This window comes from Thermobia domestica, chromosome 8, assembly GCF_964235325.1.
Source record: "Thermobia domestica chromosome 8, izTheDome1.hap1.1, whole genome shotgun sequence".
In the NCBI taxonomy this organism is placed as follows: Eukaryota; Metazoa; Arthropoda; class Insecta; order Zygentoma; family Lepismatidae; genus Thermobia; species Thermobia domestica.
In genome coordinates this window covers 151496564-151640742 of record NC_137461.1, presented here as the reverse complement: position 1 = coordinate 151640742, position 144179 = coordinate 151496564, and the positions used below count along the sequence as shown (strand labels likewise).

At 35.9% G+C, this 144179-nt stretch overlaps 1 protein-coding gene across 1 annotated transcript; it reads right to left on the bottom strand.

Moving 5' to 3' along the window:
• Positions 1-48338: 48338 nt before the first annotated feature.
• Positions 48339-112298, bottom strand: LOC145693291 (alpha-tocopherol transfer protein-like). Its single transcript, XM_081769143.1, has 8 exons — positions 112165-112298; positions 91008-91176; positions 81245-81336; positions 71525-71675; positions 64947-65140; positions 61719-61829; positions 50845-50989; positions 48339-48529 (listed from the first exon to the last, which is right to left on the bottom strand). The coding sequence occupies exons 2-8, from the start codon at positions 91141-91143 to the stop codon at positions 48504-48506; spliced, it is 855 nt and encodes a 284-aa protein (XP_081625269.1). The 5' UTR covers positions 91144-91176; positions 112165-112298; the 3' UTR covers positions 48339-48503.
• Between the last annotated feature and the right edge of the window lie 31881 nt (positions 112299-144179).

The following is a 144179-nucleotide window of genomic DNA, read 5'->3' as shown; positions in this document are numbered from 1 at the left end:
GCTTACAGGGACAATGAAGAACCGTCATTTTCTGTCGGAAACGAGGGAAATCATGGCAATTTTCTCGAGTTAGTCTTACTTATTGTGGAATACGATGTCATATTGCGAACCATGTAAATCAGTGTATTGAGAATATTAAGAAAAAAAGAGCTGCTGATTTGAAAAAAAAAAAAAGAAGGGAAAAAGAGATTGACACAAGTTCGAAGAAGATCTCTAATTACTTCTTGTCTAAAGCTTTCATAAACAAGATGATAAGAGTAATAGGATCATTGGGGCAATTTATAGTATCATGATAGATACTACTCAAGATATAACAGTGATGGACCAAGTAGCCGTTTGTGTTCGTTATGTTCTACATCTACATGGTAAAATCTATGAAAGAATTCTTGATTTAACTATAGTAGAAGACACCTCTGACGAAGCACTATTTGAACAATTACAATCATAACTTGAAAAGTTAAATATACCTCTTTCAAATATGGTTGCATGCTCTTTTGATGGAGCCAGTAATATGAAAAGGTGCTACAATGGTCTTCAAGCACATTTAAAGAAGATAAACCCAGAAATCATATACACTCATTGCATGGGACACGTTCTCAATTTAGTTATAGCAGATTCTACTGTAAAGTGCCTCCAAGCAGAACATTTATTTGGACTTGTGGAAAAATCCACTTGCTTTTTAAGCAATTCATACAAGAGAATGATCGTGTGGGAGAAATTTACAAAGAAACATCATTCTGGGTGGGCAAAGCTACATCGATTAAAAAAAATGGGTGCTACTAGGTGGTCGAGCAAACACAAAACTCTATCATCCATAATAGATTTACATTATGATAATGTTGAATCTTCTAAATTCGTTACATTTTTGTCAGTATTGTTAGCTAAGTATGTCAACAGGCAATTTCGATTGCAAAACAAAATTTACAGTGCGTTCCCTTCTAGGACAGTGGTGCAAATTCGAAAATTTGTTTCTAGCTGTAGTCATGCTAGACATATTTTCAGTTACTTCTCCTGTGTCCATCTTTCTCCAAAGCAAGTCTTTAGACTATGCAAAGGCCTGGCAGTCGGTAGATGCATTATTAGACGAAATTAGAAGAAAAAGAAGTGACAAAATTTTAAAAGATTGCATGACAAATGTAAATCCCTGGTTAAAGACATCAAAGCTTATTTTAGGAATGGGGGAAATTGATATAGGTGATTTTCCAGAAAAAAGAATTTCCAAGGTGAAGAAAATGCTTTGTGAATAAGTTTCTGACGAGGCTAGAAATTTATCACATGACCAGAAATACAACTCGATTGTGCGAGTAAAAGTATTTGGTCTAGGAATTAATTCGTGCGGGTGGACAAGAGATGGCGCAACGAACGGAGCGTCCCACAGTTCCGTGTATCCACACATGTGTTGCAAACCCCTGTCATCGCGTATCGTTCGTAGTATAGGGCAGTGGATTAAAGCGTCAACAACACCAGTTTGTAGTTAAGTGAACATGGCGCAATTTGTGCCTGATAAAGTGTTTTTGCGGGGTGTCCTGCTGCATTACTTTAACATGCAGAAAAGTGCGACTGAAAGTCATCGTATTTTGGTGGAAGTGTATGGTGACCATGCTCTAGCTGAGCGAACGTGTCAGAAGTGGTTTGCACGGTTTAGAAGTGGTGATTTCGGCTTGGCAGACCAAGAGCGAGCTGGACAGCCAAAAAAATTTCAAGACGAAGAATTGACAGCATTGCTCGAGCAGGATTCGTGTCAAACGCCGGTACAACTTGCAGCAGCATTAGGCGTTGATCAAACAACAGTCTCCAAACGCTTGAAAGCCATGGGAATGATTCAAAAGATGTCACATTGGGTTCCACATGAATTGAAAGACAGAGACGTTGAAAGACGAAAAACCATTTGCGAATTGCTGCTTCAACGACAGAGCAGAAAGGGGTTTCTGCATCGAATTATTACGGGTGATGAGAAGTGGATCCATTACGAGAACCCTAAACGAAAAAAGGCCTGGGTGAAACCAGGTGAACCAGGTCCATCACAACCAAAACGAGATATTCACTGTGCAAAGGTTATGCTGTGCATATGGTGGGATATGAAATGTGTGGTGTACTATGAGCTGCTGCAACCGGATGAAACTATGAATGGAGAACGTTATCGACGACAATTAATGCGTTTGAAGCAAGCTCAGGCCAGAACACGACCAGAATGGGAGAACAGACATGATAAACTTATTGTTCAACATGATAACGCTCGCCCGCATGTCGCAAAACCGGTCAAAACCTATTTAGAAAATGTCGGATGGGAAGTTTTACCCCACCCGCCGTATTCACCAGACGTTGCTCCTTCGGACTACTACTTGTTCGATTGCATGAACAACGATTTGATTGGACAGCGGTTTACTTCTTCAGAAGATATCGAAACATGGGTCTCTGACTGGATCGCTTCCAAGGATGAGGACTTCTTTCGCCACGGAATCCGTACATTGCCTGACAGATGGGCGAAAGTGGTGGCTAGCGATGGACAATATTTTTCTTAAGGTATTTATGTATTTTGTGTTTGTACTACAGCTTCAATGTGTGCGTACCAACCGCACGAATTAATTCCTAGACCAAATATAGAAGAACGATTTGTACCCAACAAGACTCTACTGCTTCATTGTTCCTGCACAGACCCAAAAAGGTACGAAGATATAGTTGGAATGGAGGTAGAAGATTTTCCAGATGATTGCTTGCAAACTGTTTCTCAATTAGCAAACGTGAATATGAGTTGTTGTTAGAACTGAAACAGTTTGCAAGCCAGTATCGTAATTTGAGTGCAGATTGTAGTGACAAGTCTAAAGAACCAGAAGAGAAAGAAGTGTGTAAATTTGTGAGAATTACAAGTAATGATGGTGATGGTGATTCAGATGAAAATGTGACATCTGAAGAAGAATCTGAAGATAAAAGGAAAAAAGTCTGAAATTCAATGTGGTACTAAAAGGAAATGTTTCAGATGTCTCTCATGTGCATTTCCCATTCTCTATGGATTATTGTCACAGTCTGGATTATTTAGCAATTTATATACTGTGTTTAAATATATAATCACCATTCCATCCACTCAGGTGACTTGTGAAAACAGACTCAGATATTCTTTAAGCGAGAACTTACTATCTCCTTTAATGTTGATGAATGTTGAGAGACACTTGTTTATAAATTTGGACCAAAATAAAGTCATTGATGAAATTGCGGTGACAAGCGAAGTTTTGAAAAGAAAATTAATGTATTGATATGTTCCTGATACTTTGTAATTCCTGTGTGTGTCTGAGTCATTTTCACTTTTACAATTATGTGCTTTATGATATTGTAATCATTTATTAGTAGTAATCAATAATTTGCCTGTTCGTATTAATATAAATCTAGAATAAGCTTTACTTTGTTAGTGCATACCAATATTTTCGTCTTTTTACAGTTATGTGGTCATATAAATGTTGTAATACACGCTAAATATTTGCCATTAGTTCTCATAGAATAAAAAAAAATGTTTATTACTATATGGGTTTCGCATAATTTTGCCATATCAAAACATTTCTCTTTATTTCACTCATAGCCTCATTACATCATATAGTACGATGCTGAACTGACGCCGAAACATATATCATGATTTATATCTACGTTATATTGCTTATATGTTTTATCTTGTCATTTATTGTAACATAGATAGATTTAAAATACTTCAGAAACTTTTTTTTATATATATAAACAAACCTTTAATCATTGTTGTAAGTACCGAAGATACGCTGTGAAAAGTTACTCGATCGGGGGCCTACAACCAACTTTAGCCGAGGGCCCATAATTGCTCCAGACCGGCACTGCTATACATAACACAATTCAAGAAATCAAATTATTGTTTATGCTTCAAAATTTTTAAAAAAGATGACAGAAAACTAGCATCACTAAAAGTAAAAAAATAACTTATTAGACTTCTCCAAACCATTTCATAACAATTAATTGAAGCATTTCTTCAATAAATTGCACTTCTTTATGGCGATGTGTACTTGTCACACATTTTCTCTGTAATACGAACTAAGAAGGTAACCTTTAGAAAAAGTACCTTAGCTTAGTTATGTTCTGGCAACACCGAAGACCGTCATCGTGGTTTTGCAATTTTCAGTTACGTAATCCTCCTTCTCGATGACAAGTAACTCTTACATAAAAAGAAAATAAATAAAGATCTACAATGTCTATATTTGCTTTCTCTCTCAAGAAACTAGTTTACATCTTTTGCCACTGGTCATTTGGGCGGTATTTTCGTCAATCCCACCTAGTTCGTCCATAGGAGGCGAATAATCACAAGTGACGTGGCTCAGCTTACTTAAAAGATATCAAGAGAGAAATTGTAAGCCACTACTGTGTACGATGTAAACAGTGCTGTAAGCTGTGGACAATGTAAACATGAATTTTGACGTTGCAGAAAGATCATACCAGTTCGCAGTGCTGCCCACCCCCCTTATGTCCATGACGCACCCCCCTCCAATTGTCTATCCGTAGGTATTCTTCCATGAAAAAATCTTCTTTTCGATTAATTTTTACATCTCCTCAAAGCTCAAACATATTTATATAGATTTTTACCCCCCCCAAATATTTCAATGACGCAGTTTGCGTCATAGCCCCCCTCTGTGGGCACCCCTGCCAGTTCGTCGCCTAGTGCAGTTCGCAAGAGCACGTGAACCGCCAACTATCGTGCGCAGGGTTTCCGCCAGGATTTCAAAATCGTGGGATGTTCAAAAATGTAAGGGGAGTGTGGGTGCTTGACTTTCACAAAACTTATAGCTATTATTATTTTTAATTTTGTCGTATTATCTTAAAATTCTTCAAAAACAAGAAAAATTACCTTTCCACTGCAACTCTAACTTCAACAAAGTAGGAAATGTTGAATTGGCCTTTTCGTTTCTTGTTTTTTTTTTCAATTTTGCGTGAATACCCATCACAATCAAGGTGAGTTATAATGTTAACGATCTAATTCACTAGTCTGATGTTGAACTAAAATCCGTTGTAGTTTTTGTGATTAATCTGTGCATGGAAAAATAAACGTCGGATGTTCCCTAAATTTATCATTTCTTTTGTCATTTTTAGATTTCTATTTGCCCTGCCTAAAATGAAAAATCTTCATTTTTCACGATTGAGATCAGTCAGTGGTTAGGTTTGGTTAGATGAACTCAATCTGATATCTGAGGTGCTAAAACATGATATACTAGAACATTTATTGCTAATTGCACATATTGCACATTTATCGCAATATTGTGGGGGTAACTTAATTCGTTAAAATTTATAGCCAATTGAAATGTAATTTTGTACTTACCAATGTGACTCATATATCCACGAATGAGTTGAGTTGAGTTGATTTTGAGTTTAATGTCCCTTTCAGCAATGAGGCTGTATGAGACGGGACTTATTGATTAACCTGGAATCCGAAGCACATGAGCTCCCGCCGAGAATCGAATCCGGGTCTCCCACGCCAGAGGCGAGTACGCTAACCGCTTAGCCACGAAAGAGTCATATTCACGAATGTATTAGTAGTCTTGATGATTATGCATATTTTGACAAACTCTCCTCTGCACCGTCATTAAGTTTCTTCATATTTTCACACATTGTAACACCACTTTATAACCTATACATGCCTTATGCAGGTTCGTTTAATAGTCAAGTTAAGTGCTTTTTTTTTTCTAATGAAAGAACAAATAGACCCTATTGGAAATATATTTACAAGCATGCTTGTGAACTGCGGTGGGGTCTTAAAAAAATGAAAATTACTGTTCCAAGTTCCTTAATGTTCTTTGAAATTCAAATTCATTTATTTTGATCACCCTTGGAGCAAGTGAACTGATGTCACTGGTAAATGACTTCTCAATCATCGTATGCACAACTTATAAAATTTTCATAATCAGCCTCAACACTTTTATTTTTACTTCGAAGATCAGGTAAACAAGGTCTCTCCAAGGTCACCATCAAATCATTAATGCGTTCTGGAGTGAGTCGGCACTATTTCGAAGTTAAAATTCTATTCATTGTTGAAAATTATCTCTCCACTGAAGTACCGATTGGAATAAGCAGTTTTGATGCCCGAGTTGACAAATTAGTAAACATAATGTATTTATTTTCTTCACAGGAAAATTTCAATAAGAAATCCGTTGAAGAAAGCGTGCAGTTTTTTCTTTCAATCGTTTGAGAGTTCTATATTCAAATTGGATTTCTTCGCACAAAACATGAAATACGTGAAAAATTCCCTGTTCAGGCTCGGATGAAATCAGAAGTTTGGAGGGGTGTTACAGGAAGTTTAGAGAAGGTGACACCCACCGTCGGGGGGGGGGGGAAGACTGGCGGAATCCCTGATCGTGTGCTGTTTGTTACTCCTTAAGATATTTAATAATATTTAGAATATTAATATATTGTCGTTTCATTTCTATTCTTCTCTTGCTTTACCCCTTGCGTATATGCATTCCATCATCACACCACGTTCACAACTGAGCAGCGAGCGTGATAGATTGCTCTGTGTGGGGGACGCGGCAGAAGTCCTAAAAGGCAGAAGTCCTAAACGGCATTAGACCTAAAATGCACAAATCCTAAAAATTATTTCGCGGCACAAGTCCTAAATGGCAGAAGTCCTAAAAGGCACAAGTCCTAAAAATCATATCGCGGCAGGAGTCCTAAACGGCAGAAGTCCTAAAAATCATACCGAGGCAGAAGTCCTAAAGTGCAGAAGTCCTAAACTGCAGAAGTCCTAAACTGCAGAAGTCCTAAAAATCTCTTGTGGCGCTACCATCGCGTCCGTAAGAAGAATACTATCAATCTGTTAGTCAAAGTTTTAGATATACTGTTTCATATTACAGAGCCTTAGTTCTTACAAGTTATTTGTATAAATACATATTCTATCGTTCTGAAATAATAAATAAATAAATAAATGAAGCCTATTGTCCTTTCTTACTCTTTCCATTATATATTTCTATGTTGACAAAATTTTAACTTTCTACCAAATGTGATTCCCAGATCTTTCATAATGTCTGCTTTTCTCTACTTCCACACCATTGACTTCATATTAGTAACATAATATTGTGTTTTAGTTATGCACGTCATAAATTTTGCTTTCCTTGTGTTGTTTTGAAGTAAATTATTTTTACACATATATTTCTTGTACAGAAGTCTTTCTGTAGCAAATAATTGTCATACTCGTAATTAACTACACCTAGGATACGGCTGTTTCGGTGTAGGACGTTTTGGTGCAGGGCGTTTCGGTGTACGGATTGCTCGGTGTAAGGACGTTTAGGTATGAGGCTGGTTCGGTGTAAAAGTTCCAATGTTTATACCGAAACGTCCACTCTTCAAAATGAAAATTATTCGTTAGGGAGAAATAAATTCACGAAGTAGAATATATAAATTAATAAATAAAATAAAAATTAAATGTTTCTGTAATTGGCAACGGTTACTTATTTATAGTGAGTCCCCTCGCTTCACTCTATGTCAGAACTTCTTATATCCTCAAATGTTATAATTATTAGACCCTAATTGATTGGGAAAACGTTTTACGGTAATGATATATAGTAAAAAAAAGTGTGTGATGCATAAACATTGTGTACACCACACACACCTTATTACGGCAATAACTGTGCACAAATCGCAAAATGCTGCACAATCTTTGAAAGAAAATTTTCAAACACAGGTGATTTTTCTTCCAATAACCGCTTTTATATCATGCATACCCAATAAGATTAGCAAATCTAGGAAAAGAAAACTGATTATGAATCAGTGATGAGATCTTAATTATATTATTACGGAGATGTAAATTCATGTTATAGTTGTAGAGAAGGACAGTGTCAGAAAAAGGTCTCAAGAAAATTTTTAACGGCCTAAAAAACACAAGAGGTTGAATCCTACCAGTTGTTCCTGCAGAAATTGTTTCTATTATGAGTTACTCTTTTGTTCTTAAAATAGGTCAAAGTTCAATTGTGACCACTCCACGAAACTAATAACAAAATGGACTTTGCATTAGACGCTTGAAGAAAAATCTCTTGCAACCATGATCTCACAAGACTTGATGTTAATATTTCCGGATTTGATGCTTTTACAAGGATATCTTCAAATTTAAAGAGGTTGTGTTGGACTATAAGACCAAATGTTCCATTGTTTTCCTACAAAACAATTAAAAGTGGTGATAACAAAACACTATTTGCAGAAATTAAAGGTTGTATGATGTAGCTACGAGTCATAGAATTTACTGACTGTATCACCCTTTCTACTGTTTGTGTCCCTGTAAACACTAGAGTACGTCCCGGCTGCATTTAAAAATTAAACCTATTGATCAGAGTTATAAATATTTAATTTTCCAATATGTGTTGTTTCACATTCGCGACAAATGCATTGGCATTGGCTTCTAACTTTTTGGCTATAGATTTAATCAAACGTCCTGTTAAAATAAGTACAAAAAGGGGTTTCAAATCAGTCTGCCCCTTCTCTCAGTAGCCCCTGCCAATTATAATTGTTCTTGGCTAACTGCAGAACATTTCAAACCAGAAGACTATTTGTAATTGTAATCATCATATTGGATCCGCCAATTTGAATTTTGTAATTTCAACGTCAGGTTCTGAATCACCTGTCCTAAAACCTCCTTGACAATAAGCTGGTCGTATCATTTAATCTTCTATTTTAATGATTGCTTTCTGTTTATGCTTGGAGGCCACCTCTAACGTTCAAAGAGTGGTTTCTACCCTTAAACCCGCAACATTGTCAAAAATAAAATTTAAAAAAAGTGACGATTATTTTTTGATATTCTACAAGTATGCAAAGTTTCATTCAAATCAGTAAATTACACTTCCGTAAGTCTCCTTGTTAGTGTTGTTCAAATGAAAAAAAAAAAAAAAAAGTTAATTGGCGGATATGAAGTCAGAACAAAGAAAAAATACGCCGATGTTACGAAGAGACTGAACAACGTTTGTGAAAATTACAAATTTGATGATGTGATTACAGTCTTAAAAGGAATTGTGTACAATTTTAGATTCTTAGTTGAGTGATTCTATGTAATTATATTTTTTTCAACAAAATTTCTTTGAGTTGAGATGAGTTGATTCTGAGTTTAACGTCCCGTTCAGCAGTGAGGCTATATGAGACGTCCACATTCTGATTAATGTGGAATCCGAACCACATGAGCTCTCACCGGAAATCGAACCCGGGTCTCCCACGCCAAAAATTCCTTTGAGGTATTATTCAGTTTGTATATATTATTACTGTGTCTCAGGAACTTTGTACAATATATTTATTTCAATTTAGAAATAATGCTGAATATTTTGCAGTAAATTTGATTATTATTCTATAAAACTCGCCTATGGACATCTCTGAATAGAAATTATTGTTGCGAATGGATTGGTGTTGTATTATCATCCTGTCTCAATAACAATGAGACTCAATAACAATGTTAATCAGTTTACACTTTTCCAGAGTGGCTACACTATGACACTTCATGCCTGTTCATTACAAGCATATGATTAATGCAATCAAATATTAGGCTATACACCGAAACGTCCTTTACAGCAAGTGTCCTTACACCGAACCGTCCTTACACCGTAGCGTCCGTACACCGAAACATCCGTACACCGAAACGTCCTACACCGAAACATCCTACAGCGAAACATGCTACACCGAAACGTCCTACACCGAAACACCCTAAACCCTTACTCGTTATCATTATTAATAATAATTTTAGTGATACTAACATAGTTGTTACCGTTGGAATTAAATACGTTCATATTGGTATTGTGGCAATTACTTAGTACTGAAATGCTTTATCGAATATTTAAGTCTGTAGTTTGTAGCAGGGTGGCCATAGAAGTTAATGGCTTATAGCCCATAGTGCGTCACTGAAATTTTAGAGGATCTTTGAAAAGCAACTTAATTAAAATTAATGAGAAATATATATTTAAAATACACTTATTTAATACAATAACATTACGTTTAATCAATTCCGCAACCATGGTTGAGGAAGGAATGTATTAAAGTACGAACCATTGAAATAGTGCAGAAGCAATAGCTGAGTTTTTAAAAAACATATATATAAATGAAAGTATACTAGAATGTAACTAACTAGACTAGAAATGAAAGAATGTAACTATATATATATATATATATATATATATATATATGAAAGTAACTATATTTGTAACTTAACAACACTTGAACCACCAGACTGATCTCGACAAAAACTTTCAACATAGATGAGGTTCGGGCCTGAGATGGTTTTATCATTTCACTTTGAAGGTGCAACATGGAGAAAGGAAGTGCGGATATATATTAAAAATTATCGATCTTAGTGTCGAACCCATAGTTTTCGGGGTTGCTGAGATGAACACTGACATCTCCGATGAAGCTTAAATTCTAATTCAGCACTGCAACTTGGGGGAAGGAGAGGAAGATGTATAAAATGATCGAAAATGACCGCTATAAGTGTCGAATCCATAGTTTTTGCGGTCGCTGAGATGAACAGTTACACTTTCGATGCCGTTTAAATTCAAATTTACTCCCGCAAATTGAGGGAAGTATATAAAAATGATGAAAAATAATCCATATTAGTGTGAATCCATAGTTTTCGAGGTCGCTGAGGTGAACAGTGACACTTTCGATGTTGTTTAAAAAATTTTAATTTGTCCCCGCAAATTGAGGGAGGGGGAGGTATATTAAAATGTTGGAAAATAATCGATATTAGTGTGAATCCATAGTTTTCAGGGCCACTGAGATGAACAGTAACATTTCCGATGCAGTTTAAATCCAAATTCAACGCCGAAACTTTAGGGAGGGGGAAGGGGGTGATATATAAAAAATGATCGAAAATGACTGATATTAGTGTTGAATCTATAGTTTTTGGGGTTGCTGAGATGAGCAGTGACACTTCTAATGCCGTTTAAACCCAAATTAAGCGCCATGACCTGGGGACAGAGGAGAAGGGTGTATATATATATATATATATATATATATATATATATATATATATATATATATATATATATATATATATATATATATATATGTGTGTGTGTGTGTGTGTGTGTGTGTGTGTGTGCGTGTGTGTGTGTGTGTGTGTGTGTGTGTGTGTGTGTGTGTGACCGATATTATAGTCGAATACATCGTTTTTGGGGTTGCTTTGATGAACAGTAACACTTCCGATGCCGTTTACATCCAAATTCATCTCCGCAACTTGGAGGCGGAGAGATATATAAAAATGATCAAAAATGACCGATATTAGTGCCGAATCCATAGTTTTTAGAGTCGGTGAAATGAACAGTAACACTTACGATGCACTTTAAATCCAAATGCATCCCCGCAACTTGGAGGCGGATATATATATGATCCAAAATGATCGATACTAGTGTTGAATTCATGGTTTTTGGGGTCCTGAGATGAACAGTGACACATTCGATGACATTTAAATCCAAATTCAGCACCGCAATTTGTGGCGGAAGAAGATGTGGGTATATAAAAATGGTCGAAAATTGTCGATATCAGTGTCGGATCCATACTTTTCTGGGTGGCTGAGATGAACAGTGACACTTCCGATGCCGTTTAAATCCAAATTCAGCCCCCATTATTACTCCTAAAGGGAGAGGATGACATGTAATAGTAAATGAAAATGACTGATACTAGTGTCAAACTCATAGTTTTGGGGTCCCTAAGTTCACTGGTGACAGTGTTGATGCTCCTTATACCGAAAATGAAACTATTCTCCCCGTATGAAGAACGGGTATTCTGCTAGTCTTTAAGAATAACGAACGGAAGTTTCACATGTTAAATTCTTTAATATATTTGTCGCTGCTCAAATTTACGCACTTATGCGGTGTATGTGTGTATATGTAAAGAAAATCCTTTCTCTTTTTGAGTTCTTCGAAAAGTATACAAATAATAAAGAGGCATTTTTATCAGAAAACTAAAAAGTAAAATTAAAAGATGTTGCTTTAACTATTTTTCCTGCTAGCGAAATACATTGTATGTATAGGTGCTGCAGACACGTTACAGCAAATAAGATTAGCATCAGGCGAATAAATAGATTTTAAATTACATTATCCGGGTTTTGCCAATATTTCCGAACAAAAGATTTTTTCTAATGGGTTCAAAATTTACAAAAATTTACACAGCACAAGGAAGATACGTGTATCCATAAAATAGATATTTGATTTTAACATACTGGTATTAACTAAAATGATTCTGGCCCTGTTATTTTAACCCTTCCCTGCCATGAAACGGTAACTTTATAAGATTACTTAAGATAATTTAAATGCGTCTATATTATTTAATCTAACTTCGATTATATTTCAGAATTTTTTGTAGCCATAACTCCATTCTATCACGGTGCTAACTTTAAAGGAATCGTGTAAATATATTTATTGCCATTAAATTTCCCTATTCTAATACAAGAAACATAACTACTCAATGATCTTAACTGTAAAGCAGTAAATATAAAATAGTGTAGTTTTCATTTTAAAAGCATAATGTGTGAAACATTCGAATATTTCAATTTTTCCCAATCTTTTCGTTTTTTTTAGGTTCGGGAAAAACGGTAAAAAAAACTGTTTTTTTACCCAAAATTTCCTTTTTGTTTTTTCTAGATCTTTGCAACACTAGTCGCACATATTCTGAACATTCATCAGACACGAAGATATGATTCATCACTGAAACTCCTATTCTCCAATCATCAACAGTCCAATGTTCTTTGCCACGTGCCCATTCGAGGCGCTTCTTTGTAATGATTGGAGTAATTTTTGCTTTCTTTCTTGGCCTGAGTGCTTTTATTCCCTTAACACAAAGAACCCTTCGAACATTTTCAGGCAAAATGTCTACACCATACTCAGCCATTTTAATGTTTAAGTCTCTAGAACAGCGTTTCCCAACCTTTTTCAACTTGCGGCACACTTCAGGGTAACTTGAATTCTCGCGGCACACATATTACTATTATTATTATTTGAAAATATAAAATACTGTAGTATTTTTTTCTGATTACTGACATCCTTTTCACAGAGAAGAAAGCTAGACCACTGTTTTTTTCCCCGTGGTAAATCATTATGCTTATTTTTCATTTTAATTTAAAAATAGAAAACAATTACAATCAGATATAGGGCTCAAGTTGTTAAAAATACACTTTTTTTTCGAAAACTGTATCCAACCTTTCATTAAGAAGAAGGATCACTAAATAACGAACGAACAAACGAATCTCTTTTACTTTTAAAACACAAATATAGGTAATTCGTATGCATGTTTACTTTGCCGGAAGGATTGAATAATATTTTAAAATTTCAAGTTACGAAATAGTCTGCAACAATAAAGAAGCAATAATGGTCATAACAATGATAACAAATCCTTTTTTTTTTTCAAAATTAGAAATGTACAGAAAAATGTTCTACAGAAAAGTAACACAGTATGAAACTTTAAATTTTAGATTCATAGTAGTAATTTGAAATACAAATATACCTATTTCTGTATGTCTTGCAATTTGATTGCTATAGAATTAATAATTTTGTTCCGATTTCCTCGCGGCACACCAGTGACCCATTCGCGGCACACCACTGTGCCGCGGCACACCGGTTGGGAAACGCTGCTCTAGAAGTTGCGTTTCTGTTTCTCAGAGCCAATCTTTTTAAATTTTTTGATACCTCTTAGCAATAGCTTTGGATCTCACCCACTGTTCCAAAGCCTATTTTGATGACACATTTGCTTCTTGCTCATCGCAACGGAGATTTTACTCAAAAATTTTTGCCCTACCCCAACTCTAATAGCAATTTGTCGTGTATATCTTCCTTTCACCAGAAGTGTTTTGACAACTTCCACTTTACGGGAAGAAAGGTCTCTGGCTTTTCAAATTATGCCGCGATTACAGGACTTCATAGAATAAAAGATTAATACACAAAACACGTCAAGATTACTTCTAACTGACCCATACGAACTGTTGAACGCTTTGAATGTCGTAACCGCTTACGACACAATACTTCAGATTGTAACTTGTTGTTCGAAATCACAACAGCTGTCTAAGCTGAATACCACTTTCAGAACTCTCTCCCCTCTACTAATGCCATCTGCTGTTCAACGGTGATATCACCACTTCAAGTCTACAGTAAACAAACGAAGAATCCTATATTGGTGGTTTAAACAATTACATTACACGTTCAAGAACTCCGAAATTAGGACTACAACGTCAATTTCGCATTTTTCGAGGGTAAGTCTAATAACTTGAACACTTCTGTACAACTGTCTTACGTGTTTTATTGAGTTTTCAGTATTGTAAACAGGTTACTTCAATAAAGTGAAGAATTACATATAACATTTTAGGTGCATGACATCATCATCATCATAGGTATTCTCCCATTATTGGCTGGTCAGTTGCTACAACGAGAAGCTTCCATGCTCCACGGTCTTCTACTAACTTCTTTCTCTTCACGTACGATTTTTCTGTTTTTATATCATCCATCAATCTTCTTCTTCGCCCCTCCCTCTGTCAAAGATGTGTGACAGTTGCAGAAAAGAATAATCATCCTTCTATTAGGCTGCGCCTATGATTCTGTCCCTTGATTTTAGTTCATTTTGTCAGAATTTTCAAGGTCTTATCCTCTTGGATTTTGTCCTGCATTCATAATCATCTGTTTAGTAATTCTAACAAAGTCTGTAAGAAGAATAACCATATCTTCAAGTTTCATCATAAATTTTAGATGTTATTCTACTTGTTCTTTTCCGAAAAAATGACTAGGATACAGTTCTGTCATTAGCAGTGTTATTCACATCACTTTAGTACAAATGAATGTAATTTTATAACACCTGCATTTATAAAAATGAAATGAAATCTTTGAGTTTGACGTCCCAAGGTTATGCCGGATAGGCTAAAGGAGACGGTGATGATGAGAAATGAAGAAAATGAAGTAAGTGGGGGGAAACAGAAGAACCCCGAGGAAACCCACGCACACGGTGTTTGTCATCCCACAAAGTTCACATGGCGGGAGTCGAGATCGAACCCGAGCCCAATGCACCAGAGGTAAACTCTCTATCACTGAGCCGCCGAAGCCCGATGTATAAGTGAAAAAAATAAACATATGTAACGATCAGGACAATATACAATGTGAGAACGAAAAAAAAAATCCAATATTAAACAAAATAAAGCTGTGTTTTCCTACAAGTTAACAAGAAACCGTTGGAAAAGTTTCCGTGGCTGCATTAAGACACGGAACACAAGCTAAAAATTAACTTCCCAAGTAAAATTTAGTTACAGAAAGTAGTTCGTGACCTGAAAAACCAAGAACAGTAAGGAGTATTTAAACTTCGGGTTTTGAGGTCACGGAGTCCTTCTCGGAGGGTCCTACTGCACGTTTGCCGAGGAGTTCTTGATTAACAGGCTGCCTCGATTTCGGAAGAGAGAGGCCCAGAGTTCAATTCAGTTTTATTCAGCTCCATAAGCCACGCAAAGAGTTTGCTGTGGGCTGTGACTGTTGCCTACCTCAGAGGTCCTGAGATCCATACCGTTCTATATAGCCACGCAAAGAGGTTTGCTGTGGACTACCACTGATGCTCTCTTTAGAGGTCAAAAGTTCGATCCCGACTACGTAGCCACACAAAGAGGTTTGTAGTGGGCTCAAACCTGATCGCTACTCTAGGCTTGGAAGAGAAAGACATGATGCATCTAGTGAATTGTAGTGCCTATAATTAGTGTGCAATTAAAACAGTTATCGTGGGATATAAAAAGAACACGAGAAGCTGACTTCCAATACGAGGCCGAAACGTGTAAGTAGCCAGTAATGAAATTTAATGCATAAATGATAGATTCACTCTTAAAACAGTTCTAAGCGATATAGCCCAAGGCTTATCTTATGCCTGGCGTGTTATTTCAAATCATTTTGCTAATATGATAATCTTTGTAAGTCAAACAAAATATATATTATTTTAAACTCTGTTAAACTAACTTGTGTGACACACAGAGTTTGACCCTGGTTTAGCAGATACGCAGTAGTGACCAACAGATTCCCTTTTGTTGTATGTATATCTTATGTAAATAAACAATCATCATCATTATATATTTTCTCTCTTATTCCATTTTGCAATTGTTAAATAAGATTAACAAAAGTTTGTAAGAACTAATAGCGTTATATTAACAAAGGTTCACCAAGTAGTTTATAAAATAATTTCGTCCTTATTTGTGATGGAATTGCAGGGGCTTATCGCCCATCCTTGTTAGGAAGAAGAAACATATACAGTTTATTGCATTGCAGATAGCATACCCTACAGGGAAATTAAATTATAGGTCACACTCTATCACTGTACTACCACACCAAACTAGTAATATTGCAAGACAAGAACCATTGTCTTGTTCTACAAATAACACTAGACTAGCAAGTCATAACACAATACATGTACAGAAACCAATATATAGTCATTCAGGGAGTAGCCAGCAAGTTATTCTAGAGGGCCTTGATTTTTACAAACTAAAAACAAATCCAAAGTTTCTTTCAAGATTATGAAAGAATTAATAACGCATATATACATACGTATTTCAGAAGTGCATATTATTATTATTATTATTATTATTATTATTAGTAGTAGTAGTAGTAGTAGTAGTAGTAGTAGTAGTAGTAGTAGTAGTAGTAGTAGTAGTAGTAGTAGTAGTATAGTAGTAGTAGTAGTAATGGTAGTAGTAGTAGTAGAAGTAGTAGTAGTATATTTCATATATGCTACATTTCTGAAACTTGAGTCTTGAGAGTACGTGAAGTTAAAATCAAAGGTTATGTTACGGACGGCAAATGATGGCTTAACACCAAAAACACATTCCGGGGGTTAGTCTGTTTTATGTTTATTAAACGTGTTTAATAATTACAGCAAATGAAGGATGTTTATAATAGAATGTGAAAGAATACAGTTTTAAAAGAATTAAACTACGTCAACATGTTAAAATAATTAAAAGAACCTAATTAATTAGCCACTTTGTACTCTCATTTGCTTAACTGGATGAACCGAGGCCTAAAGGAAAAGAGTTTTCTGCCCAAATCTTATAAGCAGTGGGATATTTTAATATTATAGAAATTGACCCTCCTTCCCCTTAGAAGTGTAATTTTCAAGATGCTGAAACATATAGTATTTTATTACTTTTAGTTAAAAGTTCAAATACCGAGTTTCACGCATCTAGCTTAAACAAATCCTTCCTTAATTTATTTACATATTTTCTGAGTAAGTAATGGGGAATTCGAGCATAAAAAAGTGCTCCCTTTGCTCTTTCCTTTTTATGTGTTCAATTTTCAGTTTTTTTTTTTTTTTTTTTTTAACAGGAAAGATTATATGCCAAGTTTCATTTTACTAGCTTCAGAAACTTGCGAGATACACTACCCTTTAAAAAAATCTTGCCCCACCCTTTTTACGATACTTATTTCCAAAAATTCTTTCTTATGTCCTGCTTTCATAAGAAAATTATATTTTATAATTAAAATTTAACGACTCTACTTGTAGTAGTATGCCCAAAAAATCACTCATCTTTACTCTTTTATATAAGAGTACAGAAGATAAATACAGTCAAACAAGCTGTGATTTTAAAGTTACGCTCTGTCAAGGTCCAGGTTTCAAAAAGGAACTAACTGGAAATATAATAATATTATGTATTTGTGTACATGTGTAATATGTATAAATTTATTGTCTTATTGAAGCTTTCGTAATCTGGAAATAAACTTTTGATTTGCTTTTAATATATAAAAATCATGCTTCCCTAGAAAAATTTGCAGGCTACACCCCTAAATGATTATGTAGTAATTTCTGCAAAAATGGCACAGGACCTAAAATTTAGGTCTAGTGCCTATATTTTTAGGACTTGTGCCGTTTAAGACTTATGAATGTCACCCACTGTATTGCATAATAAATATTCTTTGCTCAATTTTAAATTTACTGCGTTCTTTATGTATACAGTTGGTATTTAATGTTCATTCGTGAAATGTCTAGTGAGCTTTTGTCCTAATTAAGTAAACTTTGGTGGATTTTTGTCCTACTCTTAATAAAATACGCTCCGCACAGTATATATTGCAATTCTGAATGTTTGCTTGGTTTCAGAAGTCTGGTAAAATATGCTTTTTAATCATTTGTTTTATTATTTATTTATTTATTTTTGTTTTAGGAATTTGTCTTGGGATTCTCGTATCTCCATTCGAAAGAAACGAATTTCTTAACTAATTATGTAATTAATTCTTAGAATGAAATAGGTTGTATTATGTAATTCGTGTATAAGTGCAGAACAGATAGTGATAATAATAATCTTAGTAGTACAAATATAGCTGTTACTGTTGGAATTAGATACGTTCGTAACATTATTGCCAACTAGTTGCTGCATCGTCCCAATTTCGTGTGGTGGTGGCGAATTTCAGAACTAAAGCAAGTGAATGAAAAAGGCACAAGTCCTAAATGGCAGAAGTCCTAAAAGGCACAAGTCCTAAAAATCATATCGCGGCAGAAGTCCTAAACGGCAGAAGTCCTAAAAATCATACCAAGGCAGAAGTACTAAAGTGCAGAAGTCCTAAAGTGCAGAAGTCCTAAAATTTAGGTCTAGTGCCCATATTTTTAGGACTTCTGCCTTTTAGGACTTCTGCACTTTAGGACTTCTGGATGTCACCCCTCTGTGTGTAGTACAGATGGGAAACGCGGACAGCTGAGGGGAGGAACTGCGTGGAGTTCAAATCAAGATTTGCAAGAGTAGCGTTGATAGCTGTAGCTGACTTACTTAGAGCAATGTGGTGCTTTAAACAGAATCAAAGAATGAACTGCAATTTAAAATAAAATAATATAATAGTAGTATATATCTCATTCTTTCAATGTTATCTACATTTATTTTTATCTCAATTTCTTGTAATAAAAATACACTAATGGAACAAAAAAAATAAAAATAAAATAAAATAAAAAATAAAATAAGGCTCTCCGAAGTCGTACCAGGGAAATAGGAGCTTTAGAACCCTTCCTCCTAGATTCTTAAATTAACACAGAAAATTATTAAATTTTAATTTATTTTCAAGATTGTTTTAAGTATGTATAATCCAGTGGCGTATTTACGATTTTGTTTCGGGAGGGGCTTTGCTAACTTTCGGGGGGGATTTGCCTGGAAATGTGAAAATTCTGCAAGATATTTCATTTACTTTACTAAGATTTCGGGGGGGGCTTAAGCCCGGAAGCCACCCCCCTAAATACGCCACTGGTATAATCCCTGACTTTTCTTTAGCCTACGGTTTTCCCGCCTAAATAAACTAAATATTTGTAAGAAAAGCGATTAGATTATCAAAATATACTATACTCGTTAACATTGCTACAATGGTAAAATCTTACCTTCTGTATTGTCGGAACCTCAAAAAAATTTTGGAACTGATATTTTTTTTCAACATTCATCTTTAACACGTGCAAAATAGGAAAAGACGAGTATTGCAGTAAATAACGTTCAGCTTTACTTCTAAAAAAAAAAAGTGGAAAGGTTCCTTTTTTTTCTTTGGAGGGGACGGAACTTACTTCGAGGATCGTACTTTATGCGCAGAAGCATTATTCTCCTAGTGTATTTGAAAGTGGCAAAAGTGAAAAGGTGTTGTGTGATGATATGCTCATTGATTTATAAATGTGTTTGCTAGTATTTATTATTTCTTGTCCATATTTTCCATCAGTTAGTATTGTTCGAATTTTTGCTAGGTATACAGTCGACCGTTTTCAAAACTATAGCTTATATCCATCCTTATACCTCCAGTATATCTCTCAATTAAAGTAAATACTTGCTGAACTATAAAGAAATTAGGTGGATATATTTCCTATACTCTCGTATACCCTCCTCGATAAGTTTGTAGCGTTAATTTTTCCCAAAATACTTTCTCAATACTAGTAAATCTAAGATCTGCTCGATACGGAAGCATTTTTCGGAAGATTTCTTGTAAGAAAAATTTTATCATTACCCTATTTTGTAGAGGATTCTGTTGAGTGATTGCAAACTACTGTATATATTTTAATGCACTGGCGAATTGTGAAAGTTTAGAAAGAAGTTAGAACAAAATCGACCAAAGTTAACTATCATCTGGAGGTGAAATCTTAAGTAACTGTGTCGAAATTTCAAAGTTGATTTAAAGCAATAAATAGCTCATAGATTATGAAATAAAAATATGATTGTTTTGCTTTTCTCGCGTGTTATATGAAGGGAATTAGCAATGGACATGAATTGTGTAATATATTTGGGACATCTAATTTTAAAAAAAAATATAGAAGTACGAGAACTGTAATAAGCACATTAAAATTATGCTGAATTTAGGGGTATAACTGGTGTGAGCATCAGCGGAGCACTTACGTGGAGAATCTACCGTGTTCGGATTACCCCCCCCCCCAAAAAAAAACTTCTTAACTCGACATTCACTTGTACACCTTCATAATAAAACTATAATTGTTTAGTAGAGAAATGACTGATGTAGCCTAAAGATCTGGTGTTACATTTCATCTGTACTCTTTCTTTTCTTTTAACTAACTAACTAACTCTATGGCCTATGGAACCCGGAGGTTCAGTGCCGCGTTCACAAAAGCTCTCCACTGACTTCTAACCTTAGCTAATTGCATCCAATTTCTACTTTGTATTCCTATCTCTGCGAGATCCATCTTAATATTGTCCTCCCATCTGCGCCTAGGTCTTCCTAATGGTCGTTTTCCTATGGGTCTACCAGTCAAGGCTTTGAAAGCGTTTCTACTTTCTTCCATTCTAGCTACATGACCTGCCCACCTAAGCCTCCTAGACTTGACGACCCTAACAATGTTGGGTAAAACGTATAAACTATGTAGTTCCTCGTTATGAAGCTTCCGCCATTCCCCATTCTCGTTCCTCTTGGGTCCGAATATTCTTCTCAGGATCTTGTTCTCAAATACTTTCAGTCTATGTTCTTCCCTCAGAGTAAGCGACCATGTTTCACAACCATACAGAACAACAGGCATGATTATCGTTTTATATATTTTAAGCTTCAAATTCTTCGACAGAATTCGCGACGACAACAGATTTTGAACCGAATAGTAACACGAATTCCCTGCTTTTAGTCGACATTTAATTTCTTCGTGAATATGATTTTCGTCTTTCTTTTCTTTTAAAAAATCTAATTCTATATTTTTGTTATAATATAGATGGCGGAACTTGACAATTAGATAGGCCTACTATTTCTCGCTGTAGAATTACATCGGATCAATCGTACATAGATGTAATGTCTTATAGTATTTGACTCACCAAACTTTGGTCTCACCCAACAAAATTTTCTGAGTTCGCCCCTGGAAAGTGTGTCAAATATCCTATCACGATTCGTTCGCATGATCATTTGTATGAAGTCTCATAATAATTTTGTAGAAAACGAAGTTACATTCGCTCACTTTTGATTGTTTGCATCAGATTTTGGGGTGTTTGAATATGCTGTTATGTCTCTGTTAGGAGTCCGAAGATTCTAGTAGCTCTGGTGTTTTCCGTGGTTTGGTGGACTTCATGAAGCGTCGTGCCATCCTCATTTGTATAATGATTATTGTATGTCTTCGTTGAACTGGCCTTGAGTTCAATTCCAGATGGGAGAACATCAATCACACTACAGTAATCTCCTTTTTAAACTATATCTCGTCTTATATAGCTTAACCTCTAACAGAGAAAGTAATTACAAAAGAAACATTCATAAAGTGTCTTGAGAGGAGAGGCAAAAGTGCATGGACAAAGCGTTTGTAATTGGAGGTAGCCTACCTATCATAATAATGTGATATATTAGATATTTCGTGTATACTCTTAACAGTTCACAAAACATCATACATGGCAATTCAAATATACGAGATAGCAGACATTTGCAGTCTAACGGAGATTCCACTTTAGTATATCCTGAAATTGATGGTGAGTGTGAAAAAAAAAAAGGGTGACATACAACCTAATTGCTGAAAATCATAGTAAATAACCCGAAGTTGACTTCAGAAACTGGCAGCGGCGTAGCGTAAGGGAACGCCGGTATGCCCGGCATCCCCTATTAATAAGACAAAATACATATTTCATTGTATATAAATTGTTTGCTTGTAATTATCACAATTATTTCCACTGCAATCTTCTGGGTGTGCTCTCTCGCCTTACTTTGATAAGCGGAACCTACGCATGCGCGTCACTCAGATGCACATTTTCTATCTTTCCTCTTGTCGTATGCTATGTTCCTTGGGCATCCAGGGCTACTGCAAGAAACGGGGTTTTCGTCTGCTTTATGTGGAGTGCGCATGCGCAACTACTTGCTTTCTTAACTCCCTTCACCCCTTGCAACTCTACACTTTGCTTTAGATATACGCTGGCATATCTTCAAGTATTTCCAACTCTATATATTTTGAACTAAGCTATAGTTTCTGTACAGAACGTACGAGCGCTAACGTCAAGGAAAGAGAACAAAACAGAAATGGCAAGTTCAATGCCTTTTTGAAGCATGTCGGTTATGTAAATAATAGTATAAAAATAGTTATGCTTTAATCGTAATTAAATGCATCGTAATTGTAATCGTAATTAAAGGCGAACTATTAATCTTCATCATAAATACATAGTATGTCCAGTGGCGTTGCCAGAAACTCTTAGAGAGAGCTCACACACACAAGCATAAATATAAAGCATTCTGTAGAATCACGGTCACCGATCTGGTAGACCAAGAGAGCCAGCATTTTCGCCCCTCGCAAAGATTGCTTGGGCCCTTCAGTCATTAGCACATATCTCGAGGAGATGAAGGGGACATGTCCCCTCCACCCGATTTGAAATTGTGATGATTTGTATCCGAATGCCACAAAGGAAAGTGGGATGAAATTGTTTCTCTTGACTTGTTTCATTAAAAAAAAAAAAAAAAAAAAAGAATCGTGTTTCTTAATATTTCATTATCATTTATTATTGTTAGTCTATTTTCAACTATTTGTTTAATTCCTATAATGCTATTGTGATCATCATAATTTTGCTCAAATAAGAGTATTGTTGCGCCATACATAGTTGATTTTCTTTCATAGTTTTAGGGAAGTCATTATTTATATTATTACAAAACAAGTGTCCTAAAATTTTAATGTGGATCATTGTGGATGCGTAAATAGAAACATATCAATTATAAATATGCATGTATTCACATTTCAGAATGTGTTCACAACACTTGATACGTATCACATTTTTATGTACATCGCCTGGTATATAATATACAACAGGTTCACCTCAGAAACCAGATTCATCTACCGTAATATGAGTTTCATCACCCCTCACCCCAGAGTAAGCCTCAAATATGTCCTCCTCCCTCAAATCTGCCCTCCTCCAAATGTTGAACACAACTCCGATCCTCCACAGCGTTGTTTTTCAACTTCATAAATATTTTGAATATCGCTTTAAAAAATGGAAACGGTCTTACCCGTTCCCCGAATGTTGAAGACAGATTTCCGCCCTTGCCTTCAGTATCTGGATATCTGACAACGAAATACATATTCAGAAACAGGCCCCCAGAGTTGGTTTAAATGTTTTCTATTTACATCTTCAAATGATATACCAATACACTCAGGCCCATATTCACGAATGGGCGTCTGAATTTGGGACTGAAGATGACAAATTTCTAGGGGTGACTTTTTAAAGAACGAGATTGAAGTACGGTATGCGGAGAAACAAGCTGCCCACGAGAAAGAAATAAAGGGAACTATACTGGAAACAATGTTCATACAACAGCGGGCCCGAGTTTTCTTGTCACACGTGTAAAGACCTAGTGCGTACGTCATTTAAATTTTGATATGCAAATGATGTATCAGAATTTTTGCATATCAAAATGGAAATTTTATGTAAATCTTTTATCACTATTATATTATATCAAGTCATTTGAATATTTATGTCATGCTAATTAAAGGAAAAAAGCCAACATTGCTCATATTTGCTGTATAGAATATATATTTATTTCATGGGAAATGGATGGAAGAAGTTTCAAGCACTACGTCTTTTTTTCTGGAGACGTTTCAAAATCTTCAACGAACAGTTCAGCGAACTCGTAGCCTCCAGCGAAACACCCAAGTACTGCAGCTGAGAGTACAACTGTTTCCAGCTAACTACAATTTTCGAGACCAGAGATTGGACTATTCTAATATAGTTGTGCAGAGAACTAGTATTGTATGTCCATGTCTAGTGGATGAGAGATGGGTTTGCTACTCTCAAACCTAGCGCCGTTCAGACGTGAACAGTTCTTTTGTATCCAAGTCGCACATTGGTGCTGGTTTTTGGGAACAATACTGTGTCAAAAACGAAGTTGATGACGTATTCTAACACCTTACCCGCCTCCCTCGCCACCGCTAAGGGCGAACCTACCGCCAGCTACTCGCGGAGTAATATCATTTTAAAAATGTAAGTTGGCTTTAGGAAAATTGGAATTTATTTAAAATTTGAAGGTTCTTGGATGCAACCGAATACAAATTATGTTTATTTATTACGGTATGTCCCACACCCGACAGTATAACGTACTCTTATAGTACGCTTGAAAAGTACTATTTCCAGGCAGTTTCTTGAACCCGTTGAGCAGCTTCCGTCTGCAAAAATGGATGACAGCATCAGCCACCGATGCACTTGGAAGACAAAAATGTCAATTATCCCCACATAAGGTAATAACAGTTGTATACTATAGTCCATTTATCAAGTAAATTGTGTATTGTTATTAATGTAACGTTTAATTTGTCTGAATACGTGTTAAATAAGCAGGGGTGAGTTTAATTAGGTTAAAGTTTGTATTGTGTTTACACCTCTCGCCAGACATTGTTTGTTTACAGATGGCACCACCTGTTACGTTAGTGCTTGATGGAAGGGGGAATGTATATTTTTTTAATATGTTTTGTTTTCTTAATGATTTTGACGTCTTCCTGTGCATGGCATGTGTAGTATTACATATCATTTTGTTTGTTAAATTTCAAAGTATAAGGAGAGATAACTAAAACTCACAAAAGTGAAATATAAACATAATATCAATGTATAAAGTGGTGACCTACTTAGGAAAACTGAAATTACCGTATGTCAGGGAACCGTTGACCCATAAGGCACACAATAGACAAAAAGTGAGTCTATCTTTTTGTAGTTCCTGCGAGCCTAATATCTACGGTTGACAGAGAGGTGACAGGACACTTCGTTTCTTCGCTTCTTGGTATCAACACTTCGCGTTGACACTTCGCGTCTTGGCATGAGACACTTGGAGTCTTGTCACAGGACACTTCGCGTTGACACTTCGATTCTTGTCATCGCACACTTCGAGTCTTGTCACAGGACACTTCGCGTCAAGCATTGACACTTCGATTCTTTGCGTCAAAGACTTCGCTTCTTAAGTTGGAGCTCGCAGTGTTACTCCATGTACTAGTGTATATAACTATTCTATAATATGTTTCTACATACTTAGTTAGAAAGAGAAGGGAAATATCACCTATATATGACCCCATCGGGAGTGTGATTTTATGAATTAACTTTGATTTTCTACATCACCGTAAGGTAGTTAGGGGTGTTATTACACACCACATTCGGCTATCGTGTTTAAAATGTACTCTGTCGGTGAGGTTTACAAACGTGTGTTAGTGGACCAATAGTGTGACACATATTTGCAATGAACGCACTTCCTGCAAGTTTCCTTCACTCCCTAGAACATTTTCGTAAGCAGTGAAGAGATGCTATGCAATATTGCATCTGAAGAAATATTTTTTTAAACCTGTGCATCTCAAGTAAACACGCCACGAACAGTTTTTTTAAACCAATATATTTTGAATAGTGGGACTTTTGAACCACGTACCAAGGAGTCAGTAATGTGTGACGCGCTAATGTCACCTTTACTGTGAAACTACTCCTATTACTCTCTGCATATTAAGAGAGAAATGGTGATAAGGAGATCTGCGGAGCCAGCGTGATCTTCGAGGCCGAGCATCGAGAAACCGTCCCAATTGGGAAGAGGGACGTCATGCCTGTATGGGAAGAGGGCATGCAGACAGGAGACACCATACAACGATGAAGACCTGGAATCATTTAGGACATTTACTATGAAGACCACTTCAGTATAACACGCGTGGACTTGAATTGTTAAATACCAATACAGTAGCTACAGCGTAAAGAGTTAAAATTATTTTTTTCAATGTGTACAGTGTTTCTGTGAAGAGTGTATGAAGTTTGTTTTCTCGAGGAGATATATTAAACGTAATCAAAATTAACCACACGTCAGATTTGTTCTGGATTCCTTACTGGTAGCATCAATGGTCACATGCCGAGTGGTGAGTACCAAAAACATAACAAATGCATTGTTATCTCTATTTTTCAGGTGGACGTCGTTCGGCGGTTTCAGGAAACTTTACTGCTAATAGTATTCCTTTGTAATGTGTATTCTGTTGGTGTAACTAGACTCAGTCTCATGTTACATGAGCCACTACTATCTTTGTAGGTGATGAGTCATTCCGTGAACAAAAGATCAAGGTAGGCCACATGGACTATGAGACCTGTGTAGATCTCAAAATCGGATCTTTCTATGGACTATAAAATATAGCATAGATCTACATAGGAACATTTTAAATTTTCTATCCAATTAAATTGTGTTCAAATTAAAGAGTCTCAACATTTTTTTTCTTCAGTCTCTACCGCACATAAGAAAAGTTCATAGTTCATGGGACCCACGATGACAGACAGTCTTCCCTGGTGTGAAGTAAGACTGCTGTCAAATGAAGGGAGAGAGACCCACCTCACCATCACTGGTACGCCTCCTTCTTCTCTCTCCGGGGCCTCCGCATAGTTTACAAATTTTGGCACAGCAGTGCTCTTGCAGTGTATACATTGTGACTGCCCAAGCCTGGGGCTCCGTCATATACAATTTTTGACTGCCCAAGCGTGGGGCTATATAGAGGAGGCACCCACATCTATACAATTTGTGGCGACCAAGCCTGGGGCTCCCCACGTCATACACACACGGTAGTGGTAAGAAGGAGCTGAGACAATTGCTTATTGGCTTCTAACGTAATCCACGCATTTGCTTCTGTATACCCCACTAGGCTACCAATTAGGCCCCCCTAAATTTTTTACAACCCTATATTTCCGATCGATATAGCCATGTATTGCTGATTTTAGCAGTATTGTATCGCACAAGTGACTAACTTTGGCATCCCCATTTCGGAATACCACGCTACCCTACTGGAAACTGGAAGTTGTTTTTACCATATTAAAGAATGTGAAAGCACTTAAAGGATTCCGTAGCTCCAAATAGTCTCAGTGCATTAGCTATAGTATCAACAGAGGAAAAAATGGAAAAAAACTGAACTTTAGAAGAGTTATAGACAAGTTGATTGCCCAGAAGGACATTACAAGTCATTTCATATGCGAGTAAAATGGAGCTGTTACTTTGTCCAGTCAAGTTCAAAATCCTACCATGGAGCTTTTTCAATGTTAAGCCATGGCTGAGAGTGTAATACAGTTACTCTATCAGTATCGTGTTAGCAGTGATCATTACAGTAACATCTCTTATAAAGCCGAAGAAGTTGCTATTTCCCATGATATCGATATCACATTTCCTAGCACTATAAAACCCCAAACTCACCGCTTAAATGTAGAAGCACATACATCACAGGAATATTTCAAGATAATTTGTATATTCCTTTTTTAGATCACCTCACAAGTGAACTGACTTGAAGTGATGCCTTTGTTTAGGTTGATTCCAGCATTTACGGCACAGTTGAATGAAGAAAGCGCTGTAAAATCTTCACAAATTTGCTGTGAGGAAGTAGTAGGCCCCTGTATGGTGAACTGAGTCAGCATAAATTTTAGTGGCGTCATAGGTCAAAGGTCAATGACCTTGGCCCGGAGTCAATGACCTAGGGGTACCTAGTACCACCCCCTCTAAATTTTGGCAGGGGTACCTTGTCCTACCCCCTAAATTTTGGCAGGGGTACCTTGGCCCACCCTCTAAATTTTGGCAGGGGTACCTAGGACAACCACCCTTAAATTTTGGATATTGCCAAATCTAAAAATTTGGTATGGTAGCCTAGGACCATAGTATGTACCTAAGTCAGTATTGGGTGTCTATGTCGTTCCCTTTTATGGGTAAAAAATTGCCAAAAATTCAAATTTCGGGGGTTTTGACCTAATTTATCCCCTTTGATGAGGTGTTATTACCTTATATAGTTACATGGGCGTATACAGGGGTTCATTCCCTTTCATAAGACATGGGTATATTAATGCATCCCTTTAAAAATTTGGGAGGGGTAACTTGGCCCACCCCATTAATTTTGGAAATTGACCAATTTAAACATTGGGTATTATAGTATAGGACCCTAATATGTATTATGATAAATTTGGGTGGTCCACCTCATTCCCTTTTAGGGGTACAAAATTGCCAAAAATATAAACGTAAGCAATACGTTGTACCACGTGTTTGGTTTTCGACCTAATTTATCTCCTTGGATGAGGTCCTATTACCTTATATAGTTATATGGTCAGGTATAGGGGTCCATTACCTATCATAAGACATAGGTACATTTGTACACCCCTTTAAATTTTGGGGAGGGGTAACTTGGCCCACCCCTTTAGTTTTTTAAATTGCCCAATTTAAACATTTGGTATTAGAGTATAGAACCCTAATATAGATCACTATAAATTTGGGTGGTTCACCTCGTTTCCTTTTAGGAGTACAAAATTGCCAAATTTTAGTACAACCACGAGTTTGGGATTTGGCCCAATTTATCCCCCCTTTGATGAGGTTCTATTACCTTATATGGTTATATGGTCATGTATGGTGTCCATTCCCTTTCGTAAGACATGGGTATATTGATGCACCCCGGGAAGGGCACCTTGGCCCACCCCTTAAATTGTAGAAATTGCCAAATTTAAACATTTGGTATCATAGTATTGGACCCTAATATATATCACTATAAATTTGGGTGGACCATCTCGTTCCCTTTTAGGGGTACAAAAATTGCCAAAATATAAACGTAAGCAATACGTTGTACCATGTGTTTGGTTTTTTGCTCCATTTTATCTCCTTTGATGAGATCCTATTACCTTATATGATTACAGGGGTCTATTTCCTATCATAAGACATGGGTATATTGTTGCACCCTACTTAAAATTTGGCAAGGGGTACACCCCTTCAACTTTGGAAATTGTCCAATTTATGCATAGTACAGGACCTCAATATGTTTCGGTGGTCCTATTGCCAATTTTTTTAGTACAACCACGTGTTCGGTTATTGACTCAATTTATCCTATTTGAAAATGTTATAAGGTATGAACGGGTATCCCCTTTCAATTTGGTAGGACCCTTCGGGTGTAGTACTGTCAGGTGATCGATGATTTGGTTTTGATGCGCGACGAGGTCCCTGGTCAATGTTCTCTTGGAATTAGGTGGAAACTTTGAAAGGAAAGATTCATGGCATTTAACTTTTTTCAATTTTCAAACTAAAAAAAATCAAACCAAAGTTTTCAAAACAAAAATTGAAACGAAAACTTTTAAACGAAAATCTTGAAACTAAAAAATTTTCAAAACAAAAATTTGAAACGAAAAATTTTGAAAAATTTTCAAACAAAGAATTTTCAAACAAAAAAATTCATACTAAAAATTTTCAAACAAAAATTTTGAAATGAAAAATTTTCAATTATTTTGAAACGAAAAAAATTTCAAACTACAGAATTTTGAAAACAAAAAACGTTTGAAGCAATATTTTTTGAAACGAAAAAAATTTCAAACAAAATTTGAAACTAAAATTTTGAAACCAAAAAATTCAAACAAAAATTTCAAAACAAATTTCAAATGAAAAATGTTTAATTAGAATTTAAATCAAAGAGTGATCAGCTTTCACGGTTAACCGTTAAACTTTATCCGGGTTTTAACTATTCGATTAGCAAATAAACGGTTTTCAACTATCCGATTAACAAATAAACGGTTTTCAACTATTCGATAAACAGATGAACGGATTTTCCGTTTCACGCCAACATTTACAAGTGAGTGCAAGAATTTACAAACTAAAACAAAAAAAATTGTACTCGCTTTAAATACACATCATTTTTGAAACAAGGTGTTAGTGTTCATCATGGATACACAGTGGAAACATCCATTTATCTGTATTCTCGCAGGACCTAGTGGGTGCGGGAAAACGTATTTTGTGAAGCGATTACTGTCACATCTCCCAACCATGATCAATGCAAAATTTCGTAAGATATACTGGTATTATGCAGAATGGCAAGACGTGTATGCAACAATGACGGTTCCAGTAGAATTTCACGAAGGACTTCCACGAATGAAAGATTTTCAGCCTCAAGATGGACCACATTTGATTATTATTGATGATGAATATATGCGAGAAGTGAATAGTGATATTGTTGATATGTTCACAAAAGGATCGCATCATCGAAATATTAGTGTGATTTTTATAACACAAAATGTATTTCATCAAAGTAAAGCAAATAGAAATATGAGTTTGAATTGTTCGTATTTGATGTTGTTTAAAAATCCACGTGACAAATCAGAAATCAAGCGTATGAGTTATCAAATCATGCCTGAGCATCCACTGCTTCTACAAGAAAGCTATGCAGACGCAACAAGAAATCCACATGGCTATTTACTACTGAATCTTAAACAAGATACACCCGATGAAATGCGATTTCGTACAAATATTTTTCCCGACGATTTGCATCATTATGTTTACGTACCAACAAAACATGTTTAAATTATTGTGCATGTGAATAGAATGACTTAGTCTGTAACGATGTCTCCTACAGTGAAACACGCTGATCTGCTACGTGCTCTGCACAAAGCTAAACCAAGATTGCGTAAAGCTATTATTGCCAATGCAGACGCTTCATTAATTCATAGTATTTGTGAATGTTGTTATAATGTCTTAAAAGGCAATGTTCCACTGACAAGTGCGCAGAAGTCAAGATTAAAGCGTTACAAGAACACGCTCCGCTATCTCGTAGACAATACAAAATAATTGGATAAAAAGAAGAAACATTTAGCCGTACAACAAGGAGGATTCTTACCTGCATTGCTTGCACCTGAAAGAAAACGTTGTCCGTTGCCATAGAAACCGCCGTTTCCAGGACAACAGATCCTGTCACGGTTAGCCAATATTGAAAGAAAACGAAAACGAAGAAAAATTTAATAACGTGCAATGTACTGGAGAGAAGTCGCTAAAATTAATTCTCTTTAACGAGGACGATTACGAAACATCACCTACTGATTGAAATCCGGATTATTTTCCAATAAAGTTAATTCCAATAAACTTTCTTGTTATTGTTGATTATTCCATATCGGACTCCCGAAGAAAACTCATCTAAACAACTTATTGACCGTGCCAATAGCGACTACTCTCAATCATGACTCCGTTTTCTTTCATTTAGAAATAGAAAAGAAAGAGAAGAAAGTAGAAGGGTAAAGAAGGAGGTAGAAAAAGAAGAAAGAAAAAGACAGAGGGTATTTTAATAAGAAACAGATTACTGGATAATTCCGGAAATATAGTAAAAGGTCGGGAAAGTCGTTGAAAGATGAATCATTCTAAATGTTATTAACGACTAATCAATTTTGGAATGCTTCGGAATAGACACATGTTCCCTCATACCACCCAGACCTAGCTCCAGGCACCACGACCGGGGGATTGCCCAGACCTAGACCTGGAAACGAGAAAGGTAAAATCATTCTTTGTACTGTTATTCCAACCGGTGATTGATAACCATCCAGCATCTGAACTCTGTTCTCTAGGATCGACCACATATGAATTAGCCAAGAGGAAAAAATAATCAGACTTATAAACTCAATATAAATTTATGTATCGTATCAATAAGAATTTCAACTTCCTGGAAGAAAGATGTCGTATTTAGGCTCATCCTGCTATTTTTGTTTCACTCCTAGAGCCGATTTAAACCATTAGTAGCGGTCCTTCATGACCTAGGTTATTTACCTTAACACATCTATTAAAACATGTCACATATATTACAGATGTTAATATGACAAAGGATATCACTAAAATTACCTAAATTAAATCTATCATGCATTCACACGCTCACTCACTCAGGACAGTGTATATATGTTTAAAGGAAACCAGCTAACTACAAAGATACAAATAATTTATTACATCCATAGTGAAAAGAAAAGACAAACAAATAATTATGAAGAAAATATTAAAAGCACAAGTTATTGGTTATATATCAATAGAGTACATAGTGTTATATTCTAGTAAATTTTTATATATTCAATCATCTTGACAAATGGAAAAGGAAAAAAAAATATTTACATGTATCATATCTTAGGCATGCTAAAACAAATTATGATTTGCGACATACGCAAAAAGACACTTATTTCACTTGAAAAAAAAATTGACAAAGAGGAAAGAAAAGAGAGAGAGAGAAAAAAAAGAACTTTTTGGTGTATCAGAACTTATATGAGTCTCTACCTCACATTGAGGAATAAAATATCAATAATTTTGAGCGTTCAAATCACAAATCACGCACTACTCGTAGTGTCCAAAACATTTCGCTCCATTTGACTTAGTTTGTGTATATATATATATATATATATATATATATATATATATATATATATATATATATATATATATATCTATTGGTTTACAAAAACCATTCATCGACTATATTTAGTTTGTAAGTCGTAACAGTTTATGTCTGCAATCGCACATTACGACGCTTTACCCATCTAGGGATGTTGAGAAAATAACTTTCACTAGAGGATGTTTCTCCTCTTAGACGATCCATTTCCAAACTTATTATTTGCTTAGTTTTAAGTTATTTATTTAACACAGGGACACGTCATGAGACCTTTCTTCAGGATCACTTTCGTATATATGTGTGTATAATTCGGATTTTTAAAAACGATCTCCCGCAGGTGTACGGAGTATAAAGGTTCAAATTGAGGATAAAAAAAACTGGTCAAGTCACAGGATACATATGAAGGTGAGAAGGATTCAAGGTGCACTTTCCACAATGGTTTTAGGTTGGTAGTTCGGGGATAATATGCGTTATGATGTGAGTTACGTTTAGACCTGCCGTTACTTTCCAATACATGCCATTACATAATTACATAGGTTATCATTTACATTGATTCAGAAGAAAAGGAAAATTACTTGAGTGCACGGCGGTATTCTTAACAAAATCTACATTCTTACATCCGTCGGAGAACTTACTGGTAAACTATAGCAACCAACACACGTTTAGGGGGACAGACACGAGCGCTCTTACATATATTCATAATACATTTAATATCATACTTTTACTTTAAAATCATATTCACATACTACTTACATATACATTTCGACGTATTCATTTCTCTCTCTATATATATATTTATTATAAATGCGCACACATTTAAATTAATCACCCCAATAATAAAATTTTTACAAGGTTGCAAACATTGTCCCAAAACAAATGACTTCCGACATTACATATGAAAAAAGAAAATTGATTTTTACTTGATACCGCGCATCTATAAATTTTTCACCCTTATATAATCAATTCGTGTTTAAATCATGAAGGAAAAAAAACTTTGGAAGGCAGGCACGTAACACAGAGCATTTCTAAAGATATAACTAGATAAATCAAAATACAATTTCTTGGCCCAGATCAACTACAAGATATTCGAAAACCAAAACAGAAAGGAAAGTGACCAATGGATTAAAAAAAAAACTTAAGAGGAACGACGGTGAAAGAACGTAATCGAAGTGTCGTCAAATACTAAGTCTTTGTTCATTTCAGCGATAGGTCAAAATGTGATGGAGGACCCAATCACTATCTACTCTATCCATGAATCGTGTCTTGCAACGTCTCCGCTGGTAATTTCAGATCAGAGTTGTATGTTAAATAAATCGTAAGCAACAAGTTCAAAATCGTGGGGGGGGGGGGAAGGTTGAAAAATTAAAAAAAATCTCGAAGTAAGAAGGAAGAACGAGACAAGAGAGAGAAAGCGGCGCTAACGAAAGGAGAAAGATTAAAGTACTACTCACTACACAGAAGAGTGATCGAATTTAAATATATAACAACTCATAGCCAAAATATTCACATATGCCGAAAGAGGGTAGTTTACTTAAATACGTAAACTAGGAGGGAGTCCCTGCTGCCAAGGATGCAAGTTCTGTGTCCATCAGATACCAATCCCACAAGAATTTGCTTGTAAGATTGAAATCCGATCCCCGTATCCGGCCCAGACCAGCAGGATAAAAGGAGAGGGGGAAGGGACCGGGTAACTGCGTCCCCAGTTTTGAAATCTCTAAGAAAAAAAAACATTCGACCCCTCAGAAGAACTAAGGAGGTTCTAGGACAGTAATGAAACTAGAGTAAAAGTATTAGCTAAGATATCCCTAACTAATGATTTGCCGAAAATTAAAAAAATTAAATAAACTGAATTTTGGATCGGTGATTTCTATGGCCAAACCTCACCGATAGCTCCCCTTCGCAGAATGCGCTAAATTCTGAGGCATCGATTAATTTCCATCACTATTTAGTTTGGAAACTAAGAAAGAAAACGAAAGTACTTAAGGGGGGAGAGGTCGATGCCCGGGTACGGTATAATAAATTTCAATAATTAATTGTTTTGATTCTGTAACCCTGTCAGAGCTGTCGCCTCCATGAACATTGTAAGCTAGCCCGAGTAGGTAACGTGAAGAAAAAAAATCTCACGGAGCAGGATATTCTATTTTAAAACTGACCAGAAAATATAATTCACTACAGCCCTGATGTATAACTACTACTGTCTTTTTACAATTTATTATTCAATATGTCTAGTCAGCGATTGTATGATGCTACCCATTCTATCAGATGGTATTACTATGGTTGATTATTATTATAACACATAAAACTACAAAGTATTACCATAGTCCGACTATATATTGCCCTCCGGTCCGCGTGATATTATGGTGCAGGGGTCAGAACCTGAGATGTCTGTAGCTACACGTATCTATTCAATATCTATATATCAACACGCGGCGAAGTATTCACTGGGCTACTATACATTTAACTATATGGGTGTCCTATCTTCTATATTCATTTACTACAATATTCATATACTTTATATTCATATTCACATTAATATTCATATCATATTCATATCATCATTCTTTTCATTTGCCACGACTATATATTCTACAAACACCCTGTTTCCTCTATCTACGCCCAGCCGATATACACATTTCATCATAACACTTTAAAATCTATAATCACTACAAACATTTCCCATTCCGATCACCGCACGACAACCTCACTCGAACTCAAGACTCCTTCACCACACACACAATACTATGTAATACCTGGTAGCTTTATTAAGAACGAAAAAAAAATCCTACGTATATTCACTGAAAATAGAATTATCTGCGATAATGTTTAATGTTTATAAAATTCTGCAGCAACAATGAACTTCTGCAGCCACGAAGAAAGAAATGAACATTTAATATAATTTCAAAGCGAAGAACTAGCATCATATCGCCCGACTTCTGTTAAAAAATTTACGTATTGTTTATTTATTTAAATATTTCGATTTCTAGACTAGGCAGAATGTTGAAATTTTCAGAATATATTAATTTTGGGTCACTTGACCTAACTGTACATTCATATGGGCTGTGAATTATACCTTCTAGGTTTTATTTCGGAAAGAAAGGTCAATTTCATGAAATCTAAATCACTAAGCACCTCGACAGAAGAATGGCGGTTAGTACTGACTTTTGACACTAGGGCTAGCGACGATATAATCAACCCTTGAACAACTGAATGTGACCTTGTACACGGAATTATTATACTATATTAAGTTCACTATTAAATATTGTGTATGAGTTCACTTAATGACGGAATAATAAAAATATCGCATAGTAAATACTACACTGTCCATATTTAATTATCTCACACACTCTTTCATCACTTAACTACCACAATTACTACTACTAGAACATTACAAATATACACATACTACTTAAACTACAAGACACATCATGCCAATACACACCAATCATCACTATCATTAATACATGTTATACTAATAAATATACACAGACAACATTCAGATTTTACCATTTTAAATCGGCTCTATGCAAGGTAACGAAAGGAAAGGGAAAGAAAGGAACAGGGCCAACTGGCCCTGTATTCACTGAATCACATTCTGTGTTAAGAAATTACGTATTGTTTAATCAATGCCCCGAGGGGACATATCAAAGTGTTGACTAACAATAGGACCCCTGCCCTGAAGGGGCAGGAACCCGGAAACAAACTACATGTTCAACTCATCCCGCTGGAAGCCGTACTCCCAATTTGGGAGTCAGATAGGAGCCCTCTTGAAACTTTACACGTGCATTATGATTGCTATACTAACTACAACAGAATTAAATGCCGCCATGTATGTTAAAAAAAAAGAAATCACTCGCTACCTACATAAACAAATCTATAATGGACAGGTCTTGTAACCCTCAATTAGCAGGAAATTTAGAAGGTGAAAATATCAGGGGAAACACTAATCTTCAGAACCGGTTTTAGGAAAAGGAAACGGAAATCACACTACTTCGGAATCCTGTCCATAGCGATCGGTATATGAAATCATGGCGTTCCTATATTGCACTTCCTATTTCAGCCTTTTTAGTCCAGTTTTGATCTGGAAAATTTAATAGTTTATGGCTCCTTAGCTTCCTGGATGGTCTCTATTTCATTATCAACTAGATTTACCTTGTTAATGCAGCTTTTCCAGCTAATTTTCCGACTTTCTGAGCTAGAAGATCCTAGTCCGGCGTCTTCACTGAAATTCTTGCAGGGAATGGAATAATTGCGCCCTAATATCATAGCGTGGGTTTATCAGCCAATCAAAACTAAGCATTTTGGCGGTGGGGCTTTGAAACGAATAAAATTTGGTAAAATCTGGATTAAACTAGATTTTAGAAGGACCTAGGTATCTAAAAGAGGGGTGAAGGGTGGTCCTGAAAATTCTGTCGAATTTTAGATTGGTTATTTGATCTGGAAAGTTCCGTCCAATAGTGGATCTATATTTTCGGATAGCACTGACACCGTAAGAATTGTAATAATCCATTTACACATCCATATACAAGACTTATAACTAATTTAAAATATAAATAAAGATATTGATTCCCAAAACTATAATCCGTAATGAATTTTTTACAGTTTTTCATGTTAATTTGAAATAGAATAACGAACAATATTACGAATTATATGAACAGCCAGAAATTTTTTGTTAAACGTCAGATACGGTCGGTGCAAAAAATTTCGGGCACCCTCCTATTAAAAACATAATCTCATTAGACTGTAATGGCACATTACACACCTATTGTAAGAAGTGTGTTATCCAGTATTTTGTTTAAACAATAAACATCATGGACCATAGCAAGAAGATGGTTTTAGTGCCACCAGAAATGCTTCAACGAATGCATGCATCATCATTCCGTGGGAGTGAAAATCGAGAATCTAATCTCGATCGTGAAATGCAATCTATATTGAATACATCGTATCCAAGTGATGAAGAAAAATGGAATCAGTACAATAGAATATTACAGAAATATCTTTATTTGATACGTAAACAAGAAGAACCAATACCACTTACAATTACATCAATGAAACCTGATGGTGACGTCCTGAATGTTGACGATAGCACGAAACAAGAAATTTTAGCCGCAATACCACAAATGTATCGTAAGAAAGCCGAACTACTATTCGATCGTTTAAAACAAGATGACGCAATTACGTGGGAACATAAAGGAACAGTGTACATCAACGATAATAAACTACATGGATCCAATATTGTAGATCTAATGTGCGATGTGACTCGACCGAGGAAACATTCTAATCCTCAAGGCTGGGAATTGTTTTGCAACTACCTTGCATCGTCAAACACACCTCAAGAATTGATTGGTAATCCACGAAGATTAAACTATATTGTCAAGCATAATAGTACAACAGCATCTGAAGGATCTGCACCACCAAAACCGGCACCTGAATTATTTTCTTCCGGAGAAGAAGAACAAGATGATGATGATGATGATGTTTTAGAAGTCCGACCAAAAAGAAAACGTATCATTCCACAATGGTCAACGTACAAACCATGAACAGAAAGTTTAAATCCATTTATTACAATCCAGTACACCCTGCATCATTTCCTACAGCAAAGAAATTATGGCAAGCCACAGGAAAATCTATACCTCTAGCCAAAATAAAACTTTGGTTAAACAAACAACCTACCTACACGTTACATCGTCCTGTACGTCGTCGTTTCCGTAGAGATTTTTACCTTGTCAATAATATTGATGACCAATGGGAATGTGATTTAAATGATTTACAATCACTTCAAAACTATAATGACAATTACCGTTATATTCTTACAGTGATTGATGTGTTTAGTCGGTACGGGTGGGCTGTACTACTAAAATCAAAAAGTGGCGAGGATATAGTGAATGCATTTGAAATGATTTTCCAGGACAGGAAACCAATTGTGCTACGTAGTGATCAAGGAACTGAATTTACCAACAAGACAGTACAAAAGTTTCTCAGGAAACATAACGTGCAACATGTTACAACAAAGGATCCAGATATTAAAGCCAGCATCGCAGAAAGATTTAATCAGACATTGAAACATCGTATGTGGAAATACTTTACCAAATATCAAACATACAATTACATCAAAGTATTGCCTTTACTTGTAAAAGCATACAATGAAAGTCGACATTCCAGTATTAAAATGGCACTTGCAAACGTTTCTCAGAACAATTTACTGGAGGTGTGGCATAACTTATACGACAGAAACTACAACGTTCAAAACAAAATACGGATTTATCTGTTGGTGATACTGTTCGTATTAGTAAAACAAAACGTATTTTTGACAGGGGTTACCTCGAGAACTGGACTTGGGAAATATTTAGAGTAAAAGCCATTTTACCAAGAAACCCACCAGTGTATCGACTAGAGGATTTAAATCATCAACTCATCGATGGTGTTTTCTACAGAGAAGAATTACAACCAGTGCCGCTTCCTTCGACGTTCCTCATCGATAAAATATTACGTACAAGAACAAAAGGTCGCAGAAAGGAGTATCTCGTCCAGTGGAAAGGATATCCTTCCTCATTCAATTCGTGGATCCCTGCAACTTCATTGAAGAAGAAGAATGGAATCTGATCAAGATTTTTACGTTACACTTCCCAGTAATAGTTCCATGGATTATTTTCCAGAAAATACATTGACTTCATATATTACGAAATTACAATGACGTGTAGAGTTTCGCCAGAAATGGGATGTGGCAATTGTAGAGATTCATTATCCACATTCTTTGCTGAACGTTAACAGTAAAAACAATAAAATATATTACAAATCATCAAGTAGTAGTGATCAGGAACCGCGGAAGTTTGTAACGATGCCTGTACTCTATTATAACAATACAAGGATCTTATTCATGCAATTAATATACATCATAAAGAAACCAATTTATTTATATCGCATGACGCAACTAATAATATATGCCTCATAAGACATCCCAATAAGGAAATCCATACTTCTGTACAAATCTCACCAAGTGTTAGTTTAATGCTTGGATTTGAACCGAAAACTGATTTAAAAGATATGCAAAAGGGACAATATACACCGGATGTACGATTAGGCTTACCACCACAAATGTACGTCTATTGTGACATTTTTGAATCTGTCATTGTTGGAGATACAATGGTACCCTTGCTACGAATTGTCAACATGGATCCTGTGATTCATACTTTTGGAAGTCATGCAGTACAAATCTTTAATCCTGCACATTATGTTCCGGTGGAAAAAATGAATTTTGAGCAAATACAAATCGATATAAGGGATAGCACAGGTCATCGTATGCCATTCACCTTTGGAACGGTGTGTACAAAACTACATTTCCGTCGTCGTCGTCATGACTGATCCGTATTTGCAATACTACCAAAAACAAGCGTTGTCCGGTATCGGCAACGTCTATGTGGGAAGTCCCTATCAAGCAGGACATGGCATTGGAAGTTTCCTTGGTGGTTTATTTCGTTCAGTGTTACCACTTGTGAAGCAAGGAGCTAAAACTGTGGGAAAAGAATTATTAAAATCAGGTGCCAATATGATTAATGATGTTGTGATCTCGAATCAACCGCTGGAAGAATCGTTTCATCAACGTATGCAAGAGGCAAAAACAAATTTACAAGAAAAAGCTAAAAATAAGTTGAAAACTATGCTGGGAAGTGGATAACATAAACGAAAATGGGATGACTGCTCTCAGTTTGAGGTTGACCTACCAACGATCAACAACACCATCAATCCTACGAAGAGACGTAAATTATCACATAAGAAGAAGAAAAGATCATTGGCATCGTCACCAGATATTTTTGATTAATTGAACGATGGCTTTCTTACATCATCAATCCTGTGAATGTGTAAAAAATGAATTGGACATTTTTTCAACGTTACCCCGCAAACCAGTGTTCTGGACAATCGTATTATTGGCTACAAACCAATTAGTTCAATAGCTGAAAATTCACCAATAGAATTTGTAGTGAGTGGTAGCAGTGATGAATATATTGATTTGCCACAAACCTTATTGTACATTCAAGCACAAATTGTGAAACCAGATGGTTTCTCCTTCACCGAAACGGATAAAGCAATTGCACTGTCAATGATTTTCTAAATGCTATGTTTAGTGAAGTACAAATCTACTTGAACAATAAACTAATTTCATTTCCGTCACATAATCATCAGTATCGTTAGTACCTGGAAAAACTGCTCAATTATAGTGATGGAGCTAAAAATACACATTTACAAGCAGCAATGTGGTTTCAAGATATGGCTGGTCATATGAACGGAACCACCAGGGAGAACAAAGGATTTCAACAACGCTATGAACTGACAAAACAAAGTATGAAATTCGATATGATTGGACATCTTCATTGTGACATTTTTAATCAAGATAAATTTTTAATTCATGGAGTGGAATTACGTGTGAAACTTATTCCTGCAAAACCAAACTTTTATCTCATGGCCAGTGAAAGTGGTGTCAATGCAAAAATCAATATTCTTGATGCTTCGTTGCAGGTGAAAAAAGTCAGTATCAGCCCTAGTGTCAAATTGGCACACAATAAAATTTTACAATCTACACCGGCAAAGTATCCTCTGACAAGGGTTCAAATGAAATCATTTACCATCCCGAAGGATATACAATCCAAAACTATTGATAACCTGTTTATGGGAACATTGCCAAATCGTATTATTGTAGGATTTACATCTAATGAAGCATCCAGTGGAATTATTACCAGCAATCCATTTGAATTTCAACATCTAAACATTAATTTCTTTACATTGTACGTGGATGGAAAAGCTGTACCTTCAAAACCATTGCAACCCAGCTTTGAAGAAAATCTCTTCATTTCATCGTACCACACATTGTTCTCAGGCTCTGGCATACATTTTACCAATACTGGAAATACAATTTCAAGAGCCGACTACAAAAATGGATATACACTGTTTGTATTTGACCTAACTCCCGATTCTTCTGCTCGAGATTGTCACTATTGGAATTTACAACGACATGGAGCCATCCGATTGGAAGATCATTTCCAAGAGAAATTAGCAGCACCTGCAAACTGTATTGTGTATGGGGAGTTTTCCTCACTCCTAGAGATCGACCAACAGCGCCACATTATCCTGGTCTTTTAAATTACAAGGTACGTATACGTTATGTATCATTTTCATTCACGATGTTGAATACATTACAATTAGCTAGTGCTTTAAACGGTAGTCCATTATTCAGAAATCATTTTACCGGGGTATTTGCAAGCGATGAGTTGCCCTCACGGATTTCTCTTCCTCTGGCAATCATTGTAAATACAGATCCATCTACAAAACTAGGAAGCAATTGGATTGCAATTTATATTGATAATCGCAGTGTTGGAGAATATTTTGACAGCTATTGCCTTCCTCCTTATGTATCACAACATGTTGCATTCTTAAAACTTCATTGTGTGTACTATAAATATAATAATAGCCAAATGCAAAGTCTTGGTTCATCCGTATGGGCTATTATGCATATTTTTATTTGTGCTGTAAAGCCCAAGGAAAATCTCTGCGTGAAATTCAATACTTGTTCACAACAGTACCCACGGTTAATGATCGTAGACTACTGCAATATACCTTCTATTTCTATACTAATCATCTTTTTCTCGTTCTTTTTACAGAATTCACAATACGAAGCTTTGCAAACCGGTGCTATGCTGCAAAACATGGAAACAAATCATCGCAATCAAGAAGAGGATGCGGTCTAATGAAGAAACCCAGCTCAATATACAAACATTATCAATAAGAAAGAAAAAGAAGAAACCAGAAAAATGAATAAAATACAATTTATGCTTATCTATGTGTTTTTATTGTTCATTCCATCAACATGATACATACAACGTTATCAGATTCTCCTAAAGAACTGTGCGATATAAGACGAGAACTCTGGGCAAAGTTTCCACCTAATTCCTAGAGAACATTGACCAGGGACCTGTCGCGCATCAAAACCAAATCATCGATCACCTGACCGTACTACACCCGAAGGGTCCTACCAAATTGAAAGGGGATACCCGTTCATACCTTATAACCTTATCAAATAGGATAAATTGAGTCAATAACCGAACACGTGGTTGTACTAAAAAAATTGGCAATAGGACCACCGAAACATATTGAGGTCCTGTACTATGCTTAAATTGGACAATTTCCAAAATTGAAGGGGTGTACCCCTTGCCAAATTTTAAGTAGGGTGCAACAATATACCCATGTCTTATGATAGGAAATAGACCCCTGTAATCATATAAGGTAATAGGATCTCATCAAAGGAGATAAAGTGAAGCAAAAAACCAAACACGTAGTACAACGTATTGCTTACGTTTATATTTTGGCAATATTTGTACCCCTAAAAGGGAACGAGATGGTCCACCCAAATTTATAGTGATATATATTAGGGTCCAATACTATGATACCAAATGTTTAAATTTGGCAATTTCTACAATTTAAGGGGTGGGCCAAGGTGCCCTTCCCGGGGTGCATCAATATACCCATGTCTTACGAAAGGGAATGGACACCTATACATGACCATATAACCATATAAGGTAATAGAATCTCATCAAAGGGGGGATAAATTGGGCCAAAACCCAAACACGTGGTTGTACTAAAATTTGGCAATTTTGTACCCCTAAAAGGGAACGAGGTGAACCACCCAAATTTATAGTGATCTATATTAGGGTCCTATACTATAATACCAAATGTTTAAATTGGGCAATTTCCAAAATTAAAGGGGTGGGCCAAGGTACCCCTCCCAAATTTTTAAAGGGATGCATTAATATACCCATGTCTTATGAAAGGGAATGAACCCCTGTATACGCCCATATAACTGTATAAGGTAATAACACCTCATCAAAGGGGATAAATTAGGTCAAAACCCCCGAAATTTGAATTTTTGGCAATTTTTTACCCATAAAAGGGAACGACATAGACACCAAATACTGACATAGGTACATACTATGGTCCTAGGCTACCATACCAAATTTTTAGATTTGGCAATATCCAAAATTTAAGGGTGGTGGTCCTAGTACCCCTGCCAAAATTTAGAGGGTGGGCCAAGGTACCCCTGCCAAAATTTAGAGGGGTGGTCCTAAGTACCCCTAGCTCATTGACCCCGGACCAAGGTCATTGACCTTTGAGCTATGACGTCACTAAAATTTTTGCTGACTCAGTTGCATATAACGGGGAGCCTACTACTGAGGATCTATGTAGAAGTGTAAGTGAACTAAAAAGTTAAGTGACTTTGCGACGGAAACTTTGGAATGGAAAATTAAATGTGCCTAAGAGCGCCATGGAACCTTTGGCCTATCAAGATCCATCTTGTGAAGTTTTTGCAACGGTAAAACAAAACAACTGCTACATCTTCTATTATACCAGTAACAACATGTTTTGCAGAAGAGAAGTTATTCTACTTCAAAATTGGTAAAATTCTATCTGAGAACAACGATGGGTCAGCAGACTTACTGGGTTAGCCCTAATTAATATTCAGAAAGATATTCCAATTGATGTGTCTAAAGTAGTGGATCTCATCGCCCAGAAACGTCCCAGGAGATAGCAATTTCTCTACGATTGATAATTTTTTTTTTTTTTTAGTTTTGTTTTACAATGAAATACATTGAACAATGTAGCAATATTAATAAAATAAAACTTTTAAATAGATGCGGCAGAATATCAGGTAACGCTACTTCTTTGGTTCCATGAACTAAACTATTTTTAACTATATGCAAATGTATTATATATTACTACCAAATTTGAGCAGTAAAAATGAGTTCCACTGTTTTTCTAAATTATTTTCTCCCCTCACCCCTCAAAAACAATATCAGGATTCTCCACTGCTCACACTCATATTGTTGATTCCCTTACCCTCAATTAATTGCCACACTCAGACATTATTGATATATTCACACTCACCTTCAATGAACTCCCTCACACTTAAACATTATTAATACCCTCACACTCACACTCACACACATACCCTCACACTCAACTTCCTCACTCTCACATTCAATCACTCTTACACTCAAATATTGTTGGTTCCCCCACCCTCACTCACACTCACATTCATCTACCAAAATGAGGCTTAGTGAGGGTGAGGGCGGCCCTCTTAAAGGCAAAAATGAGTGAGGGTGCTCATTTCTGCCCTAGAAATGTTTCCGCTTGCTTCCCCCAAAAAGTAAAGCTGGCGTCATCACTGATAACCATGGATGTGATGGAAACAATCGAGTGTATTTATCAAAGTTTCTAGCATTACATCTCAGATTAAAATTCTGAATCCGAGCAATAAATTTTAAATTTTATAGTTTTTGTCAATCTGTTATGTACGAAACTGTGATATTGCAATGGATATACACAATTTTAATTATCTGATTTTGTATATTATATGAAACGAAATCTTTCAGTTTTACGTCCCATAGTTATGGGTGGATTAAAGGATACGATAGTAATGAGAATAAATAAAATGTTAGAATGAAGAAAGTAGAAGGGAACAGGATAACGTGAGAAAACGCACGCACGCACACTGTGTTTGTCCAACAAAAAGCCTACTTGGCGCCAGCTGGGATCAAACGGAGGACACAACAGAGGTGTACGCTGTGGTACTGAGCCACCGCAGCCCCTTCTGTATATTATAAAAAAGCGTCCAGACATTTTTATATTTATTCATCCATTATAAAGCTCAAGACGTTTACAGCTTCTGCTTTGATTGCAACTAATTTAAAGTTAGATACTAGGAACAATGGTTGACCACAACTGTTGCATCATTGTTCTTTGCATGATATACGAAATGATGTTTAAAGAATGTCTTATATTTAGATATTTGTTAAATATGAATTATCACCATCCCTATGTAAATTTAAATTCAAAATTTTGCTTGATTAAGCCCATTGGTCGAACTTGTCGCTCTCATCCCTGATCTAGTGACTAGTGTGTGTGAACGTGCTACGTGTTCTCTCCGATTAACTCACTTCCTAGTCTTAGACGTCTAAAACTTGCTTTATACGTGTGTTGAGTGTTTTGCTTTGTTACATATATAGTGATGCCTTCTATTTATTGTTTCAAAAGGATTGCAAGCGTTTATTTTATTTTATTTTTTTTAAATTGCGTTTCTTTCTGGCTGAATATTGCGCTCCAATTGAAGATGTCTACTCTTAAACGAGTGAATATATTGATGCTTGGTTTCGAACCTGTCTCTCAGAAGCCTACGTCTCTTGAGATTCGTGAGTCGTTGCAGAACACCTCCTCCTTTACTGTTGATTAGATGTTGAGTATTGAAAATTGATATGTATTATAAGTGCATTTTTATCAAATTGGTCCCTATAGTTATGTGAGAAAATTCTTGTAATACAAATGATAAAGTTTAACTATTCCCAAAGTTCGTATGTTATAAAAATGACTTGGGCAAATGTTAGCATTCTAACTGAAACTCCATGTCTCTCTCTTGGAGTTGGCACATAATGCTAACAATGATGTACTTGAGAAATATGGAAAGATATATAGGATACAGGATTAATTCAGCTGAATGGGCCTTATGCAGAGTCGTTTTGACATATGATTAGCGTCATACTAAAGGCTTGACTACTGCAGGAAATATACAGTATGGTAGTCGAACTCTTTAGTATCGCACTAACCACGCGTCAGAACGACTTTGCATAAGGAACAAAATATCTACCCTATTTCAACTGATACAACCGTGTTAGTTGCATCAGAGAGGGGAAACTGTTCCAAACCCACTTTACGTGAGTTAATTTCTTCGAGAGACCTGCTGCTTTCATATTGAGGTCTGTAGGCAGGCGACTTTCACAAATAAATCCAATGTCTGCTGAAAAGCAATCTTTTTTCGATACTAAGCTAAGTGCTCTCAGAGAGGGAAACCAATACTTTAATTTGTTTTTGAGAAAAATAATTCTGTGTCGTTTCGTTTCGTCCCAAGTAGCGTATCGACCATCGACCCAGTAGCGTTTCGTCCCAATCCCACCACGTGTCGTATCTTTTCGTCCCAAGCAACATTTCGTCTCAGTAGCGCTTCGTCCAATTCCACGAACACGAAGCTTAGGTTTCGGCCGGCCACCTGATCGAGTTGCGTTTCGTTCAGTAGTTACATAAACTCAGACTCTCTCTTTCTCTCTCTCTCTCTCTCACACTCACACACTCACACACACACATTGATTAAGTTTACAGTGCATAAGGTTCATTGTTAGCATCAGCCAGGACTGCGTGCCCTCTTTTATTGGCACCTCTCTGCCAGAGGCAGGGCCGGCGCTAGAAGTTTTGCCGCCCTGGGCGGTACTTTCACATGCCGCCTCTTAATTATTTTCTTTCTCAAATTTTGCCGCCCCTGTATTATTTTCTTTTTTCAAATTTTGCCGCCCATCAGACTTGCCGCCCTGGGTAGTGGCACAGCTCGACCCCCCCCCTCGCGCCGGTCCTGGCCAGAAGTGGGCCTGCCGTATTAGCTTCGCACTCGGCATATACGAAAGGAGGTAGTAAGTAACACACGGGTGCCATGGACCCGCGCGGTTAATTCATAGTTTATTTTTCCTGTATGTATCCCCTGAGTTACACACCGCTGTCTGTGCAATGTAGTTTTAAAAGCTTAAAATTGAGGAATCTTGGTTACCAGTTGAAATTCTGTCTGCTGGAAGTCTTTGAATTCATCGTCAAAGATCTGAATAAGGTTACGCTAGTATGAGGATCGTTCAAATATTACATAACCGTAATCCGAATTTAGCCACATAAAAGGACCGTAAGTAAAAAACTATTAAAGCCTTAGGAACAGAATTCTAATCACTTATTACTAGACAAATAAACATTGTTTTTGAAAATTTAGGATTTATCAAGTGTGTCATTTAAGGTTAAACATAGCTACTTTTCGAAAAATCGCAACGTTTGAAGGCCCACAACATAAAATCTGTACTAGCATACCATCGCATACCGTATCACTTCGCCACTGGGTTAGAAAGTTCAAAATTACTGCCAAAATAGAATATCCGATTAATTTTAGCATTACATTTTTGTTGTTGAAGTGCATATCCTATGGTGGGAAAAAGGATGCAAACATATTCCATAAATCTATTCTACCCGTGAGAAGAGCGGACATTTCAGCTAGTAAATAAATAAATAAAAATAAATAAAGGGTCATTCAACTCAAAACAATGAACATGGTGACATAGGGAAAATTAATAACTTCATTCTTAAATCTCCATTATTCTGATGGTAGCAATGCTCGTATATTACAGTGTTATTTGTTCAAAAAGCCATCCTCATCAAATTATATAAAAACTTCACGATGACTTAAAACAATTACAATTATGGCATATCAAAACGTACAGCCTAAAAGACAAATGTATATACAGCAGAACCTCTCTTGTCCGCCCTCGGTTGGTTCGCCACTTCCGTTGATCCGAGCCGAACTTGTCCCGATTCATCGGTGACTCACAAGGTCCATTGTCATTTACTGGCATCACGGACATTGTTGTTTACTTGCTGTTACCGCATATCTGCTTCAGTGCTCCGTCATCTCTTGTATCGTTTCTTTCGTTGTGCGTGTTTTCTGTACTGTATCGTGCAGTTTCTAGTGTTTACTGTTCGTTTATTTTACTGTAGAGAACAATACAGTCATTTTTAAGTTAAGAGATTGTTTATTTTACTATAAATCCATATTTTAATGTATTTTTTGATAATCCGATCTTTTTTGCGTTCCGACCAACCATACCCCGAATCTCAAAGATGACGGATTAGAGGGGTTCTACAGTACTTAAAAAATTAAATACGATGAGTACAAAATCATGTATGATTTTATTGATGTCTTGTACATTTCATTCTATTAACATATTATTAAGTTGTCTATATGTACAAGTTTAGATTTTTTTTTCATATGACCCATATCATGAATATATTCACTTAATATGTTGATCTTTTTAAACAAGTTTGTATAATTTTATTCGGTCCATTATTTTCAGCATGCAATGGTGTTAAGAAAAACCATAGGAAAGAAGCTCTGGAAAAGAAAAAGAAATACAATAAAATTAGAAATATACGTTTTGTTATGGAAGAAAAGTGTAACGCTAATTTGTAGTTAGTGATGAATAACATAAAATATCACATAAAACGTTTAGTATTAGCAGTTTTCTTAATTTTCATTGAGTAATAGAAACAGGTAACACGATTTATGGGCTCCACTCTTTCATATTTTACACGAAAAACTTTATAGGTTCGCATGATTAAAGTTTGACTTCCATCTTAAGGAAAGCATATAGATTTTATTTTCTGTGATACTTACGCGTTTGTAATGAACCTTGCACTTATTTTTAAATGTAGTGGTTTGACGCACACACACACACACGCGTACGATTTATTTATTTATTTTTTATTTCATTTTTTAATTTTTATTTTTTATTTTTATTTTTATTTTATTTTATTTTATTGGTCTCTAGAGTCTATATTTCACCCTCGGAGGTATAAGTACACTATGTCCATATTTGTCAAAATTTAGTTTGATATACACAACGTATCAATAAAAAATACAACAAATGCAAATCAACTGAACTCTGGTGCATAAAAAACGTAGTGGTAACGTTTTGTTACAGTAGTTTAACAAACAGTAGCAGCAAATACATAAAAGGAACAATCGGCACGACAAAATTGATCTCCTGTAAACTTACACTTGTTAGACAAATGTGACATAGTGTCCTCTGACGGGGAGATATGAATACGGTTATTATTTACAGTTCAAACAACATTTCAAATACAATATTTAACAAACACAAATATAATAAGTGACTTGGGACTTCACATGTTCAGACACCTATGCCCCCTCCAACCTACAATATGCCTCAGTACAAGCTGGACTCGTAGCTGCTCGAAGAGCGAAAGAAAAAAGGAATAAATATAGCAATCTACTCGATAACTATTGCTTTGTCGCAGTAGCAATTGAGTCTAGCGGTTCTTGGGAAGAAGGAGGCCTCTTTAAAAAAGAAATCGGCCACCGTCTATCGATTAAATCAGGAGATAATCGAGCAAAAAGTTTTCTGATTCAACGCATAAGCATAGCCATTCAACGTGGGAACGTGTCGTCTATAATGGGAACGTTACCCACTAGTAAAGAGCTAGAAGAAGTCTTTCTTCTGTAATTGCGAAGAAGGGAGGTTAGGAGTAAAAACAGACATCATTGGTGCATCAATTTACGTAGCAACCGAGCAAGGAGTATGGAGAGACAGCTCACAGTCCATAAGTTTATATGAAAAATTACGGCATGAATGCTGTACCGTACGTCAAGACAGTAGAAGATTTAGTACTACCTGCCGAACATTATGGGAACAAAGTACCGAAGAATAGATATTTACTGTTTCAAAAAAAAAAATCTTAACAGACATAATACATTGTTAATATTTAACAATAATAAAGAAAAGCAAGTTATTAACTCAATAATCGATAGCATTATCTATACAGGTTTCTTAAAAGCAGTAAAAATGGCAGTCGTTAAAATAGTGACTTAGTACTTCCGCCGTCACTTTTTTATTTAGTTGTAGACTTCTTTATTGTCTTAAGTCTGATTTTTCTATACAGAATTATACATAAATTAAAATGACGAAGTAACAACAATATCCGGTAGTATTTAATAGTGTTCTAAGGTATAAAATTAATGTATTTATTTCGTTTTTGCTTCATTTCTATATTTCTTCCCATATTTCTTACTTCTTAGATTTCTTACTATCTATCGTATTTAATTTGCTTGTGCTTCATTTCTAGGTTTCTTCGTAACGTTATTATTTCTTTCTTTTATGCTTCGTTTCTAGATTTCTTCCTATTTTTATTACTTATTTCTTGATTTGATTTCTTAGTTTCTTTCATATTTCTTTCTTCTCAACTCCAATTATCTCTTTATTGGTTCATTTCTTCACTAAAGTTCATTTACATTGAAACTTCCTAAATATCAGATTCTTGATACTGATTTTCAAATAGGAAAATGTAAGTGTTATATAATTCTACATACCTTTTCCTTTTCCAAGTATTTTCCCACACTATAGCAATAATACAATTTTCCACAATCGACATTTCAATCAATAGAATCAAAATGGCAGTACTCCTTACTGTCTAACTGTTTTTACACTAGTATCAAATATCTACGAAATGCTTCTGAAACAGCTCTGCATATCATTATACAAATAGTACTATGTACTGGGTTGTCTGTGTTACCATATGTATGTGTTGAAAACCTACAACACAGTTTTAAAGTACATATTGTGGTAGACACTTTCTCGACAAAAGTAGTTCATTTTTTATTAGTGAAATTTCAAATATAACACAACTCACCTTTAAACATTCCATCCTTTTCTTTCATAATCGTAACCCAGGATGAATTGTCAAATTTCGGTCTTGTACCACCAAAATCTTCTGGGAGGATCTCAGGAGGAACATGAGCATGGAGCGATGAGAAATTATGTCCATGGAAATGCACCTGATTCAACAAATGCATATTTTGTCATCAAATATTTATAACAAATGTCGCAATTGTATCAGTGAGTAAAAAAAAGGAAAACATTCCACAACATCTTAATTTTGGAAACTAAAAACAAAAACACTTGCCTAATATACTGTTTCTTATTTATATTGGATATTTGTAATGTATCTTAAGATATTTCATTTCCAAAATACCAAAACCATCATGAGATTGGGTATTTAGTTATCTACTGTTCTCCTTTATTTTTGGAGTATTTTCCTTTTCCCATTCACTCATTCAATTAAGGATTCCAATAACTTTATTATACAAATAATAGTCACAGACAAATGTGTTGTTTTTATATTATTGTTAGCTTATAATTAGTGTACCACGATGAACATGATCGACATTAAGATAGTCAACATTTAATTATTATTATTACACGTGCAAGATACACAAAATAATGGTTATGTGCTTTGATAAATGTTATCTGGTTTGTACGGACACTACATAGACCAGAAAATTTGCAACACAACACAGATTTCCTATAATTGCAGTTCCTCTGTACCGAGGCAGGAGTAGCGGCATTTCCTAGTTATGATTCACTCTGAATTTATTTTCTAAAAATAAGACGAAAATTAATAGTTCAATGTAACTGAGAATGACATAAGTAATAAATATATCAAGAAGAACAGTCACCTCCTTTCAGGCTTATAGTTAGAAACTTCATTTCAGGAAGGGAACAACTGATACCACTTTTAAAAATTAATGTAAAAATTGCTATTTAATCTTTTAAACGTAGTATTTTTCCCCTTAACTTTCGAGGGGGGACCTGGACTTTCCCCTTGGCTACGTGCCTGCTGTCTTTCTTAACGAAACTGTACGATTCCAAAATTAACATTTACTGTTTCAAATAACATGGCTGCTAAGTAAGAAGAACAGGCTGTTTCCGCCGTCCCAACGAATTGTCACGAGATCATGAACTGAATCTTGAAATTTTTATAACTATTCAAACGCTGAAAATAATAGTGTAAATCTGGATTCGAGTGAGAATAACAACATTCGTTCTGGCATCGTAAAATAAGTACTTTTAGAAGCAGTTATACTTATAATAATAAAAATATGGAAGCCAAAAGAGAAAGGGAAATTGAAGGGCACTTTTATTAACCAACAAAGCAAAAAAGTAGAAAAATTATCGCTATATAAAAGGCACCCTCACGAAGATGAACGAGAAAGTTAACAATCAGTGTCGGACTGGATAGGGTGGCGAGGCGGACATTTCCGCCTGCGCCCACCCTCTTATGGCGCCCTTTTGTCACACCCTTAGTTGTATCGAACTCAAGAAAATTTTAGTTAATATTTCCATCATTGTTCATATTATATCATTGAGTTATTGTAGGTTTTCGTACTTAAAGCCGCCGTGTTCCCTTCGTTGCGAGTGCCAGCACTGTCAGATATCCTAGGTGTTATGCTGCTACCCGGTCTGTTCTATTTTTATCAAACGTGGCCATGTGACTGTTGTATGGCTCATTCTCTCGTTGCGTTGTTTGACTGATAGTGGCATAGTGCTAGCGTCGAGATTCAACGTAAGTGGCACCTGTGTGTTCCGTAAGAAGGTGCCGTGTTCTTTCATAACGAGGATTCTATTTACATCAACAAGTACAGTTTAATAATGAGTGCTACAGGAAATAAGTACACCCAGTGACTTTGATGGAAATATTAAGGCATCAGTAAGTAGTTTACGAGACAATGATTGAAATTCGAAACTCTAATGGCAGCTGCTCTTTACCCAGAGCTATTATAGTATACAACACCTCCAAACATGAACTAGGTATAGTTAACGGCATGGGAAATGGTCCACACACTAGAAACAGATTTGATGTCACTCAGAGAGAAATTTTCTCAGCTGTATGCTGGAAACGTTAAAATGTTTTCGGAAAATCTGAACAGGGAATTCGACGAAAACGAACTTCATCTCAGGATGCTAATTTTGCAACGAAAAGGATTCGGTGTAAAAAGCGCTTGTTTGATGAAAACTCGGGATGGCCAGAACCGGTTCTTGGTGGAACCGGTTTTCGGATCTGAACGGATCCAGTTCTAGAAGATCCGGTTCCGGAACCGGTTTTTCGGATCCAGGTCTAGAACCGGTTCTTCGGATCCAGGTCTGAAACCGGTTCCGCTGACCGAAACTTTGTTACCATCCCTACCTAAACGCGAGCTGCTGGCAAGCTGTGAACAGTATGCTAGATGAAATGGTGGAAGCGACAAGCAGGCCCCCAGGCGGCTGCAGCTTGTCTCATTTGGCTAAATAAACTGGGTAACTGGCAAACTCATTGGCTAAACAGGTAAACTGGCCAACTCATTTGGCTAAACACCCACTGGTGGACCAAAAATTTTTTTCTGGGGGCACAAGCGGGTCTGGGCGGGGAAGGCACAAGCGCATGGTCCTCTTTGCATTATTTTTGAAGGTGAACTTTGTGCCTCCTTTACGGGTCTTTGGGGGCTTTCGGATCCAGGTCTGGAACCGGTCCCTAAGATCCGGTTCTGGAACCGGGTTTTCAGATCCAGATCTGGAACCGGTTCCTAAGATCCGGTTCTGGAACCGGGTATTCAGATCCAGATCTGGAACCGGTTCTGAAACCGGATTTTCGGATCCAGGTCTGGGACCGGTTCTTAAGACCCGGTTCTGGAACCGGGTTTTCGGATCCAGGTTCGGAACCGATTCCAGAACCGGTTCTGAAAACCGGATCTCCGAGAACCGGTTCCTCGCGGGACCGGTTCCGCCGGAACCGGAACTTTGTGGTCATCCCTAATGAAAACTACTCTGATGAAGGTTCTTTTTTGCAAGAAGAAGGCCACTGAAAGGAGTTCCAAGTGTAAACGTTTTACAGAATTTGTGACACTGCTTTTACAAGTGTTGAGAAGAGGTTTGCTCTAATTGAACATTTGATTGGATTGTGCCTTTTTGGATCCAAAGAGGTTTGAAAAAATAAAGACTAGTGGATTACCAGATGGACAGTGGCGGATCTAGAAGGTAAAAACTTGAGGGAGGCAGCCAGAATCCAGAACCCAGGTATATCATGAGTCGGCGGATATTATGCCTAGGTTGGGCGTGGACATTGTGGACCTCAAGTATTGTTTTTCACATTGCATAACAGAAAAACTGCAACTGAAACTATATATGTTTCAAAAAAATTCTAAAAAGAATAAAAGGCAACGCTTACTGTAAATTTTCAAATATATATAAGTAATAGTTTCAATTATTTTTGTCATTTAAAGGATTGTGGGCCTAGGCTCCAAGGACCTGGGCTAGATCCACAACTGCAGATGGAACAATGAAAACATTAGTAGAAAATAAAGGCGTAAAGAAAAGAAATCCTGTTACGCGAACCCAAACAAGTTGCGACCCACTACAAAGATTACTTCAAGATTCTGAAGGATGATTCTACTAATGATTTCGATGTGGTTCAGTGACCAGCTGATTGTGGAAACGAAGACGAAAGGGATGAAACTAGAACGGAAGATCTGGGTCAGCTGAATCTTCGTCGTTGTAAACAGGTTGCATACCCTGGTGCTTTTACATTTATGAGCTGAATTAATTAAGGCACTTATATCAATTTATATTGTTTGCACAGATATGTTATGAGTCTCTCAACTACCCAAGCAACGTGTAAACGCTTATTTTCTAAGTTGAAAATCATTAAATCAAAACTAAGGTCAGTTTTGGGACAAAGTCTACTGGAAAACTTACTACTCCTTAATGCTTAGTATGTTCAGAATTTTCCTATAGATTACGATGTTATTATAAGGGAAAAAGAAGAAAGTTCAAGAGATGTTAAACGATTACTCAGGCTGTAAAATTTAATATAGTCATATAATTGTATCTAATGGTATTTTTTCCTTCTGTTTGTGTTGGAATAGGTAGACTACTGCTAATTTATCTACCCTACATTCAAATTTTTGTTGGTTCAAATTATAATATTATTCCGTGCTACGCAACATTCTGTGCTATGCTGTGTGCGCTCCTACTGACTCATTCATCACATTAAGTTTATTTTCCTTCACTAAACTCTATCTAATTTCAGGTTGGTAACACTGTCATGACCCTACATTTCGTCCTGGTCGTTTTGTGTGTAACTGTGTATGATTAATACTGTGAATAAATTGAAAGGACATTTTACAAGCAAAAATATTTACATTAATTTGTCCATGAGGCGCCCCTGTAAGTTTCCATTTCCGCCTAGCTCTGACAACTCCAGTCCGATACTGTTAACAATGCAGCTATTAACGTTAACAGGCTAGTGGAGATCTATCTGTGAAGAGACTCTCCATAGATGAGGATATAAAGAGTTTACTGTCGGTTTTAGAAATGAGACTGTTAGCCATGTGCACCAAGGAAGTTTAAACGATCGTTCACACAAACGCCTTCAACATTAAACTTTCAAGTTTAAACGTGGTTCCAGGACTTTGTGAGAGATTAATGTGGAGTACTACGAGGTTCTAATGTAAGTGAGATCACTATTTTATTCTCTAAATTAAGGTACTACGCAACTTGCACAGATATCACTACGCAACTTACACAGATTAAGGTACAGATATCACTACGCAACATAGCATTTTGGTTCGTCTTCGTAAATTACCATTCACTTTAGACTCTAGTGCCTTGGTCTTATTCTTTAAATGGACACTTTCCGGTCTAATTCCAATTTAATTCACTTTACAGATTCAATAAATGTAGTTTCCAGCCCCTGATAGACTTGTTCACCCTTTCTTCTGCAATTGTAAGTAGTATTAGTATCAATTTAAATAGATGCACCGTATGGATAAGCATAGCCTCCTTGTAATATCATTACATTTACATATTATGGCTCTGCACATAATATTGACTATGCTGTAGAACGTGGAAGCATAGAATCTATCGTTCTTTAAAAAAGGTTTTCAATTTCTAGATGATTGTAGCCATTGAAATATGCCGAGTCTAGGTATGCACCATCAAGAGAAAATAATAGTCGTTCTTATATGAAACTGTCTTACAAATTTGGTTAATTTCGATGTAATCCTTTCATTTCTTCTTCGTTTTATAATTTTCACAAACAATAGCGTATACCTTCTTTTCGTAAAGAAAATCTCGTTTGGGTGAGTTTACGAATCGAGTCTCCTAATTACGAAAACATTTAAGATCATTTCAACCTCAATTACGAGGTGCATGTCAATAAAGCCGGTATTTTTTAAATAACAAGAAAATGATATGAGAATAAACTTATTGTGACTGACATACAAGCGCATACATTGACTATTTTTCGACGTAGTTACCATGAACCTCCAGACATTTCTGGTAGCATGGCACAAGCTTCCGGTTACTGTCTCTGTATAAATCTGCTACCCGAGTGTGTAGCTAGTCCTGAACTGATGTCTTGAGCACTTTATTGTCGTTAAAACACCTCGATACAAGCCACATTTTTAGATAAAAAAGTCACTGAGGCAAGGTCGGAGCTCTAAGGAAGATAATTGTTTACTTCCCATTGAAATTGTTGAATTATCTCAACAGTACGAGCAGATGTGTGAAGCAAGCGTTGCCATGGATCAAAAGAATTCCAGAATGTAGCGTTCCTCTCCGCCGATTTTGGATGGCACATTACAGATTATATAAGTACAATGTTTGGCAATACACGTTTGGTGTAACTATTCTTCCTGGTTGCAAGAAATCCACAAGAATTCCCTTTTTGTCCCAAAACACGTTTGCCATGATTTTGTAAACTGATGTTTGAATTTCTTTGCTTTAGGGAAACCAGAGTGCCACCATTGCATTTACTGCTGGTTCCACTCCTCAATGGTGTACGATATCCAGGTTTAACCTCCCGCCAACATGTGAGAGAAAAGTCATCTTATCCCTCCCCCAGCAGGCCAAAAAGTCACGCGCAGTTGTTATCCTTTGCTCTTTGTGAGCGTCTGCGACTTGATTGCATTCACTTCCCACACAGTTTGTAATAACCCAGCTTCTCAGCCACAATTCGATGTTCTGTTTTCTCTCAGACACTTCTGGAAACATTTTGGTAAGTTCTGTTATTGTGAGCCTGCGATTGGATCGCACTTTCTTCGGAACACACTCTACCCATGCGCGCCGACTAGATATTTAGTTTGGGCCCAGATTTGAACCCGTTTCTCTTGCGTTTAAGTCAGCTGTGTTACCGACTGAGCTAGGGCAGCCCCAACTTATCCATATAGTACCTGTATATTTTACTTTGTACAGTACAGCCCATTATGACAGTGTTCATAAAAGTTTTTAACTAAAAATAAATAAATCAAATACCGAGATTTCCCTGAAAACATATAGGCTAATACGTCCCACATAAATTGATATGCACCCACATAAATTTTGAAAAGTCGGCGCTGTTGGCTCTACCAGATCTTCAGTCTGAATATTAGGACTTCTACTACTCTGATTGTCATGAACATATGAACGCCCTTCCTGAAACTTTTTGCAGCATTGCCTGACCTTCCCTTTACTCATTACTGTCGGTTCATAAATATCACACAATTTCCGGTGGATGTTAATGCTGCATTCTGTTCTTTCGCGTTTAGAAATCACATGACAAATCTCATTTCACATTTGGCAGGATTTTGTATTACGGAATCCATTTTACCTTATTGCTGCCCGCACATACGCAACTCCGCTCGGACGAATCTACTCTGTTGTAAGCACAGAATATTAGTGCATTCCACTACGCATACTAAACTTCATAAACCCAGCTTTAAAATTGTCGTCCTCCCTTTTTTTCAACATGTACGTCGTGTTTGACGGATTCGACCGGTTTTATGTAAGTTATTATTATGTAGGATATAAAAAGCGTGACTTATGCACAAAATACGCATATGCGTTACAAGAACTGTAACCTTGAATTATTTGTGGCTAACTCAGTCCTATCTGAAGTTCTTTCACTCTAAGAACCCTGTCCGGTTGACACAAGGCTGCACACACTTTCATCAGTATAAAATCAACAGAAGCTAACAAGGGAACCTTCCGAAAATGATAGTTGCAGTGAAAGATGTGCCCTATTCTAATTGAAAGAGCTGTAACAGAGATGGTCATTCCCAAAAAATTAGCTGCCCATAGCAATAGGTTCAAGAAATATAAGGGGTGGAAGTTCGGGAAACAGCAAAGTTGGACAAAAGGGGGAAAGTGCAAATTCCGCAAAAAAGGGGGACACGGCAAAATACAATGCTGGCAAGTGATGTATAGAAAGAGACTTGCCACAATAGGGAACAAATGAAGGCCACCAGTGGGGTTAACAGTGTTGCCAGTTGCGATGAAAAGTACATGTTTTGCAAAGAGCACTATATGAAGTGAGTGCAATATTCAGTGTCAATCTGTCATGTAGAACATAAGATATGAGTGTATAATCAGTGGTACAATCTAACAAAAGAGAATAGAAAAAACAGAAGTATGAAAAATACGGGAAAGGCGGAGTTGGCCATAATGCGCCACATTTGATCACGAGCTGTGCATATTAGAATGAACAAAACAAGAAGCACCAACTATGCAGGAAACCGACGTCGAAAAAAGTCGAAAAAAAACGAGTTCCAAAGTTGGCAGCACTGGCCATGAAAATCCAGACAATTCTAATATAGTTAGGCCACTCGCTTCACACAAAGAAAATTTCGGCAACAGGCATTAGCCTCCGCATCATTTGTACATGCTCGTCCACATTGTACGTGCAATTGTTCGATGAGACAATGGTCCAAACCGAAGATACATTTGCAGTGAGCACAGCGGAATATTGCCAATCCGTCACACATGGTACAATGATCGCCTGTGAATGTCTCGAAACAGTACTCTAGAGGTGTCGGAACCTTCGGTCTTTCTATCACATATCCACACCTGTAGAAAGCAAACATAATCAAAGGCTTGATCTACTGTGTGTTGCTGTCTGCAGTACTATCACCGCCTATAAGATATATCCAGAGTGTCCCACCTAACTCTGCGACTGAAATACTTTTAAAGCGAAAAAAATGTGACACATCCAGTTGTGCAGGAATGTACCCATGTCAGCGGGCGACAAACTTCTTTGAGACGCAAGTGCCCCCAAGTCCCTATCATAGGGTCCCAGGGGCAAACTTCAAAATTTCAAATAGCACCATCGGTCGAGTTATATTTCTTTCGATAAATCTTGGAATATGCCACAACGCATATCAGAAATATTTACTATATGGGATTTCAAAATGACCGCCAAAAATATCTGCTCGGTGACAAGAACAACGCGCATTTTTGGCGGCCATTTTGAAACCCGTGCTTCATAAAACAAATGTTTCTTATAGGCGGTGTTGTATCTATCCAGAGAAATATCATCCGCCCCCTGTTCCCATTTGAAATGTTGCGGTTGACCCCTCGAGCCTTATAATGGGGGCCCTGGGGGACTTGCTTCTTACAAAGTTTTCTTGGCCCTCGACATGAGTACATTCCTGTGCAACTGGATTTGCAACATTTCTTTTCGCTTCCCAGCAATTTGAGATCACAATGTTCGATGTCATGTTAAGACACAACATATATTTGTATCGGCTATTTTGAAAAACATGTTTCATATAACAAATGTTTCCTATAGGTGTTGTTGCACATTCCATGATATATCAAGAGAGTTACCACTCGGTCCCTGTTGCCATTTGAAAGTTTGAAGTTGGCTCCTGGGGCCCTATTATGGGGATTCTGGGGGCACTTGCCTCTCACAGACTTTTATCACCCCCTGACATTGATACATTCCTGCACAACTGGATCCGTCACATTTTTGTTCGTTTCGCAAATCTTCCAGGTCACAAAGTTTGGTGGGACACCCTGTATATTCCCACATACGACCCAACCATGACATAATGCTCACTACTTCTATTATCGGTTTTTGGCTCAACCCAACCATTTCATGTTCCCCGACTTGACATTGCCTCAATCACTCTAGCATTGATGCATTCCGAGTGATGCCTGTTGCCGGAATTTTCTTTTTGTGAAGCGAGTGGCCTAACTATATTAGACTTGTCTGGATGTTCATGGCCAATGTTACCAACTTTGGAACTCGTTTTTCTTTTCGACTCTAGGGACGTCGGTTTCCTGCATAGTCGATGCTTCTTGTTTTGTTCATTCTAATATGCACAGCGCGGCCATATCTTATGTTCTACATGCCAGGTTGACACTGAATATTGCACTCACTTCATATAGTGTTCTTTGCAAAACATATACTTTTCATTGCAGTTGGCAACACGGTTAACCCCACTGGTGGCATTCATTTGTTCCCTATTGTGGCAAGTCTCTTTCTATACATCACTTGTCAGCATTGTATTTTGCCGTGCCCCCCTTTTTGGCGGTATTTGCACTTTTCTCCCTTGTCCAACTTTGCTGTTTCCCAAACTTCCACCCCTTATATTTCTTGAACCTATTGCTATGGGCAGCTAATTTTTTGGGAATGCTCATCTCTGTTACAGCTCTTTCAATTGGCATAGGCCACATCTTTCACTGCAACTATCATTTTCGGAAGGTTCCCTTGTAAGTCGTGTCGAATCAGATTGATGCTTGCCAAGTCGGACTAAATGTATTTGCCCATATATCTTTGTGTGCTTATCTCTTTATTGCCTTTGTGACGATTTAATTTATTGTACGGATAAAGCATATAGCTAAGTTATTTCTTTGCCAAATAATACCATTTCATGTCAGTGGTATGATAGTGAAGTGAAGCTTTATTAGGGAATTCACGAAAGAAAAGATTCAAGATCGAAACCAGAAAATATTTAGTGTTATTTCGGAGAGGTTGTGGACACAAAATATTCAAGACGCTATTGCAAAGGTGAGATACGTAAAATAAAGACGTTCATGCGTTAATGTAGAATAGTAATGGATTTCAATAGATAGCCCGTGGCTTGAAGTAAAGATGAATGATGACTCATCGGATCATATCACACGTTTTCAATCATCAGTGGTTCATATTGCATGTCCGTGGCAGCATTATATTGGTGTCGCGCTAAAGAATTTTGGTCCCTTATTAACGGTTTCGCACGTGCCACCCAATCACGTATGTCCATGATATGTAATCCGTGGTAGAGTGTGATTGTCAACACAGACTGTGGGAAGTATTACTTGAGTTCCTGTATCACATGCACAGCAGTTTCAACACGGATCTTTTGGACTTTTTCTTTCCTTCAAACTGACGCTTGGATTGCATAAATCAAAATTTTGGATATTTATTGTTGAATTTTTGTTCGCTTCTACAGCAGCCTTATGATGGGAAAACAGCAGATACAATTAATTTAATCAACTAAATTTTTGTTAGCAGCACTTGACTGTTACTAGGAATACACATATAATCTCATAAATCACAACCTTCTTACATATTACTGTGTCAAGATTTCAGAATTAATTATTTGATTTGTGTGTAATTTACTTTAAACTTTCAGATCCAGATGTTTGTTCACTCGTTGGATCTTGAAATCCAGGGTGTTAGGCATATTTTAACTAATTTTCGGCTTGATTGTAATGACTACAGATAAAAACTTTATTATATTCTGAAAATAGGTTTTTCAAAACTTTCCTAATATATATTCAAATTAGGGTGTACTCGGGAATGAGGCGCGCGGTTTTCACGTCGTCCGAATCTAGTTTGGGTTTGGGTTTCAGTGTGCTAAGTTTCCTGTTCACAATGTGTTTTAGAACTTACGAAATTTTGGTGGTGTAAACTAATGAGAGAGAGAGAAAAAAAACTAATATTCTTACCCTTTCTTTAAGCTTTTGTGGCAGTAATGGTCGTACTATTTTAAAAAAGGGATTTACAAAAGATGGCTCTCTAACTACATGAAGTCCCTTATAACGAAGTGGGAAACTATCCTGAAAATATAAAACAAAATAGAATAGTACATTATTTCAGACAATACATAATAATTATTTGACACATTCCAATACATAATTTTTGCGACACTTTTTTTCGTGAATTAGACAGTATTTTAAAGTTCTGCTTATGCAGGTAGGCCTATATATATATTAGGGCGGAGCGAAAAAATCAAATTTTCGAGTATCGAATTCTAATAGAGCTCAAAAGTTGCCTATTCGCACGCTAATCAATGAAAAATAATGGAAAGAATCACACTTTGTATCTTCAGTTCGCGTAAACGGCCTAAAGCTTGAAAAAATGACAAAAATCACCAAAATTTACCTTTATGCGAAAAAATAAGATTTTCGAGTATCGAGTTGTAATAGTGATCAAAAGTTGAGTGTTTTCGTTCTAATCAATTGAAAAATAACGAATATAATCACTCTTTGATTTGGATTAAAATTTGCGAAATATAGAATTTCTTTAGTAAAATCTTTCATAACAATAATTTTGGAATAAATGAAATTGCTTCGATTCTAATACCTATAGTCACTTAGAAGAGAATAAGATTTATATTGAGATACAGATCAAAAAAACTCGTTGACGAAAAACTTAAGAACAGTAATTTTCAATGACGTAAATTATTTTCGTATGAAAATATGTTTGACAGTTGTCTTGAAAAACAAGATCACCACAGAGTCATTGTAAGTAGCAATTACACAATATCGAATGTCGTTTTGTATCTGTAGAAGTAATTTACAAATTTTACGTAGTCACTTTTATAAAACTGCCCGTCACTGACAATGCATCAGTGATAACTTTTTTGGTAAATAAATACAATATACGTTATTCCTAGCTATGTAATAATAGATATTTTTGAAATAATTCAGTTTAACGTCCCACGATTATGCTTTTTGGGCTACGGGAGACGGACAATTAAGCCAAGTGAATGATAATGAAATAATTTGTGGAATGAGATTGTGGAAAGAAACGGGAGTACCCCGAGAAAACCCACGGGCACGATGTTGTTCACCACAAACTTACTTGGCGAGAGATCGATCCAGGGGCCCCACACACCAGAAGTAAGTGCTGCACCATTGAACCACCAAACCCCCTCCAAACAATAGATACTGTTTTATATAATGCTCGTAAAAGTGTCATTGAAGGCTTTTATAGCTATATTTACTTTTATGTGTATCCTCTCATCTCTTCTGTGAGTATTCCTCAGTGTTTCATTGTTTATTTTCTTGTTGTTTCCCATGCTGGAGGTTGAAAATGAACGATTATGCCGAGTTGGCCTAATCAAGAATAGAAAAACCTTGATATAATAGCACAAAGTGCTGTATTATCTGCAATGAATACTAAGAGGAAGTATTTACTCTAACCAGTGATACAGGATTAGAAGCTTTTAAAGAGTATACCACACAATGATCTGCTGTGGAAGCTAGAGAAATGAAGGTCAGTCCTAAATGTACAAATTTCATCATCAATCCAAATTAGGCATCTAACAATCCAATTGTCCGGTACCAGTCTTAGTGTTATCACTATATGGCAATTAAATTACACATAGAGGTACAAAGCTATCGGGGTTAGGTAAATAAGATACGGCATCCACAACGTTGTGGAAGTACCAAAACCTTGACATTCGTCACATGTTCACTAATTCAAACAAGATCATCATGCCCAACAATTGACAGGTCCAAGTGTAGAACTTATTAACAAGACAATAAAGAATCTAAAGAAAGGTGGAAGCTACAGACTCCAAGAGCAAGAGCATTGCAGCGAATGATTTCATCAGAGAAGTGTGAATCCAAAAACACAATAGAAAGATAATGCACATCAGGTCAATACTTGGCAATATTGGACTTAATTTATTTGCTGCAGAAGTTATATACCACGATGTTTACAAAATGTCACTCAAGCAAGTGAGTCAACAGCAGCAGACAGAAGACCAGAAAATATTAGATACCCAAGAAACACAGCATGCTTTCAAAACTATTAGAAGATAAAGTTATTCGAAACAATGAAATACTGAAATTTTCGGTAGTCATGGTGCATTTTATAATTTGTTGCAAAATGAAGGTGTTGAGTCCTTTGATGTTCACAGTACTCGTCTGAAGAACAATATCAAGGCATGAAATAGCTTTCTGAAAACCAACTTACAAATCTGTCTCCCACTGTGAATTATTGTTTGGTATTCATATTTCTACTAATGATCCCATTAAAGCAATTATAATGACTTCAATTACAAGTTTACTCAGAATTATTGTGGCCACCAGAAGCTATTGATATCTATGAAGACAATGTGTTGGTACCTCCGTCCTTACTTCGTCCGTATGTTTGCTTGGATTGTATCTGATAATTCTAGTGAAATGGTCGATTCCAAGACTAAGAGGGTAGCTTTTAAACACGTTATTCATCATTCAGTACTCGATGTCACTCAATATATTGCATTTACAGCATCATGTTGGAAGTAAAGTTAGTGCTTGCAAAAACACTACAATGCTAATGCTAAATGTTTGTGAAATGTTCCGCAATAAATTTGAAAAGTTTATCATATCAAATCAAAAATTTATTGAAAACTAAAGCTGAGGTTCGCTCTTGATCAAGTTCCTCTAATAAAACGAAAAGAATCTTAATTTTGTAAATGACAGCCGCCATATTTAAAGATAAGATTTATACTAACTGTGACACTGTTTAAGATTTATACTAACTCAATTGACTTTCAGCATTCATTATCTTTAACAACAGAATGGACTTTTTAACATCTTAATGAAAATGTTGTCACAAGCGATAGTCGTTCAAGCATAAGTGGGCATCATCGCGTAGCTGCCTTATTTGTGACATTTTCAGTACAAATGGAAATTTTTGCATGATGGTAGCATGCCGATTCAAAAGTGTCGTATTTTCCCCATAAGACTCATAAAACTTAATTGACAAATAATACCAAGGGAGACCTAGCCGCCGATCCATCTTATTTAATAAATAAATTTGTTCTTCATAATATATGAATCTGAATCTAATTAGCTTAGGACAGATGCCAATAGTAAGCTATTGTGAATACGGCATTGGACGTCCGGGCACTATAGGTTATAGAGTTAGTTGGTTAGTTAGTAAATATATAGAAAACATACCTTTAAAAGAGAGAGAATTGTTTGTATCACAGTGGGTGTAAAAAATTTAGTATGGTGCCAACCGATGTTTTCACAGTCGTTTATGAAAACAACACCAGTAATTTGCGATCTTTGATCTTGGACTAAATATTCCAAAACAGTGTATCCTGTTTGAATTAGGTCTTCGCAGCTTACTTTGCTGGGATCTAATATACCTACAACAAAAATATTTTTGTTAAGCGAGAAATCAATTTGTTATAATGAGCAGAAGCAGAGTATAATTATCCCGTGTCGTGTCACTGTCTGACTGTCACATATTCTTTCTAACAGAAGATTTGACATATATATATATATATATATATATATATATATATATATATATATATATATATATATATATATATATATAAGTACTTCAGCATCCTCCAGGGCCTAAAATTGAGTGGAGTACTCCACACTTTGTGGAACTGTAGGAAAGGAGTGTGGAACTATAATTCTTAAAGTGTGGAGTGGTATTAATGTGAATACCTTAGTTTTCTCGGATTATGCATTTAAGCGCGTTTAGTGTGTCAAACTAAGTCTTACTGAGCCAATACATTCATTATGCAATGGATTACTCAATTCCATATAACTGCCAGTATATGACATTAATCCAGAGTTAATACCTATAGGTGTCTCCTAGATGGCAGGGAATCCAGTGCCAATTTTGAGAAAATGAACTTTTGAACTATATTTCGTTGTCAAACGTCTTTGGTTACATTCATGTAGTATTAAAATATGCAACTAACTACACGTTTATCTGTTGTTTCAATAGGACATTGCACTTTACCGATATAACGAAATGTGTTATTTTGTAGATAAAAATTACACGATCCTTTGAATCCGTTATAGGAATATGTACTACCAGAGATAACATATACCAATAACCGCCAAAAATTTAGCCGAAGCAAGGTAGAGTCTTAACAACCAATCATAACCCAGAAAATATTATCCGTTTGTAAGTTTCATGGGGAAAAATTCTCGCTAGCCGGCCCGGGTTAATTCTTTCTTCTATAGATTAGTGTTCACTGTTTGATGACGATGTTGCATTGTTGTCTTTGGTAAAGAAATTTCTTACTTTAGAAATATTAACGAACATGGAACAGAGGAAGGAAATAAAGAAACAAAAGGTAAGCCAATGTTCCTTTAATCCGTCTTTGTGCCTGCAGACACGACACCTGAAACATGGTTCTCATCTAGTTGATTTACCGGTACTTTGTGCGTACAAGCAGCCTAGGGTATTCAATTTTCCATGTTGTTGGGCGTTGAACGTTAGTTCTATTTATTTTTATATGGAACATTGGAATTCAAAGCCTCAGTAAAATTATACAGGGATCTCTCCAGGAATTTCTTAGTTTCCCATTACCGACTAAATATTACCCGGTTTTAAGAAATCGCGCTCACAGTCAGCAGTATGAACAGGTACAGTAGGCAGTAGCCTATAACGCAGAAAATTTGTGCCAAGTTGGGCATGTTGGGTAAAAGAGTACATGGTTTTGTCAGTGGAGAAGTACTTCACCAACTCGGAGTATTTCTATTCATTTTACATATTAACGCAATTTGATGCGTATCCGCATCGCATCCGCAATTTGATGTGCTGCCCATTTCATTAATTTAGCATGGAAAGATGTCACCAAGAATGCCCAAGAAGTTTCATCTGTCATACAAGCAGCATCTGGACTGTGTGCTTTCTATCACTCTTCAGAGCAGCGAACAAAAAGTTTAACGGTGGTAGTTTCAGAAAATAACTTAGAAGTTTTGCACTACCCAGAATATTTTGACGTCAGGTGGACAGAATTTTCATTCAGTATGCTCACTGCTCTCCTAAAATATTGGTATCCAAGCTGCCTTTAATTGCAAACGGAAAGCCATGGATGTAATGAAGCCAATGGTAATCTGCGTAAATGGATAGAAGTAGATCGCCTTCATCTTCTGTGTCTTTTGACAGACGCTCTATATGTTTTCAAGAACTGCCAGCATAAGTTTGAAGGTGATGAAATGTTTCTTTTGGACATAATAACAAATAAATATAGAACTGTAGCACAATTGGAGAGTATGAAAGAGAAACCTCTGTTAGGCGAGTAGCAAGAAACGTTTTTAAACGAACGTATGCAAGAGAACGTCAACGGAGAAATACAGTACTCATTACATGGTATTCAACATCATCGTAACACACGTCGCAATAAATCCCATAACAAATATGTAAGGGAGAAAAGATATTTTACCGTAGTATGCTACAAAGTCCTGGATTCCATAATTAACTTTATTAGTCTACGTTTGATGTATGAAGACAGTATTCTTGCTTTGGAGCCTTTGCGTGTTTTGCAAGAGGATGTAACTGATGATGCCCTAAGAGAATGCCACAAAATTATTTGTCCTGATACAGATCTTTTGCAGTTCGCAATGCAATATAGAGAGGCATCATCGTGCAGTATGTTGAAAGGACTGGATGCTAAAAGCCTTCTCATGAAAATCTGGAAATCAGTCATTTCATGCTCTGTCAACAAGTCTAGCCTGAGTTGTTGCTTCGAAACCATCTTCTTCCGATGTTGAAAGACTTATAAGTGACTACGACATATTGAAAACAGATAACAGACTCTCTTTGGCTCCCACTACTGTGAAACATTACCTGCACGTTAATATAAATAAGGGTTCATTGGAAGATTTTAGCCCTACCCCTGCTGTTATGAAATGGCTGGCCAGAAAGGAAAGGCGTTTTGAAGTTGGTAGGAAGTCAAAGGAACAGCCCAGGTATAACGGTGTATTTGCCTCGGCAGAAAACAGACTGAGGCAGTGTGATGATCCCGGAAAAATGACGGTGAAATTCTTATGTAAGAAAAAGTTACTTTTTCCTTCCAGTGTGACTATTTTTCTTACCGGTTTGTTTCCTGTATTTTATTGTTTAATACAATACAATTAAATATGTATCCTAATGTGCCTTTTTTGTTTGCTCTAGATGCCAAAATTTTCCTACATAATAATAATAATAATAATAATAATAATAATAATAATAATAATAATAATAATAATAATAATAATAATAATAATAATAATAATAATATTTTTTGGTCGCAGGTAACATGATGTACTGGACAGAAAAATAAATACTGACTAAAATAGTTTTTCTATACTATATAAAATTTTTACCAGTGTGGAGCTGTGATTTCGTTGAATTTTAGGCCCTGGCATCCTCAAATAAAGCATTTTAATAATGTCTATAATCCAAACTCTTTCTAAATAAAATTAGACTTATTAATAATTCATAATGATGTTAAACACCGAGAAATATTTTTCTCTAATAAACTAAAATTAATATTTTAAAAAAATAACTAAATAACTAAAACGTTTTACACATATATCTTATTCGAGTCTCACTTACACATTTATTTTTGTTGCATACGAGTCGATATATCGTCAAATGGTATAATTTTGAACGGCAGTAAAATTTCTCTGTTTTCAAGTATCTTCTATCAACTTTACGATACTTACAACTGTGCTGATTAATGTTTAATAGGTACGTCAGTGGCAAGATTAACAATTCTGTGTATCCGCTGGTATCACTATAATACAGATCCGTCATCATCGACTGGGACCGTTTCTCCAAGTGCATAAAACAAGCGTTTTTGAATGTAATTTTGGCTATGGTATCTCATACACAATAATAAATTGATCGTAATAAATAGTTATATTTATTCTATACGATCTAGATTAGCAAAATAACAGTATTAACTTTTAGATTTGTATGAAAACTAATAAATAGTGCTGACAAACTCTTCCCATGTATCGAGAAAAACGTTAGTTAATTTCACTTATTCAATCTATTGTTATTGTTTCTTACTTGATTTTACTGTTTATCAATAAAAAGTTTCTCTTTCATTTGACTGTACATTCACTTACATAATCAACATAATAAGCAGCTGTTGTATAACATTTTTGGGGAGGGCGCCTCGCGTAATTCACGCATCTGAATTTTTAAACGAAACTGTGATAAAAATAAAATTTTAGCTAAATTTTGAAGTTCTCGAGAAAGAATTTTCAGTCCCGGTAAAATGTTAGTACAATTTTGTTTGAAAGATTCTTGGAATTCGTGAATATTAGGCCAAGAATGAGTTAACCTGGGAAGAATGAACTGTGATTAATACCATCTGGCCGTTACCCGCAACAGTCGCTCATCAGTGTTCAACCTGTGTAAAATAGTTTTCTCGCATAAATTACGCACCTACTTTTAGATTCAGAAATGTTAGTTCTGAATTACGCGAGTAAATACGGTATGAATGTATTTTTCGAATCTAAATAAAATAATTCTAGAACTAGAATTTGTAATTCTTTTTTGCATTTAGATTTTTAAAAGAATTTATAACTATTTATAGTCTTCATTTACACAGGCAAACTACGACACCGTAATACAGTTGCTATACTCTCAAACTCTTTAAAGGCCACTGAAAGGAAAAATCCTTTAAGGACATTGATAGGTCTGATTAACCAATACATTGACCAACTATTGAATTAAGCCCCTCTATCTAAGAGCATATAAAGCATTCCTTTACCTTCTGATGAGCATTGGTCTGACACATCAGTGATTTAATAAGATGTAGTCGTCTTTTAGTATTCCACTCAACAGTTCAAAAACGAGTAGCCATAATTTTTGGCTACAAACTCATAGGTAGCCTAAGATTATTCCTTGTGATGCAGGGAAAGGCTTTCGAATGAACACGCCCAGCTTTGTGGTTAGTGACCGCAGCTGACGGGGCCAAATAGGAGGCAGTGAGGCCCCCGATGCGGTAAGTTAAATTCACAAATTAGCTAAATGACGCACAGAATCTGACTAGAAATGGCTAAATCTGCCGAAAATGATACTTAAATTTATAACTTCCAAAATATAATAATAAAGCAAACTAAAGATTTTTTTGTAAATTTAGCATATTCACTTAACGTTGCACATAATTATGGGAAGGTAGGAGTTTTTGGGACCTCGATTTACCGTGAAACAGTGACGCGGAGGTGACTGATACAAATAAGTTACCTATTATAATATGTCAATACAAGAATTGCTGCAAGAAGTAGGGTTAAAATAGCATGCTATACTTTGTTGTAATTCAAAGATTTTTCTATAAGAAATTGTCTCTAAAAACGAGACTCAACTAGTACTAAGAATAAATAACTAGAAACTGGTAATTATAAATGTAGAATTGGCAAAAATGGTATACCTAAATCACAATTCTGCTAGCTAACCAACATGTCAGAATGGCTAAATATAGCCATAAAATGGATAAATTACAAACTCTGCCACCCAGCTTTATTCAATGTTATCTGCAATGTCGATATTAAGGTGCGAGTGTCTTGGGTTGGGAGGCTGGATGAGCCATTCCATTGCTTCCAAAAGGTTTTAGGAAAGGACTGAAATCCTGAGATTCTGGAGATTATCAATTTTACTAAAAGTCCACTGTATGTTCGTTAAACCATTTCTGAACAAGATAACGCGATGGTTCTTGCATTATCGTGTTCGAAAATACTATAGCTATGAAGGAAAAGTTCAATGCAGTGAGATGTACTCAATCCATTACGAGATTCTGATACCGGGTACTAATAGTGCGTCCGTCTGCAATTAACGCAGAATTTAGATTTCGCTACGTAAACATGTTTTACTACATATATTCGCCGTCACCACGATACATATTATACCATGCGTAAGGACTCCAGTACTTTATGGAATTTTCTCCAAACGCTCACGAACCCAAATACGGAGTGCAGTGAAAATTGTGACTCATCTACCTAGTCTATCTTTCTGTTATATTATCCAATTTACATGTTATCTGCACTAGGCGAGATGTTGGCACTTTTTAACCCGAGTAAAGATTGGGTAACGTCGCGAATACCTATGGAAATACTTTACTGCTCTGAATTATCTTAGACGATTTTTTAAATTCAATACTGTGTAAGATGTATTAAAACGAAAAGCATTGATTGTATCAGGAGATAACCTGGAGAAAAAAAATTCTCCTTCAAAATTTATAAGTTTTCACTTTGGTAATTTTTTCTTTTCTATTTCCTTTACTACGTATTACCTTTTTATTTTCCCAATGTTTCGCTGTTTTTCTCTGCACGGAAATTCGTTTGAAATCATTACTACAGCGACGCACCCGTAATAATATTTAGGTAATAAATTTATTTAAAGCTGTCTCCTGTCTGTTGAAATTAAAATTAATGTAATCTTTTGAAAACGTAGTTCGCTGCGAGATACGAGTTGATGAAGTCTCTTCTCGAAAAAGTATTGCGAAGGACGTTTTGTCTCCAAAAGTTTATATGCATCTATTGGAAGACCTCTGTCTTGTCTCGTATCTCGTCACGATAATTCTGTCACATATCGTCTCGTGGGCAATCGTATCCTGCAGAATTGAGAAATTTAAAAGTAATTGAAGTGTGTCTTAATGAATCTTGAACTGAAATCGGAAAAGAAACTCAGAATTCTCAGCGTCATAAGTTTTGTCATTATAAATATAGTCACAAATCTAATGAATCCATTATTATACGAGCAAACATTTAAAACAAACGCTACTCACCTGTTCTAAATATAACAACTGCTCTGCCTTCGAGATCTGTATCTGGTAATACCATATGAGCATTCATTTCATAGACATGGCCAATATCAGCTTGAAGTCCTACTCGAAATATCTTCGGACTCCTTTTCTTCACTTCATAGAAACGTTTTAACTATTGGAAAAGTATTATTTCCTCATTATTAGAAAAGCAAAGTATTTTTAAACAAAAGAAGTCAAAGACAGTGACATTTACTTTTTACTACACTCTTCACTTAAATAGAAGGTGACACTGCAACTGAAATTTGGAGTATGTACATTGGTGTCCATCGTATAGAGTTGCCATATTTCAAAAATGAAAATCCGGGACGCTACTAAATTACAAGAATCTTTGAAATTCTTAAAATGAAAAGAAGTGTTACCGGTATAAATTAATTTACTTCCTTCCATTCCAAAAAATATCGGTCAGGGATTATTAATTAAAAAAGAAATAATAAATTTTACTGTAGATGCAAGATGCAGACTGAAAACGAGTACTAAAGATGACAATAAGATTGATAACCTTTTGTCCCTGATCCAGTGAAACGAATGTTTCGTTCAATGTCAAATTCGTAGTTAAATCGTGAAGTTAATTAAATTCATGTTTTATGTATTCAAATTTTTCTTTTGAACTTTTGAATTGCCATACTCAGAAGTTGAAGACAATAATTATATACCTAATCCTGTGAAAAAAGCAAACTATTCCCTTCCTTTCTTCTTTGCTGAGATCCGAGACATATAAGCGTCCCGAGAAATTTTTTCGGGACGCAAATCTCGATTCCATGACGGTTCTAGATTTTCCGAGACGAATGGCAACCCTATCATCGTAACATGTATGATTTCTTAGATTTCGAAAAACAACAGGAACATGTTATTATAAACGTGCAGGAAAATTATATAATATTAATTAAAATTTTAGTTATACTAACATTGAGGTAATTTAGACATTTTTTGCCAATCATGGTCCACTTCAGAATAAATTAATACTTATGTGGACACTTATCCTTATTTTATATATGGCCTATATATATATATATATATATATATATATATATATATATATATATATATATATATATATATATATATATATATATATATAATTAATTTTCTTTTAACTATAGATAATTGTACATAGCTTTAGATTTGTTTAAATGATAACACATGTATTCAAATATTTTTTTATTATGAAAGCAAGATGTCTCAGTTTGTCAGCTACTCTCTAAATGTTCACAGTCAGATTAATATTATCGCTAGCTGAACTGCCTTCTCCCTAATGCCAATAGATGTCGCTAGCGTGTAAGAAATTTGTTGACGAGCCGAATCTTTGAAGGGAGCAAATAGTTACTTTAATGAAAATAATGCATGACACATAGGAATTTGAATACATTTAAGGCTTCATTCAACGAAGTTATTGTGAAAGATATTAAATTTTTCACAGCATATACAGAGCTTTTTTAGACTTCAAAACTACGCTAACCATAAACACAGAAAAGCTTATAGAACTACTACGTTTATTCTTCTGTGGACACCCATCGGAGGAAGAAAAGTAAGATTATAGTGACAAACTGTATATATGACTTTATGAATTGTTTTTGAATATCATTTTCTTATTTTGATTCTAATTTTCAAATTACAACTTTTGAAAATTCTAAACATCATTATTGTTTACTCCTTCTACATGAAAATACTTTCTCAGTGTTATTAACTTGTAAGAAAAACTACAAGATTTTTCTGATAATTATTTATAATAAAGAAACAAAAAGTTTTTTCTTTCAATCCGTTACAGAGTATTATGCAATAATATTCAAATTCAGACCTTCTGGAAACTGTACGACAGTACTATTAGTACAGAGGTTAGAAGAACGAAAATATGAACACTCAAGAAAGAAAGAAAAAAAAGAAAAATTTGCCATACAATTAATTCATCATTTCCCTATAACGTATATTTTTTTAAACAAAAAATTCTATTTTACTTGGTAATATTATCCTAGTCTTATTATTGCATAATTTTTTATCATTAGCCCTATTTCTTCACATACTCGAAATAATATTAGATAGCTAATCTATCCTTCTAACTAGTATTACTTTATAAAAGGAATACTGGAGAAGGCAGAAGATAACGAATTTTCTAACTGTGAGGAAAGAGTGTGGCCAAGTTTAGCCCCAATTTCATATCTTCATCAATTTGCCCGAACGTGATTGCAATCAATAGCTTCCGATGCTTAGAACACGCTTGTGAAAGAACCACACAGAGAAAAATCTGTTCTCCGAAGAGCGGTATATTGTATAAATATACTGTATCCTCTTGCTTACTATGGAAATCAGTACGAAGAACATACGGTATTCGTATGCTACATAGGCACTCCCCTTAGATGTTACATTATGCCCTTGCAAGATGTCTGACCTGACATCTAACAGTTTTCCGTATATCATATGCATATACTTATGTTACCTTCGTCAGCTATATGTTATATACGTCCTTTGTATGTAAGATCCTGGCCCCTACATTGTTTCATACGGAAAGTACGTATAGATGGAACACTTATACAGAAAGTATTATAAAATATGCGTTTTCAGTTATACTTCTGCTGTACGTTAAGTCCAAAAACTACAGGAATTACGCATGTAACCTATCTTTTTAAGTACGCCACCTACGATTTTTTTCTCAGTGCAGAGTGGTCAGATGTACTGTTCCTGAGATATCGCGTTCCAGACGTGTGGGATAGCGCCAGCATCGAGGTTAAGATCGACGTGGCACTTTAGTTTATGAAACAGAATCAGAAACATCCTCGTCATCGGAAGCATTTTCAATGCAAAGAGAAACGTTGGACAATCGATGACCAGACACAACAAACTCATGGTTGGGTCCTTAAGAGAAGTACCACATAATGGTGGTCACATGTGAATAACATCGTTCGCGACTCGCACGTACACCAGTAAACAATGATTGCCACGCTACCTGCCTTCGCCTTGTATCTGTCTGTGACCAGTATAACGTGTTAGCTTCATCCTTCAAACAAATACCCTCGGCCGTGAAGAGGCGATCTCGCAGCTGCGCCTCCATACTGGCGCCATTTCGTGGCATCCCACTCCTTTGGAACGTGATGTCGCAGGAACGGTGCATCTGACCACTCTGGTTCCTCGACAGGCGTGTTCTACTCATCGTAACCTATGATTTGTACTCAAGTTCGGGCAAATTCATGGGGAGATGAAATTGGAGCTCCAAGGTAATGCTTTGTTGGCCTCACTCTTTGGTAATTGATTTAGTTTTCTTTTTCGTTATATAGAAATTACAATGTCGCCCGAGACTGATAAAAATCTAGTGTTTTCTTTTCATATTTACATACTTTTTAATATCTGCGCATGGCGGATCTACTGTATACACATTTGTAATAGTCAAATTCAAGTGATTAAGTTTTGAATGCTGTTTCAACATAGTGGATAAAATATATTTTCACTTTCTATTCATAACGTTTTATGTATAAAATTGTTGCTGGTTGATCGTTTGGAACGAATATTATAGTGCATTTATTTCACAAATATTAAAATTGTGCAGGATTTTCAATTTCTAAATTTCATAACTTAAAGCAAAGAAAAATAAGTAAATAAAAACTAACATTTTTTAAAATGCATAGTTTACAATAGTTTGTGTGGATAAGCAAAAGTATTGTGCATTTTGTGATAACAGAATGAACTTTAACGAAGAAGTACACCTTTATACTGTTCAAAGATTTGGGACATATGAGTCCTAACTGCTAATTGCAATGACAGCCACTTTCCAATATGGCTGCTTAACCAAATGTAATATTTGAGAAATTTATATTTGAGAAATTTGTTCTTAATTTTTCTTTTCCACTGTTTAACTTTGCAATCTATTTGCGCATGTGAACAAAAAACAACCTACTCATGCCCCTCTGATATGAGGATGATCTGTATGACTTGCAAAAATATATTGTAATTCATTTAATATCCAGTTTAAAAATATAATCTCTTTATATCAATTTTAGTTTAATTATACGTTAATGGCTTTGAAAGATTAATTTAAAATTTATAACCTTTGCTTTCTTTGTTGTGTTCTTTGCTATGTTGTGTTTTCATAAATCTACCGATTTTGTAATCATAATTGAGTTGCAGAAATAAACATTTTTTTTTGTTTGATTTGTCAAAATAGATATATAAATCTGGAACACAAAATAGGACTTTTGGATCAACATACAAGAATTAAAGTGTGTATATTTTTATCATTTATTAAAAACATAAATAGTTTTGAGTTTTTTTTCGAAAGTGTCCGATTTCACAAAAATAGACAGTTACTTTTAGGACACCTTTATAACATTCTACATAAATGCTTGATGAGTTCTTTCCTATCCACTTCTTCGAATGTTCAAGAAAGCATGCCTTTTTCCTTCCTAAATGTTTCTTTTGCCATTCGAATACGTACATTTATCTTCCTTTCGTACTTCAAATCTTCATGAACAAAGTAATAGTCATTGGTTCTGCTTGCTCCTCTTCTACTTCTATATGTACTAATATATAAAATGGCATGTGTATTTGTGCATCTGTGTATATGGTTTTATGTGCCGCGTATGTGTATGTCTGTCATTAGATTTTCGCCGTTGCGTGTTACTTGCCACGGTGTTACTTGCCACTATTGGAATTTCGTGTTACTTGCCACGGTTACCTTATCGCACATTTATCTGTCTATGACAGCGTGTCCGTTGCCACGCACCTGCATCTAGATTTGACCTTAAGAGGGTGGGAGTAATTTAACTGTGTTGTTTTATCTTGGCTGGAAAGCTCATTCTAGTTTCTTATAACAGCGAAACACACTTCCTTCCACAATTTCTTCTTTATATATATTTCTTCTTTAATGCTGGGCGTTTCTCTATTTCCTCAATTAATTTTTCATAGTCTTTATCACTAATTAAAGACATGCTATAGATATGCTACATTGACTTGATCCCTAGTCTTTCGTTGCAAGCGCTACTATCGGCTGAAGGAATTCCACTCGCTTTCTCTCTCTTAGCAACAGCTGAAACCTTATTGGCTCAACGCGTGGGCGTGTGAGGGTGTGAGCGTTAGTTCACATTTTTGCCACGGCTCAAGACATTTTGATAGCACAATAGTCACTTATCAAAAAATGTATTAGTTTCCGTTGGGAACACTTCTTTTCACGCGCTACTGACAGAACGAACTGTTACGTGAAAAAAAAAACTTTTAGAAAACATTTATTTTTTACTTTTCTACTTGGAGATATCTTGGCAACTTTTCTGTTGCCGTCTCCTCAGTGAGCGGACTCCCATAAGATTCCATGCATTTTTAGATGTTGCGTAACTGTTCCGTCGCCGAGCTGTTTCCTGCTGTCACGCTGCTTAGCAACACCTTGGCAACTTTTCTGTCGCCGTCGTCTCAGTGAGCGAACTCCCATAAGACTCAATGCATTTAGCCAGAGCAACAAGATAGTTGCCCGACAAAATGTTGCCTACCGCTCACTGGCGACAAAACAGTTGCGCAACTATCTCGTCGCTGTCGCCTGCAGTCAGCAACTTCACGGAGACAAAACAGTTTTGTTGCCATACCCTCGCTCACTGGCAACGGCAACAGAAAAGTTGCCGAGCATTTGATATCACAATTTACATAATCGGCAACCGGAACAGTTCACATAATCGCTGGTTTCGGACATAAAAAAAACTACCGCCCATTCCAATGGTTAAATAAATAAATTTAAATAAACTTTTGAAGGTAGCGTCAACAGGGGCGTTATTTCAACTTCACTTGAGGGGGGCAAGAGCACCACCGACATAAGACTTTCACATTTTGTAGTAGTATATTAGTAGACAATTGATTAAAGTATATGTATTCCTCAAACTCTTGGGGAGAAATTGCACCTCCTACCCCCCTAAATGACGTCCCTGAACGTCAATGAGTGACAGAAATAACAGCATTGTGTAAGCTAATATGAACGGGAACAATTATTCGAATCAAAAGATAACAAGAATAACGAAAATATAAAACTACTGCAAATAACTAACAGAACGAAACTAACAAAAGCGGCAATCCGACAACACTGTACAGTAACTGTACTCCCAATATTCTACGTATAGCCATAAAATAAAAATTGGCTTTCTTCGTTCTTCCCGCGTATTCTTCACGTTTTAAAATCGGCCATTTTTATACAGTACAGTTTTTTTTCTTTTTTTATATTTGAAATGGAAAGAAACTTGAAAATAATAATTTTATTTATATTTTTTTCTAGTTGTGGGAAATTAATGAAACTAGTAATGTGTAGTATGACAGCGATATGTTATTATCGAAAAATGTACCTCCTGTGTTGTTTTTTTCTTGGTTGGAAAGCTCATTCTAGTTTCTTATAACAGCGAAACACACTTCCTTCCATAATTTCTTCTTTATATATATTTCTTCTTTAACGCTGAGCGTTTCTCTATATCCTTAATTAATTTTTCATAGTCTTTATCACCATGGGCGGCGATTAGGGGGCAAAGGGGGGCAGTTGCCCCGCACTTTTTTGAAGTAACCCATTAATGTATATAGTTTCATTTAGAAATGTAAAGTTTTTGTTTGTATTATTGGTTCATAGATAAAATGGTGCCATATATTTGCCGTTCCGTGAGTATGTATTGGTTGTCTTCCCGTGAAGTAAAGAAAACAACAGGAATTGCGTTTTAATTGCCACAGAAAATAACCCCAAAATTAACCTATTGGAGAACAACAATTTCAGCATACTTTCACTTTTTACAAGGGCTCGATATATTAGTCAGTCGCTTTGAAACTAATTCAGAGAGCATTTCGCAAAAGAAGAAGAAGAAAAAAGTATTTCACAAGTTATTTTTTAATTGCACAAAAATTGGCAGTTCCTAAAATGTATTTTCTTCTTCCTAAAGTAAGGGAAAAAAGCGTAATAAGAAACAACTTCTATCTTTTTCATTGTTTTGTAGTGTAATATATGAGTGAAGTGGGTGTTAGGGGTGTACGAGTGTATATACAATTAAATTTAGTGAATTCAACATAATTCTAGGTTTTAGTGTTATTTTGTATAACTGGAGTATGGAGTGAATCTATTGTTGTGTTTGATGTGCTCCAAGAAAGTGAAAACTGCACCTATTGGCAACGAATATGTTTCGGGAAGTTGCAAAAGCAAATATTTCTATAAATGTCATAGCATATGCTTGTAGTATTTATTATCTTTCATTTTCTAAGAGTAATAACATACATTTAATAGCATGTGTGGAATTAAAAATTAAGTTGTTCATTAATCCCTGTTTCAATATGACTTTTGCAAAACAAGCATCATTAATATTATCCTTTCTATTTATTTGTTTTGCAAATTTGTTATTCAATAATCTGATCACACAGTTTTCCAGACAGAATTTTAAGATGTTAATGAGCAAGGAATCAAATCTCTTCTTACACTTTCGTTGTTTAAGAGTACAAAGGGCTACTACCTACTGGCGTTGCTCTTGTCAATTTACTTAATAAAATATGAAATACTACGAGTATATACGGTATTTTAACTGAAAAATATAGTATCCTATTAGTTACACAACCTTTCATCAAACAAAATATTAGAAACAAGCAGGAAAATTAACATTTATATGCAAGTATTCAGATCATGTCTGGCCCCCCACTTTTAACGTCCTACCGCCGCCACTGTTTATCACTAAAGACATGCTAGCCACTAATCAAAGAATGTATTAGTTTCCATTGCGAACACTTCTTTTCATGCGCTACACAAGGAACGAACTGTTACGTGAAAAAACTTGTAGAAAACATTTATTTTTTACCTTTCTATTTGGAGGTACCTCGGCAACTTTTCTGTCTCCGTCGCCTCAGTGAGCGGACTCCCATAAGACTCAATGCATTTTTAGATGTTGCGCAACTGTTCCGTCGCCGAGCTGTTGCCCTACTGTCGCCCTGCTTGGCGACACCTCGGCAACTTTTCTGTCGCTGTCGCTTCAGTAAGCGGACTCCCATAAGACTCAATGCATTTAGCCAGAGCAACAAGATAGTTGCCCGACAAAATGTTGCCAGTGAGCGGTAGGCCTAAGGCAACAGCTTTGCGACGAAACAGTTGGGCAACATCTAAAAATGCATTAAGTCTTATGGGAGTCCGCTCACTGCGGCGACGACGACAGAAAAGTTGCCGAGGTACATCCAAGCAGAGAGATAAAAAAAAGAAAAGAAAAACAAAAGAAATAGATGTTTTCTATAAGTTTTTTTACATAACAGTTCGCTCCGTGTGTAGAGTTTGAAAAGAAGTGTTCGCAATGGAAGCTAATACATGTATGTCTTTAATTAGTGGTAAAGACAATGAAAAATTGAGGAAATAAACACCCAGCGTTATATAAAAAGAAAAATTTGCAAGAATATTCAGATATAAATTGAGAGAAGAAATTGTGGGAGAAAGTGTGTTGTAAGAAACTGGAATGGGCTTCCCAGACAAGAAAAAAATAACACAGGTATTTACACAGGAGTCTATTAAATTTTGAAATGAAACCTTGGAGTTTTGTTCCACGGTTGTGCCGGGTAGGCTAAAGGAGACGGCGATGATGAGAATGAATGAAATGGCAAGATGAAGAAAGTGGGGGGAAATGGGAAAACCCATCTACATTGTGTTTGTCCACCACAAACCCCACTTATAATGATTATGACGTGCGACGCGCAAGTGATAAGGTTCCTATTGGAACTACCTAGGAGTATGGATCGAATGTGATATAATATATAAATCATTGCGTTTCTTCCATGCTTTCAGGCGGCAAAATGAGCGTTCGAATTACTGAAGAACTTCAATTGTTTGTGTAGATTTGCAAGAATACTCCTTTCATCAGAATCTTGTTTTGTTTCTTGTATTTCGTGCGAGTTTTGTGACACGCATAAATGTAACAAGGCAGGGGCGTCATTTAGGGGGGGCAGGGAGGGGGATTTGCCCCCCCTGAGTTTGAGATTTATAGAGATTTTATCAACAGAATAGTAGCAAATCAGTGAAAAACGCGAAATTTTACTCATTTCAAGGGATCTCACCCCCCCAAGCAAAATTTGAAATGACGCTTCTGTAACAAGGTTCCTATTTCTTAAATCAGAAATTTGCTTTGTTTCTTGCGTTTCAGATGATTGCCTTGCTTTGAAAATTGCTTGGGAAATTACTCCCACCCCCTCAAGGTCAAATCTAGATGCAGGTACGTGGCAACGGACACGCTGTCATAGACAGATAAATATGCGATAAGGTAACCGTGGCAAGTAACACGAAATTCCAATAGTGGCAAGTAACACCGTGGCAAGTAACACGCAAACATTTTCGCATAGGAAATTAAGTCTAGAGCTAACAATTTTTATATACAGATAGAACTTCAGCAAATCTAATTACATACGAAGTTATTTTCTCTTTCAATTTCGGACTCGAGGAGAAGATTGGGATATGTCATACGTTTTGGAGGTTAGAAAGCACTCTCTCTCTCTCTCAGAATTCCCTTAAATTAGTCAACACAAACTACTCTGCTACGTTCCAGGTTGCATACTGGCACTTCTACTTCAGAGTTGTTGAAGATCGATTCATTCCAAACGCCGTAACTTTTATATTTTTAATACGTGCTTTCATCCCTTTAACATGTATATAAATCTTTTAAATTCCATTAGGTAAATCATAATTACCTTGGTATGTTTTATGAACACTTTTCGATAACTTACCATTGCAAGAGCTTTTTCTTGATCAAACTTTCGTGCTCGAAGGAATGAAAGGAGAAAACAGTCATCTGTGCGAGAACGAAGACCTCTTATACCTGTCAACATATACAATGAATTTTTACAATGATTGAAACAAATTTTTAAAATACTCCCCTGTCTGTACACTGTGTTTCCTCTGAGAAAATAAGTAGTTATATCATCGCTAAGAATCCAGAATGATTAATGATTCTCATTTCTTTTTACTTTCTAGTAGCTTCTAGTGACTTTTCAAAATCTAGCTCAGAGAAAAAGTTTTATTTCATAAGTGTATGCAATAAACCAACAATTGCTCATTAAATTGACCGAGTTCGTCTCCACTGTTTCAATTCAAAAGTGACCAACTAACGGAAAAAGATTGTAATTTGCAATTAAATGTATAATTATGATTTATGTACACCTAATATACTGAGTAATAACATCTACGATTATTTTGTATTTAAAGATTAATTGATACAGAGAAAAAAATATTTCTGCAGCATAAAAATATTACAGGAAATAGTACATATTCTAGTTTTCCACTCGCACACATTTAATATAATTTTATAAATTTACTACAATATTTAATGCTTTTTTCATTATTCGTTTCCCACTGACCTACTAGCTGGCGTGTGCATTTTTAGCGCAAGGGTCCCAAGGTCGATTCTCTATGGGAAAGCTTTAAAGTTTGAACTCATTGCGGTGGTTTGAATTATATTTTCTACAGTAGATCCACGTCTCGGTTACCCTCGGTGCTGAGAAGAGACTAAATTCCAATCCAACAACTAAAAAGGTTTTCAAGAGATAGAAAGATCATATGCTATACATTGTCACATTTTCAGTCTTTATTACCAATATAGGAACAAAGTTCTTTTAATATGCCTAGGTTCCAAGTTATATAGATGACTAACTTGCAGCGTAACGTTAATGAATGTCTTGTGGGACATTTCATGTTCACAATGAAAAGAAAGTAGGACTAAGTTAACTAGTTTTACTGTATTTAATAAAAGTAAGAAACTGGTTGTTGTGAAACTTTTTTATTCCAAAATATCAGAGTTTTATACTGCAAAATGCATGTAATATATTATATATTGTATAGGCATATTATATCTTAGTAAGTTGTTGGCCAGTTGAACACTTTTCTGTGATTGCTAACTCTTTACATAGGTCTATCAATAACTCAGCACGTGAGATGAACTGGAAACAAGGAAAATAAGACAGAATGAAGCAAGAAAATAGAGAGAGAAAGATACTTTACAATGAATGCTTATTTCATACAATATATTTATCCGAAAAGTATGTCTTGAATCATCTTCACTCTATATATTCCACGCATTCGTTGACATAAATCAACATACACCACAATAGTACCGCAATACCTCAGTACAATGAAACAATAGGTGTGGTTCAATGATAATAGTTGTGCTTTTTCTAAAATTGCTAATTTGACATTATATTAAAGAGAGGGAGATGTCACTGTATACCAAAAATTAACAATATATATATATATATATATATATATATATATATATATATATATATATATATATATATATATATATATATATATATATATATATAAAAGCTACGTTTTGCCCAAACAAAATGTATCAAAAGAGTTAACGGATGTTGTTGGTATGCAAGAAATCAAAATCAAAAGAGTAATATTTGTTCTGTCTTTTCGTTTTTCGTTGTGATCCCATAACACATCGTTCAATAAGTCCTGGGACTAACTAAGAAAACAACATTTGTTTCGCAAAATTCACTTTTATTCATCAACACCTTCAAGAGCTTTGCAACTGTTCCAGCGCTTTTCTAACTTTTCGATACCATGCTTGTAAAACGATTTGACCTTGTCCTCAAAATAAGCTTCAGTTGCAGCGATGAATTCCTTATTCGAGCCAAATCTTTTTCCCTGGAGCATCTTTTTGAGGTCAGCAAACAGCCAGTAGTCACTGGGGGCTAGATCTGGAGAATATGGTGGGTGGGGAAACAGATTTAAGAACTCGCAGAAACCAACTCGTTCAATTTGGCCATTGTTTTCATTGACTTCTGGTACGGTGCATTGTCTTGATGAAAAATTATTTTTTTCTTCTTTATGTGCGGTCTTTTTTTTTTTTTTTTTTTTTTTTGATAGATTTTCCCTTTTCAAGGTAGTCGATGTAAATTATACCTTGCGCATCCCAGAAAACTGACGCCACGACTTTGCCAGCTGACTATTGCGTTTTCGGATGCTTCGGATGGCTTTCATCGGCTGCACGCCACTCAGCTGACTGCCGTTTCAACTTCGGAGTGAAATGGTGTAGCCATGTTTCGTCCATTATCACATACTAACGCAAGAAATCCTGTTTATTGCGAGGACAGACAGCTCTTTAAATCGTCGACTCGTTGTTGCTTTTGTTCCATTGTGAGTAAACGCGGCACGCATTTGGAAAAGAGTTTTTTCATGTCCAACTTTTCGTGTAAAATCGTACACGCACTTCCAGTTGATATGTTTACCATCTCACGAATTTTCACTTTGCGGTCATTCAGCACGATTTTCAAAACTTGTTTCACATCTTCCGGAGTGACTGCTTCATTTGGCCTACCCGAGCGTTCTGCATCATTTGTATCCGTGCGACAGCGCTTACAATCAGCATACCACTAGCAAATGGTTGTTTTTGACGGAACAGAGTCTGGATAATATTTTTTAATTTATTGCTGAGCTTGCACGGTATTTTTCCCATTAAATAATAATGTTTTATCAACACACGAAATTCGTTTCTGTCCATTTTTTCCACAAATGCACAAGGAGCGTCACTTTCCCCACAGTACTTTGCTGTGTATGGTCCGATTGACGAGAAAATCAGACACGTGTCATTTGAAGGTTAGTTCTTTCGAAAAACGAAGTCTAGTTGATATTACTAACGCCATCTGTGGTTTAGTCCCAGGACTTATTGAATGATCTGTTAGTCATGTTTATTTTTCTTGATGAGCAGAAACATTTTTAATAAAAGAACGTAAGAAAACAATCAAATGGGGCACAATGAATTGTTTCATTGCGACTCAAATGAAAGTGTTTCTTCGTGTCCCCTCTCTAGCTACCAGAAATAACTTTTAAATTAAATGAACTTTGCTAAGTGATTCAAAATATATACGTACGTGATTTTTGAAAAAAAAAAAAAAAAAAAAGTGTTGTAGCTTTTAATTCATATGTAATTCTACAATATTAACTCAATATTTCAATTACGTTGTTCAAATTTTTGTCAACAAAAAATCGCAAAAACCTTATGGGATAACGGTATAGCAGAGCATATGGTGTCACTATCATTACAGCGTTTCTGCCATCTGATTTGGAAATGTTTGCTTCTGGTAGGTACTGATTAAATCAAATTATTTCATTGTGTTCCTTTCTTCACTATGCCACATTTTCCCAGATATTGTAAAGAATATTTTATCCTTGTTTTCCAAATATTGTGAGCGATTTTAATATTTTTTGAGGCAGATTTCATAGGATAAAGGAAAAAGTACTAGAATAAGGAGTAAAAAGGAGAAATAATAGATTTTTGAATAGACTACATAAGGAAGGAAAGGATAAAGTTGTATTTAACACCATTAACCAATCTGTAAGTTGCTGAGTGATTCTCCAGAAAAATGTACATTTGATGTAACTCAAGAGTATTTGGTTAACTAGGATATTGTAGCATTCCTTTTTATCCTGAAATAAATTTTGACAACTTGTGCTTGCAATGCTTTGGAATTTTTATCTCGTTTTTAGTATATTTTCCCTGAAATCAAAAATGTCAGCTCCATGGCTTGCAACACATTTTCACCTATGATTGTGTATGTATTTGGATCCAGATCCAAAAAAAAAAAAGTTGATTTCTTGTTTTGCTGTGATGGCTGATATAAGGATAAAGAAAATGTCCATTGGATAATATTTTTATCTGGTGTAGTTCTTCAAATATTTAATGTTGAATATCTGTAAATGAGTTGTGTGTCAACTCCATGACAAAATAGGTCTTTTTCTATGTTAATGCACTGCCAAAATTCACGTGATACATGATACCTGCTTGAGGAGAAGCAGTCATTTTGTTTTCAATGTAGCTTAGAAGTGCATGGTTTGTGCTACTGGTTCCTGCGTTTTCTGCGCGTTCGTGTAGATTTCAGGTATCTCTCATTTAGAGTCCGTCAACTCCATGGTATTTAGAAAAATGTAGTGTTTGATAGTAGCAATATATGTTGAGTTGTTTTCTATTATAATAGAAAGAAACTTTAAAAAATATGGATTGATAATGTTCGTAATCGAAAACCCAATTTCAAAAATTGCTCAAAATATAATTTTTGTCAGCTCCATGGCACTCCATGGGCAGTAGCTTGCATGAAGTTGACACGATACCATGGGGCTGACTCTTTTTTACTTCTGAAATGAACGTTATCAATAATATATTTCTATATATATATAGGGTAAAGGCACCGAATATGGAATACTTTTTATACATCATACTACTTGTGGTACCTTTGCAAAACAAAATACAAGTATGAAAGTTTGTTCCTCATTAATGATTTTTTACAATATTACAAAATTGAAAGAAACTCAATTTCCCATATTAGGCACACCCCGCTCCTAATATGGAACACTACCTGTTCTTAAAATGGAATACTAGAACAAAACATGCTCATTTGTCTACAATGCGATGTTTGGATAATTCGAGGATGGGCACGATCCCTGCTCAGACCGCCTATCCTGGCGCCGGCCTTTGGTGAAGTTTTCCCTGCTTTTCCTCAGTATCATTAGGCGTATGCCGGGATGATACTTTTCCTTAGGCCAGGGTCGAGTCCTTTCCAATTCGTAGACTTAACTTAAAGGCCGATGTGATCTCGGAGTTGGAGGCCCGAACACTTCCTTTGTTCCTTTCCTTAAGCTAATAAATTTATTTATTTGTTTCTTTAAGAGTAGTAGTTATTATAATTAGGAGTATTCCATATTAGGATTCTGCTAGTATTCCATATTAGGAAAATCGCCATTTTGGATAGTTCTCTTCCTACACACGCTTGTGTGATTCTCTGTGTACTGAATCTTTATGCCTTTATGGTACACTATATATGTAATCTAAATATCACAAACTCAACAATAATATATAACTCTTTGCGTACATTCAGTAGTCTGGAAAGATACGTTCGTAAAACTCAAGTTCTTCAGAAAAATCGTCGACAGCGTCACAAAGTGTCGTATCTCAAAAAAATCGAAAATTGAGATATTTTACGATGTAGTTGCATACACTGACTTCTACAATTTCCCAAAACGACACATCTGTAATGTGCGTTGTTTTGACGGTGGTGATGACGTCACTGTGTCGTATCTTAAGATGAAGCATATAAACCATTTTCACAAACAGTCGTATCTTGCGTTACGGCAGTTTGTGAGCAACAGATCTTTCGCAACTGGACAGATACGCCTATATTCAAAGCAATTTGTTTATATATACAAAGTGGCCGAAAAGTAGGTATACAGTCCCGTACTGATAAACTCATTGCTTTTTATATCATTTCTTATTGTTATCCATCAGATAGATTTAGTTTCTTTATTATTTGTTCCTAATGTATTTTTACTTATATCTTAAGCTCGGAACAGCCGAAGCAAATAAACTTATAAGCTAGAATGTTATAATTGATCAATGCGGGGCTGTATACATATATATTTACACGGCATGGGGCGTCCTCAAGTTGCGGATCGACATGACATGACATTTTTGAGTTTTACGTCCCAGAGTTATGCCGGTTAGGTCGAAGGAGACGGTGATTATAAGAAATGAAGGAAATGATGGAATGAAGAAAGTGGGAGGAGAACCCCGAGGAAACCCACGCACACGCTGTTTGTCCACCACAAAGTTCACTTGGCGGGAGCAGGGTTGAAACCTGCGACCCCATGAACTAGAGGTGAACGCTCTACCACTGAGCCACCGCGGCCCCAGGTTGCGGATCGTGGAGAAGGCCTTTAGATATAGAGGTTAGCTGCAAAAATACTGAATAAGCAGTCGCGGCAGACAAGGAGTGGCCCTCCAGCTTGGGGGTTTAGGTGGGCCTAACAAACTCATCCTGTAATAGAAAAAAAAAAGACACTTTTCAGAAACAATCACAGAAGCCTCGGACCAAGACTGATGACTTGGCACGACATCAGCAAAAGAAAATGGACATGAGATTTGGAACATGAAATATTAGAATTCTTTATAGGGAGGCGCGTTAAAATCCGTAACGAATGAGTTAGAGAAATACAGGATGGACCTAGTAGGAGTTCAGGTTGGTTGCTATGACGGGGTATGCGGTGCAAACACGTAAGAACATCAGAGAAATTTCTCTCGATTCTTTCAATCTAGGCATGGACAAAATGAGGGAGATTCAGTCCACAGTGCTATAAGCACATCTATTAAGCACTGTGGCAGTAATTTTGTACCCTCGCAACTTGAACCGATTATTAAACTGGCAAGGAAAAAGAACCCATATACCATTCATTGTGTTCACAGAAGCGATGTATGAGACTAGATCTGTGTCCCAATGTCTGTATTCTGTCAGTTAGACGTGACGAAAATGGAGATCCAATCAATTGGACGGAAATGCGCGACGTGAAAGTGAACAAAGACTATCCAAACTGCATTCAGTTTTAGACAAGTCATTTTGAGGACACTTACATCACTATTTTCCTGAAAAGAACGCAGATTGAATCCACCAGATAGAAGTTCCTACTTTGCAGACTTGTCAAAAATTATCGCTCCAGAGAAGTACGAAGACTCGTTTTGATTGATTGGTTGATTGATTTTAACGTCCCTTTCAGCAGCGAGGCTATATGAGTCGTGGACCTACTGATTAACGTGGAATCCGAACCACATGAGCTCCCGCCGGGAATCGAACCCGGGTCTCTCACACCTACGAGGACTCGTTATCATTGTGTCCGGGCCCAACTCCATTCATTTGAAACCCTGAACATGTTCAATTTTACAGAAACTTACCACATTAGCCATCCTTCTCAAGTGCAATATCAAAGCATGCAATTTGCAAATTACTTTGCAAGATTTTATATTCTGGCATGACAACTTGAAAGCATTATTTTATGTTATGGTTAGTATGCTCTTAATATTGTGTTTCTTGTGTGTTCTCAGGAATTTCGTTTTACCCTCAAGAATCTCAGGAAGCATTTGTTAAATTATTTTGTGTAATAAACACGAAGTTTTTCAATAAAAGTGCAATATATTCCGATTGTTCATCTATTAATGTATTTCTCAGTATAAAAAAATATGCGTCGTATCTTTCATACAAGAGAGGATTACCATCGTCACAAACTGTCGTATCTTTTTCCCGCCAAATTTTCCACAAGCTTTTACAGGCAAATTCCATAAAACTTTCTACACTGATTTCTTACGATTTAAGTTATAACTTGGTAAATTTTCTCTCCTTTCGGTAAAATAGACTTTGAGTTATGGCTGTTCAAAGTTGTGTAAAAACCTAAAAATCGCTCTCCTGAAAAGTTTAGAAAACTGAGATACGACAGTTTGTGACGCTGTCGACGAAATATTCTGCAACAAAAGAAAATGGCTTGTTATCGTTTGGCAGCAAACCACTCATGCGCAGACTGAGGGTGTCACTGTGTACAAGTTTACGTACAGTCCACTCAGTGGCAGAACATAGCAGACAAAATAACCTGGTATTTCATATTAGGAACGTATTCCATATATGGTGCACCCACCCTATATATATATATATATATATATATATATATATATATATAACAGATATAGGGATGTAGTTTGGAGGGAACATTAGCGTATCGTCTCTTAAAGTTTTCACAGGAATGGCAATCTCCTATTCTGTCAAAGGGAAACGCTTAAATTGTATATCATAAGTAGTGAACTTGACAGAAATTCTGATGAAAGCAGACATAGTTTAGGTGCATCCAATCATTTTCTGCATCCAATCATTTTCCAAAATATATATAAACACACTATGAATAAAAAGAATATAACATGATCAATGAGTGCAAGACAGTGATGTATTACCCTCCCACGTAACCGTTGACTGGAGAAACTCCAAAGTGTTACGATCATTTGAATAAACTTAGACCCGGGTTCAATCACAAACAATGAAGTATGTGTTAATATATATTCAACATTAATAGGCTTATAGTCTTCATGTGATAGATATGATTGATGTGCGAGAGACGGGAGTCTGTTAAGCCTCTGATACTAATTATTTGTGGAAATTTAATACAAAGTTTACTTAGAAAGATTGCACTGTTCTAATATCATAAAGGAACAAACTGATACTTAAGGAAGTTATACATCTTGTTCCTTTGTAGAATAGGAAAAGTTGTCAAGGCCCTTCCAGAGAGGAGGAGGAACGAAAGGGAGGTAGAACAAGTAAGAAGAGACCGTATCAACAATGATCCTATGGTGTACGAAGAAGCAAGAGGAAGAAAAAAAAAGAGGCGTGTCAATCAGCTAAAATTAAAAGTCACAACTGATTTAAAGTCACAAAGAGAAAAAGGACTCGTAGAAAGAAATGGAGGCAGTACAGTCGAAAGCATTGTGATCATACTAAAGCCATATCCAAGTTTCGTATTGACAATCCATTGTCAATCTCGGATAATGAAGTGGTTCGAATGGGACATGAGATTCCTCTTAGTGTGGACTTGGCTCAAGTTTCAGTACAGAAGCAAAAGGTTGACCATCCGACAAGACTTCATGAAACATTGTCGATTCATGTTATCCTTTCGAACGCGATGCACCCGAAATCTCTGAGAAAGTTTGGAAGAGTTCCTCTGAAGGAAAATCTCAAAATTTCAGGGAAGCAGCTGGAAGAATAGGACAGATTCCTTTATCAGCAAGCACTATTGAATCTACAGAACTGTTTTTCACAAAGCTCCTCAAGGTTAATACAAAGATGTTGATGAAGCTAGGCTCGCCCATCGCCATTTTGCAACAACTTATCATCAAGAATCGAGACTTGTTGCATCTTCTTTCTCTTAACATCAGCTTTCATACGATAATCAACTTGAACCCCTTTCCCATTTCAACATTTTAACCTGGAGCCATTGTGGGACCCTGAGAGGGGCTCTGGAACATTCTTTTACCTTGAAACATTATATTTTTGCAATGACATATCCGTGTTTTTGGTTTTACACCGTTTCAGATTCATACGAGTGGCCATAGACTTTGTAATGAAGGTTGTGTTGATATTTTGACTCATCACTATTTCGCACAGGCTTATCGTAGAGAGTCGTGACTTGATTTATCTTCTTTCACTTAACACCAACTTTCATACGATATGCACATTGACCTCCCTTTCTATTTAAAAATTTTGAGTTGGATCCAGTCTGGAACCCTGCGGGGGACCCTGGGACTATTTATTTTATTTTGATACGTTATACTTTTGAAATGAAGAAAGACATGCTTTTCTGTTTTCATATCTTTCTCACCGTTTCAGATTTTTCGGGGTTGCAACGTACTTTATGGACACGCTTAAAGATTATAATAAAAGTGCTGCTCCCAAGCTGAATACATGAGACCTCCCCAATTTTGGTAAACAGTTTTGATCTTACCTTGATCCAAGCTTTCAGAAAATACATACATCATCCCCAATTTGTGGGTTCAGGTTTAAGTACATTCCTAGTAAGAGGAAAATGAACGCTGCTAAAAATCCTAACTCTATGAGGTTTTTAAGAAATAGAGTAAGCTGATTTAAAGATAGTAAATAAATACACTCAAAGGCAAATACTTACCCAAGACTGCTATTCTCATTTCCTGTATTTGAAGTTTCACCTTTTCAGGGTCTTCACCCAACTCATCCTGGGCCTGTTGCATAAGATGCTCTGAAGTGTCATATTCATATTTTTTACACGAGAAATGACTGGTCATAATTCAGCAATGTTTCTCTGCTTGAGCCTAAGTCTAAAATACGAAAAATACACTTCACTTACTGGACAAGCAATCTAATCATGTTAGTAAACACAATTTTTTCAGCAATTATACGCTGATTAATTATATTGTTCTCAGGTACATATCTGTTTTCACACATTTCTTGTATGTTTTCATGTACACAAAATAAAAATAATCTTTGTTGTAACAAAGTACATATAGGAAAGATTTTTGTAGGAAAGATTTTTAATTACCGTACTCATTTCCTGTGCTTTATTCCACATCAATGATTATACTTACGATAACAGTCTTCTATCAAATATTATGTATTTTACTAATTTATAATGGATAATTTTATACTCATTAATATGGTGAATTTTTATATTGGTTATCAGGTTCTTTTTCTCCTATATTATTTGGCCATTAGAAAGTATTTTTTTACACTGGAATCTTCAATGGAACTTTTCTATTTAGGTAAACCTAATGATAACGTCTAACCTTTGCCTTTCCATTCAGATGTTGAAATGATTATATCTAGCTATTCACAGCATACTCGCAGTTGACAATATGACTCCTGGTGCACAATAAAATAACAGTAATATGATACATCTCTTTTCTCATTTGTTTCATTCTAAACATAAGCAATAAATGTATTGTCTTTATCGGCAGGTATGTGTGTCTGTGTGTGTGTGTGTGTGTGTGTGTTTGTGCATTCCAAGCGTGTCATGAAATCATACCAATAATATGACCACAATGCTCAATAAAACTTCATTGTATCAATCTTGCTAGGAAAAACAGTATCCAACAAAGAAACTGTTACAGTAACATATTGTGCCATATATCTAGGGCGTAGTATAGATGGAGGAAAAAAATAAAAATAAACCACAAGAAAATCCTGGTGATGTTCAGTGAAAGCAATCCTTTAAGAAGTGAAATGACAATCAGGGGTAAAAGGCTTTTTATACATTCAATTTCAACTACAGGAGTGGAGATATTAACAATAAAAATCAATCATTATGCAAAAGCTGTTGTGAAAATAACAGAAAATCTGTACAAGGCGAATAAAAATAATTCAGCAGAGATGACATCAGAGTGTAAAGGATGTACAATTGGAGTAAGGCTTCACAATCAACACTTAAGTGCAAAGGGTTAATACTATGAAACATATCTGAAAGTCTTCAGCAGATCACTTTCGTTAATTTCTAGTGATACTTTCAAATACGTAAACTCAAGAAAATATCTGCTGAGAATACGAAATAGAAAACTCGCGGTAATTGAAATTACACCGTTGCTTACTGCTGCAAATTCTTCTACAATTGGTGAGTAGTCCTCATATGATAGTAAAGTCTACATAAATAGTGTCGCAAGAACTTATAGATTATACGTTTACTTCATTTTATTATTTGCTTATTTCATCTTTCGATTAATTTTGCTCGCAATGAAAAAATAGTGAAAGGTATGCTTATATATACATATACATATATATATATATATATATATATATATATATATGTTTGTATGTATGTATGTATAAAATTAAAAGTGAACATTTAGAGAGTAGCTGTCTTGCTTTTATAATAAAAATTATTTGAATACATATGATATCATTTAAAAAAAAACAAAAGTTATGTGCAATTATCTATAGTTAAAAGATTATATATATATATATATATATATATATATATATATAAAATTAAATATTTCAGTCCTACATACCACGATTATGTCCTGTAGGATAGAGAAGACAGATTATCGAAAGTAAATGAATATGAAGAGAATTGATGTAACGTATATGAGGAAACAAAAGAATCCTGAGAAAACTCAATAGCACGATGTTGTCCACCACAAACTTGTCTGGGATGAAACCAGCAACCACTTGCACTAGAGATGAGCGCTCTATCACTGAGCCACCCTATCAAGGATATAGTATAAACCATACATCTCTCAAAATCTCATTCAAGTTTGATCAACGTTTTAAGTAGACCTAGACCTTTTTACTGTAAATTTTAAATATTATGAGGTACAGTAATATGTTTGTGTGTGTGTGTGTGTGTGTGTGTAATACAATTCATGGAGATTCATGTTTGGGTTCTATACTTTATAAACGACCAGTATAAAGTGTACATCTCCATCAGGATGTCATTTCATTTTGCCAAAATTTCACATGCAAGTACATATTACAAGCTTAGAGCAGAAATAAAATATTACACTAATTCGGTTCCGAAGTATGAGGACAAAATTCAAGTTTTGTAGTCGTCTCATACATTTATCCTATTCGTATATAGACGTTCCTACGGGATTGCTAGGGAACTCATAATAGTTAGTAGTCATTAGGTAACGGAATTCCTCGAGGACAGTGAAATGTTCTTATCAAGTCTCATTGAATTTAAAATAAATTTGCTTCGAGTATCATTGTATAATTAAAGAAACATATTAACTATTGAACAAAACTTGAAAAACTTTGAACTACAATATAGTGCAATATGAACTATGGAATAGGTAACTCAAAATAGCTGCTATATGTACAGGGTGGTCCGGAAGTGGGCGTACCCTTCCACAGACTATAATGACATGAACACAATATAGTATGATATACTGTTGACAAGTTCAGCTTATTCATAAATACAACAATAAAATATATTAATGTAGATGAATAATTTACCAGGTGCTGAAGTGGTTCCTGATGGATCTTCATAATTCTTGACATCCCTGATAGAATACGGATAATCACATATTTACGCGTTTGTATTTTCTCATGGATGACAGGTACTTCATTTCTTTAAATGAACGAATACAATATTTTAAATCATGAATGGAAAATTTTCTTTCATAACCAGATTAGAAATGAATGAGTCATTTATTTAGTTACTGCAGTTACAGAAGTAGAGAAAATTAAACACTACAAGAACTGAAGAATTCTTTCTAAAATGTCAGGGAAATGGCCTTGGGCAACTCTCACAAGTAGGTGGACATTGCACGAATACAAACAATGATGCAACTGTGTTGATTGTAAGATGAAATTACAAATCAGGAAATTGCAGTCGATAGTTTCAGAACTGCCAGTTACGTGTATATGAAATCGTTTAATACCAGTAGTTTCTAAATTAATAAGAAATATGGACTGAGAACGTCTCATGAGACACTTAATGGTGTTAAACTATGCCAAGGACAAGCTGAAAATGTCAAATTATGTTTCTTATATTCTGATAATAAGTGCTGAACATCTCAGTCGTGTATTGATAATTCTTGTAATAAAGATTCACGCTAATAGATGTCACTACCTGCGCTATCATTTGTCTGCCTGACACTAATAACTATCGTTACTGTGCTATTAGATGTTAAAAACCGAAAACTGTTAGTTTTTCTTGAGAGCAAAAACTGTTATCACTGACATTAGTTAAAGGGAAATTCATTTTTACTTAGCGGAGTATTTAATGTAACAATAGGAGGTACACTTGTGGTGGGATTAAATGAACGTTCCAACTTCTGATGCGGTTTGCACCAGGTCCATATCCACGGGGGGCTAGGGGACCGGGCCGGGCCCCTCTAAATTTTTACTGGCTCCCTAAAATGTTCAATGTAGGCTTCAATGTAGCAAATGAACTCTAATATGGTGATGACCTCTAATATGGCAGGATCGGGCCCTCCTAATTTCTACCGGGACCCCTACACTTTTAGGCTGGCTACGGGCCTGGTGTGTACTATATCATCATCATCATATGTATTCTGCTTAGCCAACGTCCCAACCAGTTTCTCTTCCTCTACTCAATAACATCTAAAATTGTTCTTTTCTCCCACACAATTTCTAACAACTTCTCATTAGTTTTCCGCTAGAGCCAGCTAATTCTCTCATTCTTCTCTACATCTACATTTCGTAAGCTTCCAGTCGTTTGTCACCATGTTTTCGTAATGTCCATGTTTCTGACTCACACAGTACAACACTCCTCACGAAACATTTTATGAAGCATTTAGTTGCACTATAGGTCTAGTGTTTATATTATGTCAATCATCTGTATGTTAGCAATGACCAGGGCTATTACATGTAACGCACGTACTTTGTTGACAAAAATAATAAACTAGATATCGTTGACCTACTATTTCAGTAAATGAAGGAACTGCTTTATCTAAGTGTATGTAAACCAAGATTCCACCCTATGCATACTCAGTATTGATCATTAGTTTATAAAATTCATTTTTTATGTTTCTGATGCTACCACGTAATATCAAAACTTTTGAAGTACTTCATCATGCTTCAATTTACTATGTACTAGGGACAATTTGAGTAAGAGAAGAGGTTTATCTACAAGTTCCACATTCAGTTCATACATGCCAATTTCATCAGTATATCGTAAACCATTACTAGTATCCCGAACAATCTGTTCACACAATAGCTAGGATATTAACAAATACACAATGTCTGTAATTACCGGTATATAACTGAATATTCGCAAGTAGGTCATTAGTAAACTTGAAATTGTCGAATATAAAGTCATGTACAGGTATTTTATAAGTAATTATAAGGTTTAGCACATTAGTGAAGTTCGCATGTAATGTATTAACTCAATCTTACTACCCTTGGAACTGCCGAAAACACGTAGAAAATACAAATAACTTTTGAGAGATATATATTTTTTTAACTTTTGAGTAAACTGGAAAAAAAGTTCAAAATTCCCATGCAGTGCAATGCAATGCCGCATACCAACCAAACCTTCTCCCCCACGTGCAGGTACATTTCCGAACTTTAAATACCTGCATACTGTTCTGTGATCCGATCCCAACCCATTCCACCTAACAACTCAGTTTCGATGGAGATGACATTTACTATTATCTTCCCTCAACTTGCTCAGTGTAAATATACGTTACATGTAATCTCTTTATTTCAAAGAGAAAATGAAAAGAAATCGTTGAGTTTTACGTCCCACGGTTATGCCGGTTAGGCTAAAGGGGACGGTGATTATGAGAAATGAATGAAATGGTGGAATGAAGAAAGTGGGAGGAAACGGGAGAACCCTGAGAAAACCCACGCACACGGTGTTTGTCCACCACAAAGTTCACATAGCGGGGGCTGGAATCGAACCCGGGACCCCAAGCACCAGACGTGAACGCTCTACCACTGAGCCACCGCGGCCCCTTTTATTTTAAAGAGAATTTACAGTACAAAACAAATTAACATTTCCGTCGAGGCTACACTGATAGCTTCGTCATGATAAGACCAAAAAATGGCGAAATGAAATGTTGCATAACTTAATTACGAACTTCTATGGTACCAGCTTCTATTCGCCATCAAACATGCAACAAAGTTTTTGTTTCTTAGATTTAAGTTAATAATCGTATTTCATCGTGTATTCGTGTTTTGTATGAAATGAACTTAGCATGTGTTGGATTTTTTTGTTCTGTGATATTATAATCATATTGTTAGAATAATTCAATACGGCGTAGGGGAAAATTAGTTCAAAATAACTAAATCAATTTATTTATTCATATTAGACAAGATAATTTGTGTTTCATGGTGTTAACTATTGTATGTTAGAACGTTGGACATAATACTTTACTCCAAAAGTTATGAAAAACATAATAACAGTTCGTAGCTACTACATAAATTAAATTTTGCTCATACGAGAGATTTCAATGCCAGCAGATTGATAGAAGTGGGATATGATTTGCTCAGACAAAATGAAGACTTTGGGGCAAAAACAGGTTAAATCCATAAAATGAAAATGTAAAGGAGGTAGCTTCACAACGGTTTCCACTCATCCGATTTTCTTCAAACTTGGCACATATATAGTAAACCGAAAATAAATCGACACATATTTTTTGTTTCTTTCGGAAAATAGGTTAAGGGAACATAGGCCCTCTTGACTCAAAAATGGGCCATCTTGATTAAAAGGGCCACATTAAAGAAATGAAACTCTGCCAATGCAAAGATGACTTCAAAGTAGGAAATACGGGTTTTGTCGTTTTTGCGAGAAAAGAGTTTAAGGGGGCAATGTCTCCCTTCGAAATGACAAAGGACCCGCACAATCTTTACGGAAATTAGATTTCGGCGGAATTGCTTAAAGTCATGATATGTTGTAGATATTGTGTACCTGAGAAAAAGTCTCAATGGGCACAACCGAAAATCACTGACCATTTGGCCACTACAGGGCCACATTTTGAAAACAGTCGAAGATAGTGATATTCTGGATTTCGATGAAAATGACTGAAACTGTGATATATTGTAGATATTGTGATAGTGAAAAAAAGCCTCAATAGGCCCAGCCACCAATCACTGACCGTTTGACCACTACAGGGCCACATTTTTATAAACAGCGGAAGGTAACGGTATTCTGGATTTCGGTAAAAATGAATGAAACCGTGATGTGTTATAGATATTCTGATTCTGAGACCGTTTGGCCACTATACGGCCACGCTTTTACAGGACGGAAAGGGATTTCAAGAAAATCGTAGACCTTTACGTTGACAGCCCTAGTACCTCTTGTGATTGTCACAAGGACATAAACTATACCTCGTTTTAAAGGTTATGGAACGTAGATTCCAACGTGCTAATTTTTTGCCCCTCATGCTAAACTTGTAGAAAAACAAGACGACGAAAGTTTTGAAGAAAATCAGATATTTTGTTTTAGAAAATTTGTCAAAAGCTGGCAACACTTTTACTTGTCGTACGCAGGAAAAATATTTTCACGTGTACGCTAGTCATTGGGTACAACCATGCAAAAAGTGAAGGGCGAAAGTTCAATACCAAGTGAGAAAAAATTCCGAATATGTTTTCTACGAGAATCACCCTGTACATATTTTTCGAAATATTTTGGTCTACCCTGACGTCCCTAATTGGCACAGGGATATAAGACATACCTCATTTGAAAGCTTGTGAGACACAGATTTCAACGAGGTAACTTCTGTTCCCCTCGTGTCCAACCCGTAAAAGAAGTTGAAAAAGAAATTTTAAAAAATTGAAATAAAAAATACATTTTCCCGAAGTTGGCAGGGGGCCGCGGTGGCTCAGTGGTAGAGCGTTCACCTCTATTGCTTGGGGTCCCGGGTTCGATCCCAGCCCCCGCCATGTGAACTTTGTGGTGGACAAACACCGTGTGCGTGGGTTTTCTCGGGGTTCTCCCGTTTCCTCTCACTTTCTTCATTCCACCATTTCATTCATTACTCATCATCTCCGAGGGGGGCGCGGTGGCTCAGTGGTAGAGCGTTCACCTCTGGTGCTTGGGGTCCCGGGTTCGATTCCAGCCTCCGCCAAGTGAACTTTGTGGTGGACAAATACCGTGCTCGTGGGTTTTCTCGGGGTTCTCCCGTTTCCTCCCACTTTCTTCTTTCCACCATTTCACTCGTCTCTCATAATCACCGTCTCCTTTAGCCTAACCGGCATAACCGTGGGACGTAAAACTCAAAGATTTCATTCATTTATTCCGGAGTTGGCAACACTGTTTTGTCGTTCGCAAGAATGACCATAGACATTATATCATTAGTTAGTATTTTTATTTATCTTTACTGATACCACCTTTATGCTTGTAGCTCCTTTGGAGGGAGAGTCTCCCTCCCCCAAATGCTGAGGGGGAGGAGAAACTTGTACATCCAACTTCTCCCCCTACCCTTCCGCTGCTAGACTCCCGATGTAGACGAAATGCACACCTTTGGAAAGTTTGATCCTTCCTAAAGAGATAGACGCCTAAATCATCTCTTTAGGTTAATTAGGAGCGAAGTGATGGAGGTCTAAACTGCTGGATCAACTCTTGAGTCGTTCGTCCTGTAAAGGTTAAATGAGCAGAACGTAACGGTATTATGGATTTCGGTGTAATTGCTTGAAACTGTTATATGTTGCTGACCGTTTTACCACTACAGACTGTATTCTAAATTTCGGTTGAATTGCTTCAAGCCATAATATGTTGTTAATATTGGATCCTGAGAAAAGTTTCAATGGGCACAACCACCCATCACTGACCGTTTGACCACTTAAGGACCACGTTTTTTGACAACAGCAGAAGGTAGGTCTGGATTTCGGTGGAATTGGTTGAAACCGTCATATAGTGTAATATTGTGATCCTGAAAAAACGTCTCAATGGACACAACTACAAATCACTCACCATTTGGAAACTACAGGACCACATTTCTTAAAACAGCAGAAGGTAAGGATATTCTGGAACTTTGATGGAATTGTATGAAGCCACGAAAAGTCCTATCCAACAACCCGGAAAAGGTATGGGGAGAGTAGCGTGTAACATCATTTAAGCATAGAAAACATTCAGACGTTCATCTTGAGGGACAAAAGAAAACCCTGGAAAGCACTAGACAATTTTTCTCAGGATCATGACATCTACAACGTATCACAGTTTCATTCATTTTCACCGTAATCAAAAATATCGTTATACCCGGCTATTTTCAAAAATCTGGACCTGTAATGGCCATACGGTCAACAATTGATGGTTGTCTCCAATACGACTTTCTCTCACGATGAGAAGATCTACAACATATCACAAATTTCCTCATTCTTACAGAAATCCAGAACATCGTTATATTTGGCTGTTTTGAAGAAATTAATCCTTTGGTGACCAAACGATTAGTGACTTCTGCTTGTGTCCATTAAGACTTTTTCTCAGGATGTCAACAAAAAGTGACCTCATACCGGCCAAACGGTCAGTAATTGGTGGTTTTGTCCATTAAGACGTTTTCTCAGGGTCATAATATCTACAACATATCACAGTTTCAGTCATTTTAATCGAAATGCAGAATATCACTATCTTCGGCTGCTTTCGAAAAAGTGGCTCTGTAGTGACCAAACGGTCAGTAATTGGTGGTTATGTCCGTTAAGATTTTTTTCAGGATCAAAATATCTAAACTCTTTCCAGCCTTAGAACAAAGTAGACGTAAACAAAGCGAAATATATTACTCCGCGGCTCACACGTGCTTCGGCAGCCAGAGACGTTAACAGCAAGATCGTCTGCTAGGTTACTGTCGTCACATAATTTCAACAATGTTAAGGCTATAGTTGGTTGGTAAATAATTAACGCACTGACATTATATTGGAAATATGTATTTTCTTAAATCCTTATATAAACGAGCTTACCGCTGTTCCTGTGTCCTCTTTTGTGTTTTATAACACGAGACGAAAATGGATTATTGTCACATATCGTCGCCACGAAATTCTGCATTCTGCTATAATTTTAAATGAGTGGAGTAGGCGCGCGAACGCATATGCATGCTCAGTAAATACTATATGTCCAAATACGCGTGAGGTTGAAATAAAGCTACATCTGTTGTTAAATATTATATATATTGCGTTTATTATCACAAAATGCAGGATAAATTCAGATATCTTTATTTGAAATTATTATTTTAGTAGGGATTATATTGCGGTAGGATACTAGCGCAGTGAGTCCAACAACCAATGACTGGTCATCAACCCACTGGTAGTCAGGTGGGTTTGTTTACATCTACTTTTTTCTAAGGCTGGAAAGAGTATACAACATATCACAGTTTCAATCATTTTCACAAAATCCAGAATATCGTAATCTTCGGCTGCTTTCAAAACAGTGGCCCTGTAGTTGCCAAACTGTCAGTGATTGGTGGTTATGTCTGTTAAAAATTTTTTTCAGGATCAAAATATCTACAATATGTCACGGTTTCAGTCATTTTTACTGAAATCCAAAATATCGTTATCCTCGGCTGTTTTCAAAAAAGTGGCCCTGTAGTGGCCAAACGGTCAGTGATTTTTCGTTGTGCCCATCGAGACTTTTTCTCAGGTACACAATATCTACAACATATCACGATTTTAAACAATTCCACCGAAATATAATTTTCGTAAAGATTGTGCGGGTCCTTTGTCATTTCGAAGGGAGACATTGCCCCCTTAAACTCTTTTCTCGCAAAAACGACAAAACCCGTATTTCCTACTTTGAAGTCATCTTTGCATCGGCAGAGTTTCGTTTCTTTAATGTGGCCCTTTTAATCAAGAGGGCCCATTTTTGAGTCAAGAGGGCCTATGTTCCCTTAACCTATTTTCCGAAAGAAACAAAACATATGTGTCGATTTACTTTCGGTTTACTATATATGTGCCAAGTTTGAAGAAAATCGGATGAGTGGAAACCGTTGTGAAGCTACCTCCTTTACATTTTCATTTTTTGGATTTAACCTGTTTTTGCCCCAAAGTCTTCAAATTTTCAAAGGGGTGGTACCTACGTATATATTTGGGTACTACCTATTTTCAGCCAAGCTCTGTAGTAGACGTAATCCATGTGATGAATGTTACGTGTACTTGAAGCCACTGAAACAATTAAACGAAATAGCATCCCAGTTTCAATTTTCAATATTATACAGAGTGGAACATTATCGTTTACCCGTTTTGAAAATTGCATACTCGTCCCTACAGACAATGCAACTCCAGGTATTTTATTTTATCTATTTTGATATACTTTCCATTCATATAAAGGTAACCAAGAAAGTTCTATCGCTTTTTCACCTATCACCTTCGAACATCGATTTGTCAACTAAGACGTATCTGGAAGATCAAAAATAGTCCCCATCAGCATCGACGACCTTCTGCCAACGTTCTGGAAGGTCATCGATTTCACGGGTAGAACTTGGTAGGCCGTGAAGCGAAGAAGGTATCAAGTACATTTTACACCTCTACTAGGGATTTTATTGAACACAGCTGAACAGCTGACAGTACGCCGTTGTATTATTGCTCTGACTACCTGGTAGCAGTTCCCGATGCATGATGCCACGAACAGTCCACCAAACACACAAGACGACCTTCTTCTGGTCCAGTGCTGGTTTCGGCTGTTTTGGAACCGATTCATGGGATGCTAACAATGATGATGGCGCCGTGGATCTTGGTACAGAACGCACTTCTCATCACATGTCAACACCCAGTCCAGAAGTGGCTCCTTCCTCAGACGAGACAGCAAAGAAACACATGTGTATGCTCGCGTTGCCTTCTAGCCCGGAGCCAAACCATGTGGAACCCATCAACCCAACTTCTAGTGCTTCCCAAGTTGATGAAGGTGCTGCCGAAGGTTTCTCCTTTCACACTGAATTGTAGTCCCAGTTCCTCTCACGTCTTGCCACTGTTCGCCTCAATTCCTGTCTGAAAATCTTCATTTTGCACATGCGTTGGTCTTCCGGCACATGGTGCGTCTTCAAGTTAATCCTTAACCTTATTAATCATCTCTGCACTGTTCGCGTAGTCACGACACCCTCCCCAAAGACCTAGCATATCTTCCGCTCCGCTGCAGCGGCGTATGACCCCAGTTTGAACTCGTACAGCATACAACCCCTTATGACGCTTGTGTAGAGGTACCATCTTCTTTCTCTCCTTACGCAAACTCCCGGTGTTATTGAACTGCCACAGTCAGGTAGTATGTTAGATATCTCCATTCGCATTCAACTCAGGTCTGAGGGCCAACTGAACACAGACCTCCACAAAAAGGGACAGAACTTTCTTGGTTACCTATATATGTCGATGGATAGATAGATAGATAAAAGATACCACTTCTTCCCCCCCTTCCTCTTAAATTGATTTTTTTTTTTTTTTTTTTTTTTTAAGAAACGCTGAGTGACTGTCCGTTTATTTTAATGAAGAATTAATATACTAAATTTCATCTTCCTAAGTTCACGGCATCGTAAAATACTCCATTTTTTGCAAACGTTTTTACACCCGCTCTTCTTTAGGATTCACATTTTAATCAAACTAACATGAAAAACAAAACGAGTTTAGGCCATGATCCATTGGGGTAACAACAATCATCAAAATCAATACAGCGATCTAGGAGGAGTTCACAGTCAAACATTTTATATAAATAGGAGATGTCCCCTTGTATTCATTAAAGCGATAATTTTCAAAAATGCTGAGACACGAGTCCACTTGTTTCAAATGGAGAATTTATATACCAAGTTTCATTTTTCTAATTCGTTAGGATTGTGAGATACTCAAAATAATTTTCATACATTTTACCTCCCACTCCTTGCTCCTTCCTTACGATATGCTTTTTAATTAAGTAATATGTCTAAAACATAAGCTAGGAGAGAGTCAAATCAGGTATCAAAAATGAAGATTACAGGGGAAAAATAAGCTAGTCAGTTTTCTATAATTTTACACAATTGTTCTGTTTTCCACTGATTTACCTACTTCTTTTCCTGTTGGCAGACTCTTTACCATTATATTTCTTAGTGACTAACTTCTTCTTACTGTGAGATTTAGTCCATGGAAACTATACCTTTCAGGTTACATTATTCTGCTGTTAACAGGATTTTCGATAATTTCTTTACTTACCTCCTTTTTCTCTATAGTCTTCAAATTATAGGAATCGGTCTAGTAATCTAGAAGCAGTTGGAGAACAAACATACATATACACATACTATATGTATATGTATATAGGGGTCTACATTTATGTACTCGTGTTTGAAATATATGTACAGAAGATATAGCAAAAAAGAATTGTTTTAAAAACAATTAGAATAAAAGAAGAATGAAAGTGGTAAAAAGAACTATATATTGAACTATAATTTGAAATAAAAGGTAGTATGAAACCTGAGTATGGTATGATTTCACTATTTCACAAGCGAGAAGCATCAATAATAATCATAAAGCTTAAAACAAACAGGAAATTACTTATGGGGTCGCTGGCAAGAGAATGTGATAAAAAAGGGTCGTGATATAAAATAGGTTGAGAAACACTGACACATACTAATAGTTTTAAATTGGTAAATTGCTTGAACCTCATAGAACAGATAGCGACGTCTATTAGCTTGAGTGATTATTATTAGGATTAACGTGATCTACGCCCTGAGACGTTTGTTGTTTGTCATTCGGATTACCTGTTATACAGGGTGGCCCAAAAGTAAGTACACACCCATGCATTGATCGAGTATAACATTCTAGCTGATAGGTTTATTTGCTTCAGTTGTTCCGAGCTTAAGGTATAAGTGAAAACACATTAAGAACAAATAATAAAGAAACTGAGTCTACCTGATGGATAACAATAAGAAATTATATAAAAAGCAATATGTTGATCAATACGGGACCGTAACCCTATTTTTGGGTCACCCTGTATTTGAGATATAGATAATACATATGATAGACGAGATGAGAATCTTTATATAGAATCCAGGACCTTTTTCAGTGAATTTTTTCTGCTAAGTTCATTCCGAAGTTCATTATAAAATGAAAAGTTTAAATTCATAGCGAATAGAAGTGAAAGCTCTGAGTAACGAGCAGTGATGGGACAAGATTATTTGTTCGTAAATGAGAAGTGTTCGTTACAAAGAAAATGAAATATTTCAGTTTAACGTTGCTTAAGGCTAAGAGAGACGGATGATTATGGCAAATGGACGATAATGGAAAAACTGGTGGAGAATGTAAGAGGAAATGTGAGTACCCTGAGAAAACCCACGGACACAATATTGTCCACCACAAACTTACTTGGCCGAACCACTGATCCCACGTGCCACTGATAACCACTCTACCACTGACCGAACGTACCATCCGTTATAAAGACTATATGAATTTAGATTAGTCACAGCTTACGTTGTAATTGTATGTATTAAATACGTTCGTTATAAATGTAAATATAGCCTATTATAGAAATAGATACTGTACTTAGTGTTCAAATTACTGGTGGGGTGCTGACTGCCACAGGTGCTGACTGCCACAGCCAATTATGGGTGCTGATTGCCACGAATGGCGCTGATTGCCAATAGCAAGGTGCTGACTGCCACGATGGCGTGCTGACTGCCACGAGCCTGAGAGAAAGTTGCTAGACGTAACATTACCAGACGCCAAGAAGCATGAAAGAAACTAGATGATCCTTAGGATCGTGTTGTTCAGACCAACACCTAACAAAGGTAAACAGGTCTATGTATGTACACTCATGTCCAAAATTGTCACATGATTATAAATATGTTGTTTTAGTAATATAATTTGATAATGAATTCGCCCGTTATTTCTTATAATGTTAGTATGTGTATAATCGGCAAAGACAAGTATGTGGTAAATTTCATGTCAAAAGAGCAGTAAATAAGAACAATAAAACGAAAATAAAATTTTCTTGTCCATTTAGTTACATTTTATTTTCCTCATTCTGATTTTCGTATTTATAATTCTTTTCCTATGAAATTTATCACAAATATAAATTTCCTGATTATACACATAATATAAGTATTAAAAGTACTCTGCAAAATTATCAAATTATATTCTTACAAGAAGACAGTTATAGATATGCGACAATAATTTTGGACATGAGTGTACTTTCAGTTTTGTCAGGGAGCGGTGCGTACAAAATTGGTACGATTTATGTGTTCTCCCTTGAACTCCCTATTTCAGCATGATCTGTGTACAGCTGCGCAAATTGTTTCGAGCAGCTCTTGAAAGTTCCATCAAAAAAGCACTGCTGCTGTAACTCACAAGGGAAGTTCAGGAGAAAGCACTCGCCTGCAGGGAAACTAAGCATGTCATTTGAAGTCCCAATTCATGCTGGTTATAACAAGCTAATAAAATTCCTGTACGGTTGTGAACGGTTCGAGATATTCAACTTGGAAGTTTATATGAGAAAATGAGGATATACGCATTTATACGCGTTAAGTACAACATAATTAGTAACGAATATTGACATACGAATTGAAAGTTATCGGAAGTAACAGAAAAAAAGTGTTTCGCAATAACTAACGGGTTTGTTAGATACAATTAGTCATAACATTGTTCACAATAATCATAGGTTAGAGATGAAAATTGATCACTGTTGTTCTTCTGTTTTATGAAGAAATGACGCAGGCAAAATACTCCCTTGCACCATGAACATTTTATATGTGCAATTGTGTTGCATCCGTCAAGAGAACAGTTCGCAGAACCAAAGCAAAAAGCAAATTCGACAAGTGACTCAAAAGTTATAGGCCTATAATTTGTTCGTAACCTGCCTTGCAGAACGCAAACTGAAACAATCCAATGTATCGCGGTGATCGGAAGTGATTCGTATGGACACGAACTTTATTTGATTGTTTCGTTGGTACATTATAACGTCCAGATGAAGAAGATTCATACTATGTACAAATCTCCTGCCATAATCTTTGATTGATCGGAATCAAAACACATCAAATGGTTGCACAAATCGTGTGCAATTCTTTGGTATCTTCTCAACCATTAGGTCTTTGCCATCCGTCATGCAACTTGTAATGGACAATTTGTCTGTGAATGGACCCCAGTGATCAAGCAATAGCAAGTTCAAACCATCAGGCTTCGCCATGGGTGAGAATACTTAACGCATTGAAACGTGCATCCACTCATTTTCTCATATAAATTTCCAAGCTGAATATCTCGAACAGTTTTCAACGTACAGGAGTTTTATTACCTGTTGTAATCAGCATGAATTGGTCCTTCAAATGGCATGTTTATTTCTCTGCAGGCGAATGCTTCTCCCAAACTTCCCTTGTCAGCTGGCTTCAGACCATCATATCCATTAAATAATACAATAAAACAATTAATATAAACAATGAAATGTGCAAATTGTACATATAACAGAAAAGACAATCCCTTTATAAACATCCAAGTATATGTCGTTCCACTTAGTGAGCAACTTTGTAACTTATAGGATGCCACATAGATTTGCTGTGATGATTACTAAATTAATTAATAATCATAAATTTAGTATGAGGGATTAATTCCTCTCTTTCGAAATACAGTTTCTCCTAGGCTCGTGGCAGCCAGCACGCCGTCGTGGCAGTCAGCACCTACATATTTGCAATCTGCGACAGTCGTGGCAGTCAGCACCAATAATTGGCTGTGGCAGTCAGCACCTATCCAAATTACTGGGGAGATGATGGGGAAATCCACCTCTAAAAAGAAACAAGAATCTTGATTTGATTTGATTTTCAGTGTAGTGTCCCTTTTACCAGCGAGACTATATGAGACATAGACTTACATTTTAACGTGGGCTCCGAACCGCATGAACTCCCACCGGCAATTGAAGCCGGGTCTCCTACCTCAAAGGCGCCTATATAATCGCTTAGCCACGAGGAAGTTGAATACAATTATCGTTAGAGGACGTGTTTGTGTAAGTGTACTCTGAAAGATATAAAGTTTGTAGGATAATTTTCTTCTCAACTAGAAGCTAAATCTCTATAAAAGTCTCTAAGTTGTTTAAAAACTATGCTGAAAGTAAAAGCAACCCATTAAGAATATGCAATATCATTATTAAATAATGAAAATATAGACCAATCATGACAGTTTGGGGATTTCCTGAGGAAAAGTCTGTAGTAGTTGTCTGCGTTGTATGTAATTCTGCGGATACCGGTTTCTGATTGAAACTTGGTTGTAATTCGTGGATTAATTGAAGAAATCAATTAAAGATTTTTTCTCGAATTGCAAAAAGTACATATTTTCTGTGCTAAACACTTGAATTGAGAATAATTATCTTGCTCTTTATGAAAAGGTTACTAAAACATCAGAGGGGAAAGGGACTGTCCGTCTCCGTAGCTGAGAGTGTCCATACAAGAGGAGGTTCTCTCCCATAATAATACATATATTTTTGCCGGGACACAAAAAAAAAAAAAAAAAAAATGTCTGTATTACGTGTTTGCTACTGAAAGTTGTCCGTTAAAGGAGGTTTCACTGTATCTATTAGTAGTATCATTAAAGTGATACTGAATTTTATAAATGCTGCCACCCTGGATGCTAAAATACATTCATTGTAAGGAAAGCTAGAACTATAACACTACGAAACTTACCTTGCTTTATTTCAGGGTTTGCATAGTGCAACATATTCAGGCGTTTAAAAATTAACGTAGGTTATCAAATAGGGTGTACTGCTTTTTTTCGGTAGCAATTGGGTGGATATAGGAAACTGAGGTCATTTTGGTTTCAGCCTTTCTAGTCAGTGGAATCATTTGGGCAGTGGCGGAGCGAAGAGAGGGCCTGGGGGGGCAGGCACCCTTGCTGAAAATCTTGGCCCCCCCTAGTGGCCCCCGCACACAGGGTGATACTGCTATAGGTCGACAAACAGTGAGTTGATAGTAGCCACAAGTGAAACTACTACCGAAACATCTCTCGACAACAGTTACCAACTGCAGAATACCGTATGTCGCAATAGTCTGCGTTCCGAGAAAAAATCTCCAGGCTCGTTTTTGTTTGCAGTATAGCAAGATCTAATTCATTGAAATCTGTAAGGTGCATGCATTGATCTCACCATCTGAACGTTTCTTTTAACCTTTGTCCGTTATCTGGCTATCTTCTTTGTTATTGATTAAAAAAAACAGAAAAAAGGCAAAATCAGTCGTCATTCTCATTCGTTTCGATGTTGAAAGTCATACTAAAATAAGAGACGCTTACTTACAAATAGTATGCACTGCAGTAAAACATTACACTCATGTTGGACGAAAGATGTCTTCGTACACTAAGTAATTAATTTCCATCGATTCTGGCGACATAGAACAAATGATAGCATCCATTAAATAATTTGGTATTATTATTATTATCAAATAATATCGAGCCGTCTAGTTTAATATACAATAAAAGAAGAGAGCAGAAGTTTTTATTATTTCTGTCATTCTCTCTGCGGTTCGAGAAAATTAAGATACTGAATACTACCAACACCTGCTATATATGTTACTGATACTGGTTCTCCTTCTCGACTACCTTCTGGTCTTGTCTCCAGTACATCTAGTTTCCTAACGCTCTTGGCCGTGGTAACTAAGTAGAAACCTTCTGATGCGATATTAATAAGCGATACTACTGATGTCCAAGGAAAACGAAGTCAGTGCTTGGTGAACCTATACACTAACTAAAGCCTGGGGAAATGAGACTAACAAAAATCACTAATTCTTTATAAATAAATCGTTCAGAAGTATTTTCTTTTAGATTTTAACTGTAGCTTAACCCCAAAACTGCTACTACTAGAGAAATTCCAAAATTTATCACAGAGCCAGTGCTACAATCTCCTGATTACTCACCATCAGGTAAGATACCGCGATGATACAACTTGGTCGCGGCAGTAAAAGTGGTAGTCATTCCCATGACCAGATTGTATCATCCTGTTACCTGATGTTTAGTAATCAGAGATATATCAGGAGTTTGTGACTGGCCCACAGATATTCCATTCAGTAAGTTCAGTCAGTGAATAGCAAATTTTGTAGCAGATTTATATTTGTTCTTCGCCAAAATATGCATTTCTGAGAAAATTAAGCATTAAGCATTTCTGAGAAAATTAAATTGTAGGAATTATGCAGAACAGTAAATCAGTGGTGACGTGAATTTTCAACAGGATATACTAATTAATGCCCCTCCCTCAAAATTAATCTCAAGACTTACAATATTAATTTAGCATCGACTACAGAGTAGTAGCGTTATTTCAACTACATTTGAATTTATTTTAAAGCTTTGAAACACCCACGACTCAGAGGATAGAAATAAGGAAAATGAGTCAATAGGGCCATAAAAATTTCCCTTGTGACACCGAGGAAGATTCTTGGTAATCTCCTCAGTTGAAATATTTATCCACGAGGGATCAATCACACCATCTTAAGCTGATGTTCTACTGGTGAGCTTTGGCCATTCGATGTTTGTGTGAAGTGTTTGTGTATTTAAATTCACGTCAAATTATAAAAAATAGTGAGGGTAAACAAACAAACGAAAGAAAAAGGCCACGTATACTTCTTTTGCTGTAAGAAGTCCCGATTGAAATATCTGTTCTAACACTATTTGATATTAGGGAAAGAAAAACAAATTTCCTCTTTTTGCTTCAAAGAGTGCTCATTTCATCATTTTAATAAAGTAAAGGCACATACATTACTCAGTTTTAGAGATCAAGGGTAAAAGTAACCACAAATAATTGAACTAGGGACAGATAAAAACAAGATGCTGCAACCGGGGCCGTTGCCCCAGGCGCCAACAAACTATGTGTGTTTATTGGTGTAGATGTAGATGAAAGGGATACTAATCGCAAAATTTGCCCCGGGCACAAAATGATTAGTTTCGTCACTGATAAGGCTATCATATTTTTACAGTGTGAAATCGGGATGTTTTTCTGAAATATTAAGAATACATGATAATTATTGGCAGTTTACTTTAAAGTGAAACATAAGCCTCAAGAGCAAGGCTTATAATTAAAAGTGGGCAGGAACGGCAAATCAGTGTCATGTTAGAGTTCAGTTCCTAATTCTGTGCAACGTTTGTCTCGTAAGCACTTTTGTCATTATTATTATTATTATTATTATTATTATTATTATTATTATTATTATTATTATTATTATTATTATTATTATTATTATTATTATTATTATTACAGTTTATCTACCAAACAACTATTTATATTATTATGCGCTATTAAACCAACTCTGGAACTTGTAATATTTATTTACTTCGATCATTCCAACCGGCAAATAAGTGTGATCTGTATGAGAGGGAGTGTTTTTGGGCTGGTAAAATTTGGGATGACTGCTGCCATGCTGTAACTTTGAGCTTCGCCTTATCTCAAGCAGATGCAGACATGTCGAAAGGTTTGATTCTTGTACATTCACTAATTCAAACGCTGTCGAAGATGAGGTCTGGAGAATATGACTCTCAACGAACAACATTCGAACAAATGTATCAAGAATATTTGTGGATATGCAAAGAAAATGGTCTTTAAATTCCAGAGCCGGAAACAGATAGAATATAGGGGATCCTCCTGGAAACGAACTAGACATTCACCATCGAAATATCACAAATTCATTTTGGATAAATTTATTCCTTCATTGGAGGCAGAAAACGAATTTTCTAAAGATAATATTCCAACAGACATTTTTCTGCCTACTATTGAAAAGGCAAAAACTGAGATGGAAAAATCCTTTGGATCATGCAGCAAAATCATTAGATCAATCACCACTCTACATCCAAAAGGTGAAAACTTCCTAAATTACAACATTGTGGAGCATATGGCTCAGCATTATGGAAGTGATCTGGAAATATTCAAGTGTGAACTCAAAATCCTCCCAAACACAATTAAGTTGTATGAAGACGCGAGAAAACCAAGTTGATTTTTTGATGAATTTCGTTGACCTTTGCGTCTACAAAAACGCATTTTTAGAAACCTACAAGCTAGATATCATCCCTGTCACTATATCAGTTTCTAATTCTACATGTGATAGGCCATTTTCATGTTTGAAAAGATTAAAGACATATAGGCAATTCAATGACTGATGATAGGTTGAAAAACTTAGGATTACTTTATAGTGAAGAAAATTGCTAAATCGTTAGATCTAGAAGTTGTTGATAAGTTTGCTGCTGCCCACAAGAATAGAAAGATCCTCTTTTAAGTAGAGGCATGAAACTATAAGTTATTTTCTTGACCTGTAAAAGTGTATTTCTCTGCTTCCACTTATATCAACTAGCCACACATATTTTAAAGGCAGCGATTGAATAACTACTTACATTAGAAATCAATTGTATTAATGTATCCTAGTTGTTTGACGTAGTAAATTCTTACATTTTCACCGTAAAAGAATAAAATCATGGACAACAAAGATGAAAACATTCACCATCTTGAACACACACACACATATACATATATATGAGTGTGTATGTAATTATGTATGTAAATAAAATTTTTCATTCATTGGAGATGGCCCCCTCAAAATTTTCTTGGGCCCTTCATTGTCCCCCCCCTGAAAAAATTCTAGCTACGCTACTGCATTTGGGTTAGAAGAAACGGTTGCCCCTCTCAATTTAGGATTTCTATACATTTGAGGCAATGTAATAATGCACCTAAGGAAAACGTGAAACTTTACTACCCCGAATCAAAACTGAAATGGCGCTGCTGCTCCTGGTCTCTGTCTAAAGCACTTGAAACGTAATTATGTTATTTTCACGACATTAACTTCCGTAAATAACTTCCATAGCTGAAGGACAATAGAAAAACGCACGTCAAAATTATATATAAAACATGACAACCAATAATTGATCCTACCATCTAGCAATCTACAGTCTATTGTGATGTTAGTTTGAATGAACAAAGACATTTGTTAGTAATCATAAAGAATTAAAGAAAAAAATACCTGAAAATATTGTATTTACTTGTATAACGATCTGCTTGTCATTGTGCACTGAACTTCATTCTGTAGTTCAGTCCGGACATGCACTGACCTCTCTTATCTCTCTCTCGTGACTTTGGTTAAGCAAGATCAAGGATATAACTTCATTGAATGTAAAAGGAAGATAATATGATACTGAATTCCTGCATGCATTCAGTATAGAAATACTTGGATTACATAGCACGGTATTTGTCAATAATATCATTTGATCAAAAGCCTATTCTCAATATGTTATTTAATATATTTTATCATTATTTATAATAAGAAAATGATTTCAAGCGAAACGAAAGTCGGAAGTCACAGAGACATACGATATGGTACAGGCACGCATTCAGAATTTTTTATTGGGAGGGCTCCAAAGTTTTTTAAGAGTCCAATACTACAAAACATTACATCTATATAGTAATGTACCGATGTTATTCTACACTTGAAAACACGATAAGTAGTTGTTATGTATATCCACCTATATTCTCAGAAAAATATAGAATTAGATTATTTTTATAAGGAAGAAAAGAGCACAAATGAATTGTAGAATTAAATCTTTATGCTGCATCAATTTCTCTGCTAAGTAAGTATATTTTTTTATTAAAAAGTGTGCAAATGTATGTCGAGTTACAAGTTTGCAGGGTCCAGACCCAGTGCGCTCTCGTGTGGGTGCGCCCTGATACACGAGGCTAGAGGAGGCAAGGAAGGCTGGCACCCCGCGATTGCCCTCCTGACATGTTGTATTATAATGCAGATCAAGCAATACAAATCCAATATTTTTATATGCAAAACAAAAAAAAAAAAAAAAAAATGCCTCTCTCCCCCAAGACAATCTTTGCCCCTCGCTTGCCTCCCCAAGAAATTAAAGCTGTCTTCGTCGGTGAAATGGTACAGTTTTACTATTTAGCACTAATGTTCATTTAGACATACGCAGAAGGCCAGTTCTATGGATCAAAGCTACTTCTTGTTCGAACTACAATATGAAATTCAAAACCTAAATTGGTGATTTTCCAATAATGGGGGTGTTAGATAAATATATATTCTAGCAATATATCATAATGTTCCTAGAACAAACTTATAAAATGAAATGAAATCTTTGAGTTTTACGTCCCACGATTATGCCGGTTAGGCTAAAGGAGACGGTGATGATGATTAGAACAAACTTATAATTAACGTTAAACAATGATGCTATATACAGTGAGGTCAAAAGTAGGTATACCGTTTATTATTATTGTTCATTTTATTTTTCAGATAATCATGGCCGGCAATTATATATTTATTATATTTGTTATTTTTATTATTTTTATTATTCTTATTATTATTTTTTATTTTTGAGATAATTGTCCCTGGTAAGTTAACCATCGATCAACTGAAGTGGAAAATCAAACAATACTGGAAGACAAAGAATATTAAAAAGGTTCAATGGAAATGGGCTACAGAATTTGGTACACCTCCACCAAGTAGACTAACAATTTATAGATTACGCAATAAATAAAATGTGTTCTAACTGACTCCATCTGTAATCGCTAAAGAGTAGTCGTCCAGTCAATATTACTTACCCAAGACAATGAATTGTTAGTTGCTTAACCATTTATCTAAAGCCCAATCAAATCAAAGAGGAAAGCTTCTCGTGAGTTCTGTAGACATTTGGGGTGTTAGATGCAATGTTTAGGTTTGAAAATGTATCAGCCAAGATAAATTCATGGATTGTCAGAGGATGATCCAGATATTCGAGTACAATTCTGCGATGTAATGTTGAATGCAGAAACACAAGGTGATGGCCTCATTTGAAAAGTGCGTTGGACAAACAAAGCGGATTGCAAACTTCCAGGTGCTGTTAATAGGCATAAGTGTCCGTATTACGCAACAGAAAATCATCATGTAATATTTGAATAATAATTATTATTCAAATATTATATGGTGATTATAACTGAATGAACCTAGGGTTGCAGTTTGGGCAAGCCTTTGATGCAAAGGGGTTATTCTGTCTTTTTTAGAAAATGGATCTGTTACCCACAACCTGAATCTTAGTATGCTACAGGACAGTATTATTCCACAATTACGACGACGCATATTCCACAACGTAATAATGACGACTTCTGCTTAAAGCAAGATGGACCTCCTTCTCACTATGCTACAACAATGTGAGAGTTTCTTGACAAGGAATTACCCAATAGTTGGATAGGTCCACGATGGCCACTTGAATAGCCACCACGATCACCAGACCTCATATTAATGTACTTTTTTCTTTTAGTGTGTTGTTAAAGATGAAATATTTTGGAGGAAACCACGCACTTTTAACACAAGACTAATTACAGAAGAAAAGTGTTTCAAAAAAAAAAAAAAAAAAAAAAAAAAAAGGAACAGTAATAACTTCTGTGCTAAAGTGTAGTGATTGTAAAAACCAGATTGCAGGAATGTGTAAATGTTAAAAGTCTACACTTTGTGAACTTCAGAGATTGCACTTAATTATAATTCCTATATCATTCTGATTGTGTTCTCATAAAGTTATTGCTTTTTCATAATCAAGAACTCATTATATAATGCATAACTACTAATAAAGAAAAAATAACTCCTATAACTGTATATCTACTTTTCTACCCCCATGTACGTATTTTATTTCTGCTCAGGGACATCATTTCAGGTTATGATTGGTAGTAAGATGCAATATTTTCACTGATACACAGTAAGTAGAGTTTCAATTTTCATTAGTAGGCTATATTACTATACAATTATTGAGTGATTACTACTATATATATATATATATATATATATATATATATATATATATATATATATATATATATATATATATCAGGTGTTTTAAAAATGGCACCCACGGACCACAGAGCACTATTGTACAGGTCAAAATAAAGTGAAAATGTTATATAATAGAATGCCATCAGGGGCCTCCTTCAGCCGCTATGGAGAATCAAAATTTCACTATGTGGCAACATCGCATATTAACTTGGAACCAATAGCATTTCTCTACAAATCCATCAAACTGTTACATGGATTGTTAAGGTAATAAGTGGTGCCACTGTGAACGACTATTAACTTTATTTACTTTTAGCTGTCATCTGAAAAGACTGCGACGTTGCCACATACAAATATAGACAAGGACCCGAAAGATATATATATATATATATATATATATATATATATATATATATATATATATATATATATATATATATATATATATATATATATATATATATATATATATATATATATATATATATATATATATATATATATTAGGTGTATATCAAACTCAGGAAGAGAGAACTCGATAAATAACGCTCCTATTTCAGCTGTGAATATTTGCACAGAACATAGGCTATAATAAACTTGAATTTGTAACCTAGCCAAATCCTACGTTTGTGAAGCAGCAGGTAAGAGAGTCATTTATACCTTGAAAAGGAAAGAGATAGTGTATTAAAATTTATGCAATACTCTCTCGTACTTTCCAGAAAGAGTTCGAGGCTTTCCTATAGCTACTAAACTGCTTTGTACAACAGTGAATTACACATTAAAGTACTAATAAATGTACTTGCTGACATACTATGGTGGCTCCAATATGCATACATACCATGGTGGTTCTGTACACTTACTACAGTGATAAAATGCATACTTGCTCATCATTGTGATCACATCCATGTCATAATGTATACTACTACAGTCAATAAGTTCGTGAACTGGACGCAGTGTGGCGCTAGTGCTATATTACAACTGATAAGTTATATCCTGGAATAAGTAGTGGAAATTCATCTCTCGACCCAGCAAGAGACAGGTCTGTGCATAGAGCGTAAACAGACGTACTGTTTCTATTATGGAAGGAGTTGACGCCGCGGCGGACTTGGCAAACATGAAGTTCTGAACAAAACTAGGCAAATCCCCTGCAGAAACGTTGCAGATGATAAGACAAGTGTAGAGTGACAACGCCCTGGGTCGCAGTACAGTGTTTAAGTGGCAACAATGGTTTACAGATGAGAGAAACAGTTTTAAGGATTATGAACCAAAAGGTCGGGCAACAACGGTCCAAACAGAACGCAAGATCGAACAGGCTGCAATGGTTGTGCTCGCTAACAGCTCCCAGTCGGTAGATGACATTGCAGCAGCAGTATGGATCAGCCATGGTATGTGCCACAATATCCTGATGGATGACTTGAACATGTGGCGTGTCACCCAGCACCGTGTCCCACGCATTTTGACACAAGAGCAGGAGATGAAACATGATGTTTCCTCTACGATTCACAACTAATGAGACAAGCAGCCATCTGGAAATCGCCATCATATCCAAAATGCAAAAACCTGATACAAGGCAGGTCAAAAGAGAAAATGATGCTTGAACTATTTTGAAAGGTCAGTGTGGATTTGTGTAATTGTCTGTATGTGTGTGTGTGTGGACGTTCTCATCGAGCACAGCAACCATGGGTTTTACTGGTTACCTACATTCTGGGCACCAGTCCACGAATTTGTTGACTGTACTAGTATTATAAAGGTACCAAGAAAGTTCTGTCGCTTTTTCACCCGCCACCTTCGAACATCGATATGTCAGCTAAGACGTACCTGAAAGATCAAAAATATTTCCCATCAGCATCGACGACCTTCTGTCAATGTTCTGAAAGGCAATGGATTCCTTCACGGTAGATATTGGAGGGCCGTGAAGCGAAGAAGGTATCAAGTGCACCTCTACTAGGGATTTTAACTGGCTTCCTCTAAGGTGACTGTCCAAGGAGTGGAAGAGTTTATAATCGGACGGTGCAATGTCCGGAGAGTATGGGGGATGCAATGGTGTTTCCTATTCAAAGCGTAGAATGGCATCCTGAGTCATCCTAACCACGTAGGTCTTAGCGTTGTCCTGTAAAAGGAGGACCCCTTTGTGATTCAGAAGTACTGACTCCAGAGTTTTGAGTTTTTCTTAAGACATTCTTCTCTCTCTCAACTTGTACTGCTGACAGTACACAGTTGCATTGATGCTCTTACCAGCTGGTAGCAATTCCCGATGCACGATGCCGCGAGCAGTCTACCTAACACACAGGAGGATCTTCTGGTGCAGTGCTGGTTTCGGCTGTTTTGGAACCGGTTCATGGGATTCTAGCAATGATGACGGCGCCATGAAGCTTTGTACAGAATCCACTTCTCATCACATGTCAACACTCTGCCCAGAAATGGCTCCTTCCTCAGACGAGACAGCAAAAAAATATAGATGTCTGCTTGCGTTGCCTTCTGGCCTGGAGTCAAATCATGTGGGATCCATCGACTCAACTTGTACTGCTTCCGAAGTTGATGGAGGTCCTGCCAAATGGTTTCTCCGCTCACACTGAATTGTAGTCCAAGTCCCTCACATGTCTGGCCACTGTTTGCTTCAATTGTTGTCTGAAGATCTTCATTTTGTACATGTGTTAGTCTTCGGGCACGTGATACGTCTTCGAGTGTTTCCTCACCGTGCTTAAACTTGTTAAACCACCGCTGTACTGTCCGCGTAGTCACAACACCCTCAGCAAAGATCTAGCACAACTTACGCCTCACTGCAGCGGCGTTTGATCCCAGTTTGAACTCGTACAGCAGAGGAGTGTCATTTCAGACTTCGCTTGAGGGGGCAAGAGCACCACTGACATAAAACATTCACGTTTTGTACTAATATATTAGTAGACAATCTATTAAAGTATATGTTTTCCTCAAACTCTTGGGGGACAATTGCCACTCCTGCACCCCCTAAATGACGCCCCTGGTACAGCATACACTCCCTTATGACGCTCTGTGGAGGTCCCATGTTCACTCTGTTCCTATGCAAGCTCACAGTGTAACTGAACTGCCACAACTAGGTAGTATGTTGAATATACCCACACCAACAACTGACCCGCGCCTTACCTCCATTCGCATTCAACTCCAACGGTATGAGGGCCAATTGAACACAAACCACCACAAAAAGCGACAGAACTTTCTTGGTTACCTTTATACTTCAACTTTTTATTTTTACTAAAGTCCTTTTTTGCAATGATTTATTATACTACTTTTCTGTTTGTTTGCTTAGAGTCAAATCGTATACCTTAAATTTACACACATTGACACTAACTAGAGTTCTAAAATTTGTGCACGTGTATATCTCGATGAAAATACCAACTAAGTAACTTAATGGCCTACGGAACCTAGAGGTTCAATACCGCGTTCACAAAAGCTTTCCATTGACTTAGCCAATTGAATCGAATTTCTACTTTGTATGCTTATTTCTGCGAGATACATCTTAATACATTGTCCTCCCATCAGAGACTAGATCTTCCTAATGGACGTTTCCCGATTCGCTTTCCAATCAAAACTTTGCTAGCGTTCCTACCTTCTTTTATTCTGGTTACATGATCTATCCATCTGATTCTTCTGTATTTTATGACTCTAACAATGTTGGTAAACGATTAAAATTATGCAGTTGCTCGTTATGAAGTTTCCTCCATTCCTCATTCCCGTTTCTCTTGGGTGTAAATATTCGCCATAGCATTTTATTCTCATATGCTTTCAGTCTGCGTTCTTCATTCAGAGTAAGCAACCATGTTTCTTAACCACACATGGCAGCAATAATGATTATGGTTTTATATATTTTAAGTTTCAAATTCCTTAATTCAAATGACAATACAATAGTTTCATACAGTTTTACTGTAAAATTAAGTTATTACAAATGTAGTTAGTTTCCATACCTATGTAAAAAACCCCAGTTAACTGACATGAGTATTATTTCAAGAAATGATAGAGAAGATCAGTGATGCTTTGAGACCTTTACATAGCGTTTTCTGAAAAAAAAAAAAAAAAAAAAGTGTGAAACTATTACGTTCCGGAAGTGCTCTTTAACTCACTCGAAGCCAAAATTCGTGCTTGGCTGGATAATATGGGGTAGCAAATATATATGCTATTAAAATATATTACAGGCTATAAGAAAAATGAAGTAACTTTACTATGACTTGTAAAATGGGTAATTTCACACATTGAAATCATGTGAAATGAAGTTAGGACTAAAGAGCTGATTGCAAAATGTTAAATAAATACTAATGAATAATACTCTCCTTTTTTCCCTCAAACTTGTATAACCAGATCTTCGTTGTATAACCACTATAAACCTTCTTTCCATTTACCAGTAATTTGAGCATTTGTAATTTGTTATCATAGTATATTCTTCATAGCTTTTCTTCAAGTTTTCAACCAGTGGTTCTACCAGGCATACCTCTGGTGCCTTTCTCCCGAAACATTTTCTTTTTTCTGAAGTCGCGATATCAGGAATGAATATCATATAATACATAAATTTAACACTCTTGAAAGAAACATTGAAATTTAGTTATTGACTCGTTTTAAAAGACAATTGGGCCAGGCAAATGATTAATCTTTTGTTCTTATGATGAGAAAGGATTGTCTGCTATTCTTGCAGTAAATTAGATGTGTTTCTTTTATAACTAAACCCTTACTTATTGCATAATTTACGTGCCCACGTTTTATAAAACAAGATGGGTGTTCAAGATCTTTTAACGTGATATTACTTCTTGTTTCGATCTTCTTGCTAAAGTGTTATCATATATATATATATATTTTTTATTCTTTGTCTATCAACGAATTACCCAGTGAAATTTACAATTGCTAATTTTCCATATACTGTACTTTATACTTGCTGCATGCGCTAAAATATACTAGAATATATACAACTTATATAAAGTAAATTCAAAATTAAATTATATATATCGGGTCCGGACTTCCCCTCCAATCTTAGTAGCTCGATAGATATTTATACACCTTTTTTTTATAAAACTATGATTGCTTTAACAGAGAAATGATTGATGTAGCCTGAAGATTTGGCCTTACAGTACACCTGTACTCCTTTTTCTTTTTCTTTTCTTTTTATGAAAAAGATTTAGTTCTATCATTTTTTTCTGAATATACGGTACAAGTTGCTTATAGTTTCTTTTTCGGATATAGAATAACACCAGTTCAATACTATATTGACGTAGTGCCTTGTAGTATTGGACGCCCTCTTCCTCAACAACAATTTTTGGGACAGTAAGAGAACAATTTTTCCCTATCTAGAATCGAACCCGGAATAGTGAGTTGGAAGTTGGACGACCTGATCTAGTACACCACTACAAATGTTAAATAGTTCACATACTAATTTATTGATTTCAAGAAAACTGGGTTTTTCTAACAATTCTTATGTTTCTCTCTTGAAGTCTTCTGAAGTGACAAATGTTCAAACTTAGAAAGAGTTTTTATGAGTAGTTAGTATTACATTACTTTGATTGTATAATAAAGGCTTGGTTTGATTTCTAATTCATTTATCATTAAACAAATACAGTATTGGATATGTAAATACAAAATCTAGCTGGAATGAGTGAGTGACTAGCGCAGCGATTTTGGTATTATATATAGAGGTCTCGGGCTTGAATCCTAAAGTCCACTTTTCTGGCTAAGCATTGCCAAGGATTTTCTGTCTCTGGAGGTGAATGTCGTGATTGTACTTTTAATGTGCAGATCCTGGCCGACTTTATAACAAAGTTTTATTTCCCTGGTTGTTGATGTTTCAGTGTTAAATGATCTACATTAACATTTCAAAATGTACAATAAATAAGGGAATACAAATATTGATTTAGTCAAGTTCATACTTGGTTTTCATGCAGAAATTGATTACACTAGTTAACAAAGGTTTTGTTATATAAAAGGAAATACCTGTTCTTAAAGGAACTTTTTGCGCTGAATTCGAATATGCACTCGGTTTTTCTCCATCACGTACGATTTTCCCGTAACAGAGGGATTTTCGGGAAAATCCCTCAAAAATTTTCCTTTTCGTTTATTTTACACCCCAAGATCTTGTCCTCTTACATATACTAACATAGAAATTATACCTAAGTATACTTTGATTCATATTTCACAAACCCTCCAAGTTTCGTAATAATCGCTTTATTCTTTCTAGAGAAATAAATATGTTTGTATGTATACTGTGTGTACTGTTTATTGCACCTTATAGTAATGCTTTCAGATCTCTTAAGTTGAGGTAAAACGTTTTGCTTTATTACCACAAACACATATATAAAATATAATACAATATAATTTACAAGTGTGACAATTTACAATAAACAATAATACAAATGTACCAAAAGGTCATGAAAAGACAATCAAAACTATCACAATATATGAAACTTCCATAGGGTTACAAAAACGTACACTACTTCCTTCTTTTGTAAGAAATGTTGCATTCTCTAACAAGACCCCATCAATAGTCCCCCATCATTGAAGGATCCCATCGTCCCTGGTACATTTTCTCCATTGCCATTATATCTTGGTGGAATCTTTCCCCCTGTTCGTCGCTGAGAGCACCTAGGTTAGCAGGAAAGAAGCTGAGGTGGGAGTGCAAAAAGTGGATTTTTAAAGACATCCTACAACCCAACTCTTTGTATTTCTGTATCATGTCCTGTACGATTTCTGTGTAACTCTCAGCTTTGTTATTGCCCAGAAAGTTGCGCACAACACACTTAAATGCTGTCCAGGCAGCTAACTCAGCACTGTTTAACTTGCTGTTAAAGCTATCATCAAGCATTAATTTCCTAATTTGGGGACCAATAAACACTCCCGCTGAAATCTTAGCATCACTCAAGTTAGGGAACTTATCTCGCAAATACTTGAAACCTTCACCAGATGTGTCCATGGCTTTGACAAAGTTTTTCATAAGTCCTAACTTGATATGAAGTGGCGGTAGTAATATCTTATTAGGATCTACCAAAGGAGCGTATTTGACGTTGCATTCTCCAGGTACGTAATTCACGCTAGGTTCCCATTCCTTCACTTCATAATGTTTGTCATCAGCTCGGCTATCCCATAAACATAAAAAACATTGGTACTTTGTGTAACCGCACTGCAGTCCTAATAAAATACCAACTACCTTGAGATCACAACATATTTGCCAACAATGGTCCTTGTAATTTATAAGATTTAGCAAAGTTGACATGGTGTCATAGGATTCCTTAATCTTCACTGAGTGCGCAAGTGGTATAGAAGGTTTTTTATTTCCATTATGTAAAAGGACAGCTTTAAGGCTGACCTTTGACGCGTCGATAAATAACCTCCATTCTTCTGGAGCGTAAGGAATTCCTAGCTCCGCCATCAACCCATTTATATCCGTACATACGCACACATTATCTTGCATTGAGAAATAGCTTGAAAATTGAACATGCCTTTTCCTGTACACTGATATGTTCGTTTCTGCATCCAATAAGTTCCACTGCTGGAGCCTTGATCCCAGAAGCTCCGCCTCTTGTTTTGTCAGGTGCAAATCACGGACTAGGTCATTAAGTTCACATTGCCGGATGAAATGTGGCTCGCGAACACAGTCAGGGATGAACGTTGGATCCTTGGATGTACATGTTGATGTCGATGGTTCATCAAGGTCATGATCATCATCAGAGTCTTTTGGCCATATCTCTTCCCAGTTGGTAGGGGGCTCGGGAAGTGAAAGTTCATCCCCGTGCGGAATAGGTCTAATTGCGGATTTAACGTTGGGATAACTTATTATGTATTTGCTTTTTTTAGAATGTCCCTTAACTACTGTGAGACAAAAATAACAATCATCCAGATGGTTGGTGGGTTCTCTCCACACCATTGGTACAGCAAATTTCGTGAACCTCCGTTTCCCTTTGGCCCATACAAGTAAAGTGACGTAGCACGATGCACAAATTATGTTGGGTGCCCAAGTTTTGTCCTGATCTCCCACACGACATCCGAAATATATATAATATGCTAGTTTCACCGATGGCGTAATGGATCTACACTGTCCTTTAACTACAAACTGGCCACACACATAACAAAAACTATTAGGTGAGTTAACACACGAACGCCGTCCTCTTGACGCCATTGTACTGATCACAAGCTAAACTTCTGGTCTTAGTTGGGTATAATGCCGTTAAGATCAAACATGAAAGCACTCTTAGCAGCAATGACAACTTTGAAAGTGAAGTAGTGTTAAACCACACGTCAATATAAAAATGTACAAAACTCCCTCACCAGGTGTCAAGAACACAAGAAAGAAAGAAATGCGCGGGGGGAGGGGGAAAACGATACCGTAGTGGAAAATTCAGACTGCATTAGTTCATTGTTGTCAACAATGAGTCTGTATTCCATTCTTTCTTTCTTTTGCATTCTGTTACATTTGATAACAAATATTGATAACCATTTCATGAACAAAACGAAAAAACTTGGAGAATTGTATATATATGTATTAAGATATACATATACTGTACGTTAAAAAAAATATACGTTGGAAGTACATTCTATTTTTATACACGTTTCTAATTTACAGAGAGCAATACAAGTGTGTTGTTGACTATTGTAAATATTCATTTTTATGTCTGTGTTTGTAGTAATAAAGCAAATCGTTTTTACCCCAACTCAGGAGATCTGAAAGCATTATTATCAGGTGCAATAAACAGTGCACACAGTATACATACAAATATATTTATTTCTCTAGAAAGAACAAAGCGATTTTTACGAAACTTTTAGGGTTTATTAAATATAAATCAAGGTATACTTAGGTATAATTTCTATGTTACTATATGTAAGGGGACAGGAGCTAGGGGAATAAAATATCTGAAAAAGGGAAATTTTTGAGGGAATTTCCCGAAAATCCCTCTGTTACGGGAAAACTGTACGTGATGGAGACAAACCGAGTGCATATTCGAATTCAGCGCAAAAAGTTCCTTTAAGATCAGGTGATTTTTCTCATGTAACAAAAAAAGTTTAAATTTGTTAACTAGTGTTACTTATGTAAGAGTTATCATGTTATACAACTCTTTCTTCAGTCACTCGGTTTTTAGGCTCTCAGTGCAAAATAGGTGAGGGAGATACTGTGTTAAGATAAGCTACGCACAAACCTTCAATATCGTTCCACATATCCCACTTTTTTCTATAAATACATCAATATAACTCCTTTCTAAGTATATGAGCTTTTTGGCATTTAATCATAATAGTATTAAGTATATTAGGAGTCCCATGGATATTAACACTTGGACTTCTCCTCTCGATGTAAACAGTTTTGCTATTCAGCCGGTTTGCACTGGTTTGCTGGAACCGGTTATTAAAATATTTCGAGTTCGCAGAACTGTTTGTTATACGCAGAGAAAGCAGTAAGGTTTACCCAGTTACACTCAGTAGTTTAACTACCTTTGTTTCTAGAAATTCTTACAGAAACAGGCTTAATCTTGTGTTCTCTCGGAATAAGGTATAAGCTTGTATTTCTTAATCTCAAATGCTCAGATGTCAAGAATGAATACTGAATCACATAAGTGTAGTGGCGAGGATTATTTATATTTGAAACGGATAATACCATTACCAACAATTGTTCATCCATTGCTGGATTAAAATCTTTCTGATATTTTCTGAGAACCACCTATCTTATATAATTCGTTTCCAAGATATTCGCAGTGAGTAGTAGAAAATGGATCGATCTGGGACAGCATCAGACAATTCACAAGTCCCTGGGAAATTGAGCACCTTACACCGTGAGCCCACGGTCTTTTACGACCTCCATTTTAGGGGTGAATTTATTCCCTTTTATGAGCACTTTTTAGGGAGTGTATTCGTTCTCTTTTACGAGCACATTTTAAGGGGTGAACACGTTCCCTTTTATGAGCATATTTTCCAACCCCTATTTTAACAAAGCAGAAATTACACTGAGACTATGAACACACAGCAGAACAGATAATACATAAGAATACGTAACATAGCAAGGGTGTACTCGTTCTCTTTTATGAGCACATTTTAAGGGTGAACTCGTTCCCTTTTATGAGCACTTTTTCAACCCCTATTTTAACATAGCAGATAACACATAAGATTACGAACACATAGAAGAGGAGATAACACAATAGAGTACGTAACATAATAAGGGTGTACTCGTTCTCTTTTATGACCACTTTTTCCTACCCCTATTTTAACATAGCAGAAATTACACTGAGACTATGAACACACAGCAGAACAGATAATACATAGCACAGCTAATAAAACAGCATGGCTTATTTTCCAACCTTTATTTTAACATACCAGAAATTACACTGAGACTATGAACACACAGCATTTTAGGGGTGGACTCGTTCTCTTTTATGAGCATATTTTCCAACCCTTATTTTAACATAGCATAAGACTACGAACACATAGCAGAGGTGTATTCGTTTTCAACCCCTTAGCATAAGAGTATGTAACATAGCAGTTACGAACACATAGCAGAGCAGATAATAAACACAACCACCTCCATTTTAGGGGTGTATTCATTCCCTTTTATGAGCATATTTTCCAACCCCTTATTATAACATAGCACAGATTCCATAGCAGATCTAATACGGCTTATTTTCCAACCCTTATTTTACCATAACAGAGACTACGAAACATAGCGGATATAGCACAGGGGGTGTTTTCATTTTCTTCACCCCTAATTGAACATAGCAGAAATTACACTGAGACTACGAACACACAGCAGACCAGAGAATACATAAAATTCATTCCCTTTTAAGGGGTGTACTCGTTTTCTTTTTATAATTACTTTTGCAACCCCTATTTTACCATAGCAGGAATTACATAAGATTTTTTTCAACCCCTATTTTAAGACAATGAATAACTATGTAACATAGTGATTCGATACGTTCTTTGAACCGATTTGGATGAAACTCGGCATATGGGGGTTTTCGACCATGCTGAGTACGAATATCATACCTATTTTTACCTGGGTCCTATAGTTTATGTGGCATACGCCCTTTCTATGACAATTTTAACCAATTTGGGTGAAACTCGGTATATGGGGGTTTTCGGACATGCTGATTACGAATATCATACCTATTTTTACCTGGGTATTATAGTTTATGTTGGATACGCCCTTTGTATGACACTAAAAACCCAATCACTCGTAAACGAAGCAACATATTGAGGTGCTGTTTCCACATTTAGTAATCGGTCATCAACTACTACAAGTTCCAAAAATAATGACCATCGAGGTCAAAGGTCAAAGTACTTAAAACCTAATAACTCGAAAACGGAGCCAAATATTGAGGTGCTGTTTCCACATTTAGCAAGAGGTCATCAACTAGTAGAAGTTCCAAAATAATGACCATCGAGGTCAAAGGTCAACATACTTAAAACCTAATAACTCGAAAACGGAGCCAAATATTGAAGTGGTGTTTCCACATTTAGTAATTGGTCATCAACCACTGCAAGTTCCAAAATAATGACCATCGAGGTCAAAGGTCAAAGTACTTATAACCTAATAACTCGAAAACGGAGCCAAATATTGAGGTGCTGTTTCCACATTTAGCAAGAGGTCATCAACTAGTAGAAGTTCCAAAATAATGACCATCGAGGTCAAAGGTCAAAAACTCGAAAACGGAGCCAAATATTGAGGTGCTGTTTCCACAATTAGCAAGAGGTCATCAACTAGTACAAGTTCCAAAAATAATGGTCATCGAGGTCAAAGGTCAATCTCATAAATGAAACCACATATTGAGATAACGTTTCCTCATTTAGTAAATTTGTGTGATCTATTCAATTTTGTACAAAGCAGAAAAAAAAGTGAAGAAGGAATAAATTTGAGTGGCTTATTTACTTTTGTATTAACAAGAAAGAAAGCAAAGATATGCCATTTTAACTAGCTGAGAATTATAGGTCTTCTTGTACTAATTAAATAAACGAAGGAATATTGTACCAATGAGAAATGTCATTTTTCTAGACCATGTTCTAATATTTAAACAAACGAAGGGGTGAATTTGAGTGACCTATTCAATTTTGCACCAACGAGAAATAACTGCGTATTTTAAATCATTTTGTACTATTTAAAGAAACAAACAATCGGATAAATTTAACCGGCAGAAGTTCAATACTATTTTGTACTCTTGAGTGAGCTTTCCAATTTTGTAGCAAGAAGGACCATTTTTTAAACTAACTCAGAATTTCATTTCATTTTTGTAATACTCAAATTTGGATGGAGTGTTTAGTTTTGTACGATCTAGAAAAATTTGATTGGATTATTTCCTTAGGTACCAACTGGAAAAAGTGAAGGGCCATTATTCAAATAAACGAAGGAATAGAGTATTTAGTTTTGTACCAACTAGAAAAAAAGAAGTTAAGTATAAATAAAGTTTAGGTGGACTATTTTCTTTTGTACCAACTGGAAAAGACAAGAAGAGCTACTTTAACTAGCTCATTATGTACTGTTTAAAGAAACGAAAATTGACCATTATGTAACTTTTGAACTACTGAAATGTTCTATTTTTGTATCAATCAGAAAAAAACGAAGAAGGACCATTTTAACAAGTTCATAATTTCTGTAACGAAAGAATAATTTCGATGTTCTACTTTTTATACCAAGGAGAAAAAATGAACTAGCTGAATATTTAAATATACGAAAAAATAAATTTAAGTGACCTATTCAATTTTGTACCAATGAGAAATGGCTCAGCAAAAGGCGAAGAAGGACTATTTTATATAATTTTACTACTCAAATAAACAATGGAGTATTTAGTTTTGTACCACCAAAAAAAAAAAGAAATTGCACCATTTTGGAGTATTCAGGAATAAATTTGAGTGACTTATAATTTGTGTCAACTCTAAAATCAATTAAACGAAGTAATGCATTTCAGTGAGCTATTTAATTTGAAAAACCGAAGTTGAGTATTTTATACCATTTTGTATTATTTCAACAAACAAAGGAATAAGCAAAAAAAGGATCATTTTATATCATTTTAAACTAGTCTAATAAACGAAGGCATAAATATGAGTGAGCTATTTAATTTTGTAGCTGAGTATTTTCACGAAAGAACAAAATTGTACTAATCAGAAAAAGCGAAGAATTTCCGTACCTTTTTGTACTATTTAAACAAACGATGGGATAAATTTGAGTGACCTTTTTTTGTACTAACCAGAAAAATCGAACAAGGTCCAATTTAGCTAACTCAGAACTTATATACCTTTATACTAGCTCAATGAACGAAAGAACAAATTTGGGTGTTCTACTTTTTTATACCAAACAAGGAAGAACCATTTTGTACTACTCAAATAAACGAAAGAAAAAGCGAAAAAACACCTTTGTAACTAGTGCAGAATTTCTGTAACGCAAAAATTAATTTGGATGGAGTAACAAGAAAGAAAGCAAAGATATGCCATATTAACTATTTAAATAAACGAAGGGATAAATTTAATTGATCTATTCCATTTTGTACCAAGGAGAAATGCCATTTTTATCTAGCTTAGAATTTCTAGTGCATGTTGTATTATTTAAACAAAACGAAGGGCTAAATTTGAGAAAGCGAACATGAACCATTTTACTGAAATTTGGATGGAGTATTTAGCTTTGTATGAACCAGAAAAAAAGTGAAGAAGAACCATTTTAACTAACTCAGATCTTTATACCATTTTGTACTACTTTTTGTACCAATCAGAAGAAAATCAAAGAAGGGTCATTTTAAATAGCCAAGCAGAAAAAAAGGAAAGAATTAACACTTTGTACTAATCAAGTAAACGAAGGTATAAATTTGTATTAATCAGAAAAGGAGAAGAAGGATCAGCATTCTATACTTTTTGTGCCATTTATTGGGGTGTCCTATTTCCTTTTGTACCAACGAGAACCATTTTAACTTGCTTAGACTTTTATGCCTTTTTGTAAAATTTGTATCAAACCGAAAAAAGCAAGGAAATACCATTTTAAATAGCTCAGCATGTTATAACTTTTTGTGTTTTTGGTCTACCCAATTTCTTGACCATATTGTACTATTTAAACAAACAAAGGAATAAATTGGTGTGACCTATTCACTTTTGTTACAAGCAGAAAAAGGAAACAATAAATTTGAGTGGCTTAAGCAAAGCAGGTCAATGGTAACTAGCCTTTTTGTGCTATTAAATTTGAGTGACCTATTGAAGAATGAATAAATTTTGTTTGCAATTAAAAAAGCGGAGAAGGTCTACTTTCTGTACCAACCATAGAAAAACAAATTTGTTTGACCTATTCACTTTTATAGCAAGCAGAAAAAGCACGAAAAAAGGGAAGATGGTGCTACATTTTGTATTATTTTTGTGTCATCCAGAGAACAATTTAAATTGACTCAACCGTCACTAAGTAAGGCTTATAAAATATTTCAACGTAAGATTTAACAAACCAGAATTGCGTCATAATTGTGTAGAACAGACTACATAGCAATTGGCGTTCTAAAGAAAACTGATGAATGACGACAAATCATAATAGCATACTTGGCCATTTTGAATCACAGCAGAAGAGATTATATCAAAGTAAGAAAAGTTTTCAAAGTTCCATGCAGATATTTAAGCAACGTTACGAATGCGTTGCCTAACATTTGTATTGCTAGTATAGTGAGAGTCCTAAGGTACTGCCTATTGCTCAACGATTCAATTATTATTTTAAATTTTCTTTCCTCGTCTAAGTCCAAAAAGACAAATATATATATTTTTACATTAGGGTATTTTATTATAATGGAATAAAAGTCTATGGAGTATATTTGGAAAATAATAGAACATACATCATTATTTTGTATTGCCTTGAAACATATTATTAAACACGGAGAATGCATAGAATGCTTTTATTCTAGGTATATAAATAGATGTATCACACTTGATTTGTTTTTGCTGAAGAGCATGGAAATTGTTTATGTTTCACCTAGAGAAAAAGAAATTCAGCGTGAAAACGAAAAACCTATACTGTTAATTCACCCGTCTGAACCCGATTTGCCAGATGAATTACGTGAAAAAGTGAGAATCATATATCCAACACAGGAAATAGAAGTGTATTACTTTAGACGGTATAATAGATATAATGATGAAATACTCCCAGAAAGTGATGATGACAGTATTTCAAATATTACTTGTTTTGAAGTGGAAGCTAATGAGTGCGGGTGTACTAGTGAAAGTATTAGTAATACATGTGTTATACAATTATTTAATTAGTATACACCAAATTCAGTATTATTATGTGAAGCATGTTCTAAACATAATGAAAATGAAAAAGATCACAACTGTTTGCTGCAGTATGATTACGAATTATTACAAAAGGTGTGGACGATCTTAATTAAACGTGAAATGAGAGAGAAAATCTATAAACTTTATTTAAAGAAGCATTTTAAAGGTTGTAATATTAAGAACACTTATACTTTGGAGAAAAAATTTAATCTGGTATATAAATACATTACAGAGTGTGATTATTATATCAAAGAATTAGTAGAAATGTTTTTAGAGAAAGATAAACAATTATATAATTCTGTAAATGAACACTGAGACACTGTAGCATATGCATTTGATTGTGTATGAATACTCCATCCAAATTTGAGTAAAATGGTTCATGTTCGCTTTCTCAAATTTAGCCCTTCGTTTTGTTTAAATAATACAACATGCACTAGAAATCCTAAGCTAGATAAAAGTGGCATTTCTCCTTGGTACAAAATGGAATAGATCAATTAAATTTATCCCTTCGTTTATTTAAATAGTTAATATGGCATATCTTTGCTTTCTTTCTTGTTACTCCATCCAAATTAATTTTTGCGTTACAGAAATTCTGCGCTAGTTACAAAGGTGTTTTTTCGCTTTTTCTTTCGTTTATTTGAGTAGTACAAAATGGTTCTTCCTTGTTTAGTATAAAAAAGTAGAACACCCAAATTTGTTCTTTCGTTCATTGAGCTAGTATAAAGGTATATAAGTTCTGAGTTAGCTAAATTGGACCTTGTTCGATTTTTCTGGTTAGTACAAAAAAGGTCACTCAAATTTATCCCATCGTTTGTTTAAATAGTACAAAAAGGTACGGAAATTCTTCGCTTTTTCTGATTAGTACAATTTTGTTCTTTCGTGAAAATACTCAGCTACAAAATTAAATAGCTCACTCATATTTATGCCTTCGTTTATTAGACTAGTTTAAAATGATATAAAATGATCCTTTTTTTGCTTATTCCTTTGTTTGTTGAAATAATACAAAATGGTATAAAATACTCAACTTCGGTTTTTCAAATTAAATAGCTCACTCAAATGCATTACTTCGTTTAATTGATTTTAGAGTTGACACAAATTATAAGTCACTCAAATTTATTCCTGAATACTCCAAAATGGTGCAATTTCTTTTTTTTCTTGGTGGTACAAAACTAAACACTCCATTGTTTATTTGAGTAGTAAAATTATATAAAATAGTCCTTCTTCGCCTTTTGCTGAGCCATTTCTCATTGGTACAAAATTGAATAGGTCACTTAAATTTATTTTTTCGTATATTTAAATATTCAGCTAGTTCATTTTTTCTCCTTGGTATAAAAAGTAGAACATCGAAATTATTCTTTCGTTACAGAAATTATGAACTTGTTAAAATGATCCTTCTTCGTTTTTTTTTCTGATTGATACAAAAATAGAACATTTCAGTACTTCAAAAGTTACATAATGGTCAATTTTCGTTTCTTTAAACAGTACATAATGAGCTAGTTAAAGTAGCTCTTCTTGTCTTTCCCAGTTGGTACAAAAGAAAATAGTCCACCTAAATTTTATTTATACTTAACTTCTTTTTTTCTAGTTGGTACAAAACTAAATACTCTATTCCTTCGTTTATTTGAATAATGGCCCTTCACTTTTTCCAGTTGGTGCCTAAGGAAATAATCCAATCAAATTTTTCTAGTTCGTACAAAACTAAACACTCCATCCAAATTTGAGTATTACAAAAATGAAATGAAATTCTGAGTTAGTTTAAAAAATGGTCCTTCTTGCTACAAAATTGGAAAGCTCACTCAAGAGTACAAAATAGTATTGAACTTCTGCCGGTTAAATTTATCCGATTGTTTGTTTCTTTAAATAGTACAAAATGATTTAAAATACGCAGTTATTTCTCGTTGGTGCAAAATTGAATAGGTCACTCAAATTCACCCCTTCGTTTGTTTAAATATTAGAACATGGTCTAGAAAAATGACATTTCTCATTGGTACAATATTCCTTCGTTTATTTAATTAGTACAAGAAGACCTATAATTCTCAGCTAGTTAAAATGGCATATCTTTGCTTTCTTTCTTGTTAATACAAAAGTAAATAAGCCACTCAAATTTATTCCTTCTTCACTTTTTTCTGCTTTGTACAAAATTGAATAGATCACACAAATTTACTAAATGAGGAAACGTTATCTCAATATGTGGTTTCATTTATGAGATTGACCTTTGACCTCGGTGACCATTATTTTTGGAACTTGTACTAGTTGATGACCTCTTGCTAATTGTGGAAACAGCACCTCAATATTTGGCTCCGTTTTCGAGTTTTTGACCTTTGACCTCGATGGTCATTATTTTGGAACTTCTACTAGTTGATGACCTCTTGCTAAATGTGGAAACAGCACCTCAATATTTGGCTCCGTTTTCGAGTTATTAGGTTATAAGTACTTTGACCTTTGACCTCGATGGTCATTATTTTGAACTTGCAGTGGTTGATGACCAATTACTAAATGTGGAAACACCACTTCAATATTTGGCTCCGTTTTCGAGTTATTAGGTTTTAAGTATGTTGACCTTTCACCTCGATGGTCATTATTTTGGAACTTCTACTAGTTGATGACCTCTTGCTAAATGTGGAAACAGCACCTCAATATTTGGCTCCGTTTTCGAGTTGTTAGGTTTTAAGTACTTTGACCTTTGACCTCGATGGTCATTATTTTCGAACTTGCAGTGGTTGATGGCCAATTACTAAATGTGGAAACACCACTTCAATACTTGGCTCCGTTTTCGAGTTATTAGGTTTTAAGTATGTTGACCTTCGACCTCGATGGTCATTATTTTTGGAACTTGTAGTAGTTGATGACCGATTACTAAATGTGGAAACAGCACCTCAATATGTTTTTCTTCGTTTACGAGTGATTGGGTTTTAAGTGTCATACAAAGTGCGTATCCAACATAAACTATAATACCCAGGTAAAAATAGGTATGATATTCGTAATCAGCATGTCCGAAAACCCCCATATACCGAGTTTCACCCAAAATGGTTAAAATTGTCATAGAAAGGGCGTATGCCACATAAACTATAGGACCCAGGTAAAAATAGGTATGATATTCGTACTCAGCATGGTCGAAAACCCCCATATGCCGAATTTCATCCAAATCGGTTCAAAGAGCGTATCGAATCACTATGTTACATAGGTATTCATTGTCTTAAAATAGGGGTTGAAAAAAAATCTTTTGTAATTCCTGCTATGGTAAAATAGGGGTTGCAAACGTAATTATAAACAGAGAACGAGTACACCCCTTAAAAGGGAATGAATTTTATGTATTCTCTGGTCTGCTGTGTGTTCGTAGTCTCAGTGTAATTTCTGCTATGTTCAATTAGGGGTGGAGAAAATGGATACACCCCCTAAAAAGTGCTCATAAAAGGGAATAAATACACCCCTAAAATGGAGGCTGTTGTATTTATTATCTGCTCTGCTATGTGTTCGTAACTGTTATGTTACATAGTCTTGTGCTAAGGGGTTGAAAACGAATACACCTCTGCTATGTGTTCGTAGTCTTATGCTATGTTAAAATAGGGGTTGGAAAATATGCTCATAAAAGAGAACGAGTCCACCCCTAAAATGCTGTGTGTTCTTAGTCTCAGTGTAATTTCTGCTATGGTAAAATAGGGGTTGGAAAATAAGCCATGCTCTTTTATTAGCTGTGCTATGCATTATCTGTTCTGCTGTGTGTTCATAGTCTCCATGTATTCTCTGCTATGATATGTGTTCATAGTCTCCATGTATTCTCTGCTATGATAAAATGTTCAAATAGGGGTTGAAAAAGTAATCATAAAAGAGAACGAATACACCCTTGCTATGTTACGTATTCTTATGTATTATCTGTTCTGCTGTATGTTCATAGTCTCAGTGTAATTTCTGCTATGTTAAAATAAGGGTTGAAAAATATGCTCATAAAAGGGAATGAATACACCCTTGTTATGTTAGGTAGTCTTATGTTCTGCTATGTGTTCATAATCTTATATGTTATCTGCTCTTCTATGTGTTCGTAATTTCTGCTATGTTAAAATAGGGGTTGAAAAAGTGCTCATAAAAGAGAACGAGTCACTCTTGTTATGTTACGTACTCTTATGTGTTATCTGTTCTGCTGTGTGTTACGTAGCCTTATGTGTTATCTGTTCTTCTGTTATGTTACGTAGTCTGATGTTCGTAGGGGTTGGAAAATATGCTCATAAAAGGGAACGAGTTCACCCCTTAAAATGTGCTCGTAAAAGAGAACGAATACACTCCCTAAAAAGTGCTCATAAAAGGGAGAAATTCACCCCTAAAATGGAGGTCGTAAAAGACCGTGGGCTCACGGTGTAAGGTGCTCAATTTCCCAGGGGCTTGTGAATTGTCTGATGCTGTCCCAGATCGATCCATTTTCTAACTCCGTCACACCACCTTGTATTAGGATGCTGTGTAGGTCTCTACTTATCACTTGTGGTACTTAGTATAAAATTCGTTTTTGTCTACCTTGTATGGTGTGTTTCCTATATATATGCAGAACCGGTTCATTAAAAATTACAACACCACTGAATGTAAATATACATCGATCTCCTCCAAACTTATGTCTCTGATGATAGGATTTATATTACCAACTTTCAAATCCTTAATAATATTTGGTGTTGCCAATATGATTGTTTTGTGTTTTTAACATCTTAGATTCAACTTTTCTCAGCCTTTTAAGCGAAACACATTTCAAATGCGCAACGGAAAAATATTCCTTTTTAAATAATGGTTATGCCTAGATGGCTATAACGTAAATATTCCATTTTTCGTTTTTTACTTGTAGAATTCTCCCGCCATCTGTTCAATGAATATTCCTGATAACAAAAAAAGACTAAATAAAATGTTATTTTTATTTCACTTCTCTCGTAATATAATGTGGGCCACAATTTGCTAAATTATTCAGTTCTTAATTGAGTAGAGTTGTAGTGGCGGATTGACGTAAAGAATACGTTATATTGTGGTTCGTGTATAATACGTTTGGAGAAGTAATTTCATAAAAGATTTAGACTTTGTTACATTTGTAATTAAGTGAGTTTACAATGGATTGAAAATTATCAAAGATGAGCGTGTGTTCGTACTTCAGAAGTATATTTTATTACCAAATGTAATTGAGATATTTGTGCAAACCAATGAGCTTTTCTATGTAGGGAATAATGGAAGATAATTTCTTTAAAAAATAGTCTATAGCATTTTAAAAAGAGTATTGCCACTGAATTTGATAAATTATAATTCAATAACAAAATTAAACACTTAAAAGATGATGAAGTAAACAAATCATGAAAGAAGCAATCTTAAAAGAAAACACTACCACTTGAGTATTTATTCTTTTTTCTTCATAGTTCTTATTCCAAAATTTGTTTTTGTTCTCCTTACATGATAAAATATTCAAATTTGTAACAAAAGTAATTAATATTCTGGAGTGATTCCATAATATTAAAAATGAATTGTGAGGACATCATGGCAGGACTGAAAACTGAATACACTGTTCAACAACGAAAATGTAAATTGAATAAAATCAGCTAATTCTTATTGATTTTGTGGTGCTGATCACGAATTTGAAAGTTATTTTCGAATATTAGCTCTACTTTTCGTTTTACAGGCATGTCTAATAATAACGCTTTAAAAATAAATACATTCGCTTCGTTTGGGGTAAAATGTTACACTGATCCGGCAACACTGAAGAAACTATATGAACGCTTGCTTTCATTGTGTTTCTTATCTCAGTAGTGTTCTGCTATTGTTAGAAAAGACAGGTTTAGTGCAGGGGCGTCATTTAGGGAGGGCAGGGAGGGGCAATTGTCCCCCCTGAATTGAGATTTATATAGATTTTATCAAAAGAATAATGGTAAATCAGTGAAAAACGAAAAATTTTACTTAAATCAAGGGGTCTTGTCCCTCCCAAACAAAATCTGAAATGACGCTCCTGGTTTAGTGCAGTTATCAGCGTTTTGGGTGTGACGTTTGTGTAGTGCAGGACATAAAAATACAACTACAAGTACGCAAAAATACTGGTATTTCGAATGTATATTTTTAAATAGTTGTCGGAACTATTTCAAGTGACATTTTGAGGATTTCAATAAACAAAAATGCCGCGAAATTGTGTAAACAGTGCGGATAGCTTCTGCTACGTGTGTGGGGAAGTGACATTTTCCTCACAAAAGCAGACTGTAACACCACTAATAAGAAAAGCCTATCAATATTACTTTGGTTGTAAAATTGGAGACCAAGATTAATCTTGGGCACCCCACATTGTGTGTAACACTTGTGCCAGAAATCTAAGAAATTGGATTAATGGGAAGGGGCGCTCAATGCCTTTTGCAGTGCCCATGATTTGGAGGGAGAAAAGCGACCACATCAGAGTTTGTTATTTTTGTATGGTTCCTTCCGTCAGGAAGGGAATTTCCACGAAGAAGAAGCGGGCCTTGATCTATCCTAACATTCCTTCTGCAATGCGCCCTGTTCCACATGGAGAAGGACTACCTGTTCCTGACCCACCTAAAGAATACGATCTTTTTTCTGAAGATGATCAAGAAGTTGAAGCTAATGAATCAAGTACTTCGAAGGACCCTACGTTTGTTGTAGAAGAACCTCCATGTAAACCACATAGACTTACTCAAGAGGAACTAAGTGATCTAATCAGAGACTTGGACCTCTCGAAAAGCGAAGTCGAAATTTTAGCGTCACGCTTAAGGCAATGGAATTTATTGCAGGAAAAAGTAAATATTTCAGTGTATCGGAATAGGGAGAAGATGTTCACTTCATTTTTACTATGGAAGACACACTTGTGGCATGTACAGATGTAAATGGTCTCATGAGGGCACTTAAAATTAATTACGAACCTACGGAGTGGAGGCTCTTTATAGATTCGTCCAAGGTGAGTTTAAAGGCAGTGCTTTTACATAATGGAAATGAACTTCCTTCAATTCCTGTTGGTTACGCAGTTAATATGAAGGAATCTTATGAAAACTTGAAACGTTTACTTCAAGCCATTAAATATTACGATTTTCAGTGGCTCATTTGTGGTGACCTTAAAGTAATAGCACTGTTGCTAGTGTTGCATCACCGTATTTGCGTTGTCCGTACCGCTAGTGTTGCGACTCTATGTACGGTGATGCAACATGGTGGAATTGATGCTGTGTTTTTTTTCTTTCTCTGTAGTACCTTGCAGCTTTACGTAATTGAATTCTAGCAGAAATTGGTCTGGTGGTTTGGTGTAAAGTAATTTTAATATGCTATATTTAATTTGTGCTTATAATTATTATATTTTTTATGTTGCGTCATTTTGCAGAAGGCTATAACATTAGTGGATGAATTAGATATAACTGAATTTTTTGAACCTACTGCTTCCTCTTCCCCTGGACGTGTTTATTTTACAAGAAAGTGTTTAGATAAGCTTAAAGAAAATTTACGGTTTTCCCACTCGCTATCTAGTATAGAAGATCCCTCTGTTTCGGTTTTTCAGAATAGTGACGGTTTGTTTCAATCAGACATGGCTGAAGGTGGACAGACGGATAACATAGGGGTTTTGTCACATATTCTCAGGCCAGAACCATTTTATGGGCGGATAGGTGATGACGTAGAGAGATATGTTGATCATTTTGTAATATTAGCCCAGGTGAATAACTGGTCGGATTTGAAAAAGAAATGGATTTTAGGTTCCTTGATGAAAGGTCCTGCGGGTTATTGGTTTGACACACTTTCGAAACAGTCAGACTTCCCTGATATGACACGCGCAATTTAAACAAAGGTTTCTTGATGCGTTTAAGAATTCTTTGTTACCTCAGTTAACGGAACAGGAAATGAGGGCACGTGATCAGAATGAGACTGAGTCTGTAGTTTCGTACGTATATGCTAAGAGAAACCTTATACTTCGTAATGACAAAGATGCTCCGGTTACGAAACAAATTCAGCTCGTTATAGACGGACTTATTCCTGAATACATGCGGTTGGCAATAAAGAAGAAATATGATACTGTGGAAGCATTGCTTCAAGATTTACTTGAGGAAGAAAAAGCTCGTGTGTTGCTTGAACGTAAAGCAATAGAGAAAATCATGAAGAAAAATCCATTCCTAGCAAATTCTTCGATTCAGTTAAATCCTCCGGAGACTACAGCTGTGCAACAAACACATTTAGTGCAAACTCAGCCTTCTCAAGTTCCGACTCGGACTTTGAACTCTCCTATTTCCGCTTCACAGCCGAGAGAAGAGTACAAAGATCAGTTAGCTGCAATTCAGAAACAGCTAAATCAGCTTACTCTAAAAGTAGATGAGAGTGAAAAAAATACTGACCAGCGCAACTCATTTAGACGTAATAATAATAATAATAATAATAATAATAATAATAATAACTTTAGACGTAACTTTTCATCTCGTAGGGGGAATGGCCAGAGATCACAACACAGTGAGTCTCGTGACCACAATAATAGTGGCAATTCACGGAATTTCAATAGACGTCCTGTAATTTGTCACAAATGTGGCAAAGAGAATCATTTTGCTCAGCATTGTAGGAGCAATTTAAACTAGTACACAGGGTTGATGACGAAGGGCCATTGACTCTTAAGCATGTTATGAAGCAGGGCCATGAAGTCCCAATATACATAGAACGAACTCTACCACATATTAACGCTATTATAAGTGGACAAGAGGGCCCTATTCTTCTTGATTCTGGTTCTCAGATTTCGTGTATAGGCTCTCACATGGTTCCACGAGGTGCTAAGTTAATGGGTACGCGTTCATTTTTAAAAGGAGTTACGGGGAACACTTTGTCAGTTAATAAGATAGCTCTAGTTCGATTCCGGTTGGGATCGCATATTTTTTGTCATCCATTTAGAGTGGTTCCTACGTATACACATCCTCCACTTCTTGGACAAGATTTTTTGCTTGCACACAAGGCTAACTTAGATCAGAATGATTTGACTTTAGAAGTTACAAGGTTCGGAAAGATTCCGCCATCAACGTTACCAACTTCTCCTCATGTTAATTATGTGTCTCATGAATTTGCAACTTTAATCACACCAGTTTTTAAGGTTTTGTCTTCCGTTTGGTTGCCACCCCGTACAAAAACATGTGTTCCAGTCACCAAATGTTTTGATTTAGTGGGTTCTAGAAATTGGTTGCAACCTAACAAGTTTTTAGCAAGTACTGTCAATTTGTTAGTGCAAGAGTCATATGTGGATAGTGTTAATTCACATATTTGGGTAACTAACCCCACCAAGAAGCGATTTCTTTTATGGCACAATAAGATCTTAGGTAATACGGTAGAAGATAGGGAAGAACATTTGTGTACTAACGTTACGCTTGAAAATGGTCCTCAACCTACCAAAAGTGATCAGTTTGACTGTACCAGAGTAAATGTAAATCCTGAACTGTCAGATAATGAAAGACAACGGTTTTATGATTTAATAACGGAATTCAAAGATGTTTTTAGTTGGTCCCCGGACGATTTATCTCAAGCCCGTGACTATGAGCATGAAATTCAACTAAAAACTGACCAGCTAATAAACGTCCGTCAATACACTATTCCGTATCATTTACGTGAAGCTGTTAATGAACAAGTGCAGCAGTTACTTAAACAAAAGGTTATTAAAAATATGGTAGCCCTTACAACAGCCCAATCATTTTAGTTCGTAAGAAAAATTGATCTTATAGATTTATTGCTGATCTTAGACAGTTGAACTCTTGTATTGTACCCACCGTCTTTCCCGTGCCACCTATTCAAGACATTTTAATACGTTCTAGTATGAAAAAGTATATAAATATCAGTGACCTCTCGAGCAGTTTTTTTCAAGTGAAATTGACTGAAAAGAGTCAATTATATACTGCATTTTCGATTCCTGGTGACCAGAGTATTGTTTTTGTTCGTTACCACAAGGGTGCATTACTTCCCCAGCTGCTTTGAACGATCTGAGAAGTTAACGCTTGCTGGTTTGGAGAAATATTCTGTGTATTATTATCTTGATGACATAGTGTGGGGATCGGATACGATTGATGAAGTTATTGAAACCACCCGAAAGTTATTCGAGAGATTGAGGAGTAGAGATCTAAAACTTTCTCCAGAAAAAACAAAGTTAGGACACTTTTCTTTAGAACTTCTTGGGCATACTATTTCTCGTCATGGTGTGTCGATCTCTGATCGCATTACGGATTCCATTCGAAATTACAAGCGCCCGAAAACTCAGAAACAACTGAAGAGTTTCTTAGGATTGTGTTCTTTTGTGCGAAATTATATAGACAAGTTTTCAACTTTAACTCAAGATTTACAAAAACTGCTTAAAAAGAATGTTCCATTTAAGTGGACTGTTGTCCAGCAGCAGGCATTTGAGCGGCTTAAGGATGCCATTTGTTCAGCCCCAACTCTTATGCAATTTCACCCGCATAGAGACGTATTTGTTTATACAGATGCCAGTGTCCATGGTTTTTCTGGATGCGTCCTACAACCTGAAAGTGACGAAACAGACGCTCCATTGGTTCCTATTGCGTTTTGTAGTCGTGCTGTGGGTCCCCATGAAAAAAAATATCATCCTTTTGAACTTGAATTAGCTGCATTGATCTTTAATCTTCGACGCTTTCGCTACTTTTTATTAGGTAGACATTTTTATTTACGAACCGACTGTAAGGCCTTAACGTACCTTCGTCAAACGAAAAATGTGGCTAAATTTGCACGGATTCTTGCTGAATTAGAGCAGTATAACTATACTATTTTACACATTCCTGGCAAGTCGAACACTTTGGTAGACAGTTTGTCAAGAAATGTGTTAGCGCCTCGAGACATCGACGACGGACTTCCGGGACCATATCTCTCATCATGTAACACTAGGTATGCAGTTAGGGTATACAAAGTATTGTTGCTTTATATGTGAATGGGACAGTAGAGATCGTGGATACCTAGTGTTACATGATGATTGGAGTACCAAAGAAACTCTTCAGCCGGAAGTGAAAAATGTGCAGCATGAACCACTGGTAGATCGTAACCGAATTTTGCTTCCCCTTCTACATATTAAATTAGGTCTTATGAAAAGTTTTATTAAGAGCATGAACCAAGAGGATGAGGCCTATAAGTACCTAAGAAGACAATTCCCTCGATTAAGTGATGCCAAAGTTAAAGAGGGTGTTTTCATAGGGCCACAGATTAGGCAACTATTCAAAGATCACAAGTTCGACGAAATTCTCCAAGGTGAGGAGAAAGCTGCGTGGGAAAGCTTGAAGAGTGTTTGTTCACAGTTCTTGGGAAGACACCGAGCAACAAATTACAAACAACTGGTAGCAAAGTTGTTATTGTGCTACGAAAATCTTGGTTGCAATGTCTTTGAAACTCCACTTTCTTCATTCACATCTAGACTTCTTTCCCGAAGATTGTGGAGCAGTAAGTGACGAACATGGTGAGCGTTTCCATCAAGATATTGCAGCCATGGAGAAGAGATATGAGGGAAAGTGGAGTTCTAACATATTGGCCGACTACTGTTGGACTATTGCAAGGGATGCTCCAGATGTAACCTACAAAAGGCAAGCCAAGCGAAGACGCTCAAAATAAAATAAACATAATCCTGTACAAGGGATCACTTGAAACTTTTGTCTACATTGCAGTGTAGTTCTTGCACTAAAAGGTATTTGTACACATTTTTCATGTTTTGATGTTAATGCTGATTTTTATTACGGAATTGTTAATGTTTAACTTGACCACGGTTACTTTATTTTCTGTATCGCTGTGAAACTGGTATTTGCGCAATTTTGAAAAAGGAAGTACAAGGGTATAGAAAGCTATAGGTTAGGGTACTTCTTAACTCCCCAGTTTATCACATTACAGTGAAATAGATAAAAAGAAGTGAATTGTAGGTTTTTACAAGGATTTTGCTTAAATGTTCTATAAATATTAATACATTTGTATATATACAGCTACTGTTGTACAAGGGCGTTTTTTTCACAACCTGAGCTAAGAAAATTCTTCTATCATCATTTCCTTTCATATTATGCTTAAATGAATGTAAAAATCGCAATTTCAAAGAATTTACATACTTTCGATCAAAATTTGTTGAACAGTGATACCTGTTCTTGACATGCATCTCACAAAACTCACTCCAACAACGTTAGTGATGTAATATGTTCTTCTGTGCTTAAAATACATAGGTTCTACGTTAAAATTCGTTAAAAAAACTTTGATAACTTGATGTAGGTAACCTATCTTGTTAAGCTAACTTAATGTGATAATGCAACTTGCAATAATTTCCTAGTACAGTAGTTGATTAATTATTTATTTCAAATGCGTTTTTGTCAAATGATTTATAGCTCATTCTGTAGTAAGCCCTCCAAATTAAGACATCTCTCGCTTATGTATTTGTAGTATAGTTTTTAGGTTAGAAGAAATTACCAGTCCATTTGCCCAGGGATAAATGAGGTAAGGACTCGAAGTGTTAATAACTGATGCGACAAGGTGAGACAGATATGATGTATATTTTGAGAATTGAAATCCGTTTGGTTCCGACATCTTTGTAGATGCTGGAGCTCTGTAATGTGCTAGTCCTTATGTGATTATGGACTAAATATGTTCAATAGGCACGAGATCAGATATCGGAACCAAGGAAGCGATAGACTTGATTATTTGGTTAGTTGCTTACTTCCGAGTTTAACATTTCTTTTCTGAAGTGATGTTATTGAAGATAAAGATTACGTATATTTTAGTATGAAATGCGAAGAACATAACATCCCGTTGGAATCTAACCAGGATTTCCTGCACTAAAAGCACTTACCATATTACCATTAAAAACATTAAATGGAACTTGCTGTGTGCCCAAAAATTGTCGGATGTTGTGTGCTACATATGATCGCATGAAGAAGTGAGACTACAACAGATTCACCTTCTCAGTGATGTAAAAGTAGCTGATCAATATTCTGTATAAGATGCGAGCTACTTTTTGTAGACATCTCATTTTGTTAGGATGCCATTAAGACAGTAACTACTACATTGAATTTAACTCACACTAGTTTTAATCCCGGAACCTCTTGATGCAACCATGCTGTAATATTTATGTTATTAATTGGATGCCCCCGAGCAAAACTCTACAGTTAGATAACTCACGGGCACACAATAATAAATAATTACAAGTTTTCATTGAAGTAGAAATGTTCCTGTGATCTTGAAGTTCTATATTTATTTTCGTACTAAAATTCCGTGGCCCCTAAGGAAAATATTTGTTTTTCCTAGTGTGGCAGTTAATGTGCTAAAAGTCTGATAATAGTTCAAATTTTCGTGTAAATGAAACTTTAAAGTCAATTAAATGTTTGTTTTCACTTGTTCATTAAAGTCCCCATGACTATTCAACATATAAGAAAAGGTATGTAATGTAATATGAGTTACGGAACTTATTTATATCCTTCGAAATATTTGACCCACTTTTACAAAATTATAGACTGGAGTTTCACACGTCACAGATAAAAAAGTTCCAGGACGTAACAATTCATGTATCTTACCAACAAGACATTTTCTTATAGTTAACTAAGATTGTCACTCATTATATTGATGTAATTTGTTGTTTATTACATTGTTGCCTGACAATTAACGAAAAATTTGTTTACATGGTAATACTTACTTAAGATTTGTTAGGTAATAATTTATTGTTTGTTTTGTGGGTTTGTTCGTTTTTTAATGTTGAAGTGAGAGTTAATTTTAAACAAGAAAATTATTTGTGACTTTAACGTACAAGTAAACCTTACGTTTGGGTGAACCGATTTGCTGACTAAGACATATATGAGAAAATAGTACTAAATGTGGTCAGTATTTCAGTGAAGTTGTAGGTGCGAAGCTCCAGGGGTTTAGGAGATACAGCTACCAAAACATCACATGGAAGTACAGAATAGTCTTCATACAGTTGGAGGTATAAGCTCTGTAAGACCTCTTGTAACGACAAAAGGTGAATAACAAATATATGGGTACATATTAGGACTAGGGAGAAGTCATAAAAAGTATACCTGACGGCGGCCATCTTG

Coding starts and splice junctions, on each gene's coding strand:
- LOC145693291 (XM_081769143.1), bottom strand. CDS start 91,143: ATGACCAGTCATTTCTCGTGTAAAAAATATGAATATGACACTTCAGAG. Junction 65,141..71,524: donor AGTTGTTATATTTAGAACAG/GTGAGTAGCGTT, acceptor TTTTTGTTGTAG/GTATATTAGATCCCAGCAAA. Junction 50,990..61,718: donor CACAAAAGCTTAAAGAAAGG/GTAAGAATATTA, acceptor TTGTTGAATCAG/GTGCATTTCCATGGACATAA.